General features: G+C 44.8%; 4 protein-coding genes, 1 long non-coding RNA gene and 1 pseudogene across 14 annotated transcripts; 3 read left to right on the top strand and 3 right to left on the bottom strand.

Annotated features, from left to right (window-relative positions):
* Positions 1–8,029: 8,029 nt before the first annotated feature.
* On the top strand, positions 8,030–36,766 carry TEKT1 (tektin 1). The gene is made up of 8 exons (XM_015118409.3): positions 8,030–8,602; positions 9,777–10,000; positions 20,481–20,646; positions 23,848–23,976; positions 24,511–24,654; positions 26,767–26,989; positions 32,975–33,171; positions 33,692–36,766. Exons 2-8 carry the CDS (start codon positions 9,811–9,813, stop codon positions 33,897–33,899), a joined length of 1,257 nt encoding a protein of 418 aa, XP_014973895.3. The 5' UTR covers positions 8,030–8,602; positions 9,777–9,810; the 3' UTR covers positions 33,900–36,766.
* Positions 36,767–46,451: 9,685 nt separating this feature from the next.
* FBXO39 (F-box protein 39) lies at positions 46,452–54,121 on the bottom strand. The gene is made up of 3 exons (XM_077970153.1): positions 53,099–54,121; positions 47,139–47,315; positions 46,452–46,801 (listed from the first exon to the last, which is right to left on the bottom strand). Exons 1-3 carry the CDS (start codon positions 54,119–54,121, stop codon positions 46,673–46,675), a joined length of 1,329 nt encoding a protein of 442 aa, XP_077826279.1. The 3' UTR covers positions 46,452–46,672.
* Positions 51,347–77,478, bottom strand: XAF1 (XIAP associated factor 1). Of its 7 annotated transcripts, XM_077969291.1 has the most exons (8): positions 77,344–77,478; positions 74,895–75,030; positions 74,077–74,133; positions 73,388–73,583; positions 71,766–71,851; positions 63,388–63,729; positions 60,914–60,986; positions 51,347–54,201 (listed from the first exon to the last, which is right to left on the bottom strand). In XM_077969291.1, exons 1-7 carry the CDS (start codon positions 77,373–77,375, stop codon positions 60,930–60,932), a joined length of 906 nt encoding a protein of 301 aa, XP_077825417.1. In that variant the 5' UTR covers positions 77,376–77,478; the 3' UTR covers positions 51,347–54,201; positions 60,914–60,929.
* Positions 76,917–109,977, top strand: LOC144335298 (uncharacterized). The gene is made up of 5 exons (XR_013406049.1): positions 76,917–78,263; positions 101,395–101,509; positions 103,521–103,748; positions 105,273–105,591; positions 109,637–109,977. It is a non-coding gene; the product is annotated as an uncharacterized LOC144335298 (long non-coding RNA).
* LOC106993877 (large ribosomal subunit protein uL23 pseudogene) lies at positions 82,816–83,441 on the bottom strand (annotated as a pseudogene).
* Positions 109,978–112,027: 2,050 nt separating the features above from the next.
* Positions 112,028–140,632, top strand: SLC13A5 (solute carrier family 13 member 5). 4 transcript variants are annotated; one of them, XM_077969288.1, is made up of 12 exons: positions 112,028–112,165; positions 118,351–118,479; positions 118,728–118,864; positions 121,511–121,638; positions 122,380–122,548; positions 124,260–124,382; positions 129,419–129,634; positions 131,194–131,294; positions 132,205–132,323; positions 134,475–134,636; positions 137,708–137,845; positions 139,042–140,632. In XM_077969288.1, the coding sequence occupies exons 1-12, from the start codon at positions 112,064–112,066 to the stop codon at positions 139,171–139,173; spliced, it is 1,656 nt and encodes a 551-aa protein (XP_077825414.1). In that variant the 5' UTR covers positions 112,028–112,063; the 3' UTR covers positions 139,174–140,632.
* The last annotated feature ends 2,362 nt before the right edge of the window (positions 140,633–142,994 follow it).

The following is a 142,994-nucleotide window of genomic DNA, read 5'->3' as shown; positions in this document are numbered from 1 at the left end:
GCACTAAATTTCTTCTCCTACAATACAAAGGATCTGCTCAACGCACTCGCAATTTCACAGTACAAACAGCTATTCTGTATTAGATCAGCAAAGGAAACCAGTCCCTGTGCAAAGACAATTTTAGATCTATGTCCTGTTTCTTGTGGAAACGCGAAACCAAAGGGGAGCCCACTGGCAGGACAGAGCAAGCACCCGTGAAGGTGCAGCGTCTTTTAAACTTAAGTTCTGATTCAGCAGGTTTGCGGCGGGTCCTGCGAATCCATCCGTTAACAAGCATCCCCGGCGGGCGGGGTTCTGATGCAGAGTGTAGGAGGGCTGCCTGTGTTCTGAGAAACACTGGATGGTTCTGCCAAGATTCAATAGCAGACATTATTACAATTATCGGGAGACACAGGCTGTGCCAAATAGTAAAATAAAAATAAATATATTTACATTTCCCAGGGTTTGGCCCAATCAGACTGCTTGGCTTACATAAATCCCAGCGCATAGGCATTTGCAAACAATAAGCATATGTTTAGCATCCTAAACTCTACTTTTAAATAAAACATTAAGGAATAGTCATGATTTATGCAATTAGTAAGTCCACAATTAACACTGAAGACTATTAACAATAATTAACACATAATTTTTGCTATGTAATACTAATTTTAAAATACCTTTCACAACTCAAGGGATCAGGCAGTTGTTCAAATTTTTCTAAAGGCCTGAACATTTTCTAGAAGGCTTACACCAGCATCCATGACTATCCTCCTTTCTTGGAAACTGGACCTTCAGATCTCATTCATGTGTTTGATAATTTCATCATAAAGAACAAAGACAACTGTGATGTGCAGACATACTCTGCCATAGCACAGAATTGTTCTTTGTAAAAGTTTTTTCAATACAAACTTTATATGAAAAAAATGCCCTTCAAGAAAAAAAGTTATCAAAATATACTTTTCTTGGAAGCTTCTGGTATTTGTATGGGAAATAAAATCCAGTTTAACCACATATTTTTATTTTTTATTTTTTGCTTATGAATTTTAAAAAAGATTACTGAGTGCCTATTTTGTTAAAGGCACTCTTCTCAGTATTGGCCTAGCACCATCTTTAAGGCAATTTTCAGTGAATATAATATATATTGATTATATATTATACACTTCCTTATTGACTAATACAAGATAGAATAATTTCAAAAGAAATGATTTTCCTGGGCATCATTTTAGCAGAAGTTCTGCTTCCTTTTCTTTCATGCATAGAAAATGTGTTCTCTCCTAATGCAGAGGGGCGGGGATGCTTTTTCTGCTCCAATGAATGGCCAGGAGAAAATTGCTTTCTCTTTGTATATGAACTCAAGGGCCAACATTATTCTAGCAACAGTAGGACAGGTGGCAAAAGTGTTCTTGTGTCCTAGTTGTTGCTATTAGAAAGTTCAGGCAACTAGAAAGTTGCCTGAGGTCATGCTCTGCAAGTTATGTACCTTACATAATGAGGAACTGGAGAGAGAGCCAAAAATTCCCAATTAAAAATACGCAAGCTAGGTGAGGTGGCTCACGCATGTAATCCCAGCACTTTGGGAGGCCAAGGCAGGAGGATCGCTTGAACCCAGGAGTTCAAGACCAGGCTGAGCAACATAGTAGAACACTGTCACTACAAAAAATTAAAAAATTAGCGAGATGTGGTGGCATGTGCCTGTGGTCCCAGCTACCCAAGAGGCAGAGGTGGGAAGATCACTTGAGCTCAGGAGTTGGAGGCTGCAGTAAGCCACAATTGCTGCCACTGCATTCAGCCTGGGCAAAAACAGAGCAAGATCCTGGCAAAAAAAAAAAAAAAAGAAAAGAAAAGAAAAAGAAACTAAGCTAAACAACCCCCAAACAAACAGACCAACAAGCAAAAAACAAGGGAAACAAATCCTGCAAGTAGTATAAGCCTGAACTGGACTTGAACTTGGGTCTGACACCAGAGGCTGACCCCGTGCTACCCACCCTGAAGCACCTAGCACTGTGCGATGTAGAGAGCGGAGCTTAAAAAGGGACTGGTTCAATGATGTATAAATAATGCAAACACTTTCTGATATACAGGCACTCAACTACCATTATTAAGGAAAACTACAAAATTTCTATTCATTATTGTGCCTGAATGACTTCTGGGGCCTCATTACAAGAAGAAACAATGGTTAGGAACTGTAATTAATCCAAACGCAGATTATGTAATGGCTTTAACCAAAGCAGAGATTTGATTTCGGCTTTCTCTAAAGCAAATGACCAAATGTAGCTACTCTTTTAACTGGCTAGTCCTTACCGGTTCACAGACCATCATTGTAACTGAAATATTCTAGCCCTTTGTCTTATTTGTTGTAAGATTTTCTATCTTGCTCCTACTTATCAATACTGGTCTAGAACTAATTTTAATAATAGTAATATAAATAAAATTCAATTACTATTTTTGCAAAAGTAGTAAATACATGTATATGGTTCAAAGTGTAAAAGACACAAAAAGGTATTCAGTGAAAAGTCTCCTTCTACCATTGTCCCTGGCTACCTAGTTTGCTTCAGAGTCAGCCAAGGTCACCAGTTTCTTGTGTATCCTTCCAGAGATATTTATGTATTCACAAGCAAATATGTATATGTGTTTTCTTCCTCCCCTCTTATTTTTAGAAATATTTTTGAGGACAAAATAGGTAATATCAACTTTTCTGCTTCAGCTACTCAGGAGGCCGAGGCAGGAGGATCACACTGATTCTTTATTGTTTTTCACTGAAAATTATCCTTTGGAGGTCATTTCATTTGGTTACAAAAGGGTTCTTCCTCATTCTTTTGTAGCTTCATAGTTTCCAATGGTAAGGATGTACCATAATTTGTTTAGCAAGACACCTACTGATGGGCATGTAAGTTGCTTCTAGTCTTCTACTATTATCAGCGATGCTGAAATGAATAACATTGTGCATGCAGGTGCAGGTGTCATTCTAAAGCCATCTCATCGTTTCTTTCTTGCTTACTTTTGATTATATTTGGTCTTGTTTTTGGAATACTTGGTAAAACCCTGAATATGTTCAACATTTGGTTTGGTTGCCTAGAAAGCAGCCAAGAGCAAGCCTTCTAAGCCTGATCGAGTAGATACATATTCCCTGAGTGTCTCCAAAGCAAAAACCCTAAACCCTTAAAACAAAAGAGTTTCATAAAAGTTACTCCAGTAATTTTGGAGATGAGGGACTGCTCATCGTCCTCAAATTCAAACTGCCAAAGCACAGTCAAGATCCTGCTGTGATCAAGAGCCCAGACTTCCAGACGTAGGAGACAGCCTGGTAACAAGACTTCTGGCTCAGGACTGGGTGAGCAGAAGCTTACAGGAGAGTCTGTGGACGCAGATGGGGCGCTCAAAGGATCACGTACATAGCTGGTTTTTCTTTAAGGAGAGCCATACAGCGTATGATGAAGGGCAGGAAATAGCCACTTTGCTCAAACTCCAGAAGGCAAATAGGAACCAGACTTCAGAAAGGTCTAGTCCCGCCTCCAATGTTACACATTGAAAAGATCATTATGCACTATCTTGAAAAGGACTAACCTGTCTCTTAGGAGCATCTGAGTCAATGTGGTGCCCAGACAATGGGAATAGTGGTTAACATTACAGACTCTGGGGTCAGGTAATTAAAATCCCTGTTCTCCCATTTAGTAGCTGTAAGTAACTTCTTTGTGCCTCCTCTCTTCTAAAAAATTGGGTCATTAATCATAGCTTCCCTAAAGGGCTGTGTGTAGATTAAACGGGATAAGATCTCCAAAGTATTGAGCACAGTGCCTGGCACATAATATGTGCTTGATAAATGGTGGCGATGGTGATCCTTTGAGAAACAGGAAGCATTTCACAATTTAATTCTATACCACAAGCATGCTACTGGAACATTTCGTGAAGACTCGTAGAAATAAATACCTGTTCACATATTCTTGACTATCATGTTTCTAGCCTCAGGATTTTGATTTATTTTGTACTGTGGTGTCAATTACAGAGAAAAACCACATTCTAGAAACGAGAGATGGGGACCCTGAATGGGGCCTCATTTGTGAACTGTGCTGGGACATCCTGGTGTGTGCCATACAGTCCTGTAATTGATCAGCGTCCTTTGAATCTTTCCCATTTTTTTCTTCCTTGTTGATTGGCTGTGACCATCTGAAAGAAAGATGGTGGAGAACATCTCTTCATCCTTACTGACAGTGAAAATCTGTTATTTCAAAGGGGAAGCTCATGCTTTATATCCTCTTATTCTCCTAAGGGCCTCTTAAAAGCACACCACAGTTATTTGGTAGGTTAAAATTCCAATGAAAAGCTTTTAAGTTATCATGTTTGTTAACTGCTAATTTGGGGATAGCATCATGTAACAGGGGACTCAGTCCCTGCTACAGACCCAGGACACTGGGGTCTTGAATGCCCAGCTTCATACAATGGCCTGTGATATTGATACTTATTATAAGGCGTAGCGAGAATAAAAGGCTGGTTCTTATCAATGAACTCACTGTTATCAATGAACTCACTGTTCCACAGTGAAACTGAAGATGGAAAACAATTCACATCTTACCAATACCCTCATATGAGGGAAGTTTTTCCCCCTTATCCAGGTGCAGTTCAGTGAGGAAGTTGACACGGATTCCAATACCACTGGCAGTGCTAGCAAAACAGAGGTCAAGGGTCATAGTGGCCACTGTATGAAAGTTAAACAAGAAGTGAGTAAGATCTGATGTTTGGGAAGTGAATAAGATCTGACGTTTGGGTAGCACTTTTGCATCCATAAAATGCTCAGGAGAGCATGACAGATTTATCATGGATGGGAAACCTGAGGCTCATCCGTGGTGAGATCTGAGCTGGAAGCCAGTCTTCAGGCCCCTGGCTAAGTGTGTCGTCTCCTAGACATACTGCCTCTGTTCATTTCCCTCCGAATTCTTCTGGTTTCAAAATGACTAGTTAGCTCTGTCTCAATGCTCTCACACCTCCTGCTCTTTTAGCAGCTGCCCTATTTGTGTCATTTGTTTACTTAAATCATTTATTATAGAGTTTCTGCATTTTTATATTCTTTTAAAAGAGATAATGTATTGTACAACTCTCAAAAGGCAGAAGATTATTCAGTAAAGTCTCCTTTCCCCTCCACATCCCAGCCATCCAGATCTCTTTCCAGCAACCAGTGTTACCAGTTTCTTATGTATCTGTCTGGAGAAATTCTATGGGTACACAAACAATTACATTCTACCATTTTCTATCATCACAATGGTAAAATATTATATGTATGATTCCTCGGAACCTTGCTTTTTTCATTTAATATATCTTGTTGGTCACGCCATATCAAAGAGATGTAAAAAAGATTTCTAATTATATATTTTACAGTAAAAAATACTCTATGACTGTTTCATAATGTATTTAACCAGTCTCCTCTTGGTGGACATTTGGGATATTTAAATTTTTTCCTACTAAGAACAACTTTGCAATGAATAACTTTTTCCACACAGTTACATCATTTTGCACATGTGCAGATGTATCTGTAGGATAAATCCCTAGATGTAGAATCGAACAGCTGTGTCAACAGCTGTGCATCTGTAATCTCCACAGAAGGCAGAGACTGTGTTTTATCTTCATCTATCCTTAGTGTCTAGCACAGGTCTTGATACTTCATAGATGTTCAATAGGTATGTGGACAAATTAATGAATGAGTGATTTCAGAGAACGAGTTCAGAGAGTGGTCAACAAATCTTTGTGGAACAAATCAATGAATGAGTTCAGAGAATGAATGAGTTCAGAGAATGAATGAGTTCAGAGAATGAATGAGTTCAGCTGGGATGATCATGAAGGGCATGGTGACTTTTGGCACCATCTCTTGTATTTCATATACTATTCTGAAAATGACATCAAAATTTAATGTTCTTCCTACTTATAACTTTCTTCTGCAGGTTTTTATTTTTTATTTATTTTTAGGTTTTTAGAGACAGGGTCTTACCATGTTGCCCAATCCGGTCTTGAACTTCTGATCTCAAGCAATCCTCCCGCCTTGGCCTCCGAAAGTGCCAAGATGACAGGTGTGAGCCACCATGCCCGGCCCTTGTGCAGCTTTTAACTTTTCTCAGAATTTGTATTTGTGTATTTTTTAACTCATAAAAATTAAAAAACATTTTAATAGACAGGGATCTGTGTCACCCAAGTTGGAGTACAGTGGTGTGATCAGAGCTCACTGCAGTCTTAAACTCCTGAGCTCAAGCCATCCCTCCCAGGCATCCCAAGTGACGGCACTTCAGGCATGCAGCATGGAGCCTGACATCGTTTATCTACTTTTTATCGATCAGAAGAGACATAATTTCAACTCCCCACGTGGTTATACTTCTGGGTTATGAATCATAGTTTGTAAAACTCCGCTTAAAGATGTTCTTCAAAACTTCTTTGGACTTTTAGTTGTAATTTGGACTGATTGCTTTTTAGTTCTACAGCTATTACACTGAGCCTTGTTTTCAGCACACAGCTGGGTCGATTCCACTATGTCTTATATCCAAATATCCAATGTCTTCTTCTTTCTGGATTTTTCACTTTTGCTCTATTTTTTTTTTCCATAAAGAATGTACAGCTCACCGTTTTGAGTACTGGCATGTCCAAAGAAGTCCTCATTTTGCTCTCATACATGAAATGCTTTGAGTGGTTGTAGAATCCCAGATTGGAAATAATTTTCTATAGAATTTTGAAGGCATTATTCTAGCATCATTTCTAGCAACCATCATTTCTAGCAACCTGTGTTAGAGATGAAACGCTTGATACCTATTCTTTCTTTTTCTCCCTGTTCTTTGAATTAAGAAATTCCACCAGAATAGGTATAAATATAAAGTTGGCCCTTCATATCCATGGATTCTACATCCTTGGATGCAATCACACGCAAATCAAAAATATTCAGGAAAAAAATTCCACAAAGTTCCAAAAAGCAAAACTTGAATTTGTTGCGCTCTGAGTGCTGTGTTGAATCCATGCGAATGAAGTGACGAGTAGGCATTGTTAGGCATTGTATTAAGTATGTATTAGACATTGTATTAGGCATTGTATTAGGTATTATATTAGGTATTAGATGTTGTATAATGTATTAGATATTGCATTGAGTATTGTATTAGACATTGTATTAGATATTGTATTAGGTACTGTATTAGGTAGTAGGCATTCTATTAGGTATTGTATTAGGTATTAGGCATTGGTTTAGGTATTGTATTATGTATTGCATTAGGCAGTGTATTAAGTATTGTATTAGACATTGTATTTGGTATTGCAGCAATCTAGAGATGATGTAAAGTATGTCTATCTAGGGATATGCATAGGTTATATACAAATACTACAGCACTTTATATAAGAGACTTGAGAATCTGCAGATTGTGGTATCTGAGAGGGATCCTGGAGCTAATCACTATATGGATTATATGTATAATCCACAGGGAGGACTATAAGTAAGGAGTGGGCGTGTGTGTGTTAATTTCAGGTGGGTCGTTAATCTTTTTTTTTTTTTTTTTTCTGGCTCTGCCGCCCAGGCTGGAGGTGCAATGGCGCAATCTCAGCTCACTGCAAGCTCCGCCTTCCAGGTTCACGCTATTCTCCTGCCTCAGCCTCCCGAGTAGCTGGGACTACAGCTGCCCACCACCATGCCTGGCTAATTTTTTGTATTTTTTAAATTAGAGACAGGGTTTCATCATGTTTTCCAGGATGGTCTCTATCTCCTGACCTCGTGATCCGCCCTCCTGGGCTTCCCAAAGTGCTGGGATTACAGGCGTGAGACACCGCGCCCGGCCTTGGGTCATTAATCTAAAGACTTGAGTCTTCAGCTCAGGTTATGTCTCTCACCTTCATAATTGTTTTGCCATTTTTTTTTCTTTCCTTCTGGAAGTCCTACTTGACAAATATTAAATCTTCTGGACCTATCCCCTCTGATTTAATTTTTCTCCCATATTTTCCATCTCCTAGTGGATGTAGAGTGACTTCTGGAGTGTTTGTCTGAAGGCGTCCTACTCACACCTACCCTCAGGGAGTGCCCTATCGGGCGTCCCACGCAGAAATAAGCCAGTGGTGGTAACAGACCTATACAAACGCTGGAGGAAACTCATTGGAGCTTACATAATCCATCAACTTGCTTTCCTGATTTTTAACCCTCAATTTCACCTGCCACTGCGAGGGCCTGGAGGCATCACTCAGCCCAACCCCACTGTATACCCGGGGAGTCCGAGACCCGGGGTACAGCGCGACCCGAGATGATTCGGCCTGCGGGAGGGCCCGGACTGGACGCAGGTCTCCTGACTCCCAGCTCGGGGCTTTGGCTGCTGTATTCTGCTTGGTGACCCGCGTCTTCGCGGTAGGTTGAGGTGGCCGCAGCATCTGGCCTTACCCTTCTCACACGCCACACTCCCGGGTCTCTGGCTCTGGAGTCCGCAGAATTTGCGCCTGCGCCAAGCCACTGAGGCAAGGCTGCTCCGGGCGGAACCCGCCCTCTTTGCCCTGGCAACGCGTCACTTGTTGTCATGGAGACCGCGATGTTTACCTCTTTGTTCTGCAAGAGCTGGAAGCTCCATTTAGGGTAAGGAGGCTCCCATCCCGAGCTTGCGAAGTGGTTCTGTGTGGCGCTGAGGTAAGTAAACCTTGACCCTATCCCACCGACCCCCACCCGCAACCCTCCCCGCCTAACCAAATCCTCATGGCGTGGGGATGAGCCCTAATTTAGGTCCCCACCTCTCTGAGGACTACTCAGACTTATCCAGGAGTCTTGGGTTAAATGCTGGGCTCCACACTCAGATAAATTTGGTAGAAGTCATAAAAGGGACTGGACTAGGAAGAAATGGAGAAACTCCATGTTGTCTGAGGGGGCTGGGTGGGCTGCGGTTCTCAGCCTGGTCAAGATCTGACTCTAGTTTCATCCTTACATATGTGAAGGCTTCAGAGATCCAGAGGCCCCTAAAAGCAGCGGCTCAGACTTTGAGGTAGAGTTGGAATTGGGGGCAGATTTCAGCCCTATCTGAGGAAGACAGTTCTCACGGTCCATCAGAGTTGTATGGAGATGAAGTGGGTAATTTTAGTGTTTCCATTGCCGACAGCTTCTGCCAGCTGGCTTCCCCTGTGTTGTTCCCCTTCCTGTCCTCTCCTTTCCTTTGTCCTGGAAGTTTTTAGATTCTTTTACGTGTTGAACAGGTTCGATACCCAGTTGTCAGTTTACACGTCACATTTCTTCTTCTTCCTCTTCCTCTTCTTCTTCTTCCTCCGCCTCCTCTTCCTCCTCCTCCTCCTTCTCCTTCTCCTCCTCCTTCTCTTTCTCCTCCTCCTCCTTCTCCTCCTCCTCCTCTTTCTCCTCCTATTCTTCCTCCTCCTCCTCCTCCTCTTCCTCTTCTTCTTCTTCTTCTTCCTCTTCCTCTTCCTCTTCTTCTTCCTCTTCTTCTCCTAGAAAACATGTCTGGGTTCATCTGTTTGGCAGAACATTACTCCACGACCTCGCAATTCTAATGTTGAGCTAAAGCAGTCAGATACAAAATAATACACACAGTATGATTCCATTTATGTTAAATTCAAAAACAGCAAAACGAATTTGTAGTGTTAAAAGTCAGGATACTGGTTACCCTGAGGGGCTTGAGGTGGAGTTGCTGGGAAGAGGTTAGAGATGCCGGTAATGCTTGTTTCTTGGTTTGGGTGCCAGCTACACAGGTGGATTCATTTTGTGTACAGATCATGATTTATTCAACTTTCCATATGTATGTCATGCTTTAATAAAAATTGACATAAAAAGGACAAATTGCTTTCATTTAATCTAAAAGAGTCTACCTCTGATCCGGACTTTGGAAACCTCAAATGGCTAAACTATTACAACCTCCGCCCAAGTTCCTGCCCTCAGAGTGGCACATTGCTAACAAGAACCAGTACCACAGAGCAGATGCCCAAAGGTCCCGATCGGAACGCCTGGTCGCAGAAAGCCAGAGGCTTGTGGATGAAATTGGAAAGACTACAAGAAAATCTCAAAGTGATGTGAACAAGAAACTAGGTAAGAAAACATGCTTGGCATATTCGCGAACATGCTAGGATGAGGCTGATGAGCTTAGCTATAGTGTCATGTTCAGGTGTGGCAACGTATTATTCTTGAGTATTAGAGAAAATCGAGTGTATTCCCCAGATTCTATGTTTAAGTTCACTGCCCTAAGATAGACACAAGGTAACCCAGTCTGATTTTCAGCCACCCATCATTCATTTATTTGTTGATTTGATGCACAGTTATTGAGCATCTATGGGCATCTATATACTACACATGAGGCATATCACAGGGAATGATCAGAATCTCTGCTTTGTAGGGGCTTTTAGCTTGAAGAGGATAAAGACAAAAAAATTAATCATCAGAATACAGTCAGCACTTCGTATCCATGGGTTCAGCCAATTGTAGGTCCAAAATACTTAGGAAAAAAACCAATAAAAGATAACAATACAACAATTAAAAATACATATAGAAACAATACAGTTCAACAACTATTTACATAGTGTTTGCATTGTATTAGGTATTATAAGTAAGCTGGAGATGATTTAAAGTATACTGGCTGGGTGTGGTAGCAGCTGCTGGGAGTCCTAGCTACTTGGAGGGCTGAGGCAGTAGGATCGCGTGAGTCCAGCAGTTAGAGCCCACCCTGGGTGATACAGCAAGACCCTGTTTCTTAAAAAAAATAGAAAAAGAAAAGAAGAAAGAAAGAGAGAAAGAGAGAAAGAAAGGAAGAAAGGAAGAAAGGAAGGAAGGAAGGAAGGGAGGGAGGGAGGGAGGGAGGGAGAGAGAGAGAGAGAGAGAGAAAGAAAGAAAGAAAGAAAGAAAGAAAGAAAGAAAGAAAGAAAAAGAAAGAAGGAAGAAAGAAGGAAAAGAGAAAAGGAAAGTACATGGGAGGATGTGCATAGGTTAAATGCAAACACTACACCATTTTGTATAAAAGACTTGAGCATCCATGGATTTTGGTATCTGTCAAGGACTCTGGAACAAATCCTCCGAGGATACCAAGGGACAATTGTATAACCAGATAGGTGCTGGGGTGGGGGAACAAAGACAGGGGTGGAGTAGACATGAAACACTGGAAAAGTTTTTCTAGAGAAGAACATTTACTTGAGTCTTAAAAGAAGAGTCATTTCCTCTTGACAATTCCTTACTTAAAACAGTACTTATTTATATTTATTTAAATTTCTTGAGACAGAGTCTCGCTGCATCACCCAGGCCAGAGTACAGTGGCACAATCTCAGCTCACTGCAATCTCTGCCTTCCAGGTTCAAGAGCTTCTCCTGCCTCAGCCTCCCGAGTAGCTGGGATTACAGACATACGCCATCACACCTGGCTAATTTTTGTATTTTCAGTACAGATGGAGTTTCACCATGTTGGCCAGGCTGGTCTTGAACTCCTGACCTCAGGTGATCCACCTGCCTCGGCCTCCCAAAGTGCTGGGATTACAGGCGCGAGCCACTGTACCTGGCCTAACACAGTATTTAAAAGGTAGTGTTCTTTAGCAAAGATCTCAGGAAAGCACATTAAAACAAAAGATAGTGTCCTTAAATAATCAAAACAAAAATAAACATAAAACAAAACAAACAACCAATATCTCATAAATGCCAAAAAGGGATTAACCAGGGGTCACCAACTCAACTATCTACAGGGACCAAGCAGGTAGCATAGGGGTTGGGTGTAAGGCATTAGGGTTTAGTAGAGACTGTGGGGACCTGGAGAACATGTGCCCCATCTAAGGAGGAAGGTGCTACTCGATTTCAACCCATTTCTTCCAAGAAAGAACATGGGCCCAGTGTTGCCTAATTGTTGGATTTTTTTTTTTTTTCAAGAAAATCTGGAAAGCTGGAATTTATTCACGTTTTCAATGTTGGTAACTGATTTAATTTATTTATAACACTGGGCCAGCTGTACAAACACATTTGTGGATCAAACCTGGTCTGAGGACTGTAGTTTCTAATTTCCAATAAACTAAACTTTCATTCAGGTCAGCAATGTTAGATGTTAGGCTCTCCTTATAGGTTGACCCTTACATTGATACCACCCTGCAGATAGGCCTGTTCTAAATAATTGTGCAAATAGATAGGTGTTAAAAATGAGAAGGCACCTGGGTGTGGTGGCTCAGGCCTATAATTCCATCACTTTGGGAGGATGAGGTGGGCAGATCACGAGGTCAGGAGATCGAGCCCATCCTGGCTAACACAGTGAAACCCTGTCTCTACTAAAAATACAAAAAATGTATCGGGTGTGGTGGCGCGCATCTGTAGTCCCAGCTACACAGGAGGCTGAGGCAGGACAATCGTTTGAACCCAGGAGATGGAGGTTGCAGTGAGCCAAGATCGCGCCACTGCACTCCAGCCTGGGTGACAGAGCGAGACTCTGTCTCAAAAGAAAAAAGAGAAGGCATTATTCATTTTTACAATACTGTGTTTCAGTATATATGGGAAAAAGTGAACCTTCATTGATTCATTGAATCATTTTAAAAATTAGCCATTAGGCATTAAAAAATCAAATACGTAGGAATGAATCTAGCAAAAGATGTGCAAGTGTTTTGCACTGAAAAATCATTTTTGCAAGAAATTAAAGAAACTCTTAGTAAATGCAGGGATTTATGAGTTAATGAATTGGAAAGCCTAGTATTTAAAAGTGTTGATTCCCTTCAAAAATTAATCTATAGATTCAATGCAGTGCTAATGCAAATCTCAGCAGTTTTATGGTGAAATTGGCAAACTGCTTCTAAAATTCATATGGAAATGCAAAGCATCAAGAATAGGAACTAGGCTGGGTGCAGTGGCTCATGCCTGTAATCCCAGCACTTTGGGGGGCTGAGGCAGGTGGATCACCTGAGGTCAGGAGTTTGAGACCAGCCTGACCAACATAGCGAAACCCTGTCTCTACTAAAAGTATAAAAGAAGTAGCTGGGCATGGTGGCGCACACCTGTAATTCCAGCTACTCAGGAGGCTGAGGCAGGAGAATTGCTTGAACCCGGCAGGCAGGCGGAGGTTGCAGTGAGCCAAGATCGTGCCACTGCACTCCAGCCTGGGCGACAAGAGCGAGAAGCCATCTCAAAAGAAAGAAAATAAAAAAAATAGGCACAACTATCTTAAAGAAGAACACAGTTGGAAGACTTCTACCATAGGTACTGAGAGCTGTGACAAAGCTATGGCAACTGAGACAGCAAAGTATAAGTGGGGAGAGACCTGTTGACCAATGAAACATGACAAAGTCCACAAACAAACCCACACACATTCATCTGAGTATGACAAAGCAACACTACAGTGTAATGGGAAAAGGAGAGCCTTTTCTAATTGGCCAATTAGATATTCATATAAAACAATGACATTCCGGCTGGGCGCAGTGGCTCATGCCTGTAATCCCAGCGCTTTGGGAGGCCAAGGTGGGAGGATCACAAGGTCAGGAGATCGAGACCATCCTGGCTAACACGGTGAAACCCTGTCTCTACTAAAAATACAAAAAATTAGCCAGGCGTGGTGGCAGGCACCTGTAGTCCCAGCTACTCTGGAGGCTGAGGCAGGAGAATGGCGTGAACCTGGGAGGTGGAGGTTGCAGTGAACCGAGATTGCGCCACTGCATTCCAGCCTGGGCGACAGAGCAAGACTCCATCTCAAAAAAAAAAAAAAAAAAAAAGATATTCCAACCCCTAACTCGTATTTTCTATCTATCTATCTATCTATCTATCTATCTATCTATCTATCTATCTATCTATCATCTATCTATCTATCTGCAAATCTAAGTGGAGTGTATATCTAAATGGGAAAGGTGAAACAATCATCACTTAGGGGAGAATATCTTTATGATCTTTATGACTTGGAGAAGGCAAAGATTTCTTAAGCAGGACTGAAAAGAGCCATTCATAGAAAAGAAAAATAATACATTGAACTATATTAAAATGAAGAACTTTCGTTTAACAAAAACACCTCATCAAAAGGCTAAACAGCAATCTAAAGAGTACGAGAAGATATTTGCAATATATGTATCTGACAAATCCATATTCAGAATATATAAAGAACTTTTAAGAATACAAAAGAAAAAGACAGATAACTCAACAAACAAATGGACAAAACCTTGACAGACGCCTTACAAGTGAGGACATTCAAACAGCCGATGAACATGTGAAGAAGTGCTCTAGTTTTATGAGTCATCAGGGACATACAAATTAAAATCAAGTTGAGATGCCATTATACAGCCATGGAATGGCTACAATTAAAAAGAAGGAAGAGAACAAAAAGAAAGGAGAGGGAAGAGGATGTGGAGCAACTGGTACTGTCATACTCTGCTGGTGGAAATATAAACTGCTATAATCACTTTGGAAAGCTTTGGCAGTATTGAGTATAGTTGAAGATATGCCTACTTTTCACCTGGTTATTCTACCTTTAGAGTTTTATCATACAGGAATATATGTTTACCAAATATATATGCTGCAATGGCCAAAGGAGTGCCATTTGTAATGGCCCCAAACTAAAACTACCCACATGCTCATCAACAGTAGGATGGATAAATCTGCTACACTTTACAGTAAAGAGAATGAGTGGTCTACAGCTATACACAACACTACAGATGACTCTTACAAACTTAGTAAGATGTTGAGTGAAATAAATGACACACAGATGAGTACGTGCTGTATTATTCTATTTATGTAAAATAAAGCAAACCAAATAAAAGGGAAAAGTTAATCTATACTGTTAGAAGTCTACCTTGGTGTGTGGCATGATAGGAACTGGAAGGGGTCATGAGAGACCTCCTAGGATGCCAGTTATATTCTGTTTCTTGAGTTGGGTCTGTGTTATACGTGTGTGTTCACTATGAAAATGCATTGAATTTTATGATTTTATAATATGTGTACTCCTCTATAGGTTTTTGATATTTCAATAAAAAGTTAAAAATAACTTGCAAGTACCTGTGCTGGTGCTGATGATACAGATACACCAGACTGGTGCTTGCCCTTGGGGAGCTTGCAGTCTGAAAGTAGAGATGAGTCCAGTACAGGATACCCAGGATACGGTGTGATTCATCCCATAAGTGGCACCAATAAAGCACCGTCAGATTGGAGGAGAGGGCAAATCACTTCCAACTGGTCACATCCAATGACTACTCAATTTCCCAATCTAACACTCACTTAGTGTTCATCCAACTTGACCTCTCTACAATACTGGATGCTCAAAACGGGATGCGTCCAGTTACTTTTAGAATTCTATGGCACAAATTTTTCCTGATTCATTTCCTTTCTCTCTGGCCATTTATTCCTCTTCTCTGTTGTTGATGCTTCTTTCTCCATTCATTTCCTATTGGTGTTCTTTAGTGTTTTGTTCTTGGTCTTCTTAGCTTTTTCTTCTCTTCCCTCTATGCAATCTCTCTTGATGACCTCATTAGAAATTTTATCACTATTTTCTTTGTGTTATTGGTTTGCAAATAGAAATCTTCAACTCTAATTTCTCATGAGAACTTTTTGGGGAAATAGAGAACTACTTGCTATATATTGCCACCTAGATTCCTTCAGGCACCTCAAAATAAGTATATCCCAAGATGAACTCATGACTGTCCTTCAAAACTTGCTTCTGCTTCTGTAGTTCCCTATCCTGGTTAATGGGACCAGAGCTCATTCATTCATTCATTCATCCTTCAAATAGGTCTGACCCTGTGCTAGATGCTTAGGAGTATAAAATTGAAAAAGACTGATACATTCTACTATGCAAGAGAGACAAAACACAAGTAAAAAGACAAGTAACTAAAATTATTGTAAGTTGCTGGCCTAGATGAAGGCAATGACAGTAAAGATGGAGAGAAAAGGTGCTCGATAATATGTATGTTGGATTTATGAATGAATTTTAACAACAGAAGTCAAGGAGATAGCTTGGACAAAATAATAAAGGCAGGATGAGTGTGACATTTATGGGGAATGAGTAGAGAGGTCCAAGTTGATGTATAGAGTATGTGAGGAAGAGCAGCATGATGAAGATGAGAGGGAGATGAGGCAGGGCCAAGCCTGAGGAAGACCTTGAATTTGGAAGGTTCAGTTCAGTGGGTAGCCTGTTAGAATTTAAGAGGTAACGCTAGAAATCTGGAAGTAATCACATAAAGATGGGTAAGGGGAGCCATAAGTGTAGATTAAATTACCCAAAGAATGTATTGAAAGAGAAGAAAAAGGCACATGAGTTGAAGAGGACCAAGAGAAGAGCTGAGGAACAGAAGTTCAGGTGGAAGAACAAAAAGATGAAACCAAGGTTATGAAAGCCAAAAGATGAGGTTTCACAGGCAAGGAAGTCTTCTATTGTATCAGTGGTTGTCTAATGTCAAAGAGGCTGAGAGCTGAGCCAAAATAAATTTGGACTGGTGACTTGAAGATTGGTGACCTTTGAGATAAGAGATGTCCAGTAGAGTAGTGGAGGGTACACAGTGGAGGTGAAAATCAGTTACAAGGTGTCAATGGGAGGACGCCAATCTATGTGGTGGATTGAGCACATGCATTTGTCTTCTCTTCCTTTTAGAATTGCAACAAAATAGCAGTAAAGAATTAATAACAGTAAAGCTAACAAATAATAATAAAGCTATGCCCCAAGCATGAGAGAGATTGAGACACACACACACACGCACACACACATACACAGAGTTAAAGAGGAAGCAACAGTAAACAAATGATGAAATCAAGATTTTAGAAAGCAAAGGTCAACTGGTAACAGACCTAGGGACTGCAGAAAGTCAGGGTGGGTAGAGAACAATAAGAAGCCAGTTGATTCGTGCTACAGAAATCTTGCAGTGCTCAAAACTGGATGCGTCCAGTTACTTCTGAAGCTGAAGGGTCAGGATAGAACCAGAAACAAGATTGGTTGAAAGTCTTTAAAAAGAACTTCCTCTTCACTCTGGCTCTCCGTCACTCCAGTAGAAGGTTAAAGGTTAAAGGGTTCAATGAATCTCTACTTAGTGATTCATTCATTCCTATGTCTACATAGTAATTCTTCCAGCTGGTTCCTAGGACACTGGTAGCCAGGTTTCTACCCTCAGGAAGGAGACTGGAGGACTTCTCTGCAGAGAAAGTAGAAAGTAACCGGCCCAAAAGGAAAGATCTATAGATATTAACATTTGAGGATTCTCCAGCAAGATGCCAGGGTCTAACCTGATCACTCTGTACGGTAAACCATTCTGGTTGACAAGCACTGTCCCTGTAGACAGCATTTCCAGGTAGCACTTTAGCATCTCGGTCTAAATCAGATGATCGCCAAATAATCGAGGAAAGCCACTAACATAGCAGACACCAAAACAAATAATCAAAGACACAGAAACTCAGCAGACAGACAGTGCATAGAGAAAAAGAAGAAATATACTATCAAATCCATCAAGAATTTAGAGAAGAGATTGCATCCTTGGGATGTGCAGAGGAGTCTTTAAAACGGATAACATTTGGAGAACAAGCGTTCTTAGAAATTAAGAATATAAGAGCAGGAAAATCTTAGAAATCAAAAGAAGTGTTGAGAATCTCCAGAAAGTGGGAAAAAAGGACAACAAAAAAAATAACAGCAAGGAAAAGACAAGAAAATTAGAGGCTCAATCTGGGAGGCTTAATAACTAACAGGAGTTTCAGAAAGAGTACATAGAGAAAATGGAGAAGATATGGTGGCTCATACCTGGAATCCCAGCACTTTGGGAAGCCAAGATGGGAAGATCAATTGAGACCAGGAGTTTCCGATCAGCCTTGGCAACATAGAGAGACCTTTGCCTCCACAAAAATAAGAAAACTAGGTGGGTGTGGTGGTGTGTACCTGTAGTCTCAGCTACCCAGGAGGCTGAGGTGGGAGGATCTCTTGAGCCCAGGAATTCAAAGTTACAGTGAGCTATGATTGCACCACTGACTCCAGCCTGGGTGATGGAGTGAGATCCTGTATCTAAAAAGAAGAAGATGAGGAAGCAGGGTCCTAGGCCTGGCCCAGGAAACCATTTTTTTCTCCTAGGCCTCTGGGTCTGTGATGAGAAGGGCTGCTGTGAAGATCTCTGACATGCCCTGGAGACATTTTGCCCACTGTCTTGGCAATTAGCATTCAGCTTCTTGTTACTTATGCAAATTTCTGCAGCTGGCTTCAATTCCTCCCCTCAAAATGGGTTTTTCTTTTCTACCACATGATCAGACTGCAAATTATTTAAACCTTTATGCTCTGCTTCCCTTTTAAAGTTCCAATTTCAGATTATCTCTCTCAAATTCAAAGTTCCACAGATCTCTAGGGCAGGGGCAAAATGCTGCCAGTCTCTTTGTTAAAGCATAAGAAGAGTGAACTTTGCTCCAGTTCCCAATAAGTTCCTCATCTCCATCTGAGACTACCTGAACCGGACTTCATTGTCCATATCACTGTCAACATTTTGATTAAAACCATTCAACAAGTCTCTAGGAAGTTCCAGACTTTCCCACAACTTTCTGTCTTCTTCTGAGCTCTCCACACTGTTCCAACCTCTGCCTGTTACCCAGCTCCAAAGTCACTACCACATTTCCAGGTTATCTTTATAGCAGTGCCTCACTTCCAGTACCAATTCTCTGTATCACTCCATTTTCACGCTGCTATAAAGAAATACCGGGAGACTGGGTAATTTATAAAGGAAAGAAGTTTAATTGACCCACAGTTCCACATGGCTAGGGAGACCTCAGGAAACTTACAATCATGGTGGAAGGGGAAGAGAAAACAAGGACCTTCTTCACATGGTGGCAGGAGAGAGAAGAGAAAGTGAAAGGGGAAGAGACCCTTATAAAACTATCAGATCTCAGGAGAGCTCACTCACTATCAGGAGAACAGCATGGGGGAAACTGCCCCAATGATTCATTTACCTCCCACCCAGTCCCTCCCTCAACAGGTGGGGATTACAGCTCGAGATGAGATTTGGGTGCAGACGCAGAGCCAAACCATATCAAAGGGTATGTCTGGCATGTGGCACAACAATTAAATAAGTTTGACACCAGTGTGAAATTTCAGGACACTAGGAAAATGGAAAGATGACTAAAATTTTTCAGAGTGGAAAAAACAGGTCACATACAAAGAATCAGGAATCACAATGGCATCAGACTTCTCAACAGAAACTCCGGAAATTAGAAGGAAATAGAGGGACACAGTCACAATTCTAAATAAAAAAGAGTTACGAACTGTAACTCAGGGCACAGCCAAATAGAATGAAATGGTGAGGGTAGAATAAAGACATTTGCAGACTTGCAGGTTTTCAAAAACTTTACCTCATGTGCATCCATTTCTTAGGAAGTTACTGAAGGATATGCGTTAGCATACTGAGAGAGTAAATCAAGGAAGAGGAAGAAAACAATCCAGGAAATGGGACAGCAACACAAGAAGAAGGAAGGGGATTCCTGGAAGCAAAGTCATAGGATGATAGCTACACAGCAAACTAGAGAGGAACCAATCCAGCAGAAGATTGCAGCAGGAGAAGATGCTCTAGGAGAGACGTCTCCAAGGAAGAAAGAAAACTGATAGCTTACTTGATGGGTTGGAATATATTAAAGGCATATTGAGAAAAAGTTAATAATATAAAGAAAGTGAAGCAATCACTATGCTACCCATTTTGCTATCTCATAACGTCATGTTGTAAACCTCAAATATATACAATAACATTTTTTTTAAAAAACAGGGTCAGTTGATGGAAGTGGAAACTGACACTACAATACAAGCAGTACATTATGACTTTTAAGATCCAAATGCCGAACTACTCATTATCAGTTAAATATATATAACATATAGTTTTCCTAGTATAGTCATTTTTTACTTATAGTGCCTAATAAATCTGCCTTTAATTATCATTTAAAAAAGAAAGTGAAGCAAAAATGCCATTTTAACCCCTCCCCAAAACAGCAAATTTTATAAGAAATGTATCACAGTGTATGATAGGGCTCAGGTATAAATAACATTTACATATTTATAAAATGTAAATAAACAATAAGTTTACTTATGTATTGTTTAACAAAATGGTGATACAACTATATTGGGAGATGGAAGTATGTCGTGTGAGTTGGTTAAGAGCAAATCATTATCTTTCATCCTAGGAAATCAACATATAATATCAAAACTGATCATGAGTGAATAGCAGTATAAGCAAATGTCAGAAGAAGTGATAAGCGTGTTTAAAGTGGCTGCCCCCAGAAGGTGGGCATGGGTGGGGACAGGTCAGAGAGTTTCAACTCTTTGTGATACTATTTGACTTTTCAAACAACACACATTTATATCTTTGATAAAATTAAAAGTTATTAAAAACAGCAGGCACCAAAGAACTAGTGAGCGTAGAATGACACATTTGATGTGGACTGTAAGAAAATAGATCTTCCTTTCCTTCCTGCAAATAAACATTTAGAAAGATGAAAAGATGCCCCAAGTAGCACAGTGCTAAGAGGAAAAGAGCATATCACAGGTAGTTTTACAACAGTCCTCAAGTTGCTAATTCGAATGTTAGCTACCTTGGGATAGATTAACCCTGGTGTAACTTCCCTGTGTGCTTCAGAACAGAGACTCGAGGAAGTCCGGTTCTGGAAGAAGGAGTTAGATGACAAACTCGAGCAGCTTGTGAATGTAACCGATGATCTACTCCTATATAAGATCAGATTGGAAAAAGCCCTGGAGTGCTTGAAAGAGCCCTTGCACATTACTGAGACGTGCCTGGCATACAGGTAGGAGCGAAGGTCCTTCAAATGATTCATGTGTTGTGACAAACGAGATGCTGGGTAGTAAATGCTGGCTGTGCGCGATCGTGAGTTAGAAATGGCAACTGAGCAGGTGTTCTTTTAGAGCCTGAAGTTATCCCGGCATGCCCCTGGTGCTGGACAGGGCAAGGGGCACTGGACTTAGTTCATGCCTCAACTCTGCTCTTGAGTAACTCAACTCAAATATATGTTAGGACTAGGTTTGGCTGTGGGTAGCAGAAAACTCTAAAATGACATTGAATTTCAAGAAAACGATTTCTTTCTCTCTTACATTTAGAGTCTAGAGATAGTCAGTCCAGGGTTGGAGTGGTGGGCCACAGTTTTAGGGTTCCAGGCTCTGTCTATCTTGTTGTTCTACTGCACATGGCTTTCACTCTTAATGTTACCTCATGGTTTAAGATGGCAGCTGGAGCTCCAGCCATTGTGTCTACATTCCAGCAAGTAGGAGTAAGTGGGGTCTGACATTCATCATTTCTATTTGCATCCTGTTGACTAGAACTTAATCACATGGCCACACCAACAGAAGCTGCGAAATGATTGGCTTTACTTTGGGCAGCCAGGTGCTCAGCTAAAATTCCAGGGGTTCTGTTGCCAAGGAAGAAGGTGAGAACAGGCAGTACAGCTCCCGGGGGACAGTATGTCTCTCCCATGCTGAGCCACACGGAAGCACTTTGTAATCCAGACAGCACTATATGAAGGTGCTTTTAATTAGTGTTTCCCTCATCTAAATCCAGTGAGTAGAATGATCCTTTCTACTCTGGGGTGATGCTGGTTTCCGGACCTGGGTCCTGCCGCAGCCCTAGCTGGAGTGTCCTAACACGTCTTCATGCTGTTAGCATAGTCCCCTATAATCTAGTGCACCCTCCACACCGGCTGTTCAGTGAACTTTTCCAAATGCAGATTTTTTCAGGTCACCGCCATGCTTAGAATCCTTCAAACCCCAATGACGTCAAGATACATTTTAAGCTTCTTAGCTTAGCAAACCAAGGTTCATCACGATAGAGCCCCCAGTGACCTCTCTGGGTCCGTATCTCGTCCCCAATAGCAGGATGTGCTTAGGTGTGGGGAGCTCCTTGCAGTTTCTCAAATGCACCATGCTGCTGTCTTCCTGGAAAGCCCTGTTCCTTCCGTAAGCTTAACCAGGACCCTTTGCAGGAACCAGACAGCAGTCTCCCCAGCCAGATTTAGAAAGTCTATGCAGCAAAGAGAAATAGCAGCTCGTCAAAGAGCTCAACACCCAGTTGGCCCAAGTCTAAGCCTAAAGATAATGATAACATAGAGGCTGCTAAGTTTATTGAGCATATACTATGTGCCAGGTACTGTAGCTTATGCTTTTACAGCTCATTCGTACTGTGCCACAATCCTATGAAGTACTAATAATGATCCCTATTTTACAGAAAAGGAAACCAAGGCACAGGTAGGTTACATAGTGGCTAAGGGCACGCAACTAGTGAGTAGGGGAACCTCCTTTCCAAGGTTGAAAAAGAGCAAAACGTCGTGCAGCAGGGTCAGTTTGGGAGGAGGATGGCATCATGACTAGAAGCACAAGTGATACACAGTTCCGTGACACTGGGTAGGTCACTTAATCTCTCTGAAACTCAGTTTCCCCATCAGTACCTGAAAGGGCTAAGAAAGAATGTTTATATATAAAAAGCTTAGCACAATGCCTGTCACAGAGTAAGTGCTCACTGGCGGAGGCAATATTACTATTGGTGTTATTACTATTAATAGTTATTATTACTATAAAATGTCTTTTTTTTTTGAGACAGAGTTTCGCTCTTGTTGCCCAGGCTGGAGTGCAATGGCGCAATCTCGGCTCACTGAAACCTCCACCTCCTGGGTTCAAGTGATTCTCCTGCCTCAGCCTCCTGAGTAGTTGGGATAACAGGCATGCACCACCACTCACGGCTAATTTTGTATTTTTAGTGGATTCAGGGTTTCTCCATGTTGGTCAGGCTGGTCTCGAACTCCCAACCTCAGGTGATCCACCCGCCTCAGCCTCCCAAAGTGCTGGGATTACAGGTGTGAGCCACTGCGCCCACCCTAAAACATCTTTCTATATTCAATTGTTTGTCTAAACATTGAATGAGGATCAAGGAAGGAAACAGGTCTTTGAATTTATTATTATTATTTTAAACTTTCTTCTTCTTGGGAAAAAAGATCCATTTGGTTGCAAATCAAAATCACAATGAGATATCATCTCATGCTGGTTAGAATGGCAATCATTAAAAAGTCAGGAAACAACAGATGCTGGAGAGGATATGGAGAAATACGAACACTTTTACACTGTTGGTGGGAGTGTAAATGAGTTCAACCATTGTGGAAGACAGTGTGGCGATTCCTCAGGGATCTAGAACTAGAATTACCATTTGACCCAGCAGTCCCATTACTAGGTAAATACCCAAAGGATTATAAATCATTCTACTATAAAGACATATGCACACATTTGTTTATTGCAGCACTATTCACAATAGCAAAGACTTGGAACCAACCCAAATGTCCATCAATGATAGACTGGATAAAGAAAATGTGGCACATATACACCATGGAATACTATGCAGCCATAAAAAAGGATGAGTTCATGTCCTTTGCAGGGACATGGATGCAGCTGGAAACCATCATTCTGAGCAAACTATCACAAGGACAGAAAACCAAACACTGCATGTTCTCACTCAGAGGTGGGAACTAAACAATGAGAACACTTGGACACAGGGCGGGGAACATCACACAATGGGGCCTGTCATGGAGTGGGGGGAGGGGGGAGGGATAACATTAGGAGATATACCTAATGTAAATGATGAGTTAATGGGTGCAGCACACCAACATGGCACATGCATACATATGTAACAAACCTGCACGTTGTACACACGTACCCTAGAACTTAAAGTATAATTTTTAAAAATGCAAAGAAAAGAAAAAGAGAGGAAAAAGTCCATTTGGCATGTTTCAGACCAAGTGACCAGTCATCAATCAATTTTTCTTCCTTGTGTTTGGATATTTTGAAGTCACATAGATACCAACGAATACCTGTCACCCACTGCCTCATCAGATGGATCGGGTGACACTCAAATCAGTTGTTCAGGTAGTTCTGAGTGTGCAGACATTAGCCAGTGTTGAGTCACCTCGTGTTGCACGTGTTGGCTGACTGGCTGCCTTTCCCCCTGCCAGGGAGAAGCGTGTTGGCATTGACCTGGTGCATGACACAGTGGAGCATGAGCTGATAAAGGAGGCTGAGATCATCCGGGGCATTATGGCTCTGCTGACCCGTACCTTGGAGGAGGCTTCCGAGCAGATTCGGTATGACTCTTCGGCCTGCCCTCCACATCTCCACTGGGAATTTTGAGAAGAGGCAGTGTCCACAAAAGCTGGGCTTCATGGCACAGAAAGAAAGGGGTTCAACACTCCCACTCCCACTTTGTATCCCCAGATCGCCCCAGCACTCAGGGTAAGAGCTGGCCACATCCCTCATACATGGCAGCCGCCCTCTGGTAATGGTGGGGCTGGAGCTGGATTTCACCCTGGTTATAAACTGGAGGGCGCTGGAGCCCACTGGCGAGGCTGACCCGTCACACACAGGAGGCCGCAGTGGTGACACTGGAAAATGTCACAGTAGAAGGGGGATCTCCAAGTCCACGTTTGGTCATGTTGATTTGTCACCAGGCATCAAACGATGTATGAGTGAGTGTTGGGGTGATGGGAGTCGGGGTGGGGCAGTACCATCATCCTGCACCAGACCTAGCTGCAGCTTCACTTTCCAGGACCTCCCCAAGGACCTGTGGGTGCCACCTGGGCACTCCAGAGGCAGAAACCCAGTTTACTTTCTCCCTTCAGGATGAACCGCTCTGCCAAGTACAATCTTGAGAAGGATTTGAAGGACAAGTTTGTGGCCCTGACCATAGACGATATCTGCTTCTCGCTCAACAACAACTCACCAAACATCAGATATTCTGAGAACGCCGTGAGGATTGAGCCAAAGTGAGTGAGCCTTGCCGTCTTCCTCCCTGCTGGTGATGTCCCAGTGCTTCTCAGACAGGCAAGACCTAGTGACTCGTCCTTGCAGCTGGCTGAGAGCTTGGAGGTGGTGGGCTTGGGGAAAGGCGGTGTTGAATGGTGACCTTGACATTGGGCCCAGAGGCTCCCGATCCTCCAGGTTAGGCCCACTAAGAAAGTCTGAGATAAAACCTTTAAACCTTTAAAGACTAAAACAATTTATTCCTTTATCTATACATCTTTTTAACAAGTAAAAGAATCTAAAAATGTATAAAGCAAGTGAATTTTTCTCCTTTCCATTTTTTTTTTTCTTTTCTTTTTTTTTGAGATGAAGTCTCGCTCTGTCTCCCAGGCTGGAGTGCAGTGGCGCGATCTCGGCTCGCTGCAAGCTCCGCCTCCTGGGTTCATGCCATTCTCCTGCCTCAGCCTCCCGAGTAGGTGGGACTACAGGTGCCCGCCACCATGCCCGGCTAATTTTTTGTATTTTTTAGTAGAGATGGAGTTTCACTGTGTTAGCCAGGATAGTCTCGATCTCCTGACCTCGTGATCTGCCCACCTCAGCCTCCCAAAGTGCTGGGATTACAGGTGTGAGCCACCGCGCCCGGCCTTCCCTTTCCATTTTTACATCCACTGAGATAACTGGTGTTAGCTGCATGTTCATACAAACATATGTACATATGCACTCATACACATACGGTAAACTTTGTTTAGTTTATAAAAATGAGATTATACTATGTACCTTTTCTGTGACATCTAATTTGCATTTTTCAGTTAACATTATATCACAGCCTAACTCACTCTAATTTTTAAAACCTTCTTTTTGAAATAAAACATACATATAGAAAAGTGCACAAGTTCGAAGCATTCTCGTTGTGTTAGTTATCTTTTGCTGTATAATAAATTATCCCAAAACTTTGCAGCTTAAGACTATAAACATGTATTATCTCATGGTTCCTGTGGGTGGGGAAGCCAGGCCCAGGCTCAATGTCTTCTGAGGTTGTAGTCAAGCCAGCTGCTAGGGTTGCAGTCCATCTGAAGGCTTGACCCAGATGGGGTCCAATTCTGACCTGATTGTGGGTGATGGTGGGCCTTGATTCCTTGCCTTGTGAATTTCACCATGGGGATGTCTCATGACATGGCAACTGGTTTCTCCCATAATGAGTGATCAGAGAGAGAGAGAGAGAGAGAGAAAGAGAGAGAGAGAGAGAGAGAGAGAGAGAGAAAACCGATGACAGAAGCCACAGTCTTTTTATATCCTAATCCCAGAAGTGACAACCTTCTATTTGTGAGAGGCAAGTCAATAAATTCATACCATATTCAAGGCGAGGGGATTACACAAAGGCATGAACACCAGGAGGGGGGATCACTAAGGGCCATCTCAGAGGCTGCCTCTAATCACAAACTGAACAAGCCTCATATCACCACCAGGTCAAGAAAGAAAACATTATCACCATCCCTATCATCCTATCCTCTTCCAATCAATAGTTCCTCCCTCCATCCTGAAGGTAATAATGTTCCTGACTTCTAATAGGGTGGTTTTGCCTGCTTTTCATTAAACAGCATTATGTGCTAGGGTTGTGTGTGTGTGTGTGTCTGGTTTCTTCCAATTAACATTATTGTGAAGTTCATCAGTGTCGTTCCAGAAGACAGTTCCTCTTCAAACTAGTAATTTATTCACTTGTTTATTTCAATCTGTATAGATGGATGGTTTCTGTTTTTTTCAGTGTATTATAATCTGTTACATTAGTATTTATTTTGATGCTCAAATTATCTCTAGCTGAGCGATCTCACCCAAGTTACTTCATTTTTCTGAGCTCAGTTCCCCTCATCTGTAAAATGGGGATTAGAAAAGTTAGCTCACTTGGCCGTCATTAGGATTAAATGAGATAATGTCTATAAGGTGCCAGCCCAATGCCAGAGTAGGGAGGTTGCCCAAAGGGACAGCTATTGATACTGACAGACCACTACTTGCTCTGCCTAGAGATAGGGAAACGTTCTAGGTGCTTCTGATGAGAGGTAGGTGTAGCTCATCCCTCTTCCCCAAGCCCCTTCCCCACCCCAAATATGCTGTGAATGAAAGTGTGGGGTCTGTTTCAGCTCCGTGAGTCTGGAAGACTGGTTGGACTTCTCCAGCACCAATGTGGAGAAGGCTGACAAGCAGCGGAACAACTCTCTGACGCTGAAAGCCCTGGTGGATCGAATCCTGTCCCAGACAGCCAATGATCTGCGCAAGCAGTGTGATGTGGTAGACACGGCATTCAAGAATGGGCTGAAGGATACCAAGGATGCCAGGGACAAGCTGGCTGTTCATCTGGCCAAGGTGAGGTCCCTTGAGGGAGCATGGAAGAAGAGCAGATTCAGGAGGTTTCACCATGGAAAACAAGAATGCCCCCTGGGCCAGACCGCTAGAATTCTGGGCTTGGGATATTGGGTTAACTCGTGGGTAGAGGTCATTCCTCTCTCTCCAGCTTAGCGGCAGGCTTTGCATTTTTGGGGACTGGAGTGGGACTTTGCCCCACTCTGGGCCTCCATTTTCACTCACTGCTGCAGAGAACACAAATGCAGAGGACAGAACCCTGAGGCTTAGGGGCTGGCTGCAGCTTTGTGCCTGGCTGTCTTCCCACTCCAGTTGCCATTCCTCCATATGTGAAATATAGAAATGGACGACATGCTCTCACGTGTCCTTTAGGGCTCTGAAGCTACAGGAGTCAATGAAGTCAGTTTCTCCAAACCTGGTTGTAGCTTTAGGACTCTAGCCAGTCGTTCCTCCTGGTTATCCAGTGTTGTGCTGGTAAACTGGCCCTCAGAGGGTGTTTTAGTCCACTTTCACACCACTGGAAAGAGCTCCCCAAGACTGGGTAATTTATATAGGAAACAGATTTAATTGACTCACAGTTCCGCATGGCTGGGAAGGCCTCAGGAAACTTACAGTCATGGCAGACGGTGACGGAGAAGCAAGCACTTTCTTCACAAAGCGGCAGGAGACGGAAAGAGTGCAGGGGAAACTGCCACTTTTAAAACCATCAGATCTCGTGAGAACTCCCTCACTGTCATGAGAACAGCATGGGGGAAGCTGCCCCCAGGATCCAATCACCTCCCACCAGATTCCTCCCTCAACATGTGGGGATTACAATTCAAGATGAGATTTGGGTGGCGACACAGAGCCAAACCATATCAGAGGGGTTAGTATTTGTATTGCAAATACAATGTGGGAGCATTTGTACTACAGATGTCGGCAAATTCTACAGATTAGGGTCCTTCCTGTAGAATTTGTCGATATCTGTAGTACAAATACGCCCACACTGGTGGATTTCAAGCTACCCACTTCAGCAGGTCACTGGCAGCCCACCCTACACTTTACTGCTGGTGCAGCTAAAACAGAGAGGGGAAGGGCCCCAAGGCGGCAGCGTGGGAGTGGAGCCCAGGCCTTCTCAGCCCCTGAATCCCTGTCCTGTTGCCACATCCTGAACACCCCCTCCCGGAACTCAGAGCCCAGCTGCGGACAAGATTTATTTCTGTGATGTGCAGGAGAAACCAGAATATCATCGAGGGTGAAACTGCAATATTCAGCAAACGGAGAGGTAGACTAGCCTAGTGGAAATTGGTAGATGTCAGAGCCAGACATCTTGAGTTTGAATTGTGGCTTCAACACTTGCCGTGGGACCTTAGGGAGACCCTGAAGCCTCCTGCTCTTTTTTTTTTCTTTTTTTCTTTTTCTTTTTTTTTTTTTTAGACGGTCTCGCTCTGTCGCCCAGGCTGGAGTGCAGTGGCCAGATCTTGGCTCACTGCAAGCTCCGCCTCCCGGGTTCACACCATTCTCCTGCCTCAGCCTCCCGAGTAGCTGGGACTATGGTGTCCGTCACCTCGCCCGGCTAATTTTTTGTATTTTTAGTAGGGACGGGGTTTCACCATGTTAGCCAGGATGGTCTTGATCTCCTGACCTCGTGATCCACCCACCTGAGCCTCCCAAAGTGCTGGGATTACAGGCATGAGCCACCACACCCGGCCAGCCCCCTGTTCTTTAGTTTCCTCCTTGATAAAATGGGAAGAAACTAGTTTTCTCCAGCCAGGGTTAAGTTAGGCAACTCATATGAAATATTTAGAACAGTGCCTGGCATGTATACATTTCACACACACACACACACACAATTCGCATATATGATTAACATATAATATCATACATTTAAATAATAAAAATTAGTTGATTGATGATGATGATGATGTTAGCCAAGGAATACTGCAGAAGCTTCCTGGTGGAATAAGAACTTAGTATAGGCCTTGAAAGACGGATCTGAGATAGGAGAGGAGCGAGGAGGGGAGAGCACTGAGAAGAGAGGAAGAGAAGAGGCTAAGGAGCAGAAACAAAGACACACTGGTAATAAAACAATAAAATAAGATGTCATGGCCGGGCGTGGTGGCTTACGCCTGTAATCCCAGCACTTTGGGAGGCCGAGGTGGGTGGATCACCTGAGAGGTCAGGAGTTCACGACCAGTCTGGGCAACAGGGTGAAACCCCGTCTCTACTAAAAATACAAAAAATTAGCCCGGCATGTTGGTGGGCGCCTGTAATCCCAGCTACTCGGGAGGCTGAGGCAGGAGAATCACTTGAACCCAGGAGACGGAGGTCGCAGTGAGCTGAGATTGCGCTACTGCGCTCCAGCCTAGGCAACAAGAGCGAAACTCCGTCTCAAAAAAAAAATACATAAAAATAAAATAAAATAAGATATCACTGTATGGTGATACACGGTTGGAAAACTGTCAAGTTATAAACATGTCACTGTGATTTATAGTGCTCTGGGCAACAGTGCAAAGCCATGAGAACATCACATACAGTGTGTCACCATGACTTAACTCTGCCATGGCAGTTCAGAAGCAATAATAAATAAATGAATAAGCATGGCTGTGTTTCAATACAGCTTTAATGATGGGCATTAAAAATTAATTTTATGTAATTTTCACATGACAATATTCTGCTTTTGTTTTTCTCCCCAGCCATTTAAACATTTAAAAACGCTTAAGACAATGAAAACACAAACCACTCACTGGGAGAAAATATTTGCAAAACACGTATCTGATAAAGGATTATTATCCAAAATATACAAAGAACTCTTAAAATTCAACAATAGGAAAACAGACCAACTAAAACTGAACAAAAGATCTAAACAGACACCTTACCAGTACAGATATACAGAGGGCAAGTAAGCATACGAAAAGATGCTCAACATCCTATGTCATTAGGGAATTGCAAATTAAAGCACCACCTCTGAGCCTACAGAAAATCCAAAACACTGACAACCCCAAATGCTGTTGAGGACGTGGAGCGACAGGAACTCTCATTCATTACTGATGAGAATGCAAAATGGTACAGTCCCTTTGGAAGAGAATGTGGCAGTTTCTGACAAGGTTAAACATATATTCTTAGGATTCAGCGATCTCCTTTCTTGGTATTTACCCAGATGGGCTGAAAACTTATATTCATACAAAAACCTGCATATGAATGTCTACAGCAGCTTTATTCATGATTGCCAAAATTTGCAAGCAGCTAAGATAGGTGAATGGATGGATAAACCGTGGTACATCCAGACAATGAAATATCATTCAGCACTAAAAGGCGTGAGCTATCAAGCCATGAAAAGACAGAGAGGAACTTTAAATGCATATTGCTAAGTGAAAGAAGCCAATCTGAAACTCATACTGTAGGATATGAATCATGATTCCAACTATATGACATTCTGGAAAAGACAAAACTATGGAGATGAAAAAGATCAGCAGTTGTCAGGGTTTGGGTGGGTGGAGGAAGGAAGGAAGGATCAATGGGAGCAGCCCGGGGGGTTTTAGGGCAGCAAAACATATTCTGTATGATATCGTAAAGGTAGATACATGTAGTTATACATCTGTCAAAACCCGTAGAATCGGCCGGGTGCGGTGGCTCATGCCTGTAATCCCAGCACTTTAGGAGGCTGAGGCAGGTGGATCACCTGAGGCCAGAGGTTCAAGACCAGCCTGGCCAACATGGCAAAACCCTGTCTCTACTAAAAATACAAAAATTAGCCGGGTGTGGTGGGGCATGCCTGTAATCCCAGCTATTTGGGAGGTTGAGGCAGGAGACTTGCTTGAACCTAGGAGGCAGAGGTTGCAGTGAGCTGAGATCATGCCATTGCTATCTAGCCTGGGCGACAGTGTGAGACTCCGTCTCAAAAAACAAAACAAAACAAAACAAACAAACAAAACCCATAGAATGTACAACACAAAGAGTGAACCCTAATGTAAACTGTGGACATTAGTTAATAATAATATATCAATGTTGGCTTATCAATTGTATTAATAACAAATGTACCACACTAATGGAAGATGCTAATAATAAGGAAAACCTAGGTAGAGGGGAGAAAGCATATGGGAACTCTACTTTCTGCTCAATTTTTCTTTAAACCTAAAATGGCTCTAAAAAAAATGAAGACTATTACTTAAATAAATTCTTATTTCAGTCTGTACAAAAACAGATTGCAGACTGGATTTAGTTCGTAGGCATTGTTTGCTGATTCTTGATCTCACTCGTAGCAGCAGTAGTTTTATTGTAAGTGTATTGTTATCTGTGTATTTTGGATGGTTAAGGTATTTATAAAATTTAAGAGATTTGGACTGTTTCTTAAAAATTTCTTTAAAATATATAATAATTGTTTTAACCTTATGATTTTAGTTGAAAATTTAAATTTGAAGACAGCATTAGAATATTTAAGAGAATTTAAAGCATCATCGTTTTTTACTAATTTGTTAGATTGACAAATCTATTTAAGAACTCTAGAGGTCTTATTTGTTAAGATAATTCAAATCTTTTAAAAAGTTATATATCAAATTTATAAATGCTGCTTTAAATAAATATTCAAAGGACTTTAAGTAAGTTTGAAGTGGGAGCAATTATTAGTCAAAATCAGCTTAAAGTAATTGCTAATATCTGCTAAATTTAAAAATAAATAGAACTGGACTTATGAAAAGCTTAAGAAGTGTTTAAAAAGAAGCTTAAGAAAGTCAAGTGCAATTTCTGGACCTCATTGGGATATAATTTGGACAAACCAACTCTACCAAAATATATGAAACAATTGGTGAAATTTCATCACTAAATATTATTATAATATTAAAGAATAAGTCTTTTGTGTCTTTTTTCAGTGTGATAAAGGTATTGTGGTTATGTCAAAAGAAAAAAAGGATCCTTATGCTTAGAAATACACACTCAAATATTTAAGTGAAATATTTAAAAGGAGATAATATCTGGGATTAGTTTTAAAATAACGAAGCTGAGGGACAGCAGTATAGATGAAGCACGATTGGCCACATACTGCTCATTGCTCAAACTGATGATGGATACACGAGGTTCTTTAGTCTATCTACCCTAATCTATCTACTTTTGTGTATATTGCAAAAGTAGATGTACAAGCTTTTAAAAAAATGCTTCATGAAGAAATACATTTTAAACCAGTTAAATATTAATTTTGTTAAAACCAAGTAACTTAAAAGTAGTCTTTTTCTTTTCTTTTCTGAGATGGAGTCTCACTCTGTACCCCAGGCTGGAGTGCAGTGGCGCGATCTCGGCTCACTGCAACCTCCACTTCCCGAGTTCAAGCAATTCTCCTGCCTCAGCCTCCTGAGTAGCTGGGATTACAGGTGTGTGCCACCACGCCCAGCTAATTTTTGTATTTTTAGTAGAGATGGGGTTTCACCGTGTTGGCCAGGCTGGTGTCGAACTCCTGACCTCGTGATCCGCCTGCCTCGGCCTTCCAAAGTGCTGGGATTACAGGTATGAGCCACTGCGCCCGGCCTAAAAGTAGTCTTTTTCTGTGCATAAAGTCACTCACAAAAATAACAACCATACTCAGACCGAACTGCTCCTTCTTTCCCCAGGCTTCCAGAGGACAGAGCTGATGCTAGCAGGATAGGAGTGTAAGGAAATAGGCAGCTTTCTGCTCACGATACAAAGGTACCCTGTACCAAGGCGAGCAGGCAGCTTTGAGCAGCAGTGACATCCCCACGCCAGCCAGGACTTTGCTGAGGGCATTCTTCTGTGGGTAGATGAGGTGACAATGGCCTGTCCTGCCCCTTGAGTCCATAAGGTTCTAAGTCTGGGTGAGTGACCTTGCCCACCAGCAATCACTGCTTTAGGGAAGAGAGATCAGACTCACTCTGGCATGCTGCTTAAGAAGAAATCCGAGGTTCCCTCTTCCTAACTTACATGATCACAACGCATCTGCTGTCAGCTGTTGAGTTTTGAGGAGCACAGCTTGGCCTCACCTACTCTAATCCTTTTTGTAAGGTCATGGAAGAGATTGCTTCCCAGGAGAAAAATATTACAGCTCTTGAAAAAGCCATCCTTGACCAAGAAGGGCCCGCCAAGGTGGCTCATACGCGCTTGGAGACCAGGACACACCGGCCGAACGTGGAGCTGTGTCGTGATGTCGCACAGTACAGGCTAATTAAGGAGGTTCAAGAGATCACCCACAACGTTGCAAGGTAGGTTAGCAGCCAATGGGCAGAGGGCCTTAGGGTCTTAGTCCCAACCTGGATTTCAAGCAGAGGCTAGGTAGTGACCAGCGGGCTGAATGAAGCCAGCCTGCTCTGTGATGTTTGAGGAATCCCCGCTACAGGGCAGTCTCCACCACCTCCCGCCAAAATTGTTGACGTGGGAAAAATGGATCCCAATACTGAATGATTCTACAGAAGCCCAAATCCAGATATTTAGGTCAAATCTGCAGTTTTAAACATCAGCATTTCATAAGGTGTCAACGTCATGAATCTGGCCTGTGGCCACCAATTTGAAATCTCTCTCTCTCTCTTTTTTTTTTTTTCCCAGGGCCTTTTCAGTATGCATTTTATTCTAAAATTAATGAGATCTCTGTCTTCATGAGGAGAGAGGAAGGGGAAGAGCACATGTCAATTTGGCTCCTGCACTGAACACTGGGGAACATTCTTTCCCTTGAAAAAGCAATGCATAGAGAGAAATGATTCTCTTCTGTTCTTCCTTTTCTCCCAGATTAAAGGAAACTTTAGCCCAAGCTCAGTCTGAGCTGAAAGGGCTGCATCGCAGACAGCTTGCCCTGCAGGAGGAGATCCAGGTCAAAGAGAACACCATCTATATCGATGAAGTGCTGTGTATGCAGATGAGGAAGTCCATCTCACTTCGGGACGGGGAAGACCAAGGGGTCTGGGCCGGGGGCCTCCGCCCTGATGCTGTCTGCTAATAGTAGGGCTAGTTCCAATTCTCATTAAACCACATCGTAAACAGTAGTTACAGTCGTACCGAGCTCTCATTTCAGGCTGGCGGAGCCTCTAGCCAGCCTGCTGCAACCTCTTGACTGGCATTCCAAGCCCGCTCAGGGGGCTGATTTTGGGACGAGTTTCTTTTCCTATGCTGCTGGTGTGGTGGTTGCCTAACAATTAAAATCCATGTTTTAGCACAGGCCACTCTTACAATATCACAGGACTTGGGGCCCCAGGACAGGGTTTCAAGATATTTCAGTTCAGATTCAATTCAATAAAGTAGTTGGGCTGGATCACCTATGTAGACCATGCCCCTCTTGCTCATGAGATGGGATGCTAACCTTTCTCTTGGCTCTCAAAATTTCTTTTCTCTAGAAAACAATGTGGTGATGGCTGACTTAGACCCCTCTGGCTGGTCCATAGGAAGCTTATTCAAGTCCTACAAAACCTAGGTGAAGAGCAGCAGCCCCCATCGGGAGTCGTCTTGAGCCTGTAGGCACCTCTCTGGGTCTTTCTCCGGAGTAAAATTCGATCTGGGGGCAGGGAATGCAGAGTGGGTGAGCCAGGTTGCTGTTGTCTGGGGTTATGGGGTCATAGGGTGGGGATATCACAGGCTGGAGGAGAGCTCTAAGGGGCACCTGTGGACGCGCGTGTCAGTTGTGGGTGGCAGGCGTGGGAGAGGCAGCTGATGGGGGTACACAGCCTGTGTGCCCACCCCAGGAACTGCAGTCTCAGAATTGCCAGCTTGGAAAAGAGGAGGCAAACATTCCCGGGCTCCAGGCTCGAGCTTTTCCGGGTACCAGTAGAGTGCGTCCTTTAGCGCCACCACGCGGTAAGATATTTACATATCTTCTTTTCCTGAATGTAAATATCCTCAGAGTGTGAGTTTGGTGGAGATTTCCAGACCATTAGTAATATTGTGAGAGGTTTTTTGTTTTCTTTTAAATACTCAAACAACATAAAGAAAAAGAAAAAAATTCCATTCATGCCATGGGTTCAAGTCAATGGGTAAGACTGGAGGTTCTGGAGTTCGCCGTCTGCAGTACGGGACCTCCAATAGTCCCTACTCATAGGCTATGGGGGCGTTGAATGAAATCACTTCCCTAAAGGGCTTCATACTGAGCCTGTATCATGGGGCAGTAAGTATGTAATGAATGTGAGCCATTGTGAGCAGTCCAACCCTTTACCAGCATAATTTCTGCACAATTGTAATTACGGCATAAACTCAATTTCATGATTGTTTTTTCCCTTCACTGCTAATTATTGCAAGCCTTTGTTCATGCTGCTAAATTGTCTTTATAATTATTTTAATGGTTACGTACCTCTTTACAAGTTTTCAGCAAGACTGTTTTATATACTTACTATTTCTTGTCCAAAAAGAGTTCTACTTATGGGAGGCTGCCTTCCGCTGAGTTGCAGCAGGTCGGAGATCGATGTGGGTTACTGTCAAAGGAAGACCTTGGCTGTGGGAGACTGTGCATTCATTTCTTATTCCACTAACATTGAAGGAACACCTTCTAAGCACGAGGCTTACCATCTCAGCACCCTCCCATGTGTGAAGCCGCTGCTACACTCTGCTAAGTTGGTTCCCTGATGCTTGTGGACACCTGATGGTGTGGAGCTCAGGAGACCTAGCTTCTAGTTCCAACACTGCCAGGCAAGTTTCTCTCCTTCCTCAGAGCCACCTGTAAAGTAAGGAATGGACTATATGGTCCGGAACTGTTCCTAATCCTTGCTGTTGCCTGAATCTGGCTGTCGTAGGGCAAAATGATAATGCAGAGTGTGGGCCTAATACCTGGGAGCTTTGCAATCTAGGTGTTCCTTGGTCCAGAGACTCTTTGCCATCAGAAAGGGATGTTCCCAATCTGGGATGGAGAAATCCCCTTTGAGGCCAAAAGCGCTGGCTTAATTCTGATCTATGCCACTCCAGTGCTGAACATCTCCTCTCAGAGTGCTCAGCAAATATGCAGCCCTTCCCAAGCCCCAATCAAGGAGGGAGGCCCCTCTCTGCTCACTGGGAAGCCTCTGGGTGCTCTTCTGCTCTGGCTTGGAAGAGTCCAAATAGGCCTTCCCAGCTCACTGGGCAGACCTCAGAGTTTCTGCTAACTTAGCAGGGTTATGAGGTGTGTCCCAGAGGATGTGAAGACACTGGGCTAAATCCTTTCTTGTGAATACTGCTCTCAGAGGCAGCCAGCCTCAGTGGTGGATTGAGATCTTAGGCTCTGCAGGGAGATGTGACTCAGATCAGCTGGTGAATGAGTTCTACGGTCTGCCTGTGGTGTGATCCCCGCCGAGTTACTCAACTTCCCCGAGCTTCAGTTGCCTAATCTGTAAACAAGACTAATAAAGCCTAGATGAGCGAGATAACGTATGGAAGACTCTCAACAGTGTCTGGAATACGCTGATTTTAAGGGAAATGCAATTTTGATTACGGTTGAGGCCATTTCTCAACATGTAGACACAAAATGCAGCAACATCTAAGATTTCAAGAAAACAATGTTTTGCTGGTAAACCTGCTCATGCACTTCCTAGGTCTTACTGGGTATCGACGTGTTTCACAAATGAAATCTGGTCTTAGGCTGTGTTTCATGAAGGACACCTGCAATTAGCCCACAGTTGCAAAAGCCTTCGTAGCTACTGATGAAGGCCATCCTGTTCCATACTGCTCTGACCCATCGAAGCCAGATATCTTTTTAAGATAAAATACAGCTTTCTTCTTAGATAATACAAAATTTATTTTAAAATAGCATCGCTTAAATTGGGAGTCATTTAAACTTGAATTTTCTTAAGATAGAACCAAAGTCGAACGTGTCTGTCATCCACATAATTAAAAGAAACACAGAGCAAAGTTTTTGTCTCTCCTGTGGTTCATTTGGCAGTGATAAGTGGGAATTCTCCCGGTGGCACAGGACTTGGCACGCTGGGAAAATCTCCAGACGCTTGTTTTTCTCCCAGGGTACCCAATCTAGGTATTTCTCTGTTCTGTGGATTCTGTTGCCTGCCACTCACCCTAACCCAGAGACCCCATGTCTTGTCATCTTCGCCCTCCACCGCCACTCTAGCATGCTCTGGGGGTGCCAGGGTTGGGAGTGACAAGGTCAGAGCCGCCCTCCCAGGGGAGCAGGATCATATTTGGGTAACAGTAGTGAGTAATGGTATTAGAACTCACCTTTGGTTCCCGTTCAGTCTGGGCTCTGTTTAAGCGTAGTTTCTCATTCATTCATGCCCAGTCCTGATTTTTCCATGAGTCGATTTTTCCGTGGCTTATGTAGGTGTGACACAACCTCAGGCCATCCCAGATAATTGACTGATGGACAACAATAGCGATGACCTGTCACACTCGGCTGTGATCTATGGTTCATAAAGTGACTTCTCGTATATTTTCTCACCAAATCTTTACAAAAACCTGAAGAGGCTGGTATGATTACTAGCTCCATTTTATACATGGGATGCTGGCCTTTATGTCAGATAGACCAAGGTTCAAATCCTGGCTCACTCTTTCTCTTACTGTGTGACCTTGGGTAAGTTGCTTAGCCTCTCTGTGCCTCTGTTCTGTTATCTCAGAGTTATGAGGACTACACTGTTCTTGTGATCCACATAGCCCTTTTCTGGTGTAGCACTTTGTCATCCCAGGCTCTGGGATAGAGGAGGCTAGTGAGATTCTTGAGGTTTCCAACAAATGTTCATACAGCCTGCTGTCAACAAGTTCAGACACCCAAAGCTGCAAAACTAACAAGAAATTAATAGGAACACTGATGCTGGATTCTGAGCTGCCTGTCATAGGAAATAAAGTATCTGATCATGAGTCAAGCTGGTATCTCCTTCCCCCCAGGCAAAAGAGAGACCTATCCTCGCAGCTGCCTAGGCCTGCTGGCTAACCCATTGGTCTCTTGTGCAAAGAGTCCTATGTTGGGGGGAGAGAAAGGAAAGGGGGAGTGGATGAAAAACACGAGGAATGGAGGGCTGCACCTCAGATACTAGTGTTGCAAAGGACACTCCCTAGAGTCATTTGCCCACCAGGGCAGGGCTGGTGGCCATACAGTCAACAGTCTCGTGTAGCTAATTTATTTTTACAGGGCATGTGTAGTATTGAGGCAAACCAAGTCTGACTTACAGAAAATAGTCCAAGGAAGGAAAACAGGGAGCTGGAAAGAAGACAGTCTTTCAACTCTGCTTAATGAAGTGAAGAACTGGTTCCCACGGTCTCACTTTAAGTCCATTGACTAGAATTCGAGCTTCCAAAGGTCACTCTGCCACTGGGATCTAGTTTCTGTGGCCACCTGATAAGGATGAGCTAACCTTTAACTGAGACCAGATCTGAAGTAAATTAGGTAAACATGCTTTGTTAATCACTGGCACTTGTGTTTTTCACAATGAGCTAACAGTGTTTAAATCTGGCTTAAAGGCAACCATTTCCACTCTTGCAAAAGAGGCTTCACATTTTCCAGGCTATCATGAGAACTTCCACATAAACGTCAAACACAGTTCCTGCATCCAAACTGATTCTGAGGCCTTGTAAAACCTGCCAAAATAATAGTTCCAGATGCATCCATAAATCAAGGAAAACCACATTTAACAGAAAGAGAATAACCTTATTTAGGAGAATCATCATATACAGTCTACCTAAGGCCACTGCTAAAATATTGGGAATGAACTTGGTCCATAAGAAAGGTACTTGGAGGCCTGGTGTGGTGGCTAACGTCTGTAATCCCAGCACTTTGGGAGGCCACGGGGGGGCGGGGGGGATAGATCACCCAAGGTCAGGAGTTCGAGACCAGCCTGGTCAACATGGTGAAACTCCGTCTCTACTAAATAAGAAAACATACAAAAATTATCCAGGCGTGGTGGCGGGTGCCTGTAATCCCAGCTACTCGGGAGGCTGAGACAGGAGAATCGCTTGAACTCAGGAGGCAGAGGTTGCAGTGAGCCGAGATCACACCACTGCATTCCAGCCTGAGTGACAAAGAGCAAAACAAAAGAAAGAAAGAAAGAAAGAAAGAAAGAAAGAAAGAAAGAAAGAAAGAAAGAAAGAAAGAAAGAAAGAAGGAAAGACAGGCACTTGGTCACAATCAATTGTTCTATTTGCTGCTACCTGAAGAAGACTAATATGTTTAATTCAGAAGACAATTTTCCGAGTCTTTTTTTCTCTACATAAAATTTTTTCTCAGCTAATTTTCCAAAGCTAGTGGTGTGATTTGGAGAACCTCTTACATCACTGGACCTTCTTGTTTGAAGATCTGGCACACAGGGTCAACTGGGCTTTAAACTTGGGGGCCTGCACATCCTGGGAAAATGCCGACACCAGTCACTGTCTCAAACACCACCAGAAAAATCTCCTGAGAGATCATCAGTGGAAAAAATGAATATTAGAGAAAGTTTTAAATCCCATATGTAATTTCTCAGGCAAGTAAACAGTTCATTCTTGCATGGTGGCATTAATGGTGTCAATGTTAAATGAAAGCCAGTTAGAAACCATAGGGTGTTACAGACCAATCTGGTACCTTAATCCATTGTAACAAATAAGAGGAAAGTATAAACAGTCAAATTCCTGGCTTACTGGCTCCTAAGATTCCCAATAGCCAGTGGGAGTGGAGAGGAAGGATTCCTCAGAGTGGGTCCAGATCCTAGACTTACATTCCTAAGAGCATGAAAAGTAAACCTGCATCCTTGTTCTCAGCATCTCAATGGCATGTGGCCGCTGGTCCAAATACCACAGTAATGGCTTGATTTATTCTTCTCCCTGGATCATCCCCTGAAAACAGATTAATGTTCAAAATGAGAGACCAACTTAAACATTTAGGTGTGATGTGAGCATTTGGTCACATATTTGCTTGGGCTGTTTCTGCCATAGGTAACCACCCCGATGGTATTAGAATCCCACTTTGGCTCCCGTTCAGTCTGGGCTCCATTTAAACGTAGTTTCTCATTCATTCATGCCCAGTCCTGATTTTTCCATGAGTCGATTTTTCCGTGGCTTATGTAGGTGTGACACAACCTCAGGCCATCCCAGATAATTGACTGATGGACAACAACAGCGATGACCTGTCACACTCGGCTGTGACCCACGGTTCATAAAGTGACTTCTTGTATATTTTCTCATCAAATCTTTACAAAAACCTGAAGAGGCTGGTATGATTACTAGCTCCATTTTATACATGGATGCTGACCTTTATGTCAGATAGACCAAGGTTCAAATCCTGGCTCACTCTTTCTCTTACTGTGTGACCTTGGGTAAGTTGCTTAGCCTCTCTGTGCCTCTGTTCTGTTATCTCAGAGTCATGAGGCCTACGCTGTCCTTGTGATCCACATAACCCTTTTCTGCTGCAGCACTTTGCCATCAGGCTCCGGGATAGAGGAGGCTAGTGAGATTCTTGTGGTTTCCAATTGACCAATGCATGTCAGGGAAATTTCTTCCTCTTAACAAGTGTAGATACATCCCAAGGGTGCCTTTCTAGGCAGGGGTTTCTATGTATCAGGTCAGCAGGTAACTGCCTAATTTAAGACTGAAGTTTTTGAAAGATCATTGTCAAGTTCCAAATCACCATTTCCTAAAAAGCCTGAGTCAACATCTTGCCAGGATACTGCCTCTGTAACAGCCCTAGGTGTGGGGTGTGGGGCAGCGAAAGGAGTGGGTGAGATTGGAATTCCTGCTCTGCACAAAGTGGCTGTGAGGCTTCAGGGAAGTTACTTAACTTCTCTGATCTTCATTTTTTGGTCTGTAAATCAGATGAAGACCATTCTTCTTGCCAGGTTGTTGTGAAGATAAAATGAGTTATGGTATGTATAGTGCCTGATGTAGTGGGTTCCCACTAAATGGTACCTAGTTTCTTCTTAAATGAGTCAGTTTCCAATATTTTGAGAAAAAGCATCTGTGAACTAACAGTAAATATTGAAAAGTAGTACCAGAGCTTTAAAAAGTACAAATTTGTCCAGGCACGGTGGCTCATGCCTGCAATCCCAGCACTTCGGGAGGCTGAGGCGGGTGGATCACCTGATGTCAGGAGTTTGAGACCAGCCTGGACAGCATGGTGAAACCCCGTTTCTACTAAAATTACACAAATTAGCCAGGCGTGGTGGCGGCTCCTGTAATCCCAGCTGCTCGCTAGGCTGAGGCAAGAGAATCGCTTGAACCCAGGAGGCAGAGGTTGCAGTGAGCCGAGATCACGCCACTGCACTCTAGCCTGGGTGACAGAGTGAAACTCTGTCTCAAAAAAAGAAAAAAATAAAAATAAAAAGTACAAACTTCTTTTCTTTTCTTTTCTTTTTTTTTTTGAGACAGAATCTTGCTCTATCACCCAATCTGGAGGACAGCAGCGTGATCAGGGCTCGCTGCAGCCTCGACCTCCCCAGGCTCAGGTGATCCTCCTGCCTCAGCCTCCTGAGTAGCTGGGACTAGAGAAAAGTACAAATTTCAAAATAATATCTCCCGCATTTATTGAGTACCTATCATGTAGCAGGCAGAGTAGGGAGGGAGGCGAAGCGACAATAACCATGATAGCTGTGAGAACGGCCTTAGGGATCAGGAACAGCTTCCTGGAAGAGGAGTCGCCTAAACTGAGACAGGAAGGACGCTGATGAGCCTGTCTGAAACAGCCATTACCAACTGGTGACACCTGCTATGGAACATGAGCAGAACTTCAGCAGTCAAGGAGAAAGGTAGGAAGCACATTCCAGGAAGACGGGAAGGAAGAAACCGCTGCTTGAAAGAGCAGGGTGCTTTTAGGCAAATGTAGATGGGGCTGAGGGCTGGAGGCTGGGCAGAGATTGGAACTGGAGGCCTGAAGGCAATGCAGGAGGCCCAGCAATCCAGGTAGACATAAGAGAGACTGAGTTAAGACAGGAATATAGAAATAGTGAAGAAGGGACAGAGTCCAGAAATGTCTGGGGGCTAAGTGGCTTGGAGACTGATTTGTTATACAGGTTGAGGGACAGGGAGGGATCTAGGGTGGCTCCCAGGTTTCTGGCTTGAGTGGCAGGGTGAATGGATTGCTGAGAGGGAACGTAGGAGGAGGAGGGCTTCTAAAACGAGGGTGAAGGCCGGGCACGGTGGCTCACGCCTGTAATCCTAGCACTTTGGGAGGCTGAAGTGGGTGGATCACTTGAGGTCAGGAGTTTGAGACCAGCCTGGCCAACATGGTGAAACCCCCGTCTCTACTAAAAACACAAAAATTAGCCGGATGTAGTGGCAAGTGCCTATGATCTCAGCTACTCAGGAGGCTGAGGCAAGAGAATCGCTTGAAGCAGGGAGGCAGAGGTTGCAGTGAGCTGAGATAGTGCCACTGCACTCCAGCCTGGGCGATAGAGTGAGACTCTTGTCTAAAAATAAAATAAAATAAAATAAAATAAAATAAATTAAGGGTGAGGGCGGGAGAGCCAAGGGGGCAAGCTCTCTCTCTGAGTATGAGGAGCCCGTGGGTGGAGAGAGGTCTGGCTGTAGCAAGAGGGCTGGGAGACATCTGCAGACAGGTGGTGGAGACATCTGCAGACAGGTGGTGGTAGAAGCCGCCGAGGGGCTGAGTCTTGAGAAACATCAACACTCTCAGGTTGGGCGAAACATCCCAGGGGCTGGAGGAAGCCAGGAGAGCATGGGTGTCATGGCTGCCACTTTTTTTTTTTTAAGACGGAGTCTCGCTCTGTCATCCAGGCTGGAGTGCAGTGGCGCGATCTCGGCTCACTGCAAACTCTGCCTCCTGGGTTCACCCCATTCTCCTGCCTCAGCCTCCCGAGTAGCTGGGACTACAGGCTCCCGCCACCACGCCCGGCTAATTTTTTGTATTTTTAGTAGAGACGGGGTTTCACCGTGTTAGCCAGGATGGTCTCGATCTCCTGACCTCGTGATCTGCCTGCCTCGGCCTCCCAACATCCTGGGATTGTAGGCGTGAGCCACTGCACCCGGCCTCGGGTGCCACTTTTTGAGGCACTGGGTCAGCAGGTCAAAGGCTCCAGAGAGTCAGCTAAGAAAGGAAAAGCATCCTCTAGATGTGGCAATTAGGCAGCCACCAATGACACTTTGCCAAAAGCAATTCCAAAAGAGTATTGGAGGAAGAAGTCAAGAAGTGTAGAGGCTTATGTTTGTTTTACCTATTGTCTATTTGTATTAGAGATGGGGTCTCGCTCTGTTGCTCAGGCTGGAGTGCAGTGGTGTGATAGAGGCTTAAAGATGCTTATCTTTGGCTGGACTTTGAAAAGAAATTGACTAACCTCTGCCATCTGCTGATACGTACAACTGCCTCAAGGGCTGAGAAAAGCTGATAGGACAGAGAAGAAATAGTGAAACATCTCCCTGTTTACTACAGGCAAGCCTACAGTCCACATTATAAAATAGCAGGTTGGCTTCTTTCAATTTGGCCTACAGCCCTAAAAAATATGTGTCTTGAAGGCATAAACCTTACAGCTGTGAATGGAGACTTTGAAAAGTATCTAGTCTAGCCCAGAAATGGAATTAGCAGAATGCTATCAACCTACTTGTATTCCAAACACTGAAGTCTCATTAATACCTAAAAAGCCTGAGCCAGCTTTTTTTTCTTTTTTCTGGTTTACCTTTATACCAATTGCATAATAAAGTCATTATGGAGCACAGGGTAGCTTGTTTTGAGGCTTATGTGAGTTGTGGCTGTCAGTCCCTGGCATATATTCCTTAAAATCCTTAAAGAAGACAAGTTACTTATAAAATACTTCCCGTTGCCTGCCTCATATCATAAATGGCATTTAAAAGGACGATCTCAATTAGGTTCAGAAAGTCCTTATTGGAGGGAGTTAGCATTTCTCAAATTTGTTGGGATGGTTAAATTTAAGGAAAGAATAGCTTTATGTTGCCATGGAGATTAACATGTCAGTAACAAGCCGTATTGACGGGTGCCTGTTGCTCAAGCTGGTACAGACCTTTGTTCCCTCATCATCTCTGGATACCATGGAAAATCCTCAGTATTTTGGAGTCCTTGAGATCTGTGAATAAATGCCACCTGTGAGTGCCATGTGGTGGATGGTGAGTCTATGACAGTTGCAAATCCTTTGTCTGACAATGTCACCAACACTTCTCACTTTCGAAAACCTCAGCTAAGCAACTATATGGGCACAGCACACAAGAGGCAAGACAAACAAAATCTGAAATGCCACTTGTTAAAAGTGTTCTGGGATTTTATTAATTTGTATCTATTGAAAAAAAGAACTCTATGCCATCGCATGCACAAAACCCTCAAAGGACCAGAAGTAATACAATGTCTATGGCATGGGCTCAGGAATTTATTATTATCATTGATCCTCTCTTCCAACCATGCTCTTCACTTAGTAGAATTACGGTACAACAGACCCCAGATCCTCTTGCTGTGGGGGATAATATGTAGGAATTAAGAGCAGAGCTCTGGAATTGGGTTGGGTTTGACACTCCCTTCCAGCACTTCCTAAATGCGTGACGGGGCAGGTTAGACTTGGCAACCCTTCAGGATCCCTCTAAAAGAGGGATAACAGTAGTCTCTACTTTCTAGAGCTGTGTGAGGATTAAATGAAACTAGGTGAATTTATATCTAGCATGTAAACACTCAACCAGTGACCACTTTAATATCTGTCTGAGATAAGCTGGGTGGAGGAAGGGAGAGGGAATGGGTTGTTCGCATTCTGTTGTTTAGGTGGAAGAAAGAGTCTTGGGTTCTAAATCTGGAGACTTTGTTATTAGTTCTGCCACAAATTGGCTGTATGCCTCGGGGTAAATTAACTTCCTTAGAACCTGTTCCTTCATATACTAAACAAGATAAAAGCGTCCACAGGCCAGGTGTGTATGTTGCAATGCATGTAATTATTTTTTTTTCTTCATTTACACACAGAGAAGCTGAAACTCAGGGAGGTTAAATTCTTACCCAAAGGCACAAGACAAGTGCATGGCAGGCCAGTACTCAACCCCAGACACCTGGCTCCAAACGCCAGGTTTGGGGCCATCAAACTTGGCCATTTATGTCTATGTTCAACATCACAGACCCAGTCCCAGCATATTTGTGGAAAAATGGAGGAGACATAGCAAAAATAGAGGCAGGAGATTCAAGTCCATGATGCCATTAAGTCAGGGGCTGGGTTCCTTCTGTGGGAGGGAGTTCCAGCTCTGAGCAGACTCCTTCTAAAAGTGGGGCTTTTCCTGCTTCATCCAAGGGCAGTCTATTTCTATGCATCTGAGATCGGGCCCAGACAATGTCAATGTCAGGAGGTTCCCACATGAAGGTCAGCAGACACAAAGGATTTAGAAACTGATAATGTCAGTCAGTAGAAAACGTGATTTGATTTGCTCCATGGTTACACACACCTTTTCAGGTGCACAGGTCAGCAGGAGTCAGGGTCCTCTAGTAAGAAGCTACTCTGGGACCAGGTGTGGTGGCTCACGCTTGTAATCCTAGCACTTTGGGAGACTGAGGCAGGTGGATCATTTGAGGCCAGGAGTTGGAGACCAGCCTGGCTAATGTGGTGAAATCCATCTCTACAAAAAATATGAAAATTATCTGGGCATGGTGGCACATGCCTGTAGTCCCAGCTACTTGGAGGCTGAGGCAGGAGAATTGCTTGAACCTGAGAGGCAGAAGTTGCAGTGAGCTGAGATTGCACCACTGCACTCTAGCCTGGGCAACAGAGCGAGACTCCGTCTGAGGACTAAGCTCTTATTTTTTTTTTAAATCTTGCCCAAATTCCTATTGAAGGGGTCTGAGGAGGAGTCATGCCCTACAATCCATAAATTCTAGTCAGATGGGTTTTATTTAACCCTGTATATAGTGACTTTCCAATCTGACTCTGGCATAACAAGGAAGAAAATCAAAATGTTTTATCCCAAAATATATTTCCTTGTCATATCTTGAAATTGCCCTGCAAAGTCTCTTGTGGGAAAAATCCACATTCTACAGAGAATCTCCTTTCCTCTTTGTTTTCCTTCCTTCCTTTCCAGTTCCAGGAGATAATCAACTAAGAGCCAGGGACCATTTTAAGTCCAGTAAGAAACATTTTACAACTTGCTCTCTCTGAAGTCAGCTGTCTGAGAGCTTCCTTTGCGCAGTAAAACTTGGTCTCCACAATCCTTTATCTTAACCCAGACATTTCCTTTCTGTTGATCCCAGGTCTTCAGATAAACTCAACCAATTGTCAACCAGAAAATGTTTAAATTTACCTACAGCCTGGAAGCCCCTGCTTTGTTGCCCCGCCTTTCTGAATCAAACCAATGTATTTCTTAAATCTATTTGATTGATGTCTCATGCCTCCTAAAATATATAAAAGCAAGCTGTACCCCAATCACCATGGGCACATGTTCTCAGGACCTCCTGAGGGCTGTGTCACAGGCCATGGTCACTCATATTTGGCTCAGAGTAAATCTCTAAAAATATTTGGCTCAGAATAAATCTCTAAAAATATTTTACACAGTTTGAGTCTTTTCATCAACACATCTCAAAAAAAAAAAAAAAAAAAAAAGGAAGCTACTCTGAGTGGCTTTGGGTTTTTAGCTCTGTGGATGAGTGAGGGTGTCAAAAAGCAAAACTGACAAAAAGAGAAATTACACCTGGATAGTTGGTAAACATAGCACTTTAAAGCCACCTGGAGCCTTCAGGTCATCAGCAGTCTCAGCCTTTGCTGGGCTGCTCGTCTTGGTATTGAACTGACCAAAAAAAAAAAAGAGAGGAGGGGAAGAGAGAGGAGCAAAAGGGCTGGCCATGCCCGAGTGTAGTTCTAAGAGAAATGATTTTCAAGTTCAAAGTGCTCCTAGCTTTCTTCATCTGTAGAGCGTTCATTACATCATAGGGTAAGCGATGACAAAATAGCTAAGCTCTGAGTCGATCAGCTTTCTATACTTCCTGTAAATTTCCCGCAGGGTCCTGTCCTCTTCATTCGTCTCATATCTGTTTGTATAAATTCTCACCTGTGTCAACAGAGAAATACATCCACATATGAGCATGTACACACACACACACACACACACACAGACACATTGTGACTACACTTTTCAGGGCTTGACAACAACTTAAATGATCTACACATACAGTTGTTGAATCAGGAAAATATGTTGGCAGAATCAGGAAAAGACCAAACCCAACTGCTAGAAAAAAGAGCTCCAAATTTCCTTCTGTGAAACTGCTGATTTCCAATGAACAGATGATTCTGTTCATTGCCTTATCTCTGCCCTTCATTCCAGAGCGGAAGTACCATTCCCGGATGCCCCCACTCCACCCCGTGGAACCAGCCTGGGGACCGCTTACCTTGAGCGTGCGCAGGGCACACTGCCGTTCTTTCTGACTCTTCAGGATCCGCTCCACAAACCTAACATCAAGGAAAGCCCAGATTTTGAAGTAAAACAACTTCCTGCAGGATACGATGAGGAGGTGCAGCTCCTCGTCGAGTGACTCGTGGTTGTTGTTGAATTCAAAAGTTAATTTCTGGAAAAGCGCCAAAAGGGAAGATGTGTGTGGGCAGAGACGCTGAGACTGGCTGGGTTGCCCTGTAACAGTTCCACGACCTGGCTCTGGGCCTGATAGCTATGATGGTTTGGGGGCTTTTAATTTTAATTTTTAATTTTTGTGGTACATAGGTATATATATTTACGGGGTATATGGGATATTTTGATGTAGGCATACAATGTGTAATAATCACAATGGGGTAAATAGAGCATTTATCCTTTGTGTTACAAACAATCCAATTATACTCTTTTAGTTATTTAAAAATGTACAATTAAATGATGCTTGACTATAGACACCCTGTCGTGCTATCAAATACTAGATCTTGTTCGTTCTTTCTAAGTTTTTTTGTACCCATTAACCATCCCCACTTCCCTCTCCACCCCCTACTACCCTTCCCTGCCTCTAGTAACCATCCTTTTACTCTCCATCTCCATGAGTTAAATTGTTTTAATTTTTAGCTTCCACAAATAAGTGAGAACATGCAAAGTTTGTCCTTCGGTGCCTGACGTATTTCACTTAACATAACGACCTCAGTTGCATCTATGTTATTGTAAACGAGAGAATCTCATGCTTTTTTGTGACTGAATAGTACTCCGTTGTGTGTATGTACCACATTTTCTTTATCCATTGATGGACACTTAGGTTGCTTCCAAATGTTGGCTATTGTGAACAGTGCTGCAATAAACATGAGAGTGCAGACATCTCTTTGATATATTGACTTTCTTTCTTTGGGGTATATACCTAGCAGTGGGATTGCTGGATCGTATGTAAGCTCTATTTTTAGTTTTTTGAGGAACCTCCAAACTGTTCTCTACAGTGGCTGTACTACTTTAAATTCCCACCAACTGTATATGAGAATTTCCTTTTCTCCACATCCTTTCCGGCATTTGCTATTGCCTGTCTTTTGAATAAAAATCGTTTTAACTGGGGTAAGATAATATCTCACTGTGGTTTTGATTTGCATTTCTCTGATGATCAGTGATGTCAAGCACCTTTTAATATATCTATTTTGCCATTTATATGTCTTCTTTTGAGAAATACCTGTTCAGGTCTTTTGCCCATTTTTAATTGGATTACTATTTTTTTTTCCTATCGAGTTGTTTGAGCTCTATATATTCTGGTTGTTTATTAATCCCTTGTGAGATGGGTAGCTTGCAAATATTTTCTCCCATTCTTCCTGTGGGTTGTCTCTTCACTTTGTTGATTGTTTCCTTCGTTGTGCAGAAACCTTTTAACTTGATGTGATCCCATCTGTCTATGTTTGCTTTGGTTGCCTGTGCTTGTGGGGTATTACTCAAGAGATCTTTGCCCAGTCCAATGTCCTGGAGAGTTTCCGCAACGTTTTCTTGTAGTAGTTTCATAGCTTGAGGTCTTAGATTGAAGTCTTCAGTCCATTTTGATTTGATTTTCATATACGGCAAGAGATAGTGGTCTAGTTTCATTCTTCTGCATATGGATATCCAGTTTTCCTAGCACCATTTACTGAAGAGATTGTCCTTTTCCCAATGTATGTTTTTGACACCTTTGTCAAACATGAGTTCACTATAGATGAATGAATTTGTTTCTGGGTTCTCTATTCTGTTCTGTTGGTCTTTATGGGATTAATAAATAACCAGAATATATAAGGAGCTCAAAATCTGTTTTTATGCTAGTCTCATGCTGTTTTAGTGACTATACCTCTGCAGTATAATTTGAAGTCAGGTAATGTGGTTTCTACAGTTTTGTTCTTTTTGGTCAGGACAGCTTTGGCTATTCTGCATCTTTTGTGGTTCCATATATGTATAAATTTAAGATTCTCTGTTCTATTTCTGTGAAGAACGTCATTGGTATTTTGATAGGATTGCACTGAATCTGTAGATGGCTTTGGGTAGTGTAAACATTTTGACAATATTGATTCTTCCAACTCATGAACATAGAATATCTTTCCATTTTTTGTGTCCTCTTCAATTTCTTGCATCAATATTTTATAGTTTTCATTGTAGAGATCTTTCATTCCTTTGGTTAACTCCTAGGTATTTAATTTTATTTGTAGCTATTGTAAACAGGATTACTTTCTTATTTTTCAGATTGTTCACTGTCGGCGTATAGAAATGCTACTGATTTTTGTATGTTGATTTTGTATCTTGCAACTTTACTGAATTTTTTTAGCTGATAGTTTTTTTTTTGGTGGAGTCTTTAGGTTTTTCCAAATATAATATAACATCTTCACACAAAAATTATTTGACTTTGTTTTCGATTTGGATGCCTTTTATTTCTCTCATCTGATTGCTCTAGCTAGGACTTCCAGTACTATGTTGAATGGCAGTGGTAACAGTGGCATCCTTAATTTGTTCCGGATCTTAAAGAAAAGGCTTTCAGTTTCTCCCTATTCAATATGATACTAGCTGTGGGTCTGTCATATATGGCTTTTATTGTATTGAGGTATGTTCCTTCTACACCCAGTTTTTTGAGAGTTTTAATCATGAAGGGATGTTGAATTTTATCAAATGCTTTTACAGCATTGATTAAAATAATCATATGTTTTTTGTTCTTAATTCTGTTGTTATGAGGTATCACATTGATTTGTTTGCATATTTTGAACCATTCTTGCATCCCTGTGATAAATCCCACTTGGTGAGGATGAATGATCTTTGTAATGTGTTGTCAAATTTGGTTTGCTAGTAATTTGTTGAGAAATTTTCCATCAGTGTTCATTAGGAATATTCGCCTATAGTTTTCTTGTTTTTGATGTGTCCTTATCTGGCTTTGGTATCAGGGTAATACCAGCTTTGTAGAATGAGTTTAAGAGTATTCCCTCTGCTTCTATGTTTTTGGAGTAGTTTGAATAGGATTGGTATTAGTTCTTCTTTAAATATTTGATAAAAGTCAGCAGTACAGCCATCAGGTCAAGGGCTTTTCTTTGCTTTGGGACTTTTTATTACAGCTTCTATCTTGTTACTTGTCAATGGTCTGTTAAGGTTCTGGATTTCTTCATGGTTCAATCTTGGTAGGTTGTAAGTGTCTAGGAATTTATCCATGTCTTCTAGGTTTTCCAATTTATTGGCATATAGTTGCTCATTATAGGCTCTAATTATCCTTTGTATTTCTCCAGTATTGGTTGTAATGTCTCCTTTTTCATCTCTGATTTTATTTATTTGGGTCTTCTCTCATTTTTTTCTTATTTTGGCTAATGATTTGTCAATTTTGTTTATCTTTTCAAAAACTTTATTTCCTTGATGTTTTGCATTATTGGTTTCACTTGCACTCATTCCTGCTCCAATCTTTATTGTTTCTTCTACCAATTTTGGGATTGGGTTTGCTCTTGGTTTGTTTAGTCCTTTAAAGTGTATCATTAGAATGTTTATTTGAAGTTTTTCTTCTTTTTTGATGTAGGCGCTTATAGCTATAAACTTCCCTCTTAGTATTGCTCACTGTATCCTATAGGTTTTGGTATGTTGTGTCTCTATTATTGTTTGTTTCAAAAATATTTCAATTTTCTTCTTAATCTCTTCATGAACCACTGGTTATTCAGGAGCATATTGTTTAATTTCCATGTGTTCATATAATTTCCAAAATTTTTCTTGTTATTAATTTCTAGTTTTATTCTGTTGTGGTCAGAGAAGATGCTTGTTATAATTTCAATTTTTTGAATGTTTTAAGACTTTTTTGTGACCTAACGTGTGGCCTATCCTTGTGAATGATGTGCTAAGGAGAAGAATGTGTATTCTTCAGCCATTGGATAAAATTTTCTGTAAATATCCTTTAGGCCCTTTTTGTTCCTAATGCAGATGAAGTCTGCTGTTTCTTTGTTGATTTTCTGTCTTGAAGATCTACCCAATACTGAAAGGGGGGTGTTGAAGTCTCCAGCTGTTATTATATCAGGGTCTCTCTCTTTAGCCCTAATAATATTTGCTTTATATGTCTGGGTGCTCCAGTGTTGAGTGCATATATATATTTACAATTGTTATATCCTCTTGCTGAATTGACTCTTTTGTCATTATATAATGACTTTCTTTGTCTCTTTTTATAGATTTTGTATTGAAAACTATTTTGTCTGATATAAGCATCGCTACTGCTGCTCTTTTTTGGTTTCCGTTGGCATTAAATATCAATTTCTATCTCTTTATTTTCAATCTACGTGTGTCTTTATAGGTGAAATATGTTACTTGTAGGCAGCAGATAACTGAGTCTTTCTTTTTAATCTGTTCAGCCACCTACATCTTTTGATTAGAGGGTTTAGTCCATTTATATTCAATGTTAGTATTAAGTAGGAACTTACTCTGGCCATTTTGTTATTTGTTTTCTGGTTGTTTTGTGGTCTTCTCTTCCTTCTTTTCTTCCTTCCTGTGTTCCTTTTAGGGAAGGTGATTTTCTCTGGAGTTATGTTTAATTTCTTGCTTTTTATTTTATTTATCTGTTGTATGTTTTTAGATTTGAGATTACCATGAGGCTTGCAAACAATATCTTATAACTCATTATTTTAAACTGATGACAACTTAACACTGATTGCATAAATAAACGAATAAAAACTTTTTACTTTAACTTTGTCTCCCTACAGTTTAACTTTTTGTTGTTTCTATTTGTATCTTATTGTACCGTCAATGTCTTGAAAAGTTGTTGTTGTTATTATTTTTGATCAGCTTATATGTTTGTCTTTCTACTTAAGATATGAGTAGTTGACTCACCACAATTCCGGTGTTACAATATTCTGTGTTTTTCTGCGTACTTACTATTACCAGTAAGTAATAGTAAGTATACATCTTGTACCTTCAGATGATTTCTTATTGCTCATCAATGCCCTTTTCTTTCAGATTGAAGAACTCCCTTTAGCATTTCTTGTAGGACAGGTCTGGTGTTAATGGAATTTGGTGGCTTTTTAGATAAGGGACATTGGACATGTAGTTCTTAGAGGAAGAGATTTGAGAATGATGGTGATCTCATCCAAGTTTGCAAAACTTGGAATTTGGAGGCAGTGTACTTGGAGTATACAAGGTGCTTGTCCCAGCCCTGCAGTGGACTGGCTGGATGACTGTGGGCTGGTCACTGAACCTCAAGTTCTTCTGCAGCATACAAGCACCATGACGATGTCTGCCCTACCCCACCTTAGGGTTATATGGATCCCTAATGAGGTACGAGCACCTTGCAGTCCATCCATGTTTGCAGAGATACATAAACCTGTTAATATCAATTGTCACAACCACTGTGAGGTCCTTGGAAAGACAAAATGATCCTGATCTTACAGATGAGAAAGCTGCTAGATTAGGGAACAGCCCAAAACTCTGAGTTCTTCAGTTGTGTAAATCAAATTTGACTTTTTGTCTGGACTGGTCCTCCCCATTCTATCTCCCCAGTTACCAGGCACTGGCACTGCTATAACCAGACAGATCCCCCAACTGAGATCTGACCATAGGAGTCACAGGGTCTCCTGCATGCTGCTGTGACCTGGTAGAAAGGTAGGAAGAGGCAGCCCAGCTGCTCTTCACCTGCAGGGCACCTCCTGGCTCAGGCTTCATAGCTCTGAGTGGGGATTTAGGGGCTTTCCCTGGCTGACAGCTAACCAGATAATTCCTTGTGTCTACCACATGTAGGAAGTGAGTAGCAGCTTTTGTTGCCTACTGTGGTCTTGGGAGGAGGGGAGAAGGCTTAGTTGGTGATATTTGCTAGAACTTCAATTTGAGATTGAGTGAACATTTGGGAGCCCAGCCAAGAGCAGGCAGCAGTGGGCTTTCTTCTGGGGAAGCCAGTCACCTAAACAGCAGTCACTCCTCACAAGTCCTACCTACCTGCAGAGTGTGCCGGAAGGTGGGCAGGAGATCTATCAGAGTGGGTCTCATGGACCAGTCTGGGTCACTGAAATAGCAGCTTCTCAGACTGATGCTCCTGACTGGGATCTCCTGCAAGAGGATTCGGGCCAAGCGTTCGTACTTCATGATCCGTTCAAAGTAGAAGTTCACCTTCAGATTGGTGGCCTGCCTGGCCAGCTTGGCCCAGGACATACCCCAGATGACCTGTCCGTGGGGGTCATGAATGTGGCATTTGATGTTTATGGTCCAGAGGGTGCTGGCGTTCTCACACAAATTCTCAAGCAGCTCGTCGGAGATACAGTTGTAATTGAGGTTCAGGGACACAAGATTGTGGAATGTGGACATGGTCTTTTTGAACTGGGGGCTGCTGTAGACAGCAAGATGATGACTGAAGTAGTCCTCGATGTTGAGTTCCGATATCACATTCTCATTCCTCAGGTGGCTGAGGGAGTCGAGAATGTGGCAGCCTTGCTCCACGGTCAGCCTGGCCCCTTTTAGGTTGAGGTAATCCAGGTGTTTGCCCATCTTCTTTAAGAAGAAGCTCAAGCTCCTGATGAATGAGCTCCTGATGCTGTTCCTCCACACCAGGCGGTCCAGCTCCAGGTGTTGGATGGAAAGAGATTTCAGACGGTTGTTGCTCTTACTCAGACAAGACAGGAGGCCCCGCATGGTGACCTGGAACTTCTTGGTCAAGACAGCATTGTAAGGATTCAGGAATTTGACCTCCAGGCGCTCCAGATAACGACCAAACTTCTTAACATACCAAAGAGCTGACTCAACTTCAGATGCATGTACCCTGGAAGGTCTCCCGCTGAAGGTGATGGTCCTGTACCGCCAGAGGTCAGCAGAATACATCATCTGGTTCCACTTTCTGCAGACAAGAGCAGCCCTGGACCTGTCCCTGTCTCCTAGCCACCAGAAAACACGGCACAGACACACATCGGGCAGAGCGGCCCAGCAGCTCTGGTCTTGGGGCTGGATCAGTTCACTTTCTTCGTCCATCCAGGAACTGGGATGTAGAGTGCAGCTGTATGTTAGGCAGGGCTTCCAAAATTGAGGAAAGGAAAGCAATCACTTGCTTTCTGTGGGGAGTAAAAAAGAAGAGCCATTACCTGTCAAACAGAGACGAAACTCAAATGAACCAGCTTTCCCTGTGGTCCCAAGTGCATTAGGCACTGTGCTAGGTGTGGGTGGTTCAATGATACATTCATGATACAGTCCACACCTGCAAGGATTTCACAGTCTATCCAGGCATACAGACCAGTACTCAATTATAACCCTGTGAGAGAGTGGGAAGGTTCAGGCAGACTCTAGTGTGGGGTAGCACACATGGAGGGTGACTTACTCTGTTTGGCTAAATACAGTGTTTGGAAGTAGAGAGGGCTGCTCAGAGGAGGTGACGCCTGAGTTGGGTTTTGAAGGGTGAGTAGGATTTGTGAGGCAGATCAGGTGGGCCTAGTGGTAGCGGTGGAGGAACTGATGCATTCTGGGCAGAGGGAACAACACGTGCAAAGCCACAGAACTGTGAGCCGGGCGTGGTGGCTCATGCCTGTAATCCCAGCACTTTGGGAGGCCGAGGCGGGCGGATCACCTGAGGTCGGGAGTTCGAGACCAGCCTGACCAACATGGAGAAACCCTGTCTCTACTAAAAAAATACAAAATTAGCTGGGCATGGTGGTGTATGCCTGTAATCCTAGCTACTTGGGAGGCTGAGGCAGGAGAATCGCTTGAGCTGAGGAAGCAGAGGTTGCTGTGAGCTGAGATGGCGCCATTGCACTCCAGCCTGGGCAACAAGAGTGAAACTCCGTCTCAAAAAAAGAAAAAAAAAAAAAAAAGACCTGTGAATGTATGTGACATGTTCCCGTTCAGGGAACTAAAAATGGTTTGGTCATCTGGCACTTGTTACGTGGGCTGGAAATGGAGGAACTGGATCACGTGGGAGCAGTGGGAGGTGCTGGATCAAGGGGTCCTGAGTGAAGGGATAAAGATTATGTCCTAGAGGCCAGAGATTCCCAATTCCCATTTCCCCAAGATTTTGGAATCCTGACATGGCCTGTCCCCTTCCAGTATCTAGCTACATTGTGGACAGTTGTGTTTACATTCAAGAGCTGTAACAGCAGAACGGGGTGGAAAACCCCAGCTGAGGTCATGGAGAGCCCTTTGAAGGTTGATGGGTCACATGTCTGGAAGCCACATGGTGAGTTCTGAGGTGTGGAAAGGACACTCTAGGGGGAGGGTGGGTAGAGGAAGGGTGGTCAAGAGCAGAGTCCCGGCATTGTGGTGGGAATGGGGATGTGTTTGCGAGTTCTTTAGAAGACACGATTTGGTAACTGTTGAAGGAAGACGTGGGGAAGCCTGGAAAGTGTCTGACCTATAATCTATGTCCTTGCCTTTTCTCCCAAGGGACCCACACACCCCTTGACGTCCTCCTTCTGCTTTTAAGAAGTTACTTAAACATTTAACAAATGAAGAAATAGGTCTCTTCAACCACTTGTAAACTGCCCAAGGCTAGGGGCCTCCACAGCACTCCACCAAGCAAAGCTCCTAAAAGGTGCTGCAGAAGAGATAAACCAATTTAAAAGCTCCACGAAGCGAAGACTTGGAACCAACTCAAATGCCCATCAATGATCAACAGGATTAAGAAAATGTGGCACATATACACCATGGAATACTATGCAGCCATAAAAAAGAATGAGTTCATGTCCTTTGCAGGGACATGGATGAAGCTGGAAGCCATCATTCTCAGCAAACTAAGGCAGGAACAGAAAACCAAACACCACATGTTCTCACTCATAAGTGGGAGTTGAACAATGAGAACACATGGACACAGGGAGGGGAACATCACACACTGGGGCCTGTTGGGGGGTGGGGGGAAGGGGAGGGAGAGCATTAGGACAAATACCTAATGCATGCGGGGCTTAAAACCTAGATGACGGGTTGATGGTTGCAGCAAACCACCATGGCACATGTATACCTTTGTACCAAACCTGCACGTTCTGCACGTGTATCCCAGAACTTAAAGTATAATAAAATAAATAAATAAATAAAAGCTCCATGAAACCTTTTGTCCAGCAAGGTCGTAGGTGAGAAAAATCATCAGACGCTGGTGCTGTAGGGTGGGGTTGGAAGAATATGTTTGTCTGGAAGAGTTGCTGCAAGGAGACTCGAAGTCCTATTTAATGCCTGGGAGCCTCCCCTTATCCCCCCAGACCCCATCAGAGGCAGTGTAGCTTAGTGGGTTGGATCCTAGCTATGCCCATTGCAGTCGGATGACCTTAGGCAAGTCCATTTCTCTGTGTCTCAGTCCTCACCTCTGTAAATGGGGTAGTAATAGTGCCTTTCTCCTAGTGTTGGGAGGATTAAGTGAGCTGATACCTGGAAAGCACCAGGAACAGTGCCTACCCCATAGTAAACGCTGCACAAGAGCTGGCTGCCATTAATAAGAAAGTGGGTGCTCAGGTACTTCTGCAATGTCCCGTCAAGGAAGGTAGGAATACAAACACATCCATTTCACAAATACGGAAATGGAGGTGTTGGAAGGTGAATAAAGTTTCCCAGGGAGAACGTGTAGTAAGTGGGGAGATGGGATTCGAACACAGGGTTGTTCCACCATATCACACAGCTGCCAATCGGGGAGGGAAATCTACAGATATCCTACCCACCACGGGAGGAGAGTTGGCCCGGCAACTCCTGCAGCCAAAGACGCTTCCCAGAGGAGGTGATGAGAGCAGCTCGCCTCCCCTACGCCGGCCTCGGGGCATCCCACCGCCACCCCAGCCTGCTCCCGCCCACGCTCGCCCGTTACCCGTTTGGTGAGCCCTGCTCGGGCTGCGCCCAGTTTGGGCTGCGGGGACTGCGAGCACGCCTGCCTGCTCCGCCCGCGCAGCTGCTGCTCCGACGCCAACTCCGTGGGCGCCCGGGGTCTGCACCTTGCTCTGGCCCAGGCTAAATGCCAAGCTCGGGCCGCCTTTGTGACGCGCCGCCACCTGCAAGACTCTGTTCCTGCCCCCAGGTCTCAGTCCCAAACCTACAGTTGCCGGGTCAGTGGATCACACATGCAGAGGGCCAGACGGGGCCCTGGCCAGGCGCTGGGAGGCGGGAGACTCGGCCGGCGCTCCAGGTGAGGATGGCATGCTCCTGCCCTTCCTTCTGCACGCAGGGAAGACGTTCAGCCCCAAACTTGGGGCTCAAGCCCGTTCAGTTCGCTGCCTTTCCCATTCTGACCCAGCCCCGGGTTTTTTTTTTTTTTTTAATCGAAGCCGCCGCAGCGTGCTCAGCCCTTGGGTCCACTTTCCTCCCTTTAGACAAGGCTCCCAAAGGAAAGCCTTAAGCACCAGACTTACCTGGGCAAGACAAAGCTAGAGAACTGCTCCCACCGTCCCGTCAAGGAAGACAGGAATACAGACACATCCATTTCGCAAATACGGAGACGGAGGTGTTGGAAGGTGAATAAAGTTTCCCAATGAGAACGTGTTGAAAGTGGGGAGGTGGGATTCGAACCCAGGGTTGGTCCACCATATCACACAGGTGCCAACCAGGGAGGGAAATCTAAAGACGTCCTACCCACCTATTTTCCTCCCCTAGCAGAGGCGGGTGCCCTAACTGGGTCTCCTCAAAGCCCAGGCAGAAAGGTGGGAGTGTGCCGTTTGCAGCTGGATAGGTTGCATCGCTAGGCTTCCCCCAGCCACTCTCCCTGCCTGAAGCCTTCGAAGCCGCCCCTCTCCACTTCACCTGGCCCTTACCCACTGTCCCAGCCTCGTTTCTTTCTCCCTCCCTCAATACCTCGTGCTCCCCTTTCCCTGAGCACTGCCCTCTTCCTGGGGTCCCGGGTGTTGCCATCCCTGGCCCTAGAAAACCAGGGCAGAACCCAAAGAAAGGTGGAAAAGCAGCTTTTAGAAAGGTGTTTTTATTCTTTGGGGACAAAGCCGGGTTCTGTGGGTGTAGAGTTCTCCAGGTTCTCCAGGCTGCAGGCCCCAGAGGTTTAATCAGAACTTTCAAACAAAACTGGAACCTTTCTTTTTTCCCCTTGTTTATTTGTAGTCCTTGGGCAAACCATTGTCTTTCTTCGAAAGAAGGAAAATAGTCCAAACATTTTTCTTTTAACTTATTTTTTTAAGGTTCGGGGGCACATGGACAGGCTTGTTATACAGGTAAACTGCATGTCACGAGGGTTTGTTGTACAGATTATTTCATCATTCAGATAAAAAGCATAGTACCAGGTAGGTAGTTTTTCGATCCTCACCCTCCTTCCATGCTCCAACCTCAGGTAGGCTCCAGTGTCTGTGGTTCCCTTCTTTGTATCCACGTGTACTCAATGTTTAGCTTCTACTTGTAAGTGAGAACATGTGGTATTTGGTTTTCTGTTTCTGAATGAGTTCATTTAGGATAATGGTTTCCAGCTCCATTCCTGTTGCTGCACAGGACATGATCCCATTCTTTTTTATGACTGCATAGTATTCCATGGTGTATATGTGCCACATTTTGTTTTCTTTTCTTTTTTTTTTTTTGAGGCAGAGTCTCGCTTAGTTGCCCAGGCTGGAGTGCAGTGGCATGATCTCTGCTCACTGCAACCACCACCTTCCAGGTTCAAGCGATTCTCCTGCCTAGGCCTCCCAAGTAGCTGGGATTACAGGCGCTTGCCACCACGCCCAGCTAAGTTTTGTATTTTTAGCAGAGATGGGATTTCGCCATGTTGGCCAGGCTGGGCTCAAACTCCTGACCTCAGGTGATCCACCGCCTCGGCCTCCCAAAGTGCTGGGATTATAGGCGTGAGCCACTGCACCTGGCTGCCACATTTTCTTTATCCATTCTACCACTGATGGGCATTTAGTTTGATTCTATGACTTTGCTATTGTGAATAGTGCTGCCGTGAACATTTGTGTATATATGTCTTTATGACAGAATGCTTTAGATTCCTTTGGGTATATAACCAATAACGGAATGGCTGAGTCAATGGTAGTTCTGATTTAAGTTATTTGAGATATTGTCAAACTGCTTTCCACAATGGCTGAACTAATTTTACATTCCTACCAGCAGTGTATAAGCGTTCCCCTTTGTTTGCAACCTCACCAACATCTGTTACTTTTTGACTTTTTAATAATAGCTATTCTGACTGATGTGAGATAGTATCTTGTTGTGGTTTTGATTTGCATTTCTCTAATGAGAAGTGATGTTGAACATTTTTTCATATGCTTGTTAGCCACGCGTATGTCTTCTTTTGAAAAGTGTCTATTCATGTCCTTTTTCCACTTTTTAATTGTGTTGTTTGTTTTTTGCTTGTTAGCTTATTTAAGTTCCTTATAGATTCAGCATATTAGACCTTTGTCAGATGCAGAGTTTGCAAATATTTTTTCCCATTCTATAGGTTGTCTGTTTACTCTGTTGCTAGTTTCTTTTGCTGTGCAGAGCCCTTTAGTTTAACCATGTCCCATTTGTCAATTTTTGCTTTTGTTACAATTGCTTTTGGGATCTTTGTCACGAAATCTTTGTCCATTCCTATGTCCAGAATGGTATTGCCTAGGTTATCTTCCAGAGTTTTTATAGTTTGGGGTTTTACGTTTAAGTCTTTAATCCATCTTGATTTTTGCACCTGGTGTAAGGAAGGGGTTCAGTTTCAATCTTCTGCATATGGCTAGGTAGTTATCCCAGTACCACTTATTGAATGGGGAGTTCTTTCCCCATTGCTTATTTTTCTCTACTTTGTCAAAGATTAGATGATTGTAGGTTTGTAGCTTTATTTCTGGGCTCTCTATTCTCTTCCATTGACCTGTGTGTCTGCTTTTGTACCAGTACCATGCAGTTTTGATTACTGTAGCCCTGTAGTATAGTTTGAAGTTGGGTAATATGATGCCTCCAGCTTTGTTCTTTTTGCTTAGGATTGCTTTGGCTTTTTGGGTGCTTTTCTGGTTCCAAATAAATTTTAAAGCATTTTTTCTTTCTGATTCTGTGAAGAATGTTATTGGTAGTTTGTTAGAAATAGCATTGAATCTATAAATTGCTTTGAGTAGTATGGCCATTCTAACAATATTGATTCTTCCTATCCATGAGCATGGAATGTTTTTCCATTTGTGTCATCTCTGATTTCTTTCAGCAGTGTTTTGTAATTTTTGTTGTAGAGATGTTTCATATCCCTAGTTAGCTGTATTCCTAGGTATTTTATTCTTTTCGTGGCAATTGTGAATGGGATTGCGTTCTTGATTTGGCTCTCAGCTTAGATGTTGTTGGTGTATAAAAATGCTACTGATTTTTGTACATTGATTTTGTCTCCTGAAAGTTAGCTGAAGTTGTTTATCAGATCTAGGAGCTTTTGGGCCAAGACCATGGGGTTTTCTAGGTATGGAATCATATCATTTGCAGACAGAGATGCTTCGACTTCCTCTCTTCCTATATGGTTGCCTTTTATTTCTTTCTCTTGCCTGATTGCTCTGGCAAGGACTTCCAGTACTATGTTGAACAGGACTGAAGTGCCTTGTTCTAGTTCTCAAGGGTAATGCTTCCAGCTTTTGCTCATTCAGTATGATGTTGGCTGTGGTTTTGTTATAGGTGGCTCTTATTATTTTGAGGTATGTTCCTTCAACGCCTGGTTTGTTGAGGGTTTTTAACATGAAGTCAAGCTGAATTTTATCAAAAGCCTTTTCTGTATCTATTGAGATGATATGTGGGTTTTGTTTTTAGTTCTGCCAAACCTTTTCTTTTAAAGCCCAACGAATAAAACCCATCACGTTTCACAAGACCACCCCAGCAAGCAGGCAGGAGAGCTAGTATCAAAAGTGAAATCTTTTGAATTTGTAGTACCTTTTCTTTTCCAAATCTAGCTGAAATTTCTCACTTGTTTTCCTTTCGATGAAGCTAACCACCGGCATTTCTCCTAAGAAATAGATATAAAAAAGTTTGATATGGTTAAAGTAGGAAGTGCTAGCTCCTAGAATATCTCTGGATATTGCTGTCCCTTGTTACAGAGCATGAGCCCTGCCCAAAGACTGGAGTGTAATGGCACAGAAATGGTCAGGAGCCCACTGAGCCAGGAGTACAGGAGGCTTGCAACAAAGGTTAACAGGGGCCTGTTGCTATCACTGGGTGGAGGGACAGATGGGAGAACACTCACACCATGGAATCATAGGCAGCCATTAATAAAAATAAAAATAAGCCATATTGTTTGGCTTGTAGGGATTTCCTTGGGTATTGCTGAATTTACATTAGGATGTAAAGAAATGTTGGCCAGGCGTGGTGGCTCACGCCTGTAATTCCAGCACTTTGGGAGGCCGAAGTGGGTAGATCACCTGAGATCAGGAGTTCAAGACCAGCTTGGACAACATGGTGAAATCCCGTCTCTACTGAAATGCAAAATTAGCTGGGCTTGGTGACAGATGCCTGTAATCCCAGCTACTCAGGAGGCTAAGGCAGGAGAATCGCTTGAACCTGGGAGGCAGAGATTGCAGTGAGCCAAGATCCTATCACTGCATTCCAGCCTGGGTGGACAGAGCAAGGCTCTGTCTCAAAAAAAAAAAAAAAAAGAAAAAAAAAGTAAAAAAAAAATGTATATAAAAGGACTCCAAATGTGTATGTTTGTATGTGGTCATGTAAGAAATTGCTAAATAAAATACAGGGTGCCCCAGTTAAATTTTAATTTCAGCAAAACAATCATTGCATGGAACACACTTATACTAAAAGCAATTCTTTGTTTCTCTGAAATTCAAATTTGACTGACTGTCCTGTATTTTTATTTGCCAAATCTGGCAACTCTGTTATATAAGGATGGAGAAAATTGTGAAAGGAAATATACCAAATCGTGGGAGGCCAGGAAAAAAGGCACTAGTAACACCCCCAGCAAATATGAAATCAACGCATTTTTGTAAAATTATATGCTTATGTGCATACATAGATGCATAAGGAAGTTAAAAAAAAAAAAGGTTTTGGCCTACTAAGTCTTTTGTAAGGAGCATGCATCATATACTAAGTGAAAAAGGCAAGTGGCAGAGTAATAGGTGTAGTAAGATAGTATGTGCAGAAAAAGAAACGAGTAAAACCTTGTTTAGGTTTGTATACACAAAGAGAGAGCTTTGAAAAGATGCCCATAAGACTGTCCAAATTGGTATCTCAGGGTACGGGTTGGAGAAGTAGGGTTAGCTTTGCTTTTATACTTCTTTAGATGATATTATGTTAACTAGCTCCAACAAAATCTAGTACTTTTGTATTTTGAAAAAAAATAATTTTTTTAAGTGAGGCATTTAGTCTGGAGCTTAAGAGCATAAACTTTGGAGCTATATACATGGGGACTCAGGCTGGATCCTGCCGCCCTCTAATTGTATAGCCCTTGGGGAGCTACTTTACCTTATCACTAAAATGGGGATGAAATACATGCCTATTGTTTATGATGAAGATTATAAAGAGCTCTGCATTGTAACTGGCACACCATGGTTAACAACGTCTAATGTCAATTGTTATTATTACTAGAAAATAACCTAGGACGGGCGGGGCGCGGTGGCTCAAGCCTGTAATCCCAGCACTTTGGGAGGCCGAGACGGGCGGATCACGAGGTCAGGAGATCGAGACCATCCTGGCTAACACGGTGAAACCCCGTCTCTACTAAAAAATACAAAAAACTAGCCAGGCAAGGTGGTGGGCACCTGTAGTCCCAGCTACTTGGGAGGCTGAGGCAGGAGAATGGCGTGAACCCGGGAGGCGGAGCTTGCAGTGAGCCGAGATCACACCACTGCACTCCAGCCTGGGCGACAGAGCGAGACTCCATCTCAAAAAAAGAAAATAACCTAGGATGTAAAAATCAGGATATTCAGGGAGATGCCTACAAACCCTGATCTTCTTGAAGCAAACCTTGATCTGCTGGAGGTAAGCCACCGACTGGCTTAGGATCTTGACCAAGACATCTCATCTCTGGGCCTCACTGGCATGTCTACACCATGAGAGAGATAGACTGGGTATCCACTGCTTTATTCGTTTACTCAACCGTTTTGGGGCACTTGCTGTATGTCAATCCCTGGCCTAGAAGCTAAAGACACAGAGATGAGGGACCTGGCTCCACCTTCAAAGACCTGGCTTGAGTCAAAGGTGACTCAGTTTCTCGGAGGTGATGCAAATAAACCAGGTGGTAAGTGCTACGAGAGAGTGCATTTGGGCACCCAGAGAAGCAGGAGTCAGAGAAAAGAGCCTTTTCAGTCACAACATTTGTTGTGGCTTTCAGGTGTTGGATTTTTTAGAGACACTGTGCAGATGGTGTACAGCACGGTAAGCAGAAAACAGAGGCTGAGTACCTGATGTTGATTTAGGATCGGCAGGGGAAGCAGGATGCCACACTGAGAACATCTCCTTAGAATGTCATAGGCTGTTCTATCTCCTCTAGGGGAGCTGGTCCTGGGTTTGGGCTCTGACATCAAAAGTGGATCCAAGGTTTTGTTGTTGCCTCTTGGTGCTTTCTTTGATGAACTTTCAGAATGAAGAGGAAATCTGTTTATACTAATTGTCTTCGGACGAACATCTTTCTTCATCGTGGAGGTTTGATTTTCAGCAGCTTGACTTGGAAGAGATGAAGGAAGAATTTTTGGCTTTCCAACAGGAAAGCATTTCTTAAACTCTGAGTCCGGACAACATTTACCCTGCAATTGTGAGTAATATATCAAATTTTAAAACGACTTCAGCTTTAATGGTCAGAAAATACAGTAGACTAGATAACACAAAAATTCCCACTGTAAACACTGTTATATGCTGTATAAAATGTGACAGACATTCAATTTAATAGCTGGCTTTGCGGGAAAGAAAGAAAATTTTGCATTCCAGGAATGAAGGTCTGACTGGTTGCTATGGTTTGAATGTGTCTCCTCCAAAATTCAGGTGTTGCCAACGTGATGGTATTAAGAGGTGGGGCCTTTAGGGGTGATTAGATCATGAAGGCTCCTCCCTTGTTAATGGGATTAGGGTCCTTATAAACGAGGCTTCATGAAGCATTTGGCTCCAGCCTTCTACTCTTTTGCCTTCTACCATGCTAGGAGGCAGCAAGAAGGCCCTCACCAGACACCAAATGGTAGGTGCCTTGATCTTGAACTTCCCAGCCTTCAGAGCTGTTAGAAATAATTATCTGTTCTTTATTATTACCCTGTCTGTGGTGTCCTGTTATAGCAGCACAAATGGACTGGTTAAGCACAGGAGTTGACACTGGTTATGGGAGACGCGGGGTCAATTTTGTAACTAGGGGCTTGGATGAGAGGAAATCCCATTCACACAGGAGGGGAAATGGAAGTAAGACTCTATTGACCCTGCATAAAACTGGAAGCTTTAAAGGGTAAATTGTGGTGGGTAAGAGGAAAAGTATCACCTAATGAGAAAAGGAAAGTGGCAAGGAAGCCTTTCTTTCTTGGGCCGGTATTTGAGTGTGGAGAAGAAAACTCATGCCCCTGAAAACTCAAAATCACAGGTCCATGCCATTCCTGTGTTTGGCATTAGGATTTACTTTAGCCTCATGGTCTGGGAATCCCTGAGCAGAAGAATTAACACAAACATTGAGATGTCTGGCAGAAGCAATCACAAAATTCCTCTGGAGGGACAAGAGCCTCAAAATAGGTCATAGAGGATCCTCATAGGTAGAGTCCCGCCACATAAAAACTCACAATCCAAAATTACAAACACACAGGGAAGCAATCCACCTTGAGTAAGAATCACAGACACAAAAGTAGTAAGATTAGCCTCCAAGAAGTTCAGGTTATGCAACTATAGGATAGAGACTGTAAAATAAATTAATAAAAAATGGTTAACTCTGGGAAAAGAATAACATCTCATGAAAAACAGAATAGGCAAATTAGAAATTTTCTAATTTGTAATTAACAAATAATAACTTTATATATTCATGTGATATTTTAATATATGTATATATTGTGGGATGATTAAGTCAAGTTAATTAACATATCCATTACTTCACATACCTATCTTTTTTTTTTGTAGTGAGAACAAAAATAGGCAAATTTGAAAGAAAGATAAACTGAACTTCTAGACATGAAAAATGCAGGTATTGAATCTAAATGGATGGGCTAAAAACAGCAGATTAGATTTGGCCAAGAAAGAATGAATGAACTTGGAGATAATTTGAAGAAATTACCCAGAATACAGGAGATAGAAATAGAGAAAATATGAAAGGTTAAGAGACATAAGGCTATTAAAAGGGGAAAGATTACATGAAAAAAAGAGAGACATGAAGCTAGAATGAGAATGTTTAATACACATGTGTTATGTTCCAGAAGGAGAGTTGAGAGAATGTGGGAGAGTTGGGGAACGTTGGGAATTCAAAGAGATAATAGATGAGAATTTTCAGACGTGATTAGTGATATAAATCTTTATATCAAGGAAAGAGAAATCCTGAGCAGGAGAAAAGCAAACACATTTGAGTACATTGTTCTGAACGGAATGAATAGAAATAAATCTACTCTTAAATACATTACAGGTAAAAGGCAAAGAGGATCTTGAAATCAACCAAATAAAAAGATTACATACAAAGGAATGGCAATTAGGCTGAAAGAAAATACATCAACAGCAATAACAGAAGTGGGACAGCAGTGAAATAATCTACAAAATGGTAAGAGAAAATAGCTGTTAATCTAGAATTTGATATTCAGCTAAACTATCATTCATGAATGCAAAAAACAAAAAGCAGATTTTCAGGCAACTGAAGATTTACTACTCAAGGTTCTTGGTGAAGAAACTGCTGAGATGTGTTTCAGGAAGACAGAAATCTTACCCAGAAGGAAAGCTTAGGATCCAAGAAAGAATGTGAGCAAAGAGAAAGGTAAACTTGCGAGTATATCCAGCCGGACACAGTGGCTCGTGCCTGTAATCCTAGCACTTTGGGAGGCCGAAGTGGGCAGATTACATGAGATCAGGAGTTTGAGACCAGCTTGGCCAACATGGAAAAACCCCATATGTACTAAAAATACAAAAATTAGCCAGACATGGTGGCACACCCCTGTAGTATCAGTTACTCAAGCGGCTGAGGCAGGAGTACTGCTTGAACCCTGGAGGCGAAGGTTGCAGTGAGCCAGGATCATGCCACTGCACTCCAGTCCAGGCAACAGAGTGAGACTCTGTCTCAAAAAAGGAAAGAAAAAAAGCAAAAACAAAAAACTTGTGAGTATATCTAAACAGGCATGAGTTACATAAATAACAACAATAATCACTAAAGAGGGGTAGTATGAAAGCAAAATGAAACAAAATTCTGGCAGCATTTTCATGTAAGATAGGAGTAGAGGATCAGCATTAACATGTTCTCAAATTTATATACTGTTTGTAAGGAGAGTAGAGCTAATGACTAATTTTAGACTTTATTAAGTATTCATATTAAAATGTTAAGGATAACTACTGAAATGATAGAAACAGAATGTAAAATTGCTGAATCAGTAGAAAAGAAGAAAGAGAATAAAGAAATCTTGCTCAATCCAATAGAAGACAAGGGAGAAGCAAGCAGCAGCAGCACCAGCAGTAGTAATGAACAAGAGTGGTAAATGCAAGGCCTCAAAACAATTGGGGAAAAATTATTGTTAATGTCATTGAGAGTGATAAAGGCATCGTGATTAAGAAAATGACTGTATTTTTGAGATATGAAAGAATGATGGTGAAATAACAGGATATCTTGGATTTGCTTTAACATACTTTAGAAAAAAGAAAACAGAATAGTTCAAGTCTGGAAAACTTTTGATTTCCACATGTTAACAGCTATTTTCTCTTAGCACTTTGAAGATTATTCCACTGCATACCCACTTCTATTATTGCTGTTGATATATTTTCTTTCAGCCTAATTGCCATTCCTTTGCTTGTAATCTTCTTCTTTACCTTTGCCTTTTATCTGTAATGTATCTAAGAGTAGATTTATTTTTATTAACTTTGTTTAGAACAACAACTGTTGTATCTGGGAGTGAATACATGAACGTTTATTGTATTAACTTTCTACTTTCATATTTGTTTGAATTTTTTTGTAATTAACTTTATTTCTTTTATTTTTAGTGGACAAGTAATAATGATACATGCTTACAGAATACAGAATGATCTTCTGTACATGTATACAATGTGTAGTGGCCAAATCAGAATTGTAACAAATTTTTTTTTTTAATTAAGATGGTCAATAGATTCTATAGCCACTCAAGCTATCATTTTCAGACATATAAGGTCTTAAAAATTTGCCTCTCATGCTTTCTTTCTCAAGAAACTATTTAGGATATGTTCTATCAAACAAGGAGTAACCTAAGAAAGAGAAAGATGAGACCTGAGATTTGGGAATCAGAACTCCAACCGTGGAGAGAGTGGAAGAAATTCCAGACCAGGAGCTAATCATCAAGCCTGGAGAATCACATGCTCCCAAAATGAAATGGATAGACTATCTGATGTGTTTAGTTGTACTCAGGGGAATTTTCATATCTGCTAGAGAATATTAGGGATGATTTAATGATAAGTACCTAGAAAGTGAAGCAAATGAAAAACTGAAGCAATTATTAAGTCCAGGGAAAACAAAAAGTTGTAGGAGAAAGCACACATAATCACAGTTCATGTGGAAAACCATTTATAATGTTTATGTGGTTATACTAATGTAATATTGAATATTTATTTAACCAGAATGAGTGAAATCAATAAATTGAAAGGATGAAATGAAGAACTTTGGAGGTATGTGTGTGGGATGGGTGGTATAAAAAAGTGAAATCTATATTCCTAAATCCTTATGAGTCAACAGGTAATATCTAAAATTGGAAAAAATGTAAGAAGGTTCTTTAGACATATGAAGGTGATTACTGGAAGAAACAGCTAAAAGTGAAAGTAGAGTATTTGTGTATGGGGAGTAGTTAGCATGAAGGGGAGCAGTGGGGCTTATAGTTTTACTGAGGTGGTGGGAGATAATTAACAAGGGCCATCATAAGTAAGTAAATTAGATAATATGTTAGAAGTTGGCAAATGCTATGGAAAAAAAATAATAGAAGAAGGTAAGGGGGTAGTAAATATGTGATGGAGAGGGGGTTGCAACTTTAAACAGGTTGTTGTGGTACATCTCCTTGAGCAGGTGCCATCTGGGTAAACACTTGAGAGAAGTGAGAGAGTTAGCTCCTGCAATAAGGTGGGGAAGGTGAAGAGGTAGCTTCCAGCCAGAGGCAGTAGCCAGTGAAAAAGCTCTAAGGCATGGTATGCTCAAGAAACGATCAGGAGGCCAGTAAGCTGAACAGGAGTAGTACGTGAGATCAAAGAGGTGATGAGATAGGAAGGGAGGCAAAGATGACATAGATCTCTAAAGTCACTGTAGTTTTGAGTTTGCATAAAATGGGGCAAGAATCAGTGCAGATATCTGAACAGAGGAGCCAAACAATCTGACTTGTATTTTTCAGGGATCACGTTGACCACTGTGATGAGAATAGACTGCAGGCGGCAAGGTGAGAAGTAGGAAGACTGTTTAGGAGACTGCTGCAGCGTCTGGGCTAGAGAAGATGATGGTTCATATCAGCAACATGGAGGGAAAGAGAAATCGAGAGTGAAACTGAGATTTTGGCCTGAACAACTGGAAGGATAGAGTTGCCATTAACTGAGATGGGCCAAGCTGTGGCAGAGAGGATTCCATTTCAGATGTGTTACATTTAAGATGTCTATAAAGCATTCAAGTGAAGATGCAGTAAATAGTAATATACAAATCTAGAGTTTGGGGAGAAAAGCCTAGACTGAGCTATAAATTTGGAAGTGTCTGACTACATATGGCATTTTTAAAAATCAGGAGGTAGAATGAAATAAGGCAGTGAATATAGGTAGAGAAGAGACCAGAGACTAAGCCCCAGGGCCCCTCAAAATTAAGAGGTTGGGGAGGTAGAGAATGAGAGACCACCAAGGTCATTGAAAACCATAATAGTATGGTACCCTGGAAGCCGAGAAAGTACGTTAAGGAAGAGGGAGTGATGAGCAGTAAATGGTCCCCATAAATTGAGAACTGAGAACTGAGCATTGGATTTAGCAATGCAGAGGTCATTGATTTTGACAAGAGTAGATTTGGTTACACTGGAGGGCAAGACTGGAGTGGGAATAAGAATGGGAGAAGAAAACATGGAGGCAGTGACTATAGACAACTAGTTCAAATGTTTTTCTGAGGAGGGCAACAAAGAAGCAAGATAGTAGCTTGTAGGAAATGGGATCAGAAGTATTACATGTTTTTCTGGTTTTAGGTCATGTTAATAAAAAGTTAAAGACTGAAAACCACAAACCACCTAGTATACATGATTTCAATCCTTAATTTTCAAAAATTAAAAAAGAAAATTATTTTCGTGCAAGGCCAAAGATTCACCACTGATATATACATACTCAGTAGTGGTACCCCTTTAAAAACTTATTGTAAGAAATGTTAGGACGTCCTAGAGTTTTGAGACTTTGTTGTTGCCTGTGGGTACAGCTCATTTAACCTCTCCCTGTTGCAGGACAGAGAGGGGAGAATTGCTGGAGCAGTGTAGCAAAAACCTTGTGTGACCTTGTGTAGGCAGAAAGAGAGGATATAGTATACCAGTAGGAGGAGATAGGCTTTAGATGGGCACAAAGCAAGTTCCTCTATGGTTAAGAGGTGGGAAGGCAAAGTAAGTGAGTGTGGATGCTGCAAAGGAGATAGATCTGGTGTTGGCTGGTCATGGATGTCTTCTTTTCCTGAACAAGGAGATAAACCATTATCCCCATTTTCCTCCAAAGAAGAAAGAAGCTCAGAGAGGTTACACAGCCAGTAAGGGGCAGAGCAGAACTAAAATTCAGAGTTTCTGAGCACAAATCCAGTTCCATGTGTACTGGAGCTCCCCACCTCCCTGCAGCCTTCAAATAAGTATGTAGGTAGGGGCCTTGGTTGCCAGGCTGAACATTTGAAGGGGAGTAGTCAGCTTCACTCTTGTTTGGGTGCTCACCAAGTATTTTCTCATTCAAATAGAAGACATGGACCACTTATAGCATCGAATAAACATCAGTACTAAGGAAAACAAGTCAGTAGGTGATTTCCATGTTCAGCCAAGGCTGAGAATCCCGTGGCTGGGGCAGCGCATCTCAGACTTGACATGCCTGGGAAATCATGTGACCCTGCATATTCTGATTGAGCATTTCTAGGGGGAGGGCCTGAGAGTCTGCATTTCTAACAGGATCCCAGGTGATGCTGATGCAGCTGGTCCACAGACTGCACTTCAAAAAGCAAAGAGCTGAAAGGTGAAAACAATCCAAATTTTATCAACAAGTAGAGAAACAAAATGTGGGATGAAAAAGGCCATTAACATTGGGAAGCCGAGGAAGGCGGATCACCTGAGGTCAGGAGTTTAAGACCAGCCTGGCCAACATGGTAAAACCCCGTCTCTAGTAAAAAAAAAAAAAAAAAAAAAAAAATATATATATATATATATATATATAAAAATTAGCCAGTCGTGGTGGTGGGCACCTATAGTTCCAGCTACTCGGGAGGCTGAGGCAGGAGAATCGCTTGAATCTGGGAGGCAGAGGTTGCAGTGAGCCGAGATCACGCCACTGCACTCCAGCCTAGGCGACAGAGTGAGACCCTGTCTCAGAAAAAAAAAAAAAAAAAAAAAAAGGGCCATTAAAAGGAATAAAGTGCTAATACACACCACAACTACAACACGGGTAAACCTTGAAAATATTATGCTAAGTGAAAGAAGATGGTTATATATGACCACATAATATATGACTCCATTGATGTGAAATGTCCAGAATAGACTAATCCATAAAGATAGAAAGCAGACTAGTGGTTGCCAGGAACTGGGAAGATGAGGGAATGGATGGTATCTGGTAATGGGTACAGGATTTCTTTTTGGAATGATGAAAATATTCTAGAACCAGATTGCACAACACTGTGAACGTACCAAATGTCTCTACAGCGATGGCAAATTTTACATCATATGTGGCTTACCACAACAGTAAAAACAAACAAAAAAGAGCAAAAAGCTGGATCATCTCTGTGGTTTGTTTAGTTTTGATATTCTGTAGTTTTAGGAACTGAAGTGTTCAGAAAGGTAAACAACTTTCTGCCCAAGGAGAAGAGTTCTTTGGAGAGAAGTCTTGGTAAGTTTCCCAAAGGGGAAATGCTTCATTCTGTGCAAAAGAAGGGAGCAACTTGGCACAGCAGTGCACTAAAAGGCACTTAGGGCTATGGAGGGAAGAGCCTGTGAGTGTTCCCAGGCAAAATCAGTCAGTCAGTCAATCACATAACTGCATCTCTACAAAGTCCTCTTTTTGCACCAAGCCCTGAAATCAGGAAAATGGAAAAAGTCATTCAGTTTTGTAGGAAACTCACAGTCTGACAGAGAAGACTCCCACATGGGACAGAAAGCAGTAGGACAGGCCCTATTGAGGACCAAATTGCAATGTCCAGGCCGTGAAGGTTGGAGATGGTCAGAGGTGATCAGGGGGTGTTGAGAGTGGTAAGGGAGGCCCCTTTGAAGGGCTGGGCACAAATGAAGACCAATTGTGTGTGCTTTATTAGCCTAAACGAGTCACTAAAATATCTTTTTGAACAAAGCAAAAAATAAATATAGGACCCTTTAATACTCGTGCTATGTAAAATTGGGCCCAGAGTCTGCCTTTCCTGTGATACTTTTCAGAATGTGGACGAACTATTGGCACCACCAGAAAATTACTAACTGCTACTCACCATATGGTGGAAATACTTATTTTCTGGAATCATTTGGTTGCAATAATGACAGTAGATTTCCCTTTCAGGAGCTGAAATTCTTTCGCCTGAATAAGCAGAGAAACAACACCACCTTGTCAATGGCTAGCCCAGCTCTCCCACACCTGCCTACATGGCCTGTACTCATGAGCGTGAACTGACCCCCGGGCCTGCCTGGCCTCGACTTTTCTGCGCTGCCGGCATCCTTGACCACACAGGCAACTCGTGGCCGAGTCATCCACATCATTTCCTTTACGGCCGCAGATGTGCACTCAGGGCAGCAGCAACCCTAATGGACAGACATTTTCCTGGAGCAGGACTGGTTTCTGAGGCGATGAATGAAGCTGCAGCTGCGGATGCCAACCCACTCCAACCTGACTGCTCTTTCATTCCACCAGTTTCCAGCCTCTGTGATCAGACCAGGTGTTGGTTGAACACATCTTTGTTGATGGTGTTGAAGCTGTGTTGTGTTGTTGTGTTGCACTGAAGTTGTGAAGATTGTGTTTGATTCTGTTGAAGTCCAGCCATGCTGGGATGAAGGAAATGGACATGACTCTCACACTTTTCAGGTTTGCATTGGCCAGTTTTGCCCTTGGATTGATTGTTTATCAGGAGAGGGTTATGGACTGGGGAGTTTTAGACTCTCTCCCATGTTACCAAAACCACCAGCAAATGCACCAAAGGATCTATCACACTGATGGTTGTGTGACAGTAAATATACCCTCATAAAGAGGTGAGTGAGTCAAGTGAACATAAAATGGTACCAGGGAGCCAATACATAGGCCCCCAGGCCAGGAGCTATCGCTAGCTCCCTTCTGGCCATTGCTGATAATGGAAAAAGCCTTAGATTCGGTGCCAGGAAATGTGGGAGTCCAGTCTTATTTCTGCCTCTAGCAAGCCCCTGCTTTATTCTGTGTGTAGGTTTCTCATCTGTAAAAGGATGCAATGGATCTCTGCCAGGCTAGGATTGTGCTGGAGGCACTTAAAGAAAGCCCCCTGTTTCCTAGGATTCCCCATGGTCTCTCTTTTCTTTTCTTTTCTTTTTTTTTTTTTTGAGACAGAGTTTTGCTCTTGTTGCCCAGGCTGGAGTGCAACGGTGTGATCTCAGCTCACTGCAACCTCCGCCTCCTGGGTCCAAGCAATTCTCCTGCCTCAGTCTCCCAAGTAGCTGGGACTATGGGCGCCCGCTACCACGTCTGGCTAATTTTGTATTTTTAGTAGAGACAGGGTTTCTCCATGTTGGTCAAGGTGATCTCGAACTCCCGACCTCAGGTGATCTGCCCGCCTCGGCCTCCCAAAGTGCTGCGATTACAGGCATGAGCCACCCCGCCCAGCTTCTCCGTGGCCTCTTTACTCAACTCTGTGGCAGCCAGGCTCTAGCCCCGGCCTCCTGGTCTCCCTGGACCAGTCATTTGAAGACCACAGCAGATACACAGGAAGGCCACCCTGAGGCATGGTTTAGAATTAGAATAGTCAGATGAATTGAGATCTATACAGCAAATACACTGTCATCCGTCCTGTTGAGAGCTTCCTTTCCTTGCATCCCATCCAGGAAAGGCTCTGGCCCTTGGAACGTCTCTCTTCCACCCCAGTCGTGTGCTCACCTTTCCTGAGCTGGGCCTGTTCACTCCGACAGACATCTGTGTGCTGCGCGAGCATTCGGCGCATGATGAACTGGCCACAGCCTGGGCAGAGCTCTGTCCGGCTGCCGCAGAAGGACTCGTGGAGCTCCAGCTTGCTGAGTTGCATGTCCAGTTCGCAGAACTTACACTCAACAGGGCGCTCCTGGCACTCATTGGCCTGTGGGAGGGAGCAGGAAGGGCATGATCACTGGCCTTTTTTTTTTTTTTTCTGAGACAGAGTCTCACTGTGTCACCCAGTCTGGAGAGCAGTGGCTTGATCTTGGCTCACTGCAACCTCTGCCTCCCGGGTTCAAGCGATTCTCCTGCCTCAGCCTCCTGAGTGGGTGGGACTACAGGCATGCGCCACCATGCCCAGCTAATTTTTGTATTGTTAGTAGAGACGAGGTTTCACCATGTTGGTCAGGCTGGCCTTGAACTCCTGACCTCGTGATCTGCCCACCTCGGCCTCCCAAAGTGTTGGGATTATAGGCACGAGTCACTGCACCTGGACGATCACTGGCCTCTTTGACTGTAGGCAGATCAAGGACTTGTGCCCATCTCCCTAGGGAATTGCGGCCAATACGAGAAAGCAGATGAGAAGGGCCAGAGTGGGGGACTGCCCTCGGGAGATCTGAGCTTTGTTGGACTCATGGACCACATGGGGCTCTTACCTCATGAAACTCCAGCGAGGACTTCTGCATGCTCTGCTGACACATCGTACACCCAACCTAAACACACACACACACACACACACACCAGATGTGGGTCCACCCAGCACCCAGTGCCTGCCCCACATCCACTTTGGCTCACAGTTCTGGGTTTCGGTCTGTGAACTCCTACAGGGCAGGGATCCGGTGTGCCTACCTCAGTCTCTCTCTAGCACCCAGCCCAGTGTTCAAGAAGTGGTTTGTCAGACCAGTCTGAGTTGCAATGGCTGCCTGAGCTTGAGTATCTCCAGAGAGACAGATCAGGGGCCCCAGGAGGAATGGACATGGAAAGGCGGGAAATGAAGCTCAACCTGACTGCCTTCCAGGGCCTTCCTTTTTCACGTCCTCTCTTTAGAGATCTCAAGAGAACAGCCAACCTTTCCTGAAACCAGAACCTCTTGCCTGTGCCAGATCCATAAGCCTATAGGGAAAGGATTGGAAATGGGAAAACTGGAGGTAGACTCAGATTAGCATGAAAAGGCAGGATTAACATTTCCTTTCCACAGGGCTTCGTGTGGAGGGGCTGAATGACTTCCCATGACCCTCAAGTGAGTCTCTGCCTGGGGGACTGGACCCTTGCCTTAAGTCCCCAGCCCTCGCTCCAACTCCCAGACCCCATCTCTCCTGCAGGGAAGACTGAACACTCACCTTGACTCCCGGACCCCATCTCACCTGCAGGGAGGACTGGGCCCTCGTCCCCCGACTCTCAGACCCCATCTCTCCTGCAGGCAGGACTGCACCCTTGCCCCGATTCCCAGACCCCATCCTTGCCACTTCCTCACCTGCTGGTGCTCAACCTTGCAGTGCTCCTCCATGTTTTTCCTGGAGACAGGCTCCTCACACTCCGGGCACAAGACCAGGAACCGCAGGCAGTGAGCCTCATGGAGGGCGAAGTGGGCAGAGGCTACGTGTCTTTTGCTACAGGGTCAAGGTGGGGGGATGGGAAAGCAGACTTATTTTCAAATTATAAAACATGGAGCTGTATTTCATACCCAGGGCTAGATCTCCAGAGGCCTTAAGCACTGAACATGTGATGATGATGACCTCCTGCCCCACACTCCCTGTGTGGGTCCAAAACCAGAACAGTGGGGCAGCATCGAATAAGAATAAGGACGTTCTGCAGAGCTCTTACATTGCTGGGGCGGGGCATGGGAAGGAGCAGGAGGGAGGAATTACCAAGGGGCACGGGGGAGGTTTGGGGGTGATGGTGTTTCATGGATGTGTATAACATAGGCCAACACTTACCAATTATTACCCTTTAAAATGTGCAGTTTATTTGTAGGTCAATTATACCTCTATAAGGCTGTTTTTAAAATGAAACATTTCACTTTAAATAATGTAAACAATTAAATTATTTCAATTTAAACAATTCGAGAGAAGTGCCAAATTCTCTTGAATCTTTTTTTCTTGTTTTCTGGTGCCCCTGTTTGGTCCACAGTGTTAGGAACACAGCCCTGCTAGGCTCATGCTTCCTGCCAGGGCCATGTCAACTTCCAGAATCTCCAAAGCGAGAGCTTCCCGTCTCTCCTGCCTCCAGGTTCACCTGCGCTAACTCACAGAGACTCCGAGGTTCTTCCCAGAGACCACAATGCAGGAAGGGTTCTGAGCCTCCCACTTCCTGGGCAGGGCGTTTTTCTCCAACCATCCTCTTCACCAAGAAGCGCCCCCTTTCGGCTGGGCGCCGTGGCTCACGCCTGTAATCCCAGCACTTTGGGAGGCCAAGGCGGGTGGATGACCTGAGGTTGGGAATCCAAGACCAGCCTGACCAACATGGAGAAATCCCATCTCTACTAAAAATACAAAATTAGCCAAGTGTGGTGGCTCACGCCTGTAATCCCAGCACTTTGGGAAACCGAGGCGGGTGGATCACCTGAGGTCAGGAGTTAGAGACCAGCCTGGCCAACATGGTGAAACCTCATCTCTACTAAAAAAATACAAAATTAGCCGGACGTGGTGGCGCACGCCTGTAATTCCAGCTACTCGGGAGGCCGAGGCAGGAGAATCACTTGAACCCGGGAAGTGGAGGTTGCAGTGAGCTGAGATCGCACCATTGCACTCCAGCCAGGGCAAAAGGAAGCGAAACTCCATCTTAAAAAAAAAAAAAACAAAAAAAAACGAAGAAAGAAATAAATGACCCTTTTCACTTCCATCAACTCTTGCTCGTGGCAGTTCGGGAGAAGGGAAATGGGGAGCAAGGCTGCCCTAGCAGGGCTGCGTTCCTAACACTGTGGACCAAAGAGGGGCACCAGAAAACAAGAAAAAAGATTCAAGAGAAGTTGGCACTTCTCTCGAATTGTTGAAATTGAAATAATTTAATTATTTACATTATTTAAAGTGAAATGTTTCATTTTAAAAACAGCCTTATAGAAGTATATTTGACCTACAGATAAACTGCGGTAGCCATAAAGGCCCAGAGGACGAGAACAGTTGCATGCCCATGTCCCTGGCACATGGGGCGTGCCCCGAGAGGGACCGTCAAAGCCTCACTCCTCTTGATGTGAACAAGCTCTTTGCTTCTGCTCTGCCCAGGCAGCGGGCACACAGGCGGCAGCATTTTCCCTTCCTCTGTTCTCTCTCCTCTGCCTGGCCTGGTCCCTTCTCCCCCTGCTCCTCCTAGGCTGGTTGAGAAACCAGAGTAGTTGAAGGGTCTGGCTGGAGCAAAGCTCTCCGGGGAGGGTCCCACTCAAGTCCCTGCCACAGGTAGGGAGCTCTGAGAATGGGGCTTTTCCACGGGTCAGATTCCGCCCCCGCCCCCGCCCCGCCCCGTTAGAGGTGTGGTCCCAGCCCCCTGCTCTGTCCTCCCTGCTCTGCCCCACGGCTCCCTTTCAAGGAGGGTGAGAGTAGTCCTGGAGAATCTCCGTGGGACCCTTTCTTTCACAGACTGGTGTGAAGGTCAGAGTATCAGAACCCCAGATTAGGACCCAAGGTCTCACAAGTATGAGTAGCCCAGCTGGGACCACTGGCCGGGCTATTTGTCTTCAGAACAGTCCCAGGAAGCCTAAAATTTGGGGGGAAGGGGCTGCAGTGAAGTGGAGGTAATGCTGTCCACCCTCGCCCAGAGATTATCACGTTTAGACCCTCCTACCCTCGGGGCCCACGGTCTCCAGCTGCTTGTCCTCCTAAGTGTTTTTATGCCGGAACTACTTTCTCCTCCCTTCAGAAACAGCCCTATCTCCTCGGCGTTTCTCCCTCACCAGCCGGGGTCTGCTGCTGGAGAAAGCGCTTTCTTACCAGTTCTTGCACACCGAGAAGGCTCCTTCCATGTTCTGCTCTCTGGAGTCTTTCAGTTGAGTTTCGTTTCTTGCAGGCAAGGAAACAAAACTGAAAGTCTTCCGACGGCCCAGCCCACAGCTTCAGGGAGGGAGGAGATCCTACCCTCAGAATTCTCGGCTCAGGATTCCCCGTTGATTCCTGTGGCTGGACCCTCCCAGGAAGCCCCTCTACAGCATGGCCAGCACCTGCTGCCGCTCTCTGCGGTCATTCTTTGCTGCTATCACAGGGAGCCTGAGGCCAGGCTTCTCCTGGGCAGCAGCTTGTTCGCTTACCCTGGCTGACTGGCTTCGCTCTGTCTGGGTCTCCATCCCTTTTCCAAACCATCCACCTCCCACCCTTCTCCCCGATCTCCGGCTCCCTTCTGCTCCTCCCTCTGCAGGAAAGAGGGAACTTGCCGTGTTGAGCTTGAATGCTGTTCCCTAAAAATGGCTCCTGGACTTGAGGCGGTGAGGACTTCGCAAACAGCGTCCAGGGAGGCTCTGGGGATGCAGGGTAGTGTGAGCCCAGACCCAATCTGGTGTGTATCCTCCCCGGGGCCCTTAAGAGTTTTTGCAGATACTAGAAACAGCTGTGCTTACAGAAGGACTCTAAACAACGTCTGGAGTGATGACAAGCAGGCCCAGAGAATTCCCGAGGAGTCTGCCAGTGGGGTGGGTGCCGCCTCTCTGAGGAGGGTAACAAAATTAAGGGAAATGTCCAGGCAGGGCTCCAGCTTCCAGGCAGGCTCTAAAACTCAGGCACTAAATGAGAAGCAGTGCGTGGTGGTACTGATGATCACAGCGATAGGAGGGAAGCATGAAGGACTGCTTCGGCATCGTCTAGGTTCCAGGCACCGTTCTAAGCATTAGGTAGGCATTGTCTTCGTTTTAATCCCTCAGGTAAGCATGGTTGATTCCATTTTCCTGTGGAAAACAGAGGCAGTGACAGAGTGAGACTCTGCCTCAAGAAAGAAAAATGAAAAGAAAAAAAGAGAAAATGGAGGCAGAGAGAGACTAGGTCAATCACTCAACATCAGAGCTGGGATTCACACCAGGTTGATCTTATTCAGGTGTCTATGTACCTAATCAAGACCCCGTCCACCTCATTTGACAGCTGGTTGGGGTAGGGAGCACTTAACCAAGAGTCAGAGACTGAGGTTTGCATCTTATCTTGTTCCCTTCCTCACTGGCTAGGCAAGCTCCTTAATCCTTCTGACCCTCACTGCCCATTCCTGTCTGTCTCTGGGCAGTCTGTGAATATTAAGAATGAAAAATAAGCAGGTCGGGCGCAGTGACTCATGCCTATAATCCCAGCACTTTGGGAGGCTGAGGTGGGTGGATCGCGAGGTCAGGAGACCAGCCTGACCAACATGGTGAAACCCCGTCTCTACTAAAAATACAAAAATTAGCCGGGTGTGGTAGTGTGTGCCTATAACCCCAGCTACTCAGGAGGCTGAGGCAGGAGAATCGCTTGAACCCAGGAAGTGGAGGTTGCAGTGAGCCGAGATTGCACTACTGCACTCCAGCCTGCACAACAGAACGAGACTCTGTCAAAAGAAAGAAAGAGGGAGGGAGGGAGGGAGGGAGGAAGGAAGGAAGGAAGGAAGGAAGGAAGGAAGGAAGGAAGGAAGGAAGGAAGGAAGGAAGGAAGGAAAAAAGAAAAACGAAGAGCTTTCTTTTCACACATTGTCTCCTGCTGAGATGGGATAGGGGTGGTGGCAGGGGTGTATAGATTGGACATCTTAGAGGAATGGAAGGTGTGGCCAGGGTATGGGGGTGGAATTAGAAGTGACCATAGGTTGCTTTTCATCTACATCCTAATTTTCTTCCAAGATGTTTCCTCCTGCAGACTGTCCCACCCACACCACCCCTTCCCTTCCCCATCAAAATCCCAGCAGTTCTTCAGGACCAACTCCTATGGCAACACTGATCTAGAACCTACCTCCTTCGTCTCTGGTTATGGTTAGTTGGCTGTGTGTCTGTTGTCTCAACTCCTCCCCATCCAGTCCCAGGCATGGGCGATTTGAGAGCCAGCTCTTTCTGACCAACCACCCCTGCCTTCCTGGAGGGACCTGTGGGCTTTGCGCTTATTAGGCAGTGCAGTACTGGGCTTTGCAGTAGCAGGCAGTCAAATGCTGACTGACCGGAATGGATGGGGTGTTTTGAGATAATTAAGCAGGAGTTAGAAATCTTCCCCCACTCACACAACAGCCCCGAGTCTGAGGGCTCTGCAAGCGGCAGCAATGGCCATTTTCTTTTCATTTCTCAAGATAACTTATATTACATAACGAATATATGAATATATGCTCTTTAAAAAAAAATAGAATATTACAGATAAAGCAATGTTTCTCTTTGACTACCATGGCTGTTCCTGGGCCATCACTATTATTAATCAGACAGTGTATGAAGAACATTCTGGTTAGCACAAAAGCCTGTCCCCATTTCCACTACAACATCAATCGGTGCCGTGGACTTGCATGATTTCATCATTCTGCCACCCGTCTTTGGCTGGTTGCCAACCCCAATCCCATTAAAAAAAAAAAAAAAAAAAAAAAAAAAAACTAGATGAGAAATGCTCTGTTGTGGGCTTAGAATTCCTTTCCAGGACACTGTGGCTACCCGCTTGGCCGTTGTTGGGAGTTTCCAGCGGTCTCATTGTGTCAGGGCCCGTGGGTCAGGGGAGGCGGGCGAAGGTTGTCACAGGAAGCTGGTCTCTCAGACGTGAATTGGCCCGGCTGGCCATGTCACCTTTGCAGGAATGGGGGAAAGGGGGAGCAGGAAGTCCTGGCTGGACTAGGACACAGGAATAATACACCCCTCCATGAATCGTTTTGAAGATCAGAAGAGAAATTGTGTGAGAGCTCTACTTGTACAATATGGAAGACAGGAGAGAATATTTAAAAAGGATTGTTTTAATAGTTGACTTTGAGAAGGGATCTTATTTCGGCTTTCTTCTTTTGAGGGATCACTACGCTAAGGAAGATGATGTAACAACAGAGACATTTCACTTCCCAGACAAAAATTATATGGTGCAATTGCACACACTTCTGTCGGTGGTGTCTTTAGAAGAATCCTGTGGTCAGAGTGGGCCCCGAGTCCCGGGAGATGTGTAGATTTCAGACTCCTCAAGCAAAACGTGTGTGGGTGGGAGTTTGTTTGTCAGACCACAGGCAATTGCATCAAATGACTAGTCTCTGGATGGCATTCAAGCCTGTGAATATCTGTGACTGTGTTTGGGGAAGACTGTACGCTTGGTTGGGCAGCAAAGACGGGGAATGGCCTGCTGGCTGCTGCTTAGTTGGCATGTGAAGGGGAAGGAAGCTTGTCATTAAACTCATGGGCAAGAAACAGCAACTCCATGGCATTCTCTGTGGGGAGTGACCAGTACTTTTCTCTTCCTTTCTTTCTGTGAGAAATCTCTTTTCACACATTCACATTTCCCCTGTGCCCCGCCCCGGGTTAAAACATCTCACCCACTTTTGCCACCAACCCATTCCCATCCAATCAGCAATCACAGCCCAGATGTCCAGGTCTCTTCCCTGACGTTTACGAGGGTCAGTGTTATGAGCCTTCTCCTTTTCCCAGATTATATATATATGGTAAAGAGATAAAGTCTGTCTCTGTCACTCAGGCTGGAGTGCAGTAGTGATCATAGCTCACTGCAGCCTCGAACTCCCAGGTTCCAGCAATCCCTCTGTCTTCACACAGACTACAGGCACACGCTACCATACCCAGCTAACTTAAAAAAAATTATAGAAACGGGGTCCCACTATGTTACCCAGGCTGGTCTTGAACTCCTGGCCTCAAGTGATCCTCCCACCTCGGCCTTCCAAGGTCCTGAGATTACGGAAATGTGCCACTGCATGCAACCAATTTTTTAATATCTTGATCATGGTATAGTCACCTTGGTTGCAGCAAATCTCATGGAACTCAGGACAAATGACCATATATGTCAATTTTTTGTTGTTGTTGCTTTTTATGGTGGAGTGGGGGACGTGAAAGAGAAAAAGTTTAGAGACTCAGAGTCTTTTCATTCAGAATTTGGGGTGAACTTACTCATATGGTTAAGTTGTGGTAATGAACAATCACTCAGACTCTCATTTTAGAGAATAACTAGTGTTTTAATTTTTAAAAATGGAAACTTACAAGTATTTCTTCCTACCCTGACCTTGACATCACGTAGTCTTTCTTACAATGATTCACACTGGCTCCGAGATATTGTGTCCATTTCTTCTTCTTCTTTTTTTTTTGAGATGGAGTCTCGCTCTGTCACCCAGGCTGGAGTGCAGTGGTGCCATCTCGGCTCACTACAACCTCTGCCTCCCGAGTTCAAGCAATTCTCTGCCTCAGCCTCCCGAGTAGCTAGGATTACAGGTGCCCACCACCACACCAGGCTAATTTTTGTATTTTTAGTAGAAATGAGGTTTCACCATCTTGGCAAGGCTGGTCTTGAACTCCTGACCTCATGATCCTTCCGCCTCGGCCTCCCAAAGTGCTGGGATTACAGGCATGAGCCACTGCGCCCGACTTGTGCAGCTCTTCTTAATGTTCCATTTGTAAGATCATGTCGATATCTTAAAATTGGCAATAATGAGAGTATTTAAACCATGGAAACGGGCAAATGCTGCAAATCAGAGTATCTCCCCATCCCCAAGATCTGGTTGTTAAATATTTAGCAGCATATCATTGTTTTTCTATCTCAGTAACGGCTCCATTTGGAAGGCCAGGGTTAGGTCTAAAAAAAAAAAAAAAGACAAAGTTAAAGAAAAGTTTATTGTTGCTTAATTATCTTGTTATCATGAAGATATAAAAATTCATTTGGAGGAGAGGTTGTAAGGATCAGCTTTTACATTGACATGTGAACTTATTTCCTCCAAAAAAAAGTGAATCAAAGGAAGAATATTAATTTGTTTGAGCAAATATGTGAGTATTTGTCAGGAAAAAAAATACTATGTCATGCCAAGTTGGCAGGATATTATTTTATAAAGCAGAGGACATAGTCTGGCTTGAATTACTCTTTAAGTTTGTTATTATAAATTTTGTTAGTGGGGAACAGCCTACCATATTCACTACTTAATTTTGATTACTGATTAATGTTTTTGATAGCTAAATAGCCTAATACACCTAGACATAATAGCTAAATACACCTAGCTCAGGGGCTACAATCACAAACAAAATGAAGTCTCAGCTCTTAGTGAGCTTGCATAGCAAGATATAATTTCACCCATGCGTAAATATGATCTATTTTTATTGCAGTAAGTGGAGTGGTCAGATTATAGCACTTTCATGGAAAGGCAAGACATGAGGGAGTGTGTGTGTGTTTGTGTGTGTGTGTGTGTGTGTGTGTGTGTTGAATGCTGGGGGTGAGGATGGTGTGAGATAGGAAGGGCATTTGAGGCAGAAGGCAGAGTACAGGGGAGTGAAACAGCATATTACTTTTGGGTAGATACATATCAAATGAGTATGGAAGCAATGGGAATGGATGATCTATGCCTTTTCCTCAGCAAGCAGTAAGTTGGGGAGCTACTTCCAATTCCATATTTTTTTATGGTGAAAAAGACATACATATATTTAGATTTAGCCAACTGGACTCAACACAATTTTGTTGGCAACATCCAAAGCACCATAATCAGGAGGCAGTTGAACATATGCCTTCTTCTCTCCAACAGGCTGATCAGGGTGTTGACCGTGGCCACATCCATGTCACAGAGCTTCTTCACAGCCTGTTTGATCTGGCGTTTGTTGGTTTTAACATCCACGATGAACATAAGTGTGTTGTTGTCTTCTGTCTCCTTCATGGCAGACTCAGTGGTCAGCAGAAACTTGATGACAGCATAGTGGTCAAGCTTGTTTCTCCTGGGGGCACTCTCCTGAGACTATCTGGGCTGCCTCCAGAGTTACAGTGTCTTGGGCTGCCAGAAGGTGGGTGGATCTTGATTTTTTGGTGGATCTTCTTTTTTATGTGGCCGTGGACACCTTTCAACACTGCCTCCTTGGCCTTTAAAGCCTTTGCTTTGGCTTCAGCTTTAGGAGGGGCAGGAGCTTCCTTCTTGGCTTTTGGCGTCATCTTGTGAACAGGGTCCAATTCCATATTTTAATTGGAGTGCTTAGTATATTAGCATTTAATATAATTGTTGATACAGTTGAATTTAGGTCTGCAACATTATTGTCATTTTTCCTGTATACCCCTTGTTTTTTTGTTCCCGCGTTCCTCCTTTCTTGCCGCCTTTTGAATTCTTTGAATATTTTTTCGAATTCCCTTTTAGTTTATGCTTGGGGATGCATCAAGCATAATTATTGGGCTTCCATAGTATCTGGTGAGAAGTACATGGTCATTTGAGTTGTCATTCCCTGTATGTAATCTGTCATTTTTCTCTGAAAGGTATCAGGTTTTCTTTTTGTCTTTGGTTGTCAGCAGTTTGATAACGATTTGTCTACGCATAGTTTTCTTCATCTTTATCCTGATTGGGGTTTGCTGAATTTCTTGTGCCTGTAAATTAATGTCTTTCACCAAATTGGGGGAAATTTCAGCTATTGTTTTGCAAGATTTTTTTCTGCCCCATTCTTTGTCTCTTTCTCTGGGACTCATTAAAAGTATCTCAGAGATTTTGATGTTGAGGATCTCTTCTATTTTAATTTTTTTCTTCAGATTAGATAATTTCTGTTGATCTATCTTCAAATTCACTGACTCTTCTGTTATCTTCTATCTGCTGCTGTTAATTTTTAATTTTAGATATTTTAATCAATTTTAGAACTTCCACCTGGTTTATTTGCAGTTTTTATTTGTCTGCTGAGATTTTCCATTTGTTTATTTATTACAAATATATATTTTTCTTTACATCATTATGCATGGTTACAATAGATGCTTTAAAATCCTTATTTAATAATTACAACATATGGGTCATCTTGGATTGGGCTTTTGATTGTATTTTCTCTTGATAAGGGATCACATTTATCTGTTTCTTTGCTTGTCAAGTAATTTGGGATTGAATTCTAGACATTGTAAATATTATGTTGTATAGATGCTGGTTTCTTTTAGCTCCCTCTGAAACCATTGAGTTTTTTTTGTTTGTTGCAGGCAGTTAACTGCCTGGATGCAAAGGCAAACTTTGATTCTCAAATCTCAGTTTGGGCTTTTTTTGTTTCTTTCCAAGATCAATATACAATTTATTGGCCAGGCACAGTGGCTCACGCCTGCAATCCCAGCACTTTGGGAGGCCAAGGCAGGTGGATCACAGGGTCAGGAGTTCGAGACCAGCCTGGCCAATATGGTGAAACCCTAGCTTATTATAGAGGATTGGGTACTTGACTTCCTTCACTCATCTAACTGACCCCCAGATGTCAGTATCTGCAGGTCTATTCTCTTGGGCCATTCAGAGAAGGATCTTACAAATGCTTGCCTGGTTAATATAAACCTGAGAAATGCATGGGGATGAGGAGCTGCAGACCTCACTGTTCAATACGTAGACTTTCACCTAACCTCCATGTTTGCATCCAGCCCTGCACAGTACCCGGTGTTCTGAGTCCAGGGACTTTCTGGTTCAGCTTCTTCAAAAATGAACTCGCTAGTATTGGAATAGGGAACCTGAGGTCTAACTTATATATTTGCAGATTTTTCTACCAGTCACACAGTTTTCAGCCCCTACTCTCACACCTACTGTCCATGGAAATCAGTGCCCCCAGTTTCTAAGCCTTCCAAGGTTTTGTGGGGCAAAATCCTTCCTCTCCAAATGCCAACTTGACATCTGTACTTTGATATCCAATAGGCTAGCTAATTCAACATATCCAAAGCTGTCTTCTGATATTCCCCAAGTGGGTTCATGGCATCTTTTTTTCCCAGTTGCTCAGGCCAAAAATATTGGAGACATCCTTGCTTCTTCTCTCACATCCCACATCTAGTCTCTCAGCAAACCCTGTTGGCTTGCTTTCAAGATATACTGAGAACCTGATCTTTTGTCATCTCCATTGTTATCACCTTAGTCAAAGCCACCCTTATCTCTCACCTCGATTGTTGTAGTGATCTTCAAACTCTATCCATGCTTCTGTTCTCACTCATAAGTGGAAACTGAACAATGAGAACACATGTGCACAGGGAGGGGAACATCACACACCGGGGCCTGTTGGGGGTGGGGGGGGCAAGGGGAGAGAGAGCATTAGGACAAGTACCTAATGCATATGGGGCTTAAAACCTAGATGTCAGGTTGATAGGTGCAGCAAATCACCATGGCACATGTATACCTATGTAATAAACCTGCACATTCTGCACATGTATCCCAGAGCTTAAAGTAAAATTAAACAATAACAATAATAACAACAAAACTCTAGCCATGCTTCTTCTCTTGCCCCCCAAAGTCTGTTCTCAGTACGGCAGCCACAGTGATCCACTTAAAATGTAAGTCAGAACATGTCAGGTCTCTGCTCAAAATCCTCCAACAGTTTTCCAGCTTACACAGAGTAAAAGCCAAAGCCCTTACTATAATCTACAGGGTCCTACATAACCTTCTCTCACCTGTTGTCTTTCTCATTCATATCTCATTCTTACCCACCATGCTGACTCCACTGCAGCCACACTTGTCTCCTTGCTGTTTCAGGAACTAGCCATGCATGCTTCCACTACAGAAGCCAGCTGCATTAGCCATTCACTGGGAAGTCTATTACCCAGGAATCCATGTGGACACAGTTTCTTCACTTCTTTCAGGTCTTTTCTCAAAAGACACCTTCTCAGTAAAGCCTTTCCAAAGCAACCAATCTAACATTTCTGCCCAATTCCATTATATTCTGTATTCTGCTTCCATGCTTTAGTTTTTCTTCATAATACTATATATTTGATTTGCTTTTTATCTATTTTTCTCAACTAGAATATAGTTCCACGAGGAAAAACATTTTTGCCTATTTTGTTTACGGCTGTATCCCTGGTGAACTATATGCCAACAGCGAACAATCTGAAAAAGAAATCAAGAAAGTAATCCTGTGTACAAAGCTACAAATAAAATTAAATACCTAGGAATTAACCAAAGAAGTGAAAGATGTCTACAATGAAAACTATAAAACATTGATGCAGGAAATCGAAGAGGACACCAAAACTGGAAAAATATTTCATGTTCATGGACTGAAAGAATCAATATTGTTAAACTGTCCATACTACCCAAAGTCATCTACCGATTCAGTGCAATCCTTATCAAAATACCAACGACGGCCGGGCGTGGTGGCTCAAGTCTGTAATCCCAGCACTTTGGGAGGCTGAGACGGGCAGATCACGAGGTCAGGAGATCGAGACCATCCTGGCTAACACGGTGAAACCCCATCTCTACTAAAAAATACAAAAAACTAGCCAGGCGAGGTGGCAGGTGCCTGTAGTCCCAGCTACTTGGGAGGCTGAGGCAGGAGAATGGCGTGAACCCGGGAGGCAGAGCTTGCAGTGAGCTGAGATCCGGCCACTGCACTCCAGCCTGGGCGATAAAGCGAGACTCCATCTCAAAAAAAAAAAAAAAAAAAAAAAACCAAACCCAAACCAATGCCCAAACCAATGGCATTCTTCACAGAATTAGAACAAACAATCTTAAATTTATATATATGGAACTACAAAAGACCCAGAATAGCCAAAGCTACCTGAGAAGAATAAAACTGGAAGAATCACATTACCTGACTTCAAATTATACTACAGAGCTATAGTCACCAAAACAGCGTGATACTGGCATAAAAACAGACACGTAGACCTATGGAACAGAATACAGAACCTAGAAACAAATCCACACACCCACAGTGAACTCATTTTCAACAAAGATGCCAAGAACACATTTGGGAAAATGGCAGTCTCTTCAATAAATGGTCCTGGGAAAACTGGATATCCATGTACAGAAGAATGAAACTAGATCACTATCTCTTGCCGTACCTGAAAATCAAATCAAAATGGACTAAAGATGTCAATCTAAGACCTCAAACTGTGAAACTACTACAAGAAAACATTGGGGAAACTCTCCAGGACATTGGACTGGGTAAAGATTTCTTGAACAATACCCCTCAAGCACAGGCAACCTAAGCAAACATAGACAGATGGGATCATATCAAGTTAAAAAGCTTCTCCACAGCAAAGGAAACAGTGAACAAAGTGAAAAGACAACCCATGGAAAGAATGGGAGAAAATAATTGAAAATTACCCATCTGACAAGGGATTAACTACCAGAATATTTAAGAAGCTCAACTAACTCTATAGGAAAAAAATCTAGTAATCCAATTTCAACGTGGGCAAAAGATCTGAGTAGAAATTTCTCAAAAAGAAGACATACAAATGGCAAACAGGCATTTGAAAAGGTGCTCAATATCATTGATCATCAGAGAAATGCAAATCAAAACTACAATGAGATATCATCTCACCTCAGTTATAATAGCTTTTATCCAAAAGACAGGCTATAACAAATGCTGGCAAGGATGTGGAGAAAAGGAAACCTTCGTACTGTTTATAGGAATGTAAATTAGTACAATTACTATTGTACTAATAGTGGAGAACAGTTTGGAGGCTCCTCAGAAAACTAAAAATAGAGTTACCATATGATCCAGCAATCCCACTGCTAGGTATATACCCAAAAGAAAGGCAGTCAGGGAGAAGGATGGTCAAGATGGCTGACTAGAAGCAGCTAATGTGCGCCACTCTCATGGAGACAAATAGAAAGGGTGAGTAAATACAGCACCTTCAACTGAGTCATCCAGGTATAATTATTGGGATTCATCAGGAAAACAACTTAACCCACAGAGAATGGAGAAAAGCAAGGCAGGACAATCGCCTGCCCAGGAGTGACACAGAGCCAGGGGAGCCTCCATGAGTGAGTGAACAACCCCAGAGATCCATGTGTCCCCCATATATTTTTGCAACTCTCAGATCAGGAGATCCCTTCATGAACCCACTCCACCATGGTCTGCATTCTGACATGCAGAGCTACGTGGAATTTTGGCAGAGCAGCCACTCAGGCATACATGGAGCTCCCGGAACTTTAGATAACTGGACTTCCTGGCAAAAGCAGCTGCAACTCTAATGAAGTGGGAGGTTCTACCCCTAGAAAAGGAGCTAAATCCAGGGGGCTGAGCATTGACCATCTGTAGGCCCTGCTTCCATGGCACCTTGCAAGATAAGGCCCACTAGCTTGGAACTCCAGCCAGTTACTGGTAGCAGCATTACACCTCCCTGGAATAGAGCTCCCAGGGGGAGGGACAGGCCACCATCTTTGCTTTTTCACAGCCTTAGGCATTATTGCCTTCAGGATCCAGAGAGTCCAAGGTTACTAGGGACTGGAGGCAATCCCTTTCACAGTTGCCACAAAGAGAATAAAATACCTAGGAATACAGCTAACTAGGGAGGTAAAACATCTCTACGATGAGAATTACCACACACTGCTAAAAGAAACCAGAGATGACACAAATGGAAAGGCATTCCATGCTCATGGATAGGAAGAATCAGTGTCATTAAAATGGCCATACTGCCCAAAGCAATTTACAGATCCAATGCATAAATATATATATATATAAATATATATATTTATGAAATATGTAAGATATTGCGATATAGGCATGCAAGGCATAATATTCCCATTGGGATTGCGTATCCATCACCTCAAGTATTTATACTTTCTGTTACAAACAACCCAATTATACTCTTGGTTTTTTTTTTTTTTTTTTTTGAGATGGAGTCTCGTCCTGTCGCCCAGGCTGGAGTGCAATGGCGCAATCTCAGCTCACTGCAAGCTCCATCTCCTGGGTTCACGCCATTCTCCTGCCTCAGCCTTCCAAGTAGCTGGGACTACAGGTGCCTTCCACCACGCCCGGCTAATTTTTTGTATTTTTAGTAGAGATGGGGTTTCACCGTGTTAGCCAGGATGGTCTCGATCTCCTGACCTCATGATCCACCCGCCTCAGCCTCCCAAAGTGCTGGGATTACAGGCATGAGCCACCATGCCCAGCCTATCCTCAGTCGATTTTTGTATCAGGTGAGAGATGAGGATCCAGTTTTATTCTCCTACATCTGGCTTGCCAATTATCCCAGCACTATTTGTTGAATAGGGCGTCCTTTCCCCACTTTATGTTTTTGTTTGCTTTGTTGAAGACCTGTTGGCTGTGAGTGTTTGAGTTTATTTCTGGGTTCTCTACTCTGTTCCATTGGTCTATGTGCCTATTTTTACACCAGTACCATGCTGTTTGGGTGACTATGGCCTTACAGTGTAGTTTGAAATCAGGTAATGTGATGCATCCAGATTCGTTCTTTTTTATTTAGTCTTGCTTTGGCTATGTGGGCTCTTTTTTGGTTCCATATGAAGTTTAGAATTTTTTTTTCTAGTTCTGTGAAGAATTATGGTGGTATTTTGATGAGAATTGCATTGAATTTGTAGATTGCTTTTGGCAGTACAGTCATTTTTGCAATATTGATTCTACCTATCCATGAGCTTGAGATGTGTTTCCACTCATTTGTGTTGTCTATGACTTGTTTCTGCAGTGTTTTATAGTTTTCCTTGTAGAGGTCTTCCACTTCCTTGGTTAGGTATATTCCTAAGTATTTTATTTTTTGCAGCTATTGTAAAAGGGGTTGAGTTCTTTATTTGACTCTCAGCTTGGTCACTGTTGGTGCACTAATTTGTATACATTCATTTTGCATCCTGAAACTTTGCTGAATTCATTTATCCATTCTAGGAGCTTTTTGGAGCCATCACCCACTACTCTTCCTAAGCTCTGGTAGCCATCCTTCTACTCTCCATCTCCATGAGTTCAATTGTTTTCATTTCTAACTCCCACAAATAAGTGAGAAGACGTGAAGTTTGTCTTTGTGTACCTGATTTATTTCATTTGACAAAATTACCTCCGGTTCCATCTATGTTGTTGCAAATGACAGGATATCACTCTTTTTTATACCTGAATAGGACTCCATTATGTATATATCTTACATTTTCTTTAACCATTCATCTGTTGATGGACACTCAGGCTGCTTCCAATCTTGGCTATTTGAACAGTGCTGCAATAAACATGGGAGTGCAGACATCTCTTTGATAATACTGATTTCCTTTCTTTGGGGTATACACCTAGCAGGGAGATTGCTGGGTCATATGCTAACCTATTTTTAGTTTTTTGAGGAACCTCCAAACAGTTATCCTTAGTGGTTGTACTAATTTAAACTCCCACCAACAGTGTATGAGGGTTTCCTTTTCTCCACATCCTTGCCAGCATTCATTATTGCCTGTCTTGGATAAGGGCTATTTTATCTGCAGTGAGATGATATCTCATTTTAGTTTTAATTTGCATTTCTCTAATGATCAGTGATATTGAGCATCTTTTCATACACCTGTTTGCCATCTGTATGTCTTCTTTTGAGAAATGTCTATTCAGATATTTTGCTCATTTTAAAATTGGATTATTGGATTTTTTTCCTATAGAGTTTTTTAAGTTCCTTATCTATTCTGGTTATTAATCCCTTGTCAGATGGATAGCTTGCAAATATTTTCTTTTCTTTTCTTTTTTTTTTTTTTTTTGAGACCAAGTCTCACCCTGTCACCCAGGCTGGAGTGCAATGGTGCAATCTCGGCTCACTGCAACCTCTGCCTCCCAGGTTCAAGCGATTCTCCTGCCTCAGCTGGGATTACAGGCACACACCACCACTCCTGGCTCATTTTTTTGTATCTTTAGTAGAGATGGGGTTTCACCATATTGGCCAGGGTGATCTTGAACTCCTGACCTCATGATCTGCCCACCTTGGCCTCCCAAAATGCCAGGATTAGAGCCATGAGCCACTGCACCTGGCCAGTTTGCAAATATTTCTGTGGGTTGTATCTTGACTTTGCTGATTGCTTCCTTTGCTGTGAAGAAGTTTTTAACTTGATGTGATCGTACTTGTTCATTTTTGCTCTGGTTTCCTGTGCTTGTGGGGGTACTTCTCAAGAACGCTTTGCCCACTTCAAGGTCCTGGAGAGTTTCCCCAATGTTATCTTTTAGTAGTTTCATAGTTTGAGATCTTAGATTTAAGTATTTAATGCATTTTATTTGATTTTTATATATGGCAAGAGATAGGCATCTAGTTTCATTCTTTTGCATATGGATACTCAGTTTTCTCAGTACCATTTATTGAAGAGGATGTCTTTTTCCCATGTGTGTTTTTGGCACCTTAGTCAAAAATGAGTTCACTGTAGATGTATATATTTGTTTCTGGGTTCTCTATGCTGTTCCATTAGTCTATATGTCTATTTTTATGCTGGTACTATGCTGTTTTGGTGAGGTGACTACAGCTCTGTAGTATAATTTGAAGTCAGGTAATGCGATTTCTTCACTTTTGTTATTTTGTTCAGGATAGCTTTGGCTATTCTGGGTTATATAAATTTCAGAATTTTTTTTTCTATTCCTGAGAAGAATGTGATTGGTATTTTTGATAGGGATTGCATTGAATCTGTAGATCACTTTGGATACTACAGAAAGTTTAACGATATTGATTCTTCCAATCCTTGAACATGGAATAACTTTCCATTTTTTTGTGTCCTTTCCATTTCTTTCACCAGGGTTTTGTAGTTTTCATTGTTGAGATCCTTCACTTCTTTGGTTGATTCCTAGGTATTTAATTTTACTTGTAGCTACTGTAAAGAGAATTACTTTCTTGATATCTTTTTCAGATTGTTCACTACTAATATATAGAAATGCTATTGATTTTTATATGATGAATTTGCATGCTGCACCTTACTGAATTTGTTTATTAATTCTGATAATTTTTTGGTGGAGTCTTTAGGTTTTTCCAAACGTAAGATCACCTCATCTATAAGCAAGGATAACTTGACTCCTTCCTTTCCAATTTGTATGTTCTTTCTTTCTTTCTCTTGTCTGATTGCTCTTGTTAGGACTTCCAGTACCATGTTGTATAACAGTTGTAAAGTGGGCATCCTTGTCGTGTTCCAGATCTTAGAGGAAAGGCTTTCAGTTTTTCCCCATTCAATATGGCACTAGTTGTAGGTCTATTATATATAGCTTTTATTATGTTGAGGTATGTTCCTTCTATACCCCGTGTTTTTAGGGGTTTTATCATGAAGGGATGTTGAATTTTATCAAAAGTTTTCCAGCATGAGTTGAAACGATCATATGTTTTTGTCCTTTTTTCTGTTGATATGATGTATCACATTGATTGATTTGCATATGTTAAAGCCATTCTTGCATCCCTGGGATAAATCCCACCTGGTCATGATGAAAGGTCTCTTTAATGTGTTGTTGAATTCAGTTTGCTAGTATTTTGTTGAAGATTTTTCCATCATTGTTCATCAGGGATATTCATCTGTAGTTTCTTTTTTTGATGTGCCTTTGTCTGGTTTTGGTATCAGGGTAGTACTGGTCTTGGAAAATGGGTTTGGAAGACTTCCTTTCTCCTCTTTCAGAATAGTTTGAGTAGGATTGGTATTAGTTCTTCTTTAAATGTTTGGTAGAATTCAGCAGTGAAATGACTAGGCCCTGGGTTTTTCTTTGCTGGGAGACTTTTTATCATGGCCTTGAGCTCATTACTCATTGTTATTGGTTATGTTCAGATTTTAGATTTTTTCATGGTTCAATCTTGGTAGGTTTTATGTGTCTAGGAATTTATCAATTTCTTCTATTAATTGATTTTCCAATTTGTTGGCATACGATTGCTCATTACAGCCCCTAATGATCCTTTGGATTTCTGCAGTATTGGTTGTAATGACTCCTTTTTTTAATCTCTGATTTTATTCATTTGGGTCTTCTGTATTTTTTTTCTTAGTGTGGTTGAAGCTTTGTCAACTTTATCTTTTCAAAAAAACCCAACTTTTCATTTCATTGATCCTTATATTGTTTTCTTCATTTCAATTTCATTTATTTCTACTCCAATGTTTATTATTTCTTTTTTCTACAGATTTAGGATTTGGTTTGCTCTTGCTTTTCTAGTTTTTTAAGAAGCATCATTAGATTGTTTATTTGAAGTTTGTCTACTTTTTTTATGTAAGTGCTTATTATAGCTACACACTTTCCTCCTAGTACTGCTTTCACTGTATCCCACAGGGTTTGGCATATTGTTCCTGTTATCATTTTGTAAATAAATTTTTCAATTTTCTTCTTAATCTCTTAATTGGCACACTGGTCATTCAGGAGCATATTGTTTAATTTCCGTGTGTTTTTATAATTTCCAAAATTTTTCTTCTTATTGATTTCTAGTTATATTTCATTATGGTGAGAGAAGATACTTCATATTATATCAATCTTTTGGAGTGTTTTAAAGCTTTTTTTGTAGCCTAACATATCTCTCCTTGAGAATGGTGCCAAGGAGAAGAATATGTATTCTGTAGCCATTGGATGAAATATTCTATAAATATCTATTAGGTCCATTTGGTCTATAGTGCAGATTAAGTCCAATTTTTTTTTTAATTGATTTTCTCTCTGGATGATCTGTCCACTGCTGGAAGTGGAGTACTGAAGTCTCCAGCTGTTATTTTATTAAGTCTATCTCTCTCTTTAATTCTAATAATATCTTCTTTATATATCCGGGTGCTCCAGTGTTGGGTGCATATATTTTTATAATCATTATATTATCTTGCTGAATTAACCTCTTTATTGTTATATAATGGCCTTGTCTCTTTTTACAGCTTTTGTCTTGAAATATAATTTTGATATAGTTATAGCTACTCCTTCTCTTTTTTGGTTTCCATTGGTAAGGAATATCTTTTTCCACTCCTTTATTTTCAGTCTATGTGTGTCTTTATAGGTGAAGTGTGTTTCTTGCGGGCAACAGATTATTGGGTCTTGTTTTTTCACCTATTCAGCCACTCTATGTCTTTTGATTGGAGAGTTCAGTCCGTTTACATTCAATGTTATTATCGATAAGTAAGGACTTACTTCTGTCATTTTGTTATTTGTTTTCTGGTTGCTTTCTGGTCTTTTCTTCCTTCCTGTGTTCTCCTTAGTGAAGGTCATTTTCTCTGGTGGTATGTTTTAATTTCTCACCTTTAATTTTTGTGTATCTGTTGTTTGGCTTTTGGTTTGAAGTTACCGTGAGGCTTGCAAATAATACATTATAACCCATTATTTTAAACTGATGTCAAATTAATACTGATTGCATAAACAAACAAGCAAGCAAAGAGAAAACGAATAAAAACTCTATATTTTAACTTCATCCTCCACTATTTAACTTTGTTGCTTCTATTTATATCTTATTTTACTATGTCTTTAAAAAGTTATTGTAGTTATTATTTTTGATTAGTTCATCTTTTAGTCTTTCTACTTAAGATACGAGTAATTTAAACACCACAATTACAGTGTTATAATATTCTGTGTTTTTCTGTGTATTTAACGTTACCAGTGAGTTCTGTACTTTCAGATGATTTCTTATTGCTCATCAGTGTCCTCTTCTTTTGGATTGAAGAATTCTCTTTAGCATTTATTTCCTTCAGACCGCTCTGATGTTAATGAAATCTCTGTTTTTATTTGTCTGGGAAAGTCTTCATTTGCCTTTCATGCTTGAAGGATATTTGCACTGGATATGCTATTCTAAGGTAGCATATCTTTTTTTCCTTCAGCACGTTAAATATGCCATGCTATTCTCTTCTGGCCTGCAGGGTTCCCACTGAAAAGTCTGCTGCCAGATGTATTGAAGCTCCATTGTATGTTATTTGTGTTTTTTCTCTTGCTGTTTTTAGGATCCTTTCTTTACCCTTGACCTTTGGGAGCTTGACTATTAAATGCCTAGAGGTAGTCATTTTTGTGGGTTAAATCTGCTCGGTTTTTCTATAACCTTATTGTACTTGAATATTGATATCTTTCTCTATGTTTGGGAAGTTCTCTGTTATTATCCTTTTGAATAAACTTTCTACCTCTACTTCCTCTTTAATATCTATAACTCATAGATTTGCCCTTTTGAGCCTATTTTCTAATTCTCGTTGGTGTGCTTCATTCTTTTGTCTGTTGACTCCTTCAACTATGAATTTTCAGATAGCCTGTCTTCAAACTCACTGATTTTTTCTTCTGCTTGACCAATCGTGCAAAAGCCACAGTGTTACTGGGCTTGGGATAACCCAAGTGCAGATACAGTTGCAGTGACCAAAATTTTAGATCAGAAAACCCAAGTCCCTCCAAATTCTTGGAAAACCTACCCAAGAAGAATGGGTACAAACAAGCTCTGACTGCACAGGCTACAATAAATACCTAACTCTTCAATGCCCAGACACCAATGAACATCTATAAGCATCAACAACATCTGGGAAAATGTGACCTCACCAAATGAACTAAATAAGACACCAGGGGCCAATCCCAGAGAGAGAGAAATATGTGACCTTTCAGACAGATAATTCAAAATAGCTGGTTTTTTTTTTTTCCATGACACAGCCCTCAGGAGGTCCTGAGAACATGTGCCCCAAAATAGCTTGAGGAAGCTCAATGAAATTTAAGATAACACAAAGAAGGAATTTAGAATTTTACCAGATACATCTAACAAAGAGATTTAAACAATTAAAAAGAATCAAGCAGAAATTTTGGAGTTGAAAAATGCATCTGTCATGCTCAAGAAAGCATCAGACTCTCTTAATAGCAGAATGGATCTACATTGTGGTCTTTGATAAGATCCAGAAGAATTGTCTGGGTTACCGGCAGAGGCTCTTGCTCTCCTCCTTACTTTTTCCCAATAAAGAGCTTATCTCTGCGTGCTGAGCTGCCTGCAGCTGGGGCAGGAGTGACACAAGCACCTCTGTTTCACCACCACTGGAACTGCACTTGGTTAGACCTGAAGCCAGCCTAGCACTGGGTCTTGTCAAGGCCCACTGTGATCACTATCTGGATACCACCTATGTTCGCTGAGGTCCTAGAGCTGTGCGATTAGCAGGTAGTAAAACTAGCTACACTCATGTCTTTCCTTTCAGGACAGCAAGTTCTCCCCAGTCCTGGGCAGGTCCAGAGATGATATCTAGAAGCCAGCACCTGGAGTCAGAAATTTTAGGAATTTACCTGGTGTTGTACTGAGCTGGCTGAATTTACCTGGCTGAGCTGGCACCCAAGCCACAAGTCAAAATCCTTCCCACTTTTCCCTTCCCTTTCCACAAGCAGAGGAGTCTCTCCCCATGGCCACCACCACCACAGGCCCACAGGGTCAAAGGTGGGGTACTGCTGGGATACCACCAATGTTCACTCAAGGCCCAAGGGCTCTTCAGCCTGCTTGTGGTGAATGCTGCCAGGCCTGGGTCTCACGCTTCAGGGCAGTGGGCTCCCTTCTGGCCCATGGCAGGTCCAGGAATGCCAACCAAGGGCCCAGCCTGGAATCAGGAACCCTAAGTGCCTGCTTGGTGCTCTACTCTACCTTGGCTGAGCTGGTACCTATGTTGCAAGACAAAGTCCATTTTATTCTGCTTTAGAAAAGCAAAAGGAATCTCTCTCCATAGCCACTATAGCTAGTAATGTGCTGTGTCACACCAGAAGCCAGCACATCTCAGAGTCGCATCCAAGGCCCATGGTGTGTACTACCTGGCTACCACTGTTGATTATTCAGGGCCCAAGTGCTCTTTGGTCAGCAGATGATGAATTCTGCCAGGATTGGGTCCTTCCCTTCAAGGCAGTGTGTTCTCTTCTGGCCCAAGGCATGTCTAGAAATGTCATCCAGGACCTAGGGCCTGGAATCAGGCCTCTGGACTCTGCCCAGTACCCTATCCTACTGTAGCTAAGCTGGTATCCAAAATTCAAGACAAAGCCGTCTTTAATCTTCCCTCTCCTCTTCTCAAACAGAAGAAAGGAGTCTCTCTTGGAGTTATGAGCTGCACTGCCTGGGGTTGGAGGAAGAGTAGCATAAGCACCCTTAGCCACCCTGGCTGGTATCTCACAGGGTTCATGCCCTGGTAAGACACTGGCTCTGAGCCCAGCATAGCACCAAGACTTGCCTAGGAATTGCAGTCCTTGTGGCCTAGACTGCCTTTCAAGTTTATCTGGGACCTTTAAAGAGGACTTTAGCCTGCAGTGGCAAGGCTCACCAGGACTCAGCTTCCAACTGCTGGGATGGATGATTCCCCTTTGGCTAGGGATGGTCTAAATGCTCCTTCTGTGGGTGTTGGCTGAGTCCTGCCCAGTGTTGCTTTCTGCTGTGATAAGGTAGCACCGAGTTCCAATGCAAAGTCCCACAATAGCTTGTACTCTTCCTTGCTGAAATGCACAAATTCTCTATACCACATGACCACTGTCAGGGGATGGGGGAGGGACGGCATCAACAGCTTGAGACTGTCTTTCCTACCCTCTTCAGTGCCTCTTTCAGAGATATGAAGTTAAAACCAGGTTCTGTGATCACTCACCTGATTTTCGGTTCTTGCAATGATGCTTTATGTGTGTAGACAGTTGAGGCTTCTATTCAGCCATCTTGCACCACCACCTGTCAAGAGCATGAGGACTGAGCAACAAGGTCATTGCTGATGGACTGGAGTTCAGTAGCACTGGTGGTAGAAGCCAGAATTCAAAATGATATAGCAGAACCTATATCATTTTTGACTGGTTGAATTGGAGTCACTTGCTGTCCAGAAGGGAGGCAATTGAGGGAGGATGATTGGTGGAGGCTTCTATTTGGCCGTCTTGCTCCACCTCCAGGATTTCTTTTTGGGGTGATAAAAATGTTCTAAGATTGATCGTGATGATGGTTGCACAGTTCTGTGAATATACTAAAAACCATTCATTGTATACTTTAAATGGATAAATTGTATGAGATGTGCATTTTATCTCAGTAAAGATGATATGTGTCTAAATTTTTATTTTTATTTGCATAATTTTTATTTTTATAATTATTTTTATTTACATATAAAATTTTTATTTACCTATAAATAAAATTTTTATTTATATGTAAATAATTTTTATACTTATATTATATATAAAAATTTTAATTATATTAAAAATTTTTTATTTATATTTACATATAAATAAAATTTTATTTACATACAAATAAAATTTTATTTACATATAAATGTAATTTTTATTTTCATATAAAATAATTTACATAAAATAATTTACATAAAACACATAAAATATTTACATATTATTTTTATTTACATATAAAAAATAAATATAGACCTGACACGGTGGCTCACGCCTGTAATCTCAGCATTTTGGGAGGCCAAGAAGAGAGGATCCCTTGAGCCCAGGAGTTCAAGGCTGCAGTGAGCTATGACCACATTACTGTACTACAGCCTGGGTGACAGAGTGAGACCTTGTCTCTCAAAAAAATATATATATATACACGTATAAAACATATAATGCATAATAATTGTATATGTAAAAATATCTTTATATATTTAAATTTTAAAAATATTATTAGAATGTTATATTTATATGTTTTATACATTGTTTTATAATTTTATATTTTATGTAAAAATACATTATCATATATATTTGTTTATATATGTGTGTGTGTATGTGTCTATATATAAAAAACAATATATAAAACATGGGTGGCTGAATATGGAACACTGGGACTCAACATCCATTCTACCTTCCTCCTGTGTACTTTCCCACATTGCAGTTTTCTTTGCAGCCAGGGCTTCAGCTGTGATTCGCATTTCGACAATCAGATGCATTGCAAGAGATTTGTAAGAAAGGGAAAGTGGAGTCTGGGCTTCCTGCTTCTTTCTGTTGGCCAGCTCAGTCCTCAAGGCTTTGGGATTTTCTGAGTATAACATCAGCAGAGGTCCCAGTGTCCCATCACTAGTTTTGTGGTAACATGCACAGCTTCTTCTGCTTTCTTTTTGGCTTTATTTACTGATATAGCTCTATCTTCCCTGATACCTGCACTTCTGCATTCTGACTCATCCCTTACCCAATCTCCTTCTTCCCATCAAAGGCAATTCTATCCAGCCCTCCATAGCTTTCTTTCATAGCATTCCTATTCCTATTTCTTTTCTTCACCTCCTATAGCCTCTTCTCTCCTCCCACCCCCACATATAAATTTGTGCATGTCTCTCCCATCAAAAAAGCAAATAAACAGAAAATCTCCTTTGACCCTTTCGTCCTTTCAAGTACACCTCGCTTTTCTTTTCTCCTCACAGTCAGACTTCTGGAAGGAGCAGTCTAATCTTGCTGGTGTTGCTTTGCATGGCTTCCCATTCTCTCCCTACTCTGCTTCAACCTGGCTTTTGCCTCCACTGCTACTGAACTCCACTCCATCTGCAATGACCTTGTTGCCCAGTCCTCATGCACTCAACAGTCAGCACTGTAGGCCCCTCCCTCCTTCCTGAATCCCTTTGAATCCTTGATTTCCATTGGTTCTCCTTCCTGAATGCCTTCCAATCCTTGATGTCTATTGGTTCTCCTTCCTGAATCCCTTCCAATCCTTGATTTCCATTGGTTTCCTCTTTGTTTTCCTCCTACTTCCATTGGTGCACCTTTTTTGTCCTCTCCATCAGCATCTTTTCTTCCTTTCATTTGCTAAAGTCTGGTGTCTCCCAGAGTTCTGGCAGAGCCCTTTCTTTTTTTGCAGGGTAAAATCTTCTCTCTGGGGAAATCACTGTCAGATGGCTTCCAACTCTCCATTTCCAGCAGGACCACTCCCCTGAAATCTAAATTACTTATCTGCCTTCCAGACAGCAGATGACTCCAATCCAACCAGGCAAAAATAAAACTTCACTAGCTTGCCCTCCCCACCTCCATCCACCTCCATTCTGCTGAAATACCCCTATCTTCGTAAATGACATCACCAGCCACCCGCCACCCAAGCCAGAAACCTGGAAGTCACACTAGCCTGTCCCTCTTCTTCCCACCTTCATTTGTTCAACAAGTGTTTGTTGAGCACCGACCATGGAAGAGAAAATTCCAGGTGATGGGTGCTATGGCATTGAACAGAACAGACGGTCTCTGGTCTAATAGAGCTTATCTTCTATTAGGGAAGAGAAGATTCAAACAAAATAGTTATGCTCTATCAGGTGGTGAAAATAAAGCATGAAAGGCAGTTGTGAATTATGCTTGGGACTGCTACTTGTGTGGGTGAGCAGAAAAGGTTTTTTTTTTTTTTTTAATTATTATACTTTAAGTTCTAGGGTACATGTGCACAACGTGCAGGTTTGTTACATATGTATACATGTGCCATGTTGGTTTGCTGCACCCATTAGCTCATCATTTACATTAGGTATTTCTCCTAATGCTATCCCTCCCCTTGCCCCCCTCTCCATGACAAGCCCCGGGGTGTGATGCTCCCCGCCCTGTGCCCAAGTGTTCTCATTGTTCAATTCCCACCTCTGAGTGAGAACATGTGGTGTTGGTTTTCTGTCCTTGTGGTAGTTTGCTGAGAATGATAGTTTCCAGCTTCATCCATGTCCTTACAAAGGACATGAACTCATCCTTTTTTATGGCTGCATAGTATTCCATGGTATATATTTGCCACATTTCTTAATCCAGTCTATCATTGATGGGCATCTGGGTTGGTTCCTAGTCTTTGCTATTGTGAATAGTGCCACAATAAACATACATGTGCAGGTGTCTTATAGTAGCATGATTTATAATCCTTTGGGTATATACCCAGTACTGGGATGGCTGCGTCAAATGGTATTTCTAGTTCTAGATCCTTGAGGAATTGCCACACTGTCTTCCACAATGGTTGAACTAGTTTACACTCCCACCAACAGTGTAAAAGCTTTCCTATTTCTCCACATCCTCTCCAGCATCTGTTGTTTCCTGACTTTTTAATGATCACCATTCTATCTGGTGTCTCATTGGTATCTCATTGTGGCTTTGATTTGCATTTCTCTGATGACCAGTGATGATGAGCATTTTTTCATGTGTCTGTTGGCTGCATAAATGTCTTCTTTTGAGAGTGTCTGTTCATATCCTTTGTCCACTTTTACTGGGCATAGTGGCAGGCGCCTGTAATCCCAGCTACTTGGGAGGCTGAGGCAGGAGAATCACTTGAACCTGTGAGGCAGAGGTTGCAGTGAGCCGAAATCGCACCATTGCACTCCAGCCTGGGTGATGGAGTGAGACTGCATCTAAAAAAACAAACAACAACAACAACAACAAAACGTGTGTAGTGCCTCCCCCTGCTCTCTCTCTCTTCCTCTTGCTCCAGCCATTTGAAGATGCTTGCTCCTGCTTTGCCTTTCACCATGAGTGAAATTTTTCTGAGGCCACCCCAGAAGCCGAGTAGATTCCAGCATCATGCTTCCTGGACAGCCTGCAGAACTGTGAGCCACTTAAACCTCCTTTCTTTATAAATTACCCAGTCTCAGGTATCTCTTTATAGCAATGCGAAAATGGACTAATACACACATGACCATTTTGAAGGCCTTGAGTTTATGGTGAGTGAGGTGGAAAGTCAGTGGAGGGTTTTGAGCACAGAAGTGACATGATCGGAATTATGATTTAAAAGGTTATCTCTGGGGGCTGTTCTGAGAATAGACTGAACAGAGGTAAGTATGAAGGCAGGGAGATTAGTTAGAAATCTAGGCATGAGGGCTAGATCAGGTTGGCTCCCGTGGAGGTGAGGAGAATAATTGCATGATAGATATATTTAGAAGTTAGAGCCCAGAGGACTGGGTTGGAAGTCTGGGTGTGAAAGAAAGTCAAGAATAATCCAAGTGCTTTTTTAGGGGAAGACAAAGTCTCACTCTGTCACGCAGGCTGGAGGGCAGTGGCGTGATCTTGGCTCACTGCAACCTCTGCCTCCCGGGTTCAAGCAATTCTCCTGCCTCAGCCTCCCAAGTGGTTGAGATTACAGGCACGTGCCACCACACCCAGCTAATTTTTGTATTTTTAGTAGAGATGGGGTTTTGCCATGTTGGCCAGGATGGTTTTGAATTCCTGACCTCAAGTGATTCGCCCACTTCGGCTTCTCAAAGTGCTGGGATTACAGGTATACTCCTGGCCCAATCCAAGTGCTTTTGGCCTGAGCAATTGGAAAAAAATGGACTTTCTATTTGCTAAGATGGGAAAGATTCCAGTTTGGGCTGGGGAATGGTATTCTGGAGTGATTTTGGATGTGTTATGTGTGAGATGCCCATTAGAAATTCAAGTAGAGTTGTCAAGTAGGCTGCCAGAGACGCAAATGTGGAGTTAGGAGAGAGGCTGGGGCTGGCCTGGAAACATCCATTTGGGAGCTGTCTACATGTGATGGTGTTGAAAGCCGTGAGACTGGATGAAATCAGGGAAGAGCTGAACCCTGGGACACTCCAGTGTTTGGAGTTTCAGAAGAACTTGACTCGCAAAAGAGACTGAGAAGAAGTCACTGAGAAGGTGAAAGGAAAACCAAGGAGTGTGGTGTCTGGGAGGCAAGTCGAGAAAGTGTTGTAAGACAGAAGGCTCCGTAGTAACAGATGCTGCCAACGGGGAGAGAGATAAACACTGAAAGGTGGCCATGAGATCAGTGATTTGGAGGTGACTGCTGACCTTGACAGACGGTCTGAATGGAGTTACACAATCCTGACTGGAATGGGTTCAGTGGAGAATGGGCAAAGAAAAAGTGAAGACAGTGAGTATAAACAACCCTTCCCAGGAGCTTTGCCACCAAGGCCATGAGAAAAACAGGTGAGGGACCGGCGTGTAAGGAAGAGAGGGTTTTGCTGAGATAGACGTTACCAAATGTGTGTACACTGTTGAGAATCTTCCAGTAGAGAGGAAAAATTTGTCCTACAGAGTCTTTTTCTGAAATACCTCACACTAATCCTCTCCTTCCATTCCCAACACAGATGTCTTCTTTGGGATTCTGACAACTTTCTTTAAAAAAGAAATCATCGTCTAATTTAATTCAGAGGGTAAACTTTATATGGCATCTTTAACAATGATATGCAACGTGCCATAAAAATGTACACATTTGGCCGGGTGCGGTGGCTCATGCCTGTAACCCCAGGACTTTGGGAGGCCCAGGTGGACGGATCACGAGGTCAAGAGATGGAGATCATCCTGGTCAATATGGTGAAACCTCGTCTCTAGTAAAAATACAAAAATTAGCCGGGTGTGGTGGCGGGTGCCTGTAGTCCCAGCTACTCGGGAGGCTGAGGCAGAAGAATCGCTTGAACCCGGGAGGCGGAGGTTGCAGTGAGCCGAAATCACTGCACTCCAGCCTGGCGACAGAGCGAGACTCAGTCTCAAAAAAAAAAATAAATAAATAAATAAATAAATAGTACACATTTTACTGATGGAAAGATATCCCCCCAACACAAATATTTTCATCTTTTCTATTGATGAATGCATCTGGAGGAGGGAGAAAGGACTTAAGAATTGCATGCCATTCAGCAAAAAAAGGAACTAAAGAGAGTGAAGGAGAAAATGTGAAACCTCACTCAGCCCGAAGGAAACTGTGGAATTCAAGGCTACTAATACTACAGTGACACACAACTTTGGACCCAGCATCAATCTGGAAAGAGATCAAAGTTTGCATTTTAATTCAGACGTCATTTATACACACAGTGATAAAAAGAAATTTGCGTAAGTAAAAAACACACAGTACAGCCTTGCCATCCCGGGCTGCTCTCTGTGTCCAACCTAACAACCCTTGCCTCCAGGAAAAAAAACGATCGTGTTGGAGGGGACTACATTTTCAGTAAGTGGGACATCAGCTCTCCTTATTCTGTCGGAAATATTTTTTTTCTTTATCTTATACGTTGCACCTTATGAATATATTTCTAGTATTAAATGCACGTTGAGTCCCTTTTAAAATGTTAGAAATGTTTATGATGCCATCTTTAAAATATTTTTAAAAGAATAAAGGATGATATGATAAATATCTCTGTATCATAGCCAGTTACAAATAATAAAACACTTCAGATACAGCCGAAGCATCACACTCTTTAATCACATGCCCCCTGGCCACAGATTAAAGCTAAACTAAATTTGGGGTTTATTTATCCCTATATTCCTTTTGTTTCTTTTTTTTAGAGACAGGGTCTTGCTGTGTCTCCCAGGCTGAAGAGCAGTGGCATGATCATAGCTCACGGTACCTTTGAACTCCTGTGTTGAAGTGATCCTTGTGAGAAGCATCTTTTTTTTGTTTGTTTTTGAGATGGAGTCTGGCTCTGTCGCCCAGGCTGAAGTACAGTGACTGGATGCCTCCCGGGTTCACGCCATTCTCGCGATGCTTCCCAGGTTCACGCCAATCTCGCGATGCCTCCTGGGTTCACGCCATTCTCGCGATGCCTCCCGGATTCACGCCATTCTCGCGATGCCTCCCGGATTCATGGCATTCTCGCGATGCCTCCCAGGTTCACGCCATTCTCATGATGCCTCCTGAATTCACGGCATTCTCGTGATGCCTCCCAGGTTCACGCCATTCTCCTGCGTCAGCCTCCTGAGTAGCTGGGGCTACAGGCGCCCATCACCATGCCAGGCTAATTTTTTGTATTTTTAGTAGAGACGGGGTTTCATCATGTTGGCCAGGATGGTCTCAATCTCCTGACCTCATGATCCGCCTGCCTCAGCCTCCCAAAGTGCTGGGATTACAGGCGTGAGCCACTGCGCCCGGCCGAGAAGCATCTTTTAAGACTCAGTATACTCAGAAAGCTCTTGGGTAATAAAAATGTTAATTTCAACACACGTTGGCCAACATGATATAAAATGATTTTCTGGTAGCATGTGTTTTAAATATACTTTTGTCAAAACCTCGGAGCTACAAATTTAGCTCAGCTGGTTATGGGAAGCATCCTTTGTAAACCCTAATTGGCAAAGTTAGTCTTGACTGTCAATCACCTGAATCAGACTAAATTCCGGCCCCCCAAAAGAGTCTGATTTCATTTTCCAATTTGAATATATATGTTAATTATCATCCCTGTGCCAATCATCTTCGAATTTATATAACTCATAGAACTGAGCTCTTCTAACTCACGTAAGTTGATACCATTTCCACACGCTTTAAAGAGAGAGACACTGGACTTAATAATATTTACTGTGGGTGGTAGATTATATTATTTGTTCACAATGATTAATTTCCCCCACTTTTGCCACCCCTCCCTATAGACACAGTATATTTCCCCAACTCCATTGATTTTGGACTTGGCCATGAGACTTGCATTGGCTAGCAGAAGGTGAAAGAGGTGAGCGTGCTGTACCTGAGCAGAAGCTTTTAGAGGTACTGCAAATTCCCACCAGCACTCTTGGCTCCTGTGATGAGAACATGTCCCCAAGAACCTCTGCTTCCTCAATCTGGGTGAAGCCCCTCCACAGCACGGAATGAGAGGACCATGGAGTCGCCCACCATCTACCTACAGCCTGGAGCAGAGTTGCCAAACCATAGACTCCCAGCTGACTTGCGGCACCCCCCAAAATATAGTTAGTTGTAAGTCTAACCCAGGGAACGCTGACCAATACTCTTTTCTATTGACAACATTCAGGACCTGCCTTTTTAGCAATCAAAGCTTGTTTATAAATAAAACAGTGTTCCCAAGTTAAAATGTGGGGTGGAAAAAAACTGATAAGGCTACTCTACTGATCAATGGAGCAGCTCTGTCCATAGAAATACTCACATACCATACCCAAGTAAGTGTAAATAAACTTATTTAAGTAAGTTTAAATAAGTAAGATACAAATGAAAGCATCCAAAATCTAAGAAAATCCTAATCACCTACTGCACTTCTTGGCTTGTCTGCATGTCACAATCTCATCACAATGAGCGATCACGGCTCATTGCAACCTCCACCCCCTGGGCTCAAGCGACCCTCCCACCACACCCGGTTAAGTTTTTGTATTTTTAGTAGAGATGGGGGTCTCGTCATGTTGCCTAGGCTGGTCTCAAACTCCTGAACTCAAGCAATCTGCCTGCCTTGGCCTCCCAAAGTGCTGGGATTACAGGCACCAGTCACAGTGCCTAGCCTAATATCACAATTTTCCTTTTTGTTTTGTTTTGGAGACGGAGTCTCACTCTGTTGCCCAGGCTGGAGTGCAGTGGCGTGATCTCAGCTCACTGCAACCTCCTCCTCCTGGGTTCAAGCGATTCTCCTGCCTCAGTCTCCCAAGTAGCTGGGACTACAGGTGCATGCTGCCACGCCTGGCTAATTTTTTGTATTTTAGTGGAGATGGGGTGTCACCATTGTTGCCCAGGCTGGTCTCAAACTCCTGAGCTCAGGCAATCCGCCCACCTTGGCCTCCCAAAGTGCTAGGATTACAGGCGTGATCCACCGCACCCAGCCTACCTAGTATCACGATTTTCTTAGCTACCCACATCAGTCATAAAATGTGAGCAGGGGCTGGGTGTGGTGTCTCATGCATGTAATCTCAGCACTTTGGGAGGCCAAGGCTCGTGGATCACGAGATTAGGAGTTCGAGACCAGCCTGGCCAACATGGTGAAACCCCATCTCTACTAAAAATACAAAAATTAGCTGGGGGTGGTGGCGGGTGCCTGTAATCCCAGCTACTTGGGAGACTGAGGCAGGAGAATCACTTGAAACTGGAAGGCGGAGATTGCAGTGGGCCAAGATCACACCACTGCACTCCAGCCTGGGCAAAAAAGCGAAGCTCCGTCTCAAAAATAAATAAATAAATATAAAATAATTAAAAAATTAAAATCAAAATAAGTTGGAAAGAATTGGATTCATCAGTCTGAGGTATATTTTTTATTTGCCATGAATTAAAACTGCTTTTTATTTTGAAATAGTTTGACTCACGAGGTGTTACAAAATAGTACAGAGGGTGCCATTTCTCCGGTAACTGCAAAATGAACCTGAGGTCAAATTAATGTAACACACCACATTTTAGAATTTTTATACCAAAAAGTAAATGTTTACTATCTCAGTTTTAAGATTAAAATTATATTAAATGATTCAAGTGGGGAAAAAGTTGCATCACACAATTATGTACTATATACCATTATAACTAAATATTCCCAAATAGTTTTATGTAGGTAAGTAACATACTTTAAGTCAGGGAATAATTTATTTTCGTATTCAAGAAGCATATTCTAATGTCTGGATTTATATTTTGAGAAATACTGTTGTAAGACCTGAGAAATTCAGAACACAACCTGATGATAGTGTAGCAGGACGAGCCGCAGACAAAACTCCTCAGACACTGAGTTAAAGAAGGAAGGGGTTTATTCGGCCGGGAGCATCAGCAAGACTCCTATCTCAAGAGCCAAGCTCCTTGAGTGAGCAATTCCTGTCCCTTTTAAGGGCTCACAATTCTAAGGGGGTCTGCGTGAGAGGGTTGTGATCGATTGAGCAAGCAGCGGGTATGTGACTGGGGGCTGCATGCTCCGGTAATCAGAATGAAACAGAACAGGACAGGAATTTATACAATGCCTGGAATCTATAGATAACATAACCAGTTAGGTCAGGGGTCAATCTTTAACTACAGGGCCCAGGGCGCAGCGCTGGGCTGTCTGCCTGTGGATTTCATTTCTGCCTTTTACTTTTTACTTCTTTTTTCTTTGGAGGAGGAAATTGGGCATAAGACAATATGAGGGGGTGGTCTCCTCCCTTAACAGGTTACTAAAAGTAGCTACATCAAGATAAAATTATCATGACCTAATATAGTTTATGCATTTTATGGTAAGTTACCAATACAAGATATAAATTTGGATGCACTTTCTTTTTCATTACTTCATTTTTTATAGTGCAATGTAGTATGTGGCTAAAATTTTAAGTTATCTGTGAAGTAGGAGTATGACAAGAGGCAGGGCTTTCCTTTGGTAAATAAATTTGTGTGCGTAAATTGAACTCTTATGTTCAACTCTTGGGAATAATTAAATAAGACTCATAAATTTAAAAAATTGGAAATAAGCTGGGCACAGTGGCTCACACCTGTAATCCCAGCACTTTGGGGGGCCAAGGTGGGCAGATCACGAGGTCAGGAATTCGAGACTAGCCTGACCAATATGGTGAAACATGATCTCTACTAAAAATACAAAAAAAAAATTAGCCAGCCATGGTGGCACGTGCCTGTAGTCCCAGCTACTTGGGAGGCTGAGGCAGAAGAATTGCTTGAATCCAGGAGGCAGAGGTTGCAGTGAGTCGAGATTGTACCACTGCACTCCAGCCTGGGTGACAAGCGAGACTCCATCTCAAAAAAAAAAAAAAAAAAAAAAAAAATCAGAAATAACCTTATTATTAGAAATTATGCTCAAACTTCTCCTATATGTGTGTAGCATACTTAGTGAAAGAAAAATGTCTGTATTGCTAAAAACTAATTGATCCAGCAACTGAGAATACACATTGGGTAGATCATGCAATCTCTGTTGTAAATAAAGTTTCCAGGCAACCATGGGTCTATTTCTAGGCTCTATTCTACTATTTTCCTAACCTCATGCCAACAGTTAATGATTACATCAAATATTACAACTTAGTCATTCTTCAAGTCTAAATAACGATTTCCCCTATGTTTTTCCAGAAGTGTCTTAATTATTCTTGGCTTACCTGCTATTTAAACTGAATCTTAGGCTTGTTAACCCAAAATCCCGTTGGGATTTTAATTGGAATTGAATTGAATGTATGGGTTAATTTTAGAGAAATGGATAGTCCTACAATGTTTGGTCTCCCTATCCATGAACTTGGTATAATCTCTCCATTCATTTGACTTTTTGTTGTTGTTTTTGTAGCACTTTGACCTTGGAATTTTTCTTAACAATCTTAACATTCTTTTTCATTTGGTGCTAATTTTGACTGTCCTCCACTGCTGCCTGGCAAATTATTACTTAGCCATTAAGTCTTAGCTCAAATGCCACCTCCTCTATGAAACCTTCCTTCATTACTTTAGGCTCAGTTGGTGGATCCTTCTCCTAAGGCCCCACCAACCAGGGTATTTTGCATACAATTGCAAGAACAGATATTTACTAACAGCCGACTATATGCCAACGCACTGAGTTAAGCACTCTCTGAGCATGAACTCATATAATCTCCAAAACAGCCGTTTAAAATCAAAGTTGGTGCTATTATCTCCATTTATGACAGGATAAGCTCAGAGAGGGTAACTTGTCTGAGGCACACAGCCAGGATGAGCTAGGGCAGGATATAAGCCCAGGCACTCTAGCCTCAGAGTCCATGCTCTGGTGAATCGCCTTGGAAGCAGTTGTATTAAGAACGGAAGTTGTACTTTTACACTGTTGGTGGGAGTGTAAATTAGTTCAACCATTGTGGAAGACAGTGTGGCGATTGCTCAAGGATCTAGAACCAGAAATATCATTTAGACCCAGCAATGTCATTACTGGGTATATACCCAAAGGGTTATAAATCATGCTACTATAAAGACACATGCACACTATTTACAATAGCAAAGACTTAAAACCAACCCAAATGTCCATCAATGATAGACTGGATAAAGAAAATGTGGCACATATATACCATGGAATACTATGCAGCCATAAAAAATAATGAGCCCATGTCCTTTGCAGGGACACGGATGAAGCTGGAAGCCATCATTCTCAGCAAACTAATCCAGGAACAGAAAACCAGACACCGTATGGTCTCAGTCATAAGTGAGAGTTGAGCAATGAGAACACATGGACACAGGGAGGGGAACATCACACACTGAGACCTGTTGGGGGGTGTGGGGCAAGGGGAGGGAGAGCATTAGGACAAATACCTACAAAGCCCCTAATGCGGGACTTAAACCCTAGATGTCGGGTTGATGGGTGCAGCAAACCACCATGGCACATGTATACCTATGTAACAAACCTGCACATTCTGCACATGTATCCCAGAACTTAAAGTAAAATTTAAAAAAAAGAAAAAAGAACCGAAGTTGTTTACTTGCTGTCATTCATGCATCCCAGAAAAAAAGGTTTGAGTGCACACCCTGGATTAGGTACTGGGAAAGGCACTAGCTAGACAGGTGGTGATGAATAAAACAGACAGTAAATAGAAAATACATCATAATAATGTATCATGTATTTTAAAATAGCTACAAGATATTTTAAATATTCTCACCGCAAAGAAATGACAAATATTTGGGCCAGGTGCGGTGGCTCACACCTGTAATCCTAGTACTTTGGGAGACTGAGATGGGTGGATCACCTGAGGTCAGGAGTTCGAGACCAGCCTGGCTAACATGGTAAAACCCCGTTTCTACTAAAAATAAAAAAAATTAGCCAGGCATGGTGGAGCATGTCTGTAATCCCAGCTACTTGGGAGGCTGAGGCAGGAGATTCACTTGAACCTGGGAGGCAGAGGTTGTAGTGAGCCAAGATCGGGCCACTGCACTCCAGCCTGGGTGACAAGAGCAAAACTCTGCCTCAAACAAACAAACAAAAAAACAAGAGAAATGATAAATATTTGAGTGATAAATATGCTCATTAGCCTGATTTGAACACACCACAATTATACATATATTGAAAAATCACATGGTACCCTGTAAATATAGGCAATGATTTGTCAATGAAAAATGAAATAACACTTAAAAAAATAAAAAGTAAAAAAAAAAGTTACACCAATAAATATAAGAGGTACAAATTGTGCGAAGTGCCCTGGGGACAAGAGGAAAGGCGGGAAAACCTAGGGCTATATAAATGAGAATCACAAAGTGAGGAGGACAGGAGGAGGGCAATTACGGATGGGCTTGGGGGAATGCATGTCCTTGGATGCAGGTCACAGAAAGGAACTCATGAGCTTGATTCAGGATGTGTTGAATTTTCAGCCCCAGACACCTCCAGTCTGCGGAAGGTTGGACATACGGAAATCTGGGACTCTGGCATCATGGCTGGGTTGAAGGCACAGGATGGTAATCACTAAGGAGCAGGCTGTGGTTAAGCCACCAGCATGGAAGAGACTCCCCGAAGGGAAGCTGCAGAGTGAGAGGCAGGCAGAAGAGAGGAAAGAAGAAAATCACAGAGGTGGGGATGTCTTTGCATCCGTGTGTCTGCAGTGCCCAAAACAGGGCGTCGCGGAGAAGAGGTGCTCAGTACCCGTCTGTTGCCTGGCGGGCTGAATACATGGGCGACTGTCTCAGTGTCGCCTTAATTGTGTCCCTTCCTCTCTAGACCTCCGTTTCCCTCTGACCTGGGTCGGGTGGGCAGCTGTGGCTGCTGGGGCTCGGTGGGGCCCCTCCAAGACGCGCGTCCGCATCTGCCCGCCGGGTGTCCGCGGGGCGCAGTGTCCACTGGAGCGCGAGAGCCCCTGGGACCGCGGAGGACAGTGGCCTGGCCTCCCCCTGCGATCGCCCAGGAGCTCAGGGGCAGAGAGTGCGAGCGGGGAAAGGGGGTCCTGCACCCAGAGCGGGGCGTATGTGGCGAGGAAGCCAGGGAGACCGGGAAACGAGGCCCGCGGTGCAGAGGGCGCGGGGCGTGCGGGGACACCTCCCGGAGACACATGGTTGGGGCGGAAGTAAGGAGATGGAAAGGAGAGGGAGATCGGGGAGATGGACCTGAGAGACCCAGAGGCCTGCAGAGATTTTCATCCGGGACCCTTCAGAGCCCAGGAAAGAGCAGGTGCGGACGCGGGAGGGCGCCTCACGCCAAAGCGGGTAGCACCAGTGACCTAAACACGCCCCGCTTGGCAGCCCCGGGACGCACCTCTGCCCGGGTAGCGCAGCAGAGGCTTGGAGAGCGCGAGGTGGTAGGGCCCAGGCTGCCCCTAGAGGGCTGGCCCGAAGCGTTAGAGTCCAAAGACGCCTCCCGCCGCCGCCGGGTGGCAGAACTGGGGGCAGGCGCGTCCCACCGACCCCGAGGGGTGGCCCCGCCCCAGGGCCGTGGGGAGGTGCCCCCGTGCGGGGCGGAGTTGTCACCGCCCCCTCCCCAATCCCCAGGGACTGCGGCCCCTTCTTAAGCCCGCGGCGCTTCTAGCTGCCCCTCACTCGTCTCGCCCGCCAGTCTCCCTCCCGCGCGATGGCCTCGGCGCTGAGCTATGTCTCCAAGTTCAAGTCCTTCGTGATCTTGTTCGTCACCCCGCTCCTGCTGCTGCCACTCGTCATTCTGATGCCCGCCAAGGTCAGTTGCATCTCCAGGCAGCCCTTCGGACACCGGGCGCCCGGTGCCCACTAAGGGGCACCGAATCCGGGAGCCCTGAGCTGGAGCGCACGGATTTCACCGGGAGCACAGCTCTCCCGGGGCGCGCGCACTCAGGAGCTCCAGGTGCCAGATGGGAGGTGCCCTGTAAAGAATCCGAGGGGCATGGCGACCCCAGGGCGCACCACCCTTGGGGTTTACAGATCCCAGGGCGCAAGAGCCGTCCAGGCAAGCACAGAAACCTCGAAGTGAGCACAGATCTCAGTCACACAGATCCCAGCCTTAGGCTCAGTCCCTGGCTCCGAATTGAATCTCCCCACAGTGCATAACCCCGTTTCCTCCCAGAATGCCACCTGCGCCAACAGGGAACCTGGGAGCTTGCCTTTCCCTCTCTCTCTCCTGTCTTTTCCCTTCGCCAAAGAAGACTTCAAGCTGTAGGTGACTTCCGCCGTCAGGAGGGACCTACAGGAAAAAAATCATCACCCACGTGGATCCTGCGCTGTCTTTGCCACTCTCTGGTCCTTCCTTGGGCCTTAGTGTCTCTATCTGTGATCCACATTTCTTCCAACCTGGAGCGCCACATCTGATTCCTAATCCTGCCCCAGGCTGCAGGCAGGTCGGGGTTGGCCTGCTTTGCCTGCTGCCTGCTGGGGCTGTAGCAGGAGGCGGGACACATTCCCAGAGCTCACGCCTTGGGTGGCAGGACCTGGAGTCGCAGGGAAGCTTCCTCCCAGGCCCTAGTCTCCTAATGCTTCTGTGAGGGAGACAGAGAATGAATGGCCTTGGCCGCAGGGTGGGGGCAGGCTCCACTGGGCTGTGCACAGCCAGTTTGGCAGAGGCCCGAGCCCTTTGAAGCCTTTTGTGGCTGCTGGCTGCTCCTTCCTCGTTCCTTCTTTCAGCCCTTTCACTCTCAGCCCAGACAGGAAACCTCCAGCTCCCCCACTCCCCTCCCCAGGCAGGTTTGGGAAACAGAGGAGCTCTTCAGGGGATGCTCTGGGGGGAGCTCTAGAGGAAGGGAGTGCACTGGGGTGTCAGGAAGCCAACCTGCAAGAGAACTCGACTTCCACCATTCTCTCATCTGCGTGACCTTAGCCAAGTGCCTGTGCTCTCTGGGCCTTGGTGTTCTCATCTGTACAATGGGGCTAGGCGGTTTGGTTCTGACACTTTAAGGCTTTGGGAATCAAAAGGGATTAAGGTTGGTTCCTAGGATGGGGGAGGGGGAGACTGGGAGGAGCCCTTGGGTGGGCCTAGCACAGGCCCTGGATGGGTCAAGGACAGCAGATCCAACTGTGGAGGCTCTGCAGTTGCCGCACCACCTGTGAGCAGCCACACTTCCTCCGTAGCAAGAAGTTTGGGGCTGTTATTGTCCAGGCGAAGGAGCCAGGCAGGAGAGCTGCGACTTCACCTCTGCTGGTAGGGAGTGACCTTCCCTGGGAATGATTATAGTAGCTTGGCTGACCTTCCTGCCCCAGGAGACCCCACTCACACACACACACACACACACACACACACACAGACACACACACAAAACACACAAACACACAGACACACAAACACACAAAACACACAAACACAGACACAAACACACAGACACACAAACAGAAAACACACACAAATACACAAAACACACAAACACAGACGTGCAAACACACACACAAACACACAGACACAAACGCACACACAAAACACACAAAAACACACAAACATACACAAACACACAAAACACAGACACACAAACACACACAAAAACACACAAGCACACACACACACACCCTGAACTGGAAACCGCAACTCAGTGTGTGTGTGTGTGTGTGTGTGTGAGAGAGAGAGAGAGAGAGAGAGAGAGATTAAGCTGTCCTGTGAATGAGGACCAGGGAGGGGAAGCAAAGAACCCAGGGAGAGTCCTTCCAAAGGCTGCCTTCATGAGCTTTCCTTCTGACGGGGTTGGGTGAGGACCCTGGACCTTGTCTTCTTGTTTTTTCCCTTTGTGCCTGTTTCGGTCACCATGCGTCCACCCTCCACGGCCACCCCATTGTGCAAGGAAACCCAGAGGGTACACAGCACAGGCAGGGCAGCTGGGAAGCTGGTGAGAAGCTGGCAGGACCTTGGCAGCCTGAGCAACACAGTCCTTGCCAGGAGGTGACTCCCAGGGCACGCCACCCTCTCCCAACACCCAGGCCCCTCTTCTCACCGGCTGTCTCCAGTTCTCCTGTCTCTACCTGGACTCCCTCCTGGTCTCATCTCTGCTCCACTTTCTCTATCCTTTCTCTGGGTCCTTTTTTATTTAAAAAAATTTAATACAATAAATGATAAATTTATTGTATCATTTATTTTATTAAAATGTAAAAGTTTTTTTTAACAAATCTGTAAGGTATAAAATAAAAATAAAAATACCCTCAAAGCCCATAAGTTATTCATATTTTGATGAACATCTTTCCAGAAACCAATCAATCTCTTCTCTCTCTTCCCAAACACACACACACACACACACACACACACACAAATACACACACACACAGAGTAGGTTTTGCCTGCATTTTTTCATTAAGTGGTGTGTCAGGAAACCCTGACTTGTTAAACTTTTCTAACATCTGCTTCCCATCCTGCCCTCTCCCTTGACACTGTGGAGGCATTCTAGACTAGGGGGATCAAGCCTGTTGACTTCAGGGATGAGGCACCTCCTGGGCTTCCAAATAGTGGCATGGAGGTGAGGGGGCAGTTAACTTTGTGTCTCATCCTCTTTCCTAGTGGGTCTGTTTGACTCCTCCAGGAACACACAGTGTACACTGGTGACGCACGCCACCTACTGCTTCTAAGTTTAGAGAATCAAAAGTTACCGAGGACTTTGTGCGCCATATGGGAAGAACGAGGACTCTTAAATCCACGATTTGCAGATGAAGACATGAAACAAGAGGGGATAGGGGCCAGGATTGGGAGCAGGAGGAGTAATTTATGAGCGACATTGTTTAGAATTGCTATCACCTGATGATAGTAAGAAGGAAACTAATGTTTAGCTAATATTATTGTTTTAAAATTCTCTCCGATGCGCCCTCTCGTTGTCTGCCCCTGGAGGGGATCATTCTCATGGCCTGCCCAGTGGTACACCCCTGACACCAAGGCCCAAAGAAGTTAGTGGCTGCCAAAGGCCAGACAGTGGCTGACAGCGGGCGCCAATCATATCTGTCTGGTGTCAAAGCCTGGGTTTCCAGTGACGCTGCTGTTCCGCCTTTAGTTCAGTGGCTGTCAACCAGCATTGATCCTTTCTCCTGCCCTCACCCTGCCCCACAACAGGGGACCTTTGGCAAAGTACAGAGACATTTTTTGCCGTCCCAAATGGAGACAGTCTTACTGGCATCTCACAGGTGGAAGCCAGCGGTGCTCTAAGCATCCTGCAGTACACAGCCCCCACAACAAAGAATCATTTAATCCAAAATGTCAGTGTGCCGAGGCTGAGTAACCCTGCCTTGCCAGTAGGGAGGTGCCCTGGGTTGCTTGTGGGATGCTGAAAAAGATGTATTTCTTGTGGCTGATAACACAACCCCGACAAAGAATTTCTAAGTCTTCCTGCAATGTTTCGTGCAAATAATCCATACGCTCTTCTGGGTGATGAGAAGCAGGGATTGTGTACAGGTGCATCTGTTCTTCCGCAGCGTTGTCAGAGTTAAACTCAGATCAATGCTATTGATTCCTTTAATAAGCATTTGCAAAGATGGCCGGGCGCGGTGGCTCACACCTGTAATCCCAGCACTTTGGGAGGCCAAGACAGGTGGATAATCAGGCTAGGAGATGGAGACCATCCTGGCCAACATGGTGAAATCCCGTCTCTACTAAAAATACAAAAGTTAGCTGGGCGTGATGGCACTTGTCTGTAATCCCAGTTACTCAGGAGACTGAGGCAGGAGAATTGCTTGAACCCAGGAGGCAGAGGCTGCAGTGAGCCTAGATCGCACCACTGCACTCCAGCCTGGGGACAGAGCAAGACTCTGTCTAAAAAATAAATAAATAAATAAATAAATAAATAAATAAGCATTTGTAAAGATATCGTAAGTGTTAAACCTGTTCTGGATGCCGAGGACAGTGATCTACAAATACAGCAGGTTCTTGAATAATGTCGATTCATTCAACATCATTTCATTATAATGTTGATGGGAGGAGGAGGGGAAAGGAAGGATCCCTTGAGCCCAGGAGGAGGAGGCTGCAGTGAGCTGTGATTGTGCCACAGCACTCCCGCCTGGACAACAAAGCGAGACCCTGTCTCAAAAAAAAAAAAAAAAAAAAAAAAAAAGAGCGAGAGAGAAAGAAAAGAAAATGATTGCCAGCTGGGGCCACTGTCTGTGTGGAGTTTGCACGTTATCCTCGTTGTCTGCATTGGTTTTCTCCAGCTACTGTTGTTTCCTTCCACATCCCAAACCTGTGCACGTTAGGTGAATTAGAGTGTCTGCAGGCTCCCCATCTGAATGAGTGTGGGTGTGCGTTCATTGTGCATTCTGCAATGGGATGGCATCTTATCCAGGGCTGGTATCTACCTTGTACCCTGAGCTGCCAGGACAGGCTCTGGCCACCCAAGACCCTGACCTGCCGTAACTGGATAATTATCTAACTTGTTTCTATTAATGTTTCTTAAGCATATGTATAGCTCACATTCCTTTCCGTGTTTAATATTGGAAGTGTTTTGGTCCTTATTTAGGATCTCCGTGATGTTTTTGTGACCAGAAATATGCTATAGAAATTTAACTGTTGTTTCTAGCAATTTGCCTATGGGAATATTGGCTTACGTTGTTTCGCTTACACATTGCAGTTTCCAAAAACCAATCAACGATGTTAAGTGAGGACTCACTGTGCTGTTTGTGCTCTCGAGTCACGCACTGGTTGTGGTGGTAGAAGGACAGTTGAGGAAATAGTGACAACCCCATATGCTAATGGCTGGGGAGGGTACTTAGAAGAAGGGCGCAAACCAGACTGTGGAGGGGGTGCAGGGAGACATCTAAGAAGGAACTCTGAGGTTGGGCGTAGTGGCTCACACCTGTAATCCCAGCACTTTGGGAGACTGAGGTGGGCGGATCATGAGGTCAAGAGTTCAAGATCAGCCTGACCAACATGGCAAAACCCCGTCTCTACTAAAAATACAAAAATTAGCCTGGTGTGGTGGCGCACGTCTGTAATGCCAACTCCAGAGGCTGAGGCAGGAGAATCGCTTGAACCCGGGAGGTGGAGGTTGCAGTGAGCTGAGATCGTGCCGTTGCACTCCAGCCTGGGCAATAGGATTGAAACTCTGTCTCATAAAAAAAAAAAAAAAAAAAAAAAGCCAATGAAAGATAAAACAACCTAGGGAGGTGGCTAGTTTTATTATATAATAATTATTATTTTTATTTCAATAGCTTTAGGGGTACATGTAGTTTTTGGTTACATGGATGAATTGTATAGTGGTGAAGTCTGAGATTTTAGTGCACCCATCACCCAAGTAGTGTATGTGGTGCCCAATATGTAGTTTTTCAATCCCTCACTCCCCTCCCACCCTCCCTGCTTCTAAGTCTCCAGTATCCATTCTACCACGCTATATACCTTTGGGTACCCATAGTTTAGCTCCCACTTATAAGTGAGAACATGCAGTATTTGGCTTTCCATTCCTGAGTCACTTCTCTTAGAATAATGGCCTCTTAGGTGGCAAGATCAAAACTCCATCTTAAAAAAAAAAAAAAAAACAAAGTAACAGATATTTTAATCTTCTTTTCCTTCTCCTCTTCTTCCTTTCTTTTCTTCCTCCTCTGTCCCCCTTCCTCTCTTTCTTCTATCCCTTCCTCCTCCTTCTCCTCCTTTTTCCTTTTCTTCCTTGTCCTATTCTTGATCTTTTCTTTTGAGAGGTAGCTAATCCAAGGTTTGAGAAGATCAAAGAACGTGCCTAGAACCACACCTCTGGAAAGGAGGGAGGCAGGGACGAGGGGTGGGAATGGGGCAGGAGTCCTTTGAGGATAGATCCTATGCCTGCCTCCCCAGCCTGACCCCAGAAAGCTGTGCTGACTAGGGCTGGGGAACAGGATGACTTTGAGTGGATTCCCTCTGAGATCGCCCCTGTGTCTTGACAATCCACGCCAGCTGCCGTCCGGGGGGTTCCGGGGGTGGGGAGAGTGAGGCGGCCACATGCCGAAGCCTCAGGACTGTCTCTTCAGTTTGTCAGGTGCGCCTACGTCATCATCCTCATGGCCATTTACTGGTGCACAGAAGTCATCCCTCTGGCTGTCACCTCTCTCATGCCTGTCTTGCTTTTCCCACTCTTCCAGATTCTGGACTCCAAGCAGGTAAGCAGACCGAGGGGATCCTGGTGACTTCCTGGTTCTCCCCTTGTCTTTTTCTGTGGTCCTCTCTGTGAGCCGCACAGGCGTGGGGGTGACCGGAAAACCTCCATTGTGGGTTCTCCCTGGCAGGGAGACACCACTCGGGCCTGCATCCCCACTCCAAGCGGTCCCTGAAGTCAGCATCTGGGACTTGGGTGGCTCTAGTGTGTGGCAAGGGGCAGCCCTGATGGGGCCTTCGTGCCACGCTCCAGGTGTGTGTCCAGTACATGAAGGACACCAACATGCTGTTCCTGGGCGGCCTCATCGTGGCCGTGGCTGTGGAGCGCTGGAACCTGCACAAGAGGATAGCCCTGCGCACGCTCCTCTGGGTGGGGGCCAAGCCTGCACAGTAATTACGCCTTCTCTCTCTTGCCACGTGGCTCTGCATGAGCCCCAGGGCTGCAAGGGGGTGGAGGGTGGCACAGACCGGGCCGCCCACTGGTGAGGGCTGGCCATGGGCTTACCTGGACTTGGCTGGGTGGGACGCATTGTAGCTTTAGCTGGAGAGACCAGATGCACGCGTGGTGGTGGCACACGGTGAGCAGCAGTAAGTAAGGGTCCTCTGAATCCAGAGGAGGTGGGTCAGCAAGAGTCCTTGCAGGCTTGGAAGGCTTCCTGGGGGAGGCAGCTAGCTGCAGGGTTCCACAGGGAACAAATTGGATAGAGGCTGGATCAAGCTGTGTCTGATGAGGTAGGGGAAGCAGGCCAGAAGTGGCTCAACCACCCAGCTCATGGGGAAACAGAAAGGTCCTCTCTCCAAGCTGGAGCATCTATTCCCACTGCAAAGAAGCTTCTTAACTTATCTCCCTGACATCGCTCAGTACCCCAGCTTCTCTCTCCATTTTCAAGATCTCCCCTGCCAATCTAGCTGGCCATTTCCAGCCAAGCCATGGAGTCAATATAACCATAATCATAGCCATAATCAATCATGATCATAATGCGTATATTGAGTGTCTACAAGGCCCCAGGCATGATGCCAGAAGCTTATTCATTGCCTCATTTAATTCTCACAACTCTGACAGCTGAGGATTCTTCTTACCGCCCACATTCTGTGGATGAGGAATTGGAGGCAGAGAGGGGTAAAGTGATTTGCTCATGGACACACGGGGATTGGACCCAGCTTCTCTGATAAGGTCTGTGTCCTCTCTAATCAGAAACTCAGGGCACATCTTCCTTTTGAGGCAATGTGTCCCCTCAATGATGCCATGTCCCAGGCCCAGCCCTTGGGAGTCAGCTCCTGGTCAGTTCACGGTAAATTCCTCCTGAGGCGCCCCTGTGCCGGGGGCTGCGCTAGACCCCAAGCACACACAGACACTGGCCTGCCCTGCGGGCGACCCATGCCCGGGGCTCCCTGGGTGCCTCAGGCTCCCCTGAGCAGGGGGCTTTGTGGCTCTCTGATCTCTGTTACACATCCTGGCATTGATTCCTTCTAGTGACTGGTTTAGCGTCAAATCGAAAGCCATCGTATTTTCTAGAAACGAGAGACCCCAGGAAAGTGGACCTCGGGGCCCTCAAAATTCTTTTTCTTGGCCCCCTTGAGTGGCCAGCTTGGGTGGGAGGCCACTCCAGTGGGGTTCATTCTGGAGCACGTTGGAGAGCTTCCACTTCCAAACCCAAGTTCATACATGCTTCTCTCTCCTTGCTGCCACCCGGCTCCTCTGAGCACGGTCTCCAGTTGTCCAAGGCACTGGCTGTCCTGCGGGTCACCTGTATGTGAGGCACCCTTGGTGCCTTGAAATAGCATGTAGAAGCCTTGGTTCTTCTAAGACAACTCCATTCATGCAAACTCTCCCCCTCCTCCTAGCCTGGGTCCCAGACTTTTTTTTTTTTTTTATGGGTCCATAATGTCCGCCTGTGAGGACAGCAGCTTGGGCCCTGGGCAGAACAGCTTCTAGGTCCCTTCTTCAGGCTCCTATCCCTGCCCCTGCTCCTACCCCCTGGTGAACTAGGAGCCCTGAGGAGGAGCCTGGCTGCAACAGGGCCCGCAGGCTGAGAGTAGTCAAGCTCCTTCTGCCCCCTAGCCTTGGACAGCTGGGGCGTGTGGAGCCACAGAGCAGAGTCAGGCCCTGCCCTACTCACAGCCTAAGGAGAGAGCAGACGTGGAAACAGGTGCTTTGAACCCAGCGCAGCGATGATGAGAGTAAGCGGGAGGATTGAGAACGGCCAGACCAGCCCCACCTGGTGCACACTGAGAGGGTGGTCCCGGGCGAGGGACATTGCTTGGGCAGGCTCTGAAGGACCATGAGGAGTCTTCCTGATAGACGGCAGAGAAGGGAGCAGGGGTTATAAGCAAAGGGAGTGTATTTTCTGAATACTGTTTGTGTGATCAGTTCCACTGCAGCATGGAGGGGTCAAAGTGTATATGCGGGGGCGGAGGGGAGATGGTGGGGACGGAGTGGCAGCGGGAGAAGAGTCACACTTTCCCAAGCTCCCTCCCCAGCTCACCTTACCCCTACTCTGCTTAGCCCTTCTGAACTTCTGAGAGGTGAGGCAGGGTTTGGGAGTGGGTGGGAATTTCCTAGCCAGAAGTGGGAAGCTGGGGCTGCCTGCACGTAGGGGTATTCCGGCATACCCCAGGGCAAGCTCATATTGAGTTGGCACCATCTGGATGCCTGGGCTTCCCCTGCTAGATGGTGGGGCAGGGGTGCTCCTTAGAACCACGACTGGATCTGAGGCCTCTTGGTAACCCCAGAAGCAAGCAGAGTAGACATCAGGAATGTGTGTGGGAGAGGCGGGAGGGAGAGAGGAATGGAGGAGGCAAAGAAGGGAAGGAGGGAGGGAAGGGAGGCTCTCAAACTGTCATCCCTATTCGAATATCCGATCTTGAATTGGCCTCAACACCTGTGCATCCCTGCAGGGCTGGACCCAGTCCCCAGCTGCTTCCCAGGAAGTATGGGGGTGGGGTGGGGATTCTCTGGCTTTCCTCCCTGCCCCTCCTCTGCAGGTTGATGCTGGGCTTTATGGGCGTCACCGCCTTCCTGTCCATGTGGATCAGTAACACGGCAACCACGGCCATGATGGTGCCCATTGTGGAGGCCATATTGCAGCAGATGGAAGCCACGAGCGCAGCCACCGAGGCCGGCCTGGAGCTGGTGGACAAGGGCAAGGCCAGTGAGCTGCCAGGTGAGCCCCTGGCCAGGGCACTGCCAGGCCACAACAGCAGCCTTCCCCTCCCTCTGCTGGCACATGCTTTGGCCACCCCCTTCTCCCTGTCTGCTTCCTGGAACCCTCCTTTAAACACGCATAGAGAAAAAAAAAAATAGAAACTACTGTTGTCGTAAGTTTTAGGAAGGGGATTATTGCATAAAAGTTAGATCCTTTAATAGAGCTTTGAACAAAGTCCCACCCTCGGTTCCCATCAGTTGCAGAAATCAGTGCGTTCACCTGATTATTCATTCGGGCATCTTGCGAGCACTTACGGGTGCCCCTCACTCCTTGCTACTCCTGCTCATCCTCAAGGAGGCCTTCTCTGACCTCCTCGAGCAGCTCAAATCCTTCCGCTCTCTGCTCCCATAGGTCTTGGACTTGGTGTCCCATGCTTGCTTCTCTGCTAGGTGCCAAGCTGAGGGAGGCAAGTCAGCATCTGCCATGCCGTCTGCCATGTCCCCTTACCATCCCCAGCCCAGAGCAGTAGACTCAGGGTCTGTGGCTGACGGCCTGATTGCCAGACCCAGGGCAAGGTCCTGGGGCTTACAGAGAGGAATTGGGCACATCCCTGCCAACAACTCTTATGGAGCCCAGTGGGGCAGCTAAATCAGCAGAGCTGGGATCTCCCAATCCTCAGGTCAGCAGCAGAGTCAGGAGCCGGGGCTGGGCAGGCAGCCCCCAAGACCGGCTCAGCTGACAGCGCTGTGCCCACCACAGGGAGCCAAGTGGTTTTTGAAGGCCCCGCTCTGGGGCAGCAGGAGGACCAAGACTGGAATAGGTTGTGCAAGGCCATGACCCTGTGCATCTGCTACGCGGCCAGCATCGGGGGAACTGCCACCCTGACTGGGACGGGACCCAACGTGGTGCTCCTGGGCCAGATGAACGAGTGAGTCCTTGGTCACACCTTCTGGGGACTACAAAGTGGGTACCAGGGCTAGAGGGACCTGCCCATCTCTCTCTGCTCCTCCGCAGAGTCCTGGAGCTCGGGGCAGCCAGACCTGGCCTGGGAGCCTGGCAGGGGTGGAAAGATGTGGCCCCATCCAGCCTCTGTGTCCTGGCACCCCTACTGATGCCAGGGGAGCCAACATCCAAGTCTGCTTACTGCTATGACGCAAGACCCACCACCTCCCCTGGGCTCAGGGATTCTGGCTCAGAGAGCGAGTGTGGATCGAACGCTGAGCTAAAGGCATGGCAGATGACAATGTACTTCCAGATGCTGGGTCCTTTGTTGAAACTTGTAGAAAACAGACACCTCTAAAAGACTCCCCACCACTCCCTTGGCTCACTGCCTTTGGTGGCTAATGGTGATGGTGCCGTGATATCTGAGGTCTACAGATGGTATGAAGGGCTGGGGTTGGGTCATTCACTGCCTCACTGCCTCCTTATAGTCCCACTGACTGCCTTTGAGGTGACAGGTCCCCTTGTGAGGTGTACAGGTGAACCATGGGGTGGTGTGGAACTTTCCAGCCTTGGCCACAAAGGGATGCAGGCCATGAGGACCCCATTTCTGTACCTGGCCTCCTGCTGGGTGGGGCTGGGATCACAAGAGGGAGAGGAACCTGGACCCTGCCACGGGGTAGTCATGGTCTGTTGAGGGTGGCAAGGTGCCTGGGGCTTCCAGGCACGTCTGGTAAATAAACGTATTAATTGAGGTATGTACTAACTGGAGTGGGCAGGAACAAAAACAAGGTGGTGCCATCCTTTGTAGACAGGAGCCTGGACAGGGGTGGGGAGGGCAGTGGGTGCAGGAGCTGAGAGGTGGAAAGGACAGGTCTGGAGCCTGGCTGGGCAGAAACTTGAGGTTCAACAACCCGTTTGTTTTAATTTCGGGAGTGTTTTCTGTAATGATATCCTTACAGTTCTCCAGTAACTTTCTTTGGGAAGAGCAGCCTGTCTGGGCTGAGTGGGGAAAGCTCTGCGTCTGCTTTGACACTCTTGAGCTAAAAGGGGCAGCCGATAGGAGACGGTGCCTGCGGCGGAAGTGGCCCTCCTCCAGCCTCCACTCTGGGAAGCTTTTGAGATTTGCTTTGCTAAGTCAGGGGACCATCCTTTGCAGAAACCCACAGGATGAGATTGCTGAGGGCTCTGTGGATCCCCAGAGCTATCAGTCAAATTACACGCATGTGTATAAAAGGTGTATTTTTCTTTTCTTTTTCTTTCTTTCTTTTTTTTTTTTTTTGAGACAGAGTCTCGCTTTGTTGCCCAGGCTGGAGTGCAGTGGCTGGATCTTGGCTCACTGCAACCTCTGCCTCCCGGGTTCAAGCGATTCTCCTGCTTCAGCCTCCCGAGTAGCTGGGATTACAGGCGCCCGCCACCACGCCTGGGTAATTTTTGTATTATTAGTGGAGACAGGGTTTCACCATGTTGGCCAGGCTAGTCTCAAACTCCTGACCTTATGATCCACCTACCTCGGCCTCCCAGAGTCCTGGAATTACCGGTGTGAGCCACTGCGCCGGCCACAGGCTAGACCCCGGGAGGACATGGCCCCCACACAGGCCCGCCGCTCAGGGCCCAGCTGCTGCTCCGCCCCCACGCACAGGACCAGGCTGGCTTGCCACGGCTCAGCATCTGAGGTGGGGACCGGTGTCTCCTTGCAGGTTGTTTCCCGACAGCAAGGACCTCGTGAACTTTGCCTCCTGGTTTGCATTTGCCTTTCCCAATATGCTGGTGATGCTGCTGTTCGCCTGGCTGTGGCTCCAGTTTGCTTACATGAGATTCAAGTAAGTTTGAGCCGCTCACGGCCTCATTATACCTAATTATGTCTCCAAGCTGCAGAAGAGCCTTCAGACTCAATAGGCGGGTTTACAAAGTCCTCCGCGTCTGACCCTGATCTTTCTCCAGCCCCGTCTCCTGCTAGTCTGCCCTCTTGTTCCTTCCACCCCAGGCTGCTGGCTGAGCTTTGCGCACACGTGGTCCCGTCTTCCTGGAATGCCATTCTCTACCTTCCCACCTCCTCAGCCTTCGAGGCTAGCTCAAATGCTGCTTCCCTGACTTTCCCTCCAACCCCCATTCCATCTCTGAGTGGCCCCTGGGCATATCACAGTCCTGTCCTTTAGTATCTGCGTTTGGGTTCCAGTGACTTTGAATTCCTCCAGAGCCACTCTGATGCCAGACACCCCACACAGCTCCCAGCACAGGGAACAAGAGCAGGCAGGTTAAAGCAATTAAAGATAAGCTGGTCCCCACGTGCCAGTTTGACATTGCTGGATGAGCTTCCTCTTGGCCGTGTGGGTTCATCAGGCCAGGTCACGGCAAACCTGTGACTTAGCTCTGAGCTAAGCGCATATGCTCTGTGCCTCAATGCACGGGAAGTTTAAGTCGAGTAAAACCAGGAGTGATTACAACCGAATCCATCCAAACCCAGACATTTACGGAGTACGTCTGATGTTCCCAGTAGTGTACAGGTCCTAGAAAGTTTACCTTCCTGTTCCTAGCACACAAGCAGGTTCATCAGGGGTCACCTTTGATGGCAGCCAGACTTTGGACAGAAACCATGACCTGTGGCTGACAAATAGCTAAAAAGAAAAGTGATTGTTTTTCTAAAACACACAAATTTATCTGTGGTGCAAAGGTGATGAGACCACAGCAGGATGGAAAGTACTCAGCTCTGAGTTAAGTGCATGTGCTCTGTGCCTCCGTCTACAGGGAGTTCGAGTCAAGTCAAACCAGGGGAATGTGTGACCAGAGGGAAGAGACTCCAAAGCTGCGAGGCAAAAGTGCCCACGGAAACCCGTGATTTCACGGGGAAAATAGGGAATTTTCCTAAGTTTTCTTCTGAAGGAGGAACTGTTCTGAAAACTCCTATTAAAAAGTTGCTATACAGGCCGGGCGCGATGGCTCACACCTGTAATCCCAACATTTTGGGAGGCCGAGGTGGGCAGATCGCCTGAGGTCAGGAGTTTGTAACCAGCCTGGCCAACATGGTGAAACCCCGTCTCTACTAAAAATACAAAAATTAGCCGGGCGTGGTGGCTCACGCCTGTAATCCCAGCACTTTGGGAGGCCGAGGCAGGCGGATCACCTGAGGTCAGGAGTTCAAGACCAGCCTGGCCAACATGGTGAAACCCTGTCTCTACTAAAAATACAAAAGTTAGCTGGGCGTGGTGGTGCACACCTGTAACCCCAGCTACTCGGGACGCTGAGGCAGGAGAATTGCTTGAAGCCGGGAGGTGGAGGTTGCAGTGAGCCAAGATCATGCCACTGCACTCCAGCCTGGGCGACAGAGCAAGACTCTGTCTCAAAAAAAAAAAAAAAAAAAAAAAAAAAAAAAAAAAAAGTTGCTATACACATTCAAAACAATCATAATAATGATAGTAACAATATTAATGATCATTGCCCAAACCCCACTCTGTCCTGCCCATGGACGGGACAGGGGAAACTGTTTTCATGGCTGCCTGGCCACCCAGTTTGACTTTGACAGTAGCTGTCTTTGCCCTGCCTCTTGCATCTGCACCAGGGCCAAAGTCCTGTTCATTTGCTCACATCCATCGAACAGGTCGCTCAGGAGATGGTCCTGGACCTGCTGCAGGTGACCATGTGTGTCTTCTCATGGGGCAATAGAAATAATAATGACCAACATTTATTGAGTGCTCATCATGTACCAGACACAATTTCGAGTGCTCTTTTTCTTTCTTTTCTTTTCTTTTTTTTTGAGACAGAGTCTTGCTCTGTCGCCCAGGCTGGAGTGCAGTGGTGCGATCTCAGCTCGCTGCAACCTCCACCTCCTGGGTTCAAGCAATTCCCCCTGCCTCAGCCACCCAAGTAGCTGGAATTACAGGAACCCACCACCATGCCTGGCTAATTTTTAGTAGAGACGGGGTTTTGCCATGTTGACCAGGCTGGTCTTGAACTCCTAACCTCAGGTGATCTGCCCTCCTTGGCCTCCCAAATTGCTGGCATTACAGATGTGAGCCACCTCGCCTGGCCCAAGCACTCTTAAACTTAATTTTCACAACAACCTGTGAGGTCAGCACTATTATTATTATTCCCAATTTACAGACAAGGCCACTGAGGCATGGAGAGGTTATGTAGTCGACACAGGGGTGTGTCACAGGGAAGCAGGGGGACTGAGACTTAAACCCAGGCATTTTGGCTTCCACTGCGCATGGCATCTGCTTTTGGGGAGGCTGAGGGTTGCTGCCCTTAGTTGCCTCCAGACCTAAGCATGACCAGGTGTCGCAAGCACTAGTTGGGGCCCGAGGTTGCCCTAGAACCCCAAGGCCTGCTGAGAAAGAGGAGGGAGACAGCATGGCGCTGGGGCCAAAAGGGCACCATCCGCTTCTTGTCTGGCCAGAGGTGGATGTCAGGCCCCTGGAGACTCGCAGCCAAGAACCTGAAGCTGAGTCCACCCAGCCTGGCACGGCCTTTCTCAGCTCTCGTTAACTGGCAGGGGAGCCTGAGAGTGTCTGCACAGGGGTCTTCTGAGCATGCTCATGGTGGGGTGTGTGGCTGCAGTCCAGTCCCACCCCTTCCCGACGGGCCACTCTGGTTTGGATGCACACAGTGTGGCTGGCCGTGGTGGCTCACAGGAGCTTTGTTTTGGTTCCAGATCTGGAAGGTAGAGGACAGCTTTTACATTCGGTTTGAGTAATGGGAGCAGTGCTCTGGCCCAGGCCACGTCCTGCCACAAACTAGGACCTGGTAGTCCCTGCCTGCCTTTGTGGCCTCATGGGCCTCCCCACCTGAGCCCAGGGAGCACCTGTCTCAGCTGCAGGAAACAGCTCCACTGTCGCCTCTGCCCTCACTTGAGTTCCTCATCTGAACGATCGTGGAGAACGGGGTTAAGGTCTCGGCCTCTAGCCTAATCCAGAAAAACTATCTTGCTGAGGAGCCTTGTGTAGCCTCGTAGGCTATATGTAGCCAAAAGGGCCAGACCCCACTCCAGGTCCCCCAAGAACTACATGGGATATTATTGCTGGTTATATGTAACTGTCCCAACCAGGCTCACCTCCTGTAATAGTGATGAGGGTTCTTTGGGACCCCTGCCAGGGCGGAGGCATGCAAAGCTCAAGGATCTTTCCCCTCTTCTTGGCTCTGCAGCACATTCAGTCCAAGTTTCCCATGGTGCATCATGGTGAAGGCTGTTCTGCTGCAGGACACTGTGGTCCCCACCCCCGGACCCTGACCTAGGCCCCTCACAGGCCAACTGGACCAATTTACTTGCATCTCATGCCAGCCTAGTCATCAGCAGATGAAATTAACCCAGAGATGAGAGCAAAGCTGCTTAGCACGAGAGACTCTGAAGGCTTAGCGGTACCACTGTGGGGCACCAGCACTGGACGGTTACATACTCCATGCAGCCCCTGAATCTGCAGCTACTGTGGTGCTGGGGATGAGCCGCCAGCACCAAATGCAGGCTCTGGCTCCTGGGCCACTAGTAATACCAAGGTCACCCCTTATGCTGGAAACCTGAAGCCCCTGGCTGAGCCCCAGAATCTCTAGGACGACAGGTGGCAGCAGATAGGTGCTTAGTAGAGCACAAACTTTACCAAGCCAAGGGCGTGACCGCAGAGAGGCCCCGTCTTACACAGCGGAGCCATCCCCATGCCCGATGTCGGGAGAGTGTCCCTAGCGGGTGGCCCTCAGGACACACAGCCTTGCCCCCTTGCCCAGCGGGGAAATGATAGCCAACGGTGCAGACCTGAGATCCCATCAGTGTTGTTGCCTCCTTTTCTGACCCCTGAGCACCCCCAGAAAGCTGTGACCTGATGTCCTGGTGCCCCCATGTACCAGGCCAAGCCACCATCACACCAACACTTGGCCCTCACACTCTCCAAGGCTGTTCACATCCAGCACTGGCTCCAGGAATGAGATCCTATTCCATCAATCCCTGCCTTCCTCTGATTATGTCTCAGGGCCCCCAGGAGGGCTCTCACAAGGGAGGGCTCTCACAAGGGAGGGCTCTCCAGGACAATACTCCTGGCCTTGCCCACCCCTTCAAACCAACAGTGGCTGGAACTGGAATGTGTGAATGGACTCTTCAGCATACCTTAAGGCCTTTGTCCTGTGCACAGTGGCCCCAGTTATCCCCTGTCCACAGCTGAGCTTCCCTCTACACCTCCTCCAAGAACCTCCTCTCCTCCCTGCCTCCTCATGCCAACACCACCTTAGGGAAGGCCCTGCAGGGCACCCTGGACAATGGATACTGGTCCCAAGGGTCCCATCCAGGATGGGGGCACCCATCCTGGGCTGGCTTCCTTCCTGCCCTAGCCATGCCTGCTGCTAACCCCAGGGTCTCCTGGATCCCTAATCCTGCACCTCCAGCTCCAGGGAACACAAGGACCATTCTGCCCCTGACTAGCCCTGTCTGCCAGGGTTCATACTCACTCCCTGCATCTCCCTGAGCCACCTTGGTGATGGCGGTTGGCATCCCAACACCATCGAAGGCAGCTCCAGGCTGAGGTGGAAGGAGGAAGACTTGGGGAGCGTGTGAGGGAGCCCTGATCCCACCTTGCACAGGCTCTGGAACTTCTTATGGCCTTCCCCCAAGTGACCCTGGAGCAGCCAGTCTCCAGGTGGCTGGGCACCTGCCAAGACCCTCTAGGCTCTCTACAGAGACTTTTCCCTACTACATTCTGGGATGGAGGAACGGGAGGAGGAAAGACGCAGGAAGGGCCTTTCTCCAGGCCCCATAGCCGACGAGGACAGCATTATGTGTCTTTTTGCTACATCCTGCTGTAGAACATTTAGGCTCCATCTGACCAGCACCTGCGCCAACCAGTCTGCCCTGCCCTTCTCTCATCTTTGCATTCTCCAGTTTTAAAAAGTCCTGGGGCTGCGGGCTAGAGAGCAAGAAAAACGAGAAGGCTGCCCTCAAGGTGCTGCAGGAGGAATACCGGAAGCTGGGGCCCTTGTCCTTCGCGGAGATCAACGTCCTGATCTGCTTCTTCCTGCTGGTCGTCCTGTGGTTCTCCCGAGACCCCGGCTTCATGCCCGGCTGGCTGACTGTCGCCTGGGTGGAGGGTGAGACAAAGTAAGTCTTTGATTCAATAGAAATCACTGGCTTAGGGCCAGGCGCGGTGGCTCACACCTGTAATCCCAGCACTGTGGGAGGCCGAGGTGGGTGGGTCACCTGAGGTCAGGAGATCGAGACCATCCTGGCTAACAAGGTGATATCCCATCTCTACTAAAAATACAAAAAATTAGCCAGGCGTGGTGGCAGGTGCCTGTAGTCCCAGCTACTCAGGAGGCTGAGGCAAGAGAATCGCTTGAACCCAGGAGGCGGAGGTTGCAGTGAGCCGAGATCATGGCATTGCACTCCAGCCTGGGCGACACAGACAGACTCTGTCTCAAAAAAATAAATAAATAAAAATAAATTTTTTTTAAAAACCCACATCACTGGCTTAGTGCACTGGTGCCTAAATACTGCTGTTCTCGGCTACAGGTGGCAAGAGGAATGTGGCCCAGGCACTCTTGCTTGGTCAAGACTTCTCCTTTTTTGGGAGCTGGGTTTCAGAGAGCACTTTGTGGTTTCATGACTTATTTTTGTTTTCTGACCAAGCTTCACAATAAGACCCCAAATGTGTTCCTGTGATATCCTCTCCTCCCTGAGTAGGCTGAGCAGAAAATCCTTGGCCAGGCAGGGGTGTCCAGAGCTGTGATGTGAGAGATTTCTTGGACTGGGAGTAGGGCTCCCAGAGCTTTGGTTTCCAAATCTCTGCTCTGCCATCTTCCCTTTCTTATCTTCACATCTGGTCAAATCCCTTCAAAGACACACATCTAGGGAGCTTCATAGACAGAGACTTGGCAAAGGGGGTACATGTGGTTTCTTTCCTGGCTAAGACATTGTCAGAATGTAAGAAAGGATGAGAAACATGTACATCCTAGAAAAGGCAGAAGATGTAGGCAGGGAGATGCTCCCTATGATGGCCATTTCGTTTGGAAGGTAGGCTTGGGTCAGCACCAAAGTCTTCGTGGTCATCCTGGTGAACCCAGAATTCTGGAGAACCTGGTCAAGAAGAGGTCCTGAAATACACCTATGGAGAATGCATGCTGAGAGGGGGAATTAGGCTGCTTAGAATCACCCAAAGTTGGTGGTCAAGAGTATGGGCATTTTGATTTCCAGTCAGGATTCAGTCTACCACATCACTCTTATCTTTTTATTTTTTTTTTTTTTTGAGACAGAGTCTCACACTGTCACCCAGGCTGGAATGCAATAGCATGATCTCGACTCACAGCAACCTCCGCCTCCTGGCAATTCTCCTGCCTCAGCCTCCCGAGTAGCTGGAATTACAGGCGCCCGTCACCACATCCTGCTACTTTTTTGTATTTTTAGTAGAGATGGGGTTTCACTATGTTGGCCAGGCTGGTCTTGAACTCCTGACCTCGTGATCCACCATCCTCAGCCTCCCAAAGTGCTGGGATTACAGGTGTGAGCCACTGCGCCCAGCCACCACTCTTAACCTTGACTTTTAGGTCTATGTGAGCCTGTTTCTTTGCATAGGAGCATTTGGACACAGAACTGCCAGAGTTCGGATGGGTTTGTTGAGTGACTGTCTCTGCAGCACCTGAACTGTGCTCTTCTCCACCTAGGTATGTCTCCGATGCCACTGTGGCCATCTTTGTGGCCACCCTGCTATTCATTGTGCCTTCACAGAAGCCCAAGTTTAACTTCTGCAACCAGACTGAGGAAGGTAAGTCTCCTGTTCTGATGGCCCAGTCATCGGGACTGGAGCCCTGGAAGCAAAGGGTCATTATGGGATTCCCTGGGCCCTAGAAGGAGACAGTGCCTCCCAGATAAAGCCTGGGAGACAGTGGCTTTCAAGCTACTGGTGGTATTATTTAGTGCAAAATCTCTTTTTTGCTTTTTAACATTTGAATTTAACATTTGAAATTTTATCTATATTACAACAGGAACCGAAAATGTTTCAAATTTTCCATAACACTGATTTCCATTCAGCAATTTTTTGTTTTCTCTCTTCCTCTCAGTCTTTGCTAATATGCCTATCTATTACATTATAATCAAAACACACACCATTTGAATCCTATTTCTTTGTTGTTTCTTCTTCCGCTTTTGATTGATATTACACTATAAACATTGTCTACTATTGCTACAGTCTTCAAATATATTTTCTCTAATAATGGCATTATATTGCACTGAGGGGTTGCAATCATTCTGCTGTTATAGAACATTTTGGCTGTTTTGAATTTATTTTCATAAATTAATGTTTTCTTCTCTATAGCTTTTCGTTTAAGGGTATTTTTTCTTTAGGATAAACTTCTAGGAGTAACATTGCTGGGGTGATAGAATATAAAGTCTTAATGGCCCTTAAAATGTATGGCCAAATTGCTTCTCAAAAAGGTTATACCAATTTATGATGCTATTAGGAAAGTGTGTAATAGTTTCACCATATCCTCACCAGCAATGTATATATTATTGTAAACTTTAGCTAATTTATAGGTAGGAGATGGTACCTCATTGTCCTTAACGGCTTTATTCCCCCTTGATTAGATTTCTTTTGTCTCCTAATGATGCTCTGGTGTGTGTGTGTGTGTGTGTGTGTGTGTGTGTGTGTGTGTGTGTGTGTTTATTTTTCTTCCCAGAAAGGAAAACTCCATTTTATCCCCCTCCCCTGCTGGACTGGAAGGTAACCCAGGAGAAAGTGCCCTGGGGCATCGTGCTGCTACTAGGGGGCGGATTTGCTCTGGCTAAAGGATCCGAGGTAACTTCTCCAGCCACAGGCTGCCCAGAGCCCTCTTCTTGGTCAAGAGGGTGGCGTTTCTCCTCCCTTCCGTCCATGGGCTTGTGTGTTTCTATGCCTACATCCTTCGTACAATCGCACGTTCTTTGAGGACATGGGCTCTGTCTTGTAATCTAGGAACTCTACACCACACATAGGGCCTGGAAGACAGAAAGTAACCTTTGAGCGATTGCAGGAATGAGGGAATGAGTGACCGTGGTTAGCCAAGAGAGGCAGAGGACACTGTCAGGTACCCTCTGGGGTTTGATCACCATAATCTCTGCTTTGATTTGTCTGAGGGAAATCTTTCTTTCCAGTCCTTGTCAATATTGTTTGCTACTACCTTTGGTCCTTCTACTGGCTGAACTCTTTGTTAACATGGTAGCTACTTCAAAATTTTTCTTTAGCTAAGTATGTAGCAGCATAGGAAGAGAAGAACATGTTGGAAAATACACAAAAATATATCTTTCTTTACCTCCTTCTATCCCTCCTGGGGATAGAAATGAACCAGAAGGAGAGATGAGCCAGCTTGCTGCTGCTGTCCTCCAACCAACCATCTATTCGCCCAGCCATCCAGGAGTGTAATAGACAGACTTGGTCTTGTTATTGCTGTTTCTTCAATATCTAGGACACAGCCTGGTGCCTAGTGGGTGCTAAGTTTTTGTGGGGGTGAACAAATCCATCTATCTAGTCACCTCTCCATCCATTCATCCATGCATCTATTCATGTCTTCATCCATCCATCCATCCATCCAACCATCCATCCATCCGTCTGTCCATCCATCCATCCATCTATCCATCCATCCACTCATTCAACCATCCATCCATCCACCCATCTATCCATCCATCCATCCATCCATCCATCCATCCATCCATCCATCCATCCACCCATCTATCCATCCACCCATTCAACCATCCATCCATCCACCCATCTATCCATCCATCCATCCATCCATCCATCCATCCATCCAACATTCCTATTATGTCTCTAGTGTTAGGCCAGGCACAGAGATTACAGAGGAGATTGAGATATGGTCCCTGTTAGTGACAGACTTCACAGACTAGGGAGGGGCACATATGTGGAAAGGCATTTCAGGAAGTGGCACACAGGTGAGGGAAAAATGTGAGGTATTTAGCTGAGGAGAAGTAGAAGAGGTGGCTGGTGAGGCTACCAGAAACCACTTCTCTGAGGGCCCCAAGATAGGGGGGTGTGGACTTGATTGTGAAGGCAGTAGACAGCCACTGAAGGACTGAGGCCAGGGGGTGAGTTGGTCAGATCTGCACTTGAGGAAATCACTCTGATGTCTGGAGTGGGGGCCTGGGATGGGCAGGGCTTGGAGGAGAGCTAGCGGAGACTCTGCAGCCTTCATCTCACTCAAGCTCAGAACTTTGGACTCTGTGGACTTTCTCTCCTCCTCTGGCCCCCAGCTCAGCACAGTCTCCAGCTTTACTTCGGACTCAGACTCTTCCTGCTCAGCCTTCATTGCTGACTTCTCCTCTGTTCTCCCCGAAATAAGAGCGTCTGCCCAGGCTCTGTCCTTGGCCTCTCCTCTTTTCACACTTCATTCTCTCCCTGGACAATCTCTTCTCAGCCTAAAGCCCTAAATCTAAACCCTCAATTTCTGGCTGAAATCATTCTTCTGAGCTTCCAAAACTGTGGAGGGCTGAGGAGGAGATGGATGTGAGACATTTGGGTGACTTGGTGACTGACTAGGTTTAAGGAAGGAGGGGAACAGAGACCAGCAGCATGACTCCCAGCCTACTGGGCTGGATGGCTGGTGGATGGTGAGTCCTTTCACCAGACTGGGAGGCCCAGAGAAAGAAGCAGATTCCGGTCTATGGAGGATGAATGCCGGGTGGAGCATTTGAGTCTATTGTGCTCTTGGGACATCTGGGTGGACACTTCCAGAAGGCGTAGGGGTATGTAAATCCACATAGTAGGCCAGCTGGCTGGAAATACAGATTTAGGAGACAGCAGAGTGAGGATGGGAATGAAAATGGTGGGAATGGATGAGGTCACCTATGAGGTGTAGAGAAACAGGGTGGGGAGGGGAGGACGGGCCAAGCTTGCTCTGGCCCTGAAGGAACTGCAAGCTGGGAGCCCTCAGATGACTGCCCTCCTGGTGCTTCCCAGGCCTCGGGGCTGTCCGTGTGGATGGGGAAGCAGATGGAGCCCTTGCATGCAGTGCCCGCAGCAGCCATCACCTTGATCTTATCCTTGCTTGTTGCTGTGTTCACTGAGTGCACAAGCAACGTGGCCACCACCACCTTGTTCCTGCCCATCTTTGCCTCCATGGTAAGTAACCTGATGGTGGGGAGGGGCCCTTCCACTTCACAGGAAGCCGCCAACCCATGGCCATGTTGTGGGTCCCTGACGAGGCAGCGATATCCAGGCCAGAGTCAGACCAGGCTTTGGAGACCTGGGTCTGGCTGTGACATGGATTTGTGCACCCTGGATGCCTCTGCCCCTGAGGCCTCTGCTGCTTTGCCACTCCTCTTTGTACCCCTTGTGCTGACCAAAGCACCAACCATGGACCAAGTGCTCAAGTTTATTTTATAAATCTAACTGGATTGTTTTTCAAGCTGGGGAGACAGGACTTGGGGTAAGGAGGAGCAGGCCAGTGCCATGGTCTCTGAGCATGTAGCACAGGTGTGCAGGAGGACTGCAGACCGGGAGCACCACTGGCTGGAACCCCCCAGGAAGAGGCCTTGGAGGAGTGGGGACTTGGGAGTAGGTAGGAGGGGAGAGAGAATTCTGGGAAGATGGAGCAGCACAAGTAAAGGCAATGGTGCACATGACCGAGGACTCCTGGAAGCCTTGCTTGGTGAGCACAGGGATAAGGGATCCTGGAGAATTGAGAGGGGTAGCTGTTGGTTGTGGGAAAAGCTGCTGAGTGCCAGGCTAAAGCATTCTGTTCTATGGACAAGCATGTTTTTGGGTTGGGATTGAGAAGAAAGGAGAGCTTATAGGAAAATCAGTGGCTTTTTTTTTTTTTGCATTTCTTTCTGTCATCCATTGCAAAGACACACCCGCTTCAGGGTAGTATGGAAAGATCCCTGGTCTCGCAGTCAGAAGACCCGAGTTCAAGATGTGGGATCTCTGAACATGGCCCTTCAGTTCTCTCCTCTGAGAGCTGTGCTGATGGCTGTGAAAAGCCTCTGTAGACTACAAAATGAGCATGGGAGAGGCTGTCATTATTCTGGAATTGGGAGACAGATTTCCAGAGGGCCTGGACACAGGATTGAAGGTGGTGAATTTCCGTTCAGCTGCCTGGGTGTCTGCGTGTATAAAAAGCAAACCTAAGTGGTTTTTTTTTTTCTCTTCCAAGTGAAGATGAAAGTGTTAAAAATAGCAAGGAGGTGAAAGTGTTAAAAATAACGAAGTGGTCTGTCTCCTCTTCTCCTAAGCAGACTGTCCAAACAGATGCGCGGTAGGAGGAGCACCTTTGATGCTAGGCAAGGCACGTGGTGGTGATGCCTCCTCTCTCCTAGCACAGACCCTGGCTTTGTCATCTCCAGCCCTAACTGGGAGCATCGAGGGCCCCAACCAGGAAAATGCAGGCCCTAACAGGCTCTTTGAAAACAAGCTTTGCTAGAACCAGGAACCCCAAGTAAAATTTCCCCCAGCTACCTCTAAGGCCCATCACACTCCTGTCTCACACCCACCTATGAGAAAGGAAAAGGTGATGGTCGTTGAGCTGGGCTGCAGAGGAGTGTGGGGTGCAGACACCATGAGGTACCCACAGCCAGGAAAATGAGGATGGTCGGGGAACCAAAACATTAAACCTGCTCAGACCCGTTGACTCAGCAATTTCATGTCTGGGAATATCTCTTAGGAAAGTAATCAGAGATCCCTACCAATATATGTTATGATGATGTATGACAGAATTATTATACAAATATATCCATAGTAAAAGGGGGTTTGCTGAAATAAATTATCATATATTCATGTAATGTAACACTATCAGGCCATTAAAAATCAGTTTCAAAGGGTAATAAAATGGGAACATGCTCATAGTATAGATTTTTTAAATTGCAGATGATATATGGCTAAAAATGTCTAATAATGCAAAGATGTATACAGACCTTAATCCTCTAGCCTTTTCCCTAGAGATGACCTCTGTTATTAATTTCTCAGGTATCTTTCTGGATATTATACACACACACACACACACACACACACATATACACATTCTTTTTAAATAAAAGGTATCATTCTATAGTCATTACACATCTTATTTTTATTTTATTTATTTATTTTTTTGAGACAGAGTTTCACTCTTATCACCCAGGCTGGAGTACAATGGTGTGATCTCAGCTCACTGCAACCTCCACCTCCTGGGTTGAAGCGATTCTCCTGCCTCAGCTTCCCGAGTAGCTGAGATTACAGGCACCCGCCACCTTGCCGGGCTAATTTTTGTATTTTTAGTCGAGATGGGGTTTCAGCACGTTGGTCAGGCTGGTCTCGAACTCCTGACTTCAGGTGATCCGCCCACCTCGGCCTCCCAAAGTGCTGGGATTACAGGCATGAGCCACTGCGCCTGGACATACATCTTAATTTTTAAAAAATCTAACCATCGGTCTTGGAGATCTTTCCTTATTGACACAAAAAACCAATCCAATTCTTTACAGCTGCATACTATTCCATCATTTGTATGTGTCATATTTTATTTAATCATCCCGCTATTAATGACCATTGAGTTGGCTTCCTGCGTTTTGCCATTACATTGTTGCAACAAACATGTTTGCATGTGTCTGCCCTCATGTGCATGTAAATCTGCATGATACATGATTGATTTGATAGATTTTAGGAATTACATCATTCTTTCATACACTCAGCAACTATTTAATGAGTGCCTACTCTCTGATAGGTGGTGTTAGATGTGGCTAAATTTTAAAGTGTAGAATTTAAAAGGTGGGCTACCAAATTCCATGTGCAAAATGACCCCACGCATGTATAAAAACACACACATCCACAGATTTATATGCAGGAGAGAAGATGTGGTCCCTGGCCTCTAGGCTGTCTCAGTCTGTGGCAGGACAGACAGACAAGTGCACGTGGCACTGTAAGGTTGAGCACAGTCTAAGTACTCAGCATGGTCTCTGGCACATAGTAGGTGCCCAAGAAATACATGTGGAATGAATTGAGGGGGTAAGGGCTTCCAGGGCAGGTAACCTCTAAGCGCAGCCTTCAGTGCTCTGTAGGTGGAATTATCTGCTAGAGACGTGGCAAAAGGGAGAGGAATCAAGACAGAGGCCCAGAGGTTCAAACGTACCCGGCACATTCAGAGAATCCCTTTCAGAAACGCATCCCCAAGAGCTTCTGTGTTCTCTACGGTGATGTTGCAGTGCTGTGTTTTTCTGCAGTCTCGCTCCATCGGCCTCAATCCTCTGTACGTCATGCTGCCCTGTACCCTGAGCGCCTCCTTTGCCTTCATGTTGCCTGTGGCCACCCCTCCGAATGCCATCGTGTTCACCTACGGGCACCTCAAGGTTGCTGACATGGTAACAGCTGTTTTTATTTACTCCCATCGGACTATAATGCTGTTGTCATAAGGGATGCCCCATTTATGAATGACAGAGTTTCAAAACGATGTCACGTGATTTGGGAATACCGCGGAGCATCCAGACCCGTAGCCGTTGCTGACATTTAGAAGGGAGCTTTTCTTCTTTTTTTGAGATGATCTCAAGCCTCACACACTGTTCTTTCTCTGAGGTGGGTTATAGACTCTCCCACCTGGAGAAGCCAATGCAGGCACCATGGGAGTCCTTGGAAGGGGTGAAGATGGGGCTGAGGGACTCACATGGCCAAGGATGGACTTGACAAATTAGCAAGAACCATGAAGATAGGCAGGGCAGGCTTAGGCAGCAAGGGATGCTAGTGACAGTCACAGAGATTGGTAGGGGTGTCTGAAGAGGCAGAAGCAGGGAGAGGAAGAGAGAGACCACTACTTGGGAGTAGATGATGCCCTGGAAACAAATGTAGTCAGCGAAAGAACTCTTCATGCCTGGCTTGGCTCTGTCACCTTTGCTGGGAGAAGGGCAGCTTTGCAGCTCTGGGCTGGGAAAGGGGCAAGTGTATGAGCCCAGGAGGCCAGAAATGTCCCTTGGACATTTGATGTTCGTTATCTCAGAACCTCGGCTGGGTATCTCGGGGACTCCAAGGAGCGTTTTCATAAATAGGGTGGGTCCCAGAAACCATGAACTGCAAACTTGATTGCAGTCCCCGGTAAAATATCTACAACGGGCTAGTGAAGCAACGGTTAGTGATCACGAGGGAAGATTGCAGAGCGGGCATCAGAAAGAGCCTGAGGAGGTCCATGGGGAAGCTGGCACGTCCTTGTAGGATGGTTAAGGCACTGGGGTGAGCAATGAACCTGGACTCACACACTGGGCTCTGTCACCGTTTCCCTGAATGGCCTAAGCTGTTGCCTCCTGTCACCTCTCTGAGGTCATTTTCCAAATGCTCACGGGCATAGAGAACCCATCTGTTCTGCCTACTTCCCAGGGATGCCTTGAGCACTGAGGATACCTGGGGGACATGAAGTCGCTCTGTCCTGGGGGTCGGGACACCCCAGCCAGGGACAGAGCATGGCACGGGGACACTGAGGTCCAGTGAGCCGACGCTTTGTCCTCCTCTTTGAGAGCGCTAGTTCCCAGGAGGCCTCAGGGTGCTGACTCTGACGCTGTCTCTTTTCCAGGTGAAAACAGGAGTCGTAATGAACATAATTGGAGTCTTCTGTGTGTTTTTGGCTGTCAACACCTGGGGACGGGCCATATTTGACTTGGATCATTTCCCTGACTGGGCTAATGTGACACATATTGAGACTTAGGAAGAGCCACAAGACCACGCACACAGCCCTCGCCCTCCTCAGGACTACCGAACCTTCTGGCACACCTTGTACAGAGTTTTGGGATTCACACCCCAAAGCGACCCAATGACGTCCACACACCACCAAAACCCAGCCAATGGGCCACCTCTTCTTCCAGGCTCGGATGCAGAGATGGTCATGGGCAGCTGGAGGGCAGGCTCAGAAATGAAGGGAACCCCTCAGTGGCGTGCTGGACCCATCTTTCCCAAGCCTTGCCATTATCTCTGTGAGGGAGGGCAGGTAGCTGAGGGATCAGATGCAGGCTCCTGTACCCGCTCTGCCTCAAGCATCCCCCACACGGGGCTCTGGTTTTCACTCGCTTCGTCCTAGGTAGTTTAAATGGGAATCAGACCCCCTGGTTGAGAGGTAAGACAACCACCCACCCTTGCCCATGCCCCTTCCGGCTCTCCTTGAGCAGCCTCAGATCATCTCTGTCACTCTGAAAGGGACACCCCAGCCAGGGACAGAATGCCTGGTCTTGCGCAACCTCCCGCTGCGAGAGTGGGAATCAGAACTTTCTGGAGCCTCTGGGAACTCCTCGTGTGGCCACCACCAAAGGATGAGGAATCTGAGTTGCTAACTTCAGGATGACACCTGGCTTCCCACCCACAGCGCAACACAGGCCGACCTACTCCCTTTGTCGCCTTGTTCTGTTTTAATCGACTGGACCCCTGTCCCACCTCTCCAGTGAGCCTCCTTCAACTCCTTGGTCCGCTGTTGTCTGGGCCAGCATTTGCCGAGTTGCCCTGGCTGGCACTCTCTGGGGGTCCCCCTTTTCTCCCAGGCAGGTCATCTTTTCTGGGAGATGCTTCCCCTGCCGTCCCCAAATAGCTAGGATCACACTCCAAGTATGGGCAGTGATGGTGCTCTGGGGGCCACAGTGGGCTATCTAGGTCCTCCCCACCTGAGGCCCAGAGTGGACACAGCTGTTAATTTCCACTGGCTACGCCACTTCAGAGTCTTCCATGCCAGAGTTTGAGCTCCTCTGGGGAAAGCCTTTCCTTTGTTGACTGGTCTTCACAGCCATGGCTGGTGACAACAGGATTGCTTGTCTCTCAGCAAACAACCCCTGCCTGTGGGCCAATCTACTTGAAGTTACTTGGACAAAGACCCCAAAGTGGGGCAACAACTCCAGAGTGGCTGTGGGAATCTTCAGAACCCCCCTGTAAGAGACGGACATGAGAGACAAGCACCTTCCTTTCCCCACAAGTCCGTTTTATTTCCTTCTTGGGCTGCTCTGGAAGAGGGGCAGCAGCAAAGAGACGGGCTCCTGGATGGCATTTTCCAGGGCAGGAGAAAGTATGAGAGCCTCAGGAAACCCCATCAAGGACCGAGTATGTGTCTGGTTCCTTGGGTGGGATGATTCCTGACCACACTGTCCAGCTCTTGCTCTCATTAAATGCTCTGTCTCCCATGGAAAGCTCCACTGTGCTGCTGACTTGTCTCTGGTTTTCTGCAGTGTGGGGAACCCAGGGAGGCAGATGAATGAACGGTTGCTCCCTGCTCACCGACTGGGTGTCAGGCCTCCCTGTCCCTGTTGAATCCACTAGTCATCTCATTCGATCTTCGCAGCAACCCTGTGAGATAGGAAAGTGTTATTATCCTGCTTTGTCTTTCAAAAAAAAAGTGAGGTTCAGAGAGGCCAAGGGAAGTGTCCGAAGTCACACATCAAGTTACTGGCAGTTACAGTTCCAACCTAGAGCTTCCAACTCCATACCCCCTGCTCTTCTGCTAGCCATGAAGGGCTTTGACCTTATGGGGCTTGTAGGGAAAGGTGAGTGGCCAAGAGCAAGTCCATGCCAAGGGAAGATCCAAACATGAGTCCCTGTCTGTTGCCTCCCTTGAGATAGGCACAGGACAAGTGATCAATGAGATGGGGTGGTCCTTGCCCTAAGAAGCAAAGTGTTTGGTTGGGGAGGGAAGTAGGGAAAAGGCTGCCACCTCCCCCTACCAAGGTACAACTGTTCTTCCTCCCCAGCCCTCTGTCACTGCCTTCCATGCTGCTGCTGTTGACTGGCCTGCCCCACCAGACTGAGGGCTCTGACTGCCCACCGAGTCTAGTGTCAGCATTATGACTGACCCAGGGCAGGTTCTATAGTTAGTATGATGGATAAATAAATGATTGGTCAGTGTGGTCCGTTAGGTGCAAGCTGGTGGTAGTAGGCAAGGTCAATGAAGGTCATCCAAGGTAGGCGTTGAAGGATGAGTAGAATGGCCAGGGGTAATGGGGGAGGAACTGGTAGGTGGGTGGAGGACTCTTCCAGACACCATGTGGTTGAGGGCTGACAAAAAGCTAGGTGGAGGGCTTCCAGAGTGCCAAGCTCCCACCTGAAGAGGCTGACCAGAGGCCAGTCCTAAACAACTTCTCTAGGAGTTGGCCGGAGTTGCACTAACATGTATGGTCTCCCCAACCAAACACTTTGCTTCTTAGGGCAAGGACCACTCTGTCTCATTGATCACTGTCCTGAGCCTATCTCAGGGGAGGCAACAGGGAGGGACCCATATTTGGAGATCTTCCCTTGGAGTGACTTGCTCTTGGTAACTCACCTTTCCCTAGAAGCCCTATGAGGCCAAGGCCCTTCATGGCTAGCGGAAGGAGCAGCGGGCATGGAGTTGGAAGATCTGGGTTGGAATTGTAACTGCCACTAACTTGACTTGTGGTTTTGAATGCTTAACTTGGCCATACATGCTCTCTTATTTGCTTCTGATGGCAAATAAGAGAAGGCCCAGCAAACAGTGGCTTAAACCAGAAGGTCATTTAATGTTTGCTTTTCTGGAAGTCTGTAGGTAGGTGGTTGCTGGCATTGGCCCAACAGCTCATTTCAGCCTCCAAGGACTTGGGCTCCATAGTCCACTCTGTCATCTTAAAGCCGTCACACTTTTACCCCCATGCTTGACCCCCAGGCTACATACACAGCTGCTTTCCTTCAAGGCAGAAAGGTGGATGGGGGTGAGGGCATGATGGTGTCAGCTGCATCTTTCTCTTTTACTAGGAAAGTAAAAGCTTCCTCAGAAGCCCATGCAGACTTCCCTTTATGTCTTATGGGCCATAAGTGGGTCACACGCCTACCCTTAGACCCACCATTCACAAAGGGGAATCAGAGCCCCATTGGAATACTGTGACCAATTAAGACTCATCTCTTGGGGTTGGGGAATTAGCCTATGTTTCCCCAAATTGAGCTATTTCCACCCACTACAAAATCTGGGCTCTGGCAGGAAAAAACGGTGGGAGGAGGTGTTGGGTAGGCGATGATAAGTGTCCAGCGTGATCACTCCATGAGATCTGAGTGACCCTCTTTCCGCAGAATTCAGTAGAAGCGTGTTGCTAGGTAGGAAGTGAGTACATGGTTGTCTGGTCAAGAGCTTCAACAATGCCTCCAATTCCCAACAGGTAGGCCCTCTGCAGGGGTCCTGTGGATTGGGAGGCTAGAGTCTGAGCCACGGATGGAGCTCCGTCCTAACATCTGACACCAAATGCTGCACTCTGGGTCTCGGTTTTCTTCATGAAGGCGCTGGACCAGAGGGTCTCTAAGGGCTTTTCCCAGAGTCACGGATCCTCTTACCCTAGTTGACCCTCCCTCTGCTTGGGCCAGATGCAGCACCCCCATCCCAATCTCCCATGTTGTCTCATCTTGGAGCCTGTCCAAGGTCCCACTGCCTGCTTCCCTATGGGGCTTCACTGAAGGCCATCTCAGGCCTTTCCCCCATCTATATGTTGCCTCTGACATTTCGTAAAGAGGCTCCACCCTAGGCCTTTGAGTTCTCTCTTCTTAGTGCTTGGA

Source organism: Macaca mulatta, chromosome 16, assembly GCF_049350105.2.
Source record: "Macaca mulatta isolate MMU2019108-1 chromosome 16, T2T-MMU8v2.0, whole genome shotgun sequence".
In the NCBI taxonomy this organism is placed as follows: Eukaryota; Metazoa; Chordata; class Mammalia; order Primates; family Cercopithecidae; genus Macaca; species Macaca mulatta.
The sequence above is the reverse complement of the archived record's forward strand: the minus strand, read 5'-3'. Positions and strand labels throughout refer to the sequence as shown.

Bases quoted from the DNA above. Each gene is read 5' to 3' on its own strand.
- TEKT1 (XM_015118409.3), top strand. From the start codon at position 9,811: ATGGCTAAACTATTACAACCTCCGCCCAAGTTCCTGCCCTCAGAGTGG. The intron at 10,001-20,480 runs GTAAGAAAACAT...TGTGTGCTTCAG, and splicing joins TGATGTGAACAAGAAACTAG to AACAGAGACTCGAGGAAGTC. The intron at 23,977-24,510 runs GTATGACTCTTC...TTCTCCCTTCAG, and splicing joins GAGGCTTCCGAGCAGATTCG to GATGAACCGCTCTGCCAAGT.
- FBXO39 (XM_077970153.1), bottom strand. From the start codon at position 54,121: ATGGACGAAGAAAGTGAACTGATCCAGCCCCAAGACCAGAGCTGCTGG. The intron at 47,316-53,098 runs GTAGGTAGGACT...GCGCTTTTCCAG, and splicing joins CCTTCCGGCACACTCTGCAG to AAATTAACTTTTGAATTCAA. The intron at 46,802-47,138 runs GTAAGCGGTCCC...CTGTTGACACAG, and splicing joins GTGCCCTGCGCACGCTCAAG to GTGAGAATTTATACAAACAG.
- XAF1 (XM_015118313.3), bottom strand. From the start codon at position 77,375: ATGGAAGGAGCCTTCTCGGTGTGCAAGAACTG. The intron at 75,031-77,343 runs GTAAGAAAGCGC...TTGACCCTGTAG, and splicing joins TTCTCGGTGTGCAAGAACTG to CAAAAGACACGTAGCCTCTG. The intron at 71,852-73,387 runs GTGAGCACACGA...CTGCTTATTCAG, and splicing joins ACAGGCCCAGCTCAGGAAAG to GCGAAAGAATTTCAGCTCCT.
- SLC13A5 (XM_077969288.1), top strand. From the start codon at position 112,064: ATGGCCTCGGCGCTGAGCTATGTCTCCAAGTTCAAGTCCTTCGTGATC. The intron at 124,383-129,418 runs GTAAGTTTGAGC...TGCATTCTCCAG, and splicing joins TTTGCTTACATGAGATTCAA to TTTTAAAAAGTCCTGGGGCT. The intron at 132,324-134,474 runs GTAACTTCTCCA...GGTGCTTCCCAG, and splicing joins CTCTGGCTAAAGGATCCGAG to GCCTCGGGGCTGTCCGTGTG.